The sequence below is a fragment of the Microcaecilia unicolor genome, chromosome 1, assembly GCF_901765095.1.
Source record: "Microcaecilia unicolor chromosome 1, aMicUni1.1, whole genome shotgun sequence".
In the NCBI taxonomy this organism is placed as follows: domain Eukaryota; kingdom Metazoa; phylum Chordata; class Amphibia; order Gymnophiona; family Siphonopidae; genus Microcaecilia; species Microcaecilia unicolor.
Genome location: NC_044031.1, coordinates 62,019,190 through 62,163,368, shown reverse-complemented (window position 1 = coordinate 62,163,368; position 144,179 = coordinate 62,019,190). Strand labels below are relative to the sequence as shown.

At 42.9% G+C, this 144,179-nt stretch overlaps 1 protein-coding gene across 1 annotated transcript; it reads left to right on the top strand.

Annotated features, from left to right (window-relative positions):
- Positions 1–31,816: 31,816 nt before the first annotated feature.
- GARS1 (glycyl-tRNA synthetase 1) lies at positions 31,817–119,453 on the top strand. Its single transcript, XM_030197864.1, has 17 exons — positions 31,817–32,096; positions 52,491–52,592; positions 59,531–59,633; positions 62,858–62,999; positions 72,538–72,626; positions 73,043–73,119; positions 80,733–80,878; positions 84,580–84,729; positions 86,165–86,327; positions 87,652–87,816; positions 88,234–88,341; positions 97,496–97,641; positions 99,394–99,479; positions 103,964–104,073; positions 107,223–107,316; positions 115,029–115,219; positions 119,290–119,453. The coding sequence occupies exons 1-17, from the start codon at positions 31,866–31,868 to the stop codon at positions 119,413–119,415; spliced, it is 2,229 nt and encodes a 742-aa protein (XP_030053724.1). The 5' UTR covers positions 31,817–31,865; the 3' UTR covers positions 119,416–119,453.
- Positions 119,454–144,179: the final 24,726 nt, after the last annotated feature.

Here is a 144,179-nt window from a genome sequence, read left to right as displayed (position 1 = left end):
ACTTCTGGAACATGGGAAACAGCAAACAGACAGTCCATCGTAGCCACCAGGTCTGACCACAGGTGGCGAGTTGAGTGACAGCATGAAACAGGGGCACAACCGTGACATCCAGGAACCCTGGGAGCCCCGCAGACTTGCCGGCTACACCCAAGAGGAGGAAGCGGACCCCCTTTACAACCTCTATCATATCTCCCCTCAGCCGTCTTTTCTCCAAGCTGAAGAGCCCTAGCCGCTTTAGCCTTTCCTCATATGAAAGTCATCCCATCCCCTCACCATTTTTGCTGTCCTTCTCTGTACCTTTTCTAATTCCACTATATCTTTCTTGAGATGTGGTGACCAGAATTGCATGCACACAGTATTTGAGGTGCGGTCACACCATGGAGCGATACAAAGGCATTATAACATCCTCATTTTTGTTTTTCATTCCTTTCCTAATAATACCTAATATTCTATTTGCTTTCTTAGCCGCCACTGCACACTAAGCAGAGGGTTTCAACATATCATCAATGATGACACCTAGATCCCTTTCCTGGTGGGTGACTCCTAATGTGGATCCTTGCGTAGCTATAGTTTGGGTTCCTCTTTACCACATGCATCACTTTGCACTTGCTCCCAGTCTCGTAAGGTCCTCTTGTAATTTTTCACAATCCTCTTGTAATATGTTGTAAGCAAATTTAATTACCTAACTAGTTAATCCCATCTCTAGATCATTTATAAATATGTTAAAACGCAGCAGTCCCAACACACCCCCCTACGGCACCCCAATATCTACCTTTCTCCATTGATAATACTGACCATTTAACCCTTCCGGTACCATGCTGGATTTCAAAGATAAATTACATATTACTAACATTTCTGCATGTTCATTTTTTACTTCTATCAGTACTCTGGGTTGAATACCATCCGGTTCAGACAATTTACTACTCTTCAATTTGCCAAACTGCGCAATTACATCTTCTAGGTTTACAGAGATATCTTTCTGTTTCTCTGACTCGTCAGTTTTGAATACCATTTCTGGCACCGGTATCTGTCCCAAATCTTCCTCGGTGAAGACAGAAGCAAATAATTCATTTAATCTCTCCAGTATGGCTTTGTCTTCCCTGAGTGACCCTTTTACCCTTCACTCATCTAGTGGCAACCAGTACTGAATGCAACACTCAAGGTGAGGTTACACTATGGAGCAATAAAGAGGATTTCTAATATTCTTGGTCTTATTTTGCATCCCTTTTACAATAATTACTTGCATCCTGTTTGCTTTTTTGACTGCCTCTATGCATTGGCCAGAAGATTTTAGAGTATTGTCTACAGTGACACCTAGATCTTTTTCTTGAATGCTGACTCCTAAGGTGAACCCTAGCATCAGATAATTAAAGATTCGGATTATTCTTCCCAATGTGCATCATTTTGTATTTGTCCACATTAAGAGGCTTATTTTCAAAGCACTTAGCCTCCCAAAGTTCCATAGAAACCTATGGAACTTAGCCTCCCAAAGTGCTTTGAAAATATGCCTCTAAATCTCATCTGCCATTTGGATGCCCAGTCTTACAGTTTCCTAAAGTCTTCCTGCAATTGTTCACGATCTGTATGTGTTTTGACAACTTTGAATAGTTTTGTGTAATCTACATATTTAATCACCTCATTCTTCGTTCCATTGTCCAGATCATTTATAGATATGTTAAATAGCATCGGTCCCAGTACAGATCCCTGTGGCACTCCACTATTCAGCCTTCTCCATTAAGAAAAATAGCCATTTAACCCTACCCTTTATTTCCTATCCAATAACTAATTCTTAATCCACAGAAGGACATTGTCTCCTATCCCATGACTTTTTAATTTTCTCAGGAGTCTCTCATGAGGAGCTTTGTCAAAAGCCTTCTGAAAATCTAGGTACACTATATCAACTGGCTCATCTTTATCCACATGTTTATTTATGCCTTCAAAGAAATGAAGCAAATTGGTGAGGCAAGATTTCTTTGGCTGGACCTATGCTGACTCTTTCCCATTAAACCATGTTTGTATACATTTTCCATAATTTTATTCTTTGTAATAGTTTCTACAATTTTCCCCGGGACTGAAGTCAAGCTTATCAGTCTGTAATTTTCCAGATCATCCCTATTTCCGGATCACGCCTGGAACCCTTTTTAAAAATCGGCATTACATTGGCCACCCTCCAGTCTTCAGGTACTATGGATGATTTTTATGACAGGTTACAGATCACTAAAAATAGATCAGTAATTTCATATTTAATTTCTTTCTGTACCCTGGGGTGTATGTCATCTGATCCAGGTGATTTATCACTCTTTAACCTGTCAGTTTGGCTCAATACATCTTCCAGGTTCACAAAGATTTCTTTCAGTTCCTCTTCATCGTAGTCTTGAAAACCATTTCTGGTAGATGTAGATTTCTTACATCTTCTTCCGTAAAGACCGAAGCAAAAAATTTATAGTCTCTTCACTATGGCCTCAAGGCTCCCCTCTGTCTCCTATCTTATTTAACATCCTACATCTATCAGCGGGTACAGTTTTGGATAGAATCAATGCAAAGTTTTTTTTATTTATGCAGATGACATCACTGTACTGCTCTCCCAGTAGCTGGAGACTGGACAACAACTATGAAAGAAATTCTAGACTGTGTAGAACTGATAAAAAGATTGGATTTCATCCCACTGACTCAAACTAAATCATGATAAGACCAAGTTCTCTTGGATAGGTTCTACTGAACATATCTTGTTGTGACAAAGTTTTACCCTTAGATCTGATAAGTTTACTTTTGGATCTTCATCAAGGATTTTGGGAGTGGAGATGGATAGTTAAGTCCCTGAAGCCCCAAGTAAAATCTTTGATGAAAAATTCCTTTTACATTCCAAAGAAACTTAGAGCTATTCATAAATATTTTGAATGAACTACATTTAGGGCTTCCTTTACTAAACCATGCTAGTGATTCCCAGCATGGCAAATGTGCCACAGCCCATTCAGTTTCAATGGACTGTATCACATTTACATAGTAATATAGTAGATGACGGCAGATAAAGACCTGTATGGTCCATCCAGTCTGCCCAACAATATAAACTCATTTACATGGTATGTGATGCTTTATATGTATACCAGAGTTTGATTTGTCCTTGCCTTTCTCAGGGCACAAACTGTAGAAGTCTACCCAGCACTGTTCTTGTACTAAGTTCTGGAGCTAACGTCGAAGCCCCTTAAAATTTACATTCCAGCCCATCCCTATCTATTCAGTCACAATCAGGGCATAGACCATAGAAGTCTGCCCAGGTCCTGTTTTGTTTCCCAATTACCGGCGTCGCCACCCAATCTCCACTAAGATTCCGTGGAACCATTCCTTCTAAACAGGATTCCTTTGTGTTTATCCCACGCATATTTGAATTCCATTACCGTTTTCATTTCCACCACCTCCCGCGGGAGGGCATTCCACATATCCACCACCCTCTCCGTGAAAAAATACTTCCTGACATTAGTCCTGAGTCTGTCCCCCTTCAACCTCAATTCATGTTCTCTAGTTCTACCATCTTCCCGTCTCTGAAAAAAGTTCATTTGCAGATTAATACCTTTCAAATATTTGAACATCTGTATCATGTCACCCCTGTTTCTCCTTTCCTCTAAGGTATACATGTTGAGGTCAGCAAGTCTCTCCTCGTACGGTTTGCAACGCAAATCTCATACCATTTTTGTAGCTTTTCTTTGCACCGCTTCTAGTCTTTTTATATCTTTAGCAAGAGATGGCTTCCAAAACTGAACACAATACTCCAACTTGCATTTGCCACATTTGCTAGAGTGGTTTAGTAAAAGAAGCCCTTAGACTTTTAGTCCAGACGCTAATTTTGTCTAGAATGGACCACTGTAATGTTATTTATGTAGGTTGTTCTAAAACTTTGATTAGACAACTACAGATTGTGTAAAATACAGCAGTCTGGAAAAGGCAACTTAACTGAACTGGCGTGTACTCGACAGTTAAGCTGCCTTTTCCAGTTTAATTCATATATAATACTGAAAGTTACTGCAAATTGCAAATTGTTTTAAATAAAAATTTTCAAGTATTAAAAATAGTAAAAAATGGACAATAGAAAAGGAGGTTTTTCTGACTAATGAGGAAATTGTTCAGTAATAATTCTAGTGTTAAAATTGAGGACGTGAAGTCTGATTTTCTGAAGTTTTTCCTCCCATTCATTAATTAATACTAAAAACATATTTGGAGACTTGGTATTAAGATTCTACATACAACACACAATTTTTGGATTAAGATATTCCATATATTCTGTCCATCTTACATTCTGGGCAGATAACAACAAACATATGAAATAGACTGATCACAACTCTTCCAAATAATATCAACAGAATCTGCTAACTGGGTATGCAGAATTATATGAGGTGGTGAAGGAGTTGTCTTATAAATCGAAAGTCTTCCTTACAACTTTCAGGCATCTAGACTGGGAATCCTTTGCCTCTTTCCATAGTGCTGCTAGACATATGCAGCACTGCAGAGACATAAGTACATAAATACATAACTATCACCATATACTGGGACAGACCAAAAGTCCATCAAGCCCAGCATCCTATTTTCAACAATGGCAAATCCAGGCCACAAGTACCTGGTGATCCCAAAAGAGTAAAGTAGATTTCATGCTAATTATCCCAAAAATCAAAATTGGATTTTCCCATCCACTTTAATAATGGTTTATGGACTTTTCTTTTAGGAACTTGTCAAAACCTTTTCTAAATCCTGCTATGTCAGCTACTTTAAAATATATATATTTATGAAAGTTCAAATAACATTAGAAGAGTAAATCTTAATAGGAGCAATAAGAGTGAATATAAATATCAAAAGAAATAAAAAATTGTCCTCAAAAGGAAAAAAAAAAGGAAAAATAAATGCAAATTCATCACACATCTGAAAGTCCACAAATTGATAGGGGGGAAGGGGGGGAGGAGCCTTTATATAAAGCCATAAGGTATAATTAACTGCTAACTGCTTTTACCATATTCTCTGGCAATGAATTTCTTCTTTGATTTGTTCTCAATGTATTACTTAGTACTTTTGGAAAGAGTTACCCCCCCCCCCCCCCCGTTTACTATGCCGTGCTAGCAGCTGCTGTGCGCTAATGCCAACATAGCCCATTCACTTTGAATAATCTGTGTCAGCATTGCCGTGCGGCTTAGTAAACAGGGGGGTAAATGAGCAATTCAAGTCTATTTTACTCTACCCATGATTTTATAGACCTAACTTCCAATTTAATTGAGACACATGAGCAAGACAAATCTATTACAAACTTTTATGTAAATATACAGTATATTTAATGTGTTTCAATCAATATCAGCAAGACTCAGGGGTCTGGGGTTTACGAGGAATCTCAGAGATGAAGTAGACAAAAGGGTCCTGTTGCTCTTAGGCCTTTTACATGAAAGGAATCAGATTTGTTCAGGAGGTGCAGGAAGGGTATGTATTGGAAATGAAAACGGTAACGGAATTCAAACATGCGTGGGATAAGCATAAAGGAATCCTGTGCAGAAGGAATGGATCCTCAGGAGCTTAGTCGAGATCGGGAGGCGGGGCTGGTGGTTGGGAGGCGGGGATAGTGCTGGGCAGACTTATATGGTCTGTGCCAGAGCTGGTGGTTGGGAGGCGGGGCTGGTGGTTGGGAGGCGGGGATAGTGCTGGGCAGACTTATACGGTCTGTGCCCTGAAGAGCACAGGTACAAATCAAAGTAGGGTATACACAAAAAGTAGCACATATGAGTTGTCTTGTTGGGCAGACTGGATGGACCGTGCAGGTCTTTTTCTGCCGTCATCTACTATGTTACAATGTTATGTATTGTGTTCACTGGAGCCCCATATAGATGGAAGCTGAAGGAAAGAAATTTCAACCCAGGAAGTCCCACTTCTTCAGGCAAGATGTGGATCTCCTTGCTTTCCTATTCCTGTTCCCACACCTGTTGGGAGTCCCAGCAGTCCTTCCTTTCTCCAATGCTTCAACGACAAGGTCTCATGGGAATGTGAGGTAGAGGGACCTCCATTTCTGGGAAAAAGTGGGGCTGAAACAAGTAAGAGCCACTTTGCCTCTTATCACAAGTAAGCTGTGTTCATGTTGGGCTGCTTTTACAAAGCTCAGCAAGTACTAGTGTGTTCTTACTGCAGCTTAAAAGGGTTTACCTCGGGATATGTTGAGGTGTATGTATGCATACAAACCACGCACTAACATTTTTTTTTTTTCATTTTTCTGGGGGAAGGCATGTCTGGGGGTAGAGAGTGGGCATTTCTGTGCTAACCGGTTTGCATCTAGATTGCCACACACTAACTGATTAGCATGGGATTAGCACATGAGCTGCTACCGCCTACAATACAGGTGGCAGTAAGGGCTCACACACCATTTTTTGGTAATGGCTTCATGTTAATGGCAACATTTGCACATGGCTGTTAATTCATAAAATGGAAAATCAGCCATTTTCCAGCTGAGGTACAAATGGTCTTAGCAAGTGGGAAAAACCTGCTTAAGGGCACGCTAAGGCCACTTTCTGTTACAACTTTGTAAAATGACCTCATAATATTATTGTACACAGAAAGGCAGTATATAAAAAATCTAATAATAATAATAATCATCATCATCTCAGTTTTGCCCACTTCTGCATATGTTCCTCTCTTTCATGTCACACACACCTACTAGTAGGAATAAATCAGCAATTTTGTCTCTTAAGACATTGCACTACCGTTCTAGCACACAACCAGTCACAGAGCCATACATTTGAAATGCAAAATTCTACTCTTCCTGTTCGGAATGAGTTAGTTTTTTTTTTCCTGGAGGTCCTTGGGGGGAGGGAGGGGGGCTGGAGAGTGAGATTAGGAGGCCTGCCCAGGGGAGGGGTTGACAGAGAAGCTGCAGAAATAATGTGAATCCTTGTAGAGAGCAGTGGCATAGCTTTGGGGGGGCCATGGGGGCCTGGGTCCCCCCAAATTGGCTCTGAGGCCCCCGGTTTAGCTGGCAGGGGTCCCCAACCCCAACTCCCACCAGCAGAAGTGTTTATCTGTCCCACACTGGTCTCGCATTTGCCTCCTCTCTCCTGTGTCTAGTCACGCTGTACATGCTCTTGTTTTAATGCTCGGTTTCATTAAAACAAGTGCACAGTGCACAGCGCGCTGAAAATAGGAGAGGAAGTAAGTGCGAGACTAGCGCAGCACAGATAAATGCTTCAGCTGGTGGGTTACCTTGCAGCGGTAGTGGCGGGGTCGGAAGCGGCGGGGGAGGAGGCTGCGGCTGGGGAGGCGGGCTAAAATGTGCCCCCACACTTTGGGCTCTGGTCCCCCCTCCCACTAAGGTCTGGCTATGCTCCTGGAGTGGAGGAGTGGCCTAGTGGTTAGGGTGGTGGACTTTGGTCCTGGGGAACTGAGGAACTGAGTTCGATTCTCACTTCAGGCACAGGCAGCTCCTTGTGACTCTGGGCAAGTCACTCAACCCTCCATTGCCCCATGTAAGCCGCATTGAGCCTGCCATGAGTGGGAAAGCGTGGGGTACAAAGATAAAAAACATAAAAATAAATAAATAAGTAGAGAGTGGCAGCAGGGGTTGAGTTTGGAAAATCATAAAAGAGTCTGGATTGAGGTACATGAGGTCTTTGGTTGCCTGTACCCCCGCCAGGACCCGATTATACCGATTTGGGCGCCTTTGCGAGATAGGCACCTGTCTCCCGATTTGGGTCGAAATCTGGGCACCCATCACTTTCGAAAATAAGGCTGATTATATTACAAATGCTCTTCTATTCCAAACTAAGAAAGCCAAGTAATATCCTTCGCTTTTTCTTACACCTTCTAAGTCTTGTCTTTAAAATTCTTTTGCCTTTTTTTTTTTAGCTTGGCATTTTCTTACTGTATTATCATAGCAAAGTTAATGCTTGAAACTGATAATGGTGAAGAGAATGCACTAGCCTAAGAAGCATAAAGACCCAAGCCCCAGTCCAATCAGTAACTGGAAATTATAGCCATTCATCATCTGGATGCAATAGCATGATAGGTTGGCAAAATCAACTCCTTCTACGTAGATTGTTAATGGAAGCTTCATTCTAATGAGCAAGAATGCATGCATTAAAGTTACAGTTGGGTAGACCTGCGGTTAGAAATATGAAATAAATATTGATTTTTTTAAAAATCCCAAGTAAAATACATCTTGGTTTGCCTCTCAAAATTCAAAACACACAACCACAAAAAAAGAGTTGCAGTGTACAGGAGTTTGTACATATATTAGGAGAAGATTGTAAACTGTTTTGACACCTTATTTATTAAGCAGTACATCAAATTAATAAATCAAATCCTGATAGTTCTATTTGCAGGTATCACGGAAAGCTTTATTATGGTGCTTCTTTATTTAAATTGTGTATAAATCTACCATGGAACATTCTTCTTGTGAAAAATTTTACAAGAAACTAAACTTTGTTTGTTTGTTTTTTTTTTTTTTTTACAAAAACATAATTACATCTCCCCTCCCTGAGATAAGCTTTGTGGAAAACTGCAGTCTTGGATGAATTCCTAAGTTCATGAATCCCAAATAAGCTCACCTGCCTCAGGGACATTGCATAGAATTTGCAAAGAGTACAGCCTGCAAAAAATAGCTCCTGTTAAAACACCAATGGGCCCTTTTATTAAGCTGCGCTAAAAGAGGCCATGCGCTCTGATTAGTGTGTGGGTTTCCCCGTGCGCTGAGGCCACTTTTAGCGTGGCTATAAAATGGCCACATTTCCATTTTTTCTATTAATGGCCTGGCGTTAATTTCCAAATTAGCACGTGGCCATTAGTGCGTGAGCCCTTACAGACACCTATTTAGTAGGCGGAAAGGGCTCATGTGCTAACCATGCGCTAACTGGTTGTTGTGCAGGGTAGTTGCACTAACCAATTAGCACTGGGAGCACCTATTCTCTGCCCCACAAACATGCCCCAGCACTAAAAAGTAGAAAGGAAGCATGTGCAGATGTCTGAACTACCACAGGGCACCTGAACATGCCTGGGGTAGTGATTTTGGTGCATGGGAAGCACTTGGTTGTGCTTACTGCTGCTTAGTAAAAGGACCCCCCCCCCCAAAAAAAAAAAAAAAGTGTGTGTATATATATATATATACACCTTCTCAGCTGTTCCTTAACTTCCTGCTGTCCCTCCTTGGCTTCCCCTGTTGTTTCCCCCCCGCCCCCACCACCACCCAGATGCGCCGCCTTCTCTGCTCTGCCCTTGCATTTGTTTGACGTTCATTCTTTATAAATTGTTAGCCACATAGAGCCTGCTATGTTGGGAATATGTGGGATATTAATGTTCTAAATAAATAAATACATATATATTTTTTATTGTTGTGTGTGTGTGTGTGCTAAGGCAATATTTTTGCCAAAGCACTATTTTACCTATGTGAAAAATAGCACATACCATCCTCATATGATTTTGCCCACATCTGCAGGTTAATGCATCAGAGAAGTAGTCCACCCAGCTACAGTGGGGGAAATAAGTATTTGATCCCTTGCTGATTTTGTAAGTTTGCCCACTGACAAAGACATGAGCAGCCCATAATTGAAGGGTAGGTTATTGGTAACAGTGAGAGATAGCACATCACAAATTAAATCCGGAAAATCACATTGTGGAAAGTATATGAATTTATTTGCATTCTGCAGAGGGAAATAAGTATTTGATCCCCCACCAACCAGTAAGAGATCTGGCCCCTACAGACCAGGTAGATGCTCCAAATCAACTCGTTACCTGCATGACAGACAGCTGTCGGCAATGGTCACCTCTATGAAAGACACCTGTCCACAGACTCAGTGAATCAGTCAGACTCTAACCTCTACAAAATGGCCAAGAGCAAGGAGCTGTCTAAGGATGTCAGGGACAAGATCATACACCTGCACAAGGCTGGAATGGGCTACAAAACCATCAGTAAGACGCTGGGCGAGAAGGAGACAACTGTTGGTGCCATAGTAAGAAAATGGGAAATGTACAGGTATTTTGTTTTCTTGTTTAGCAGTCTTTAATCCATCTGTCACTATAGCAGGTATTTCTCTCACCTTGGTTTCATTAGTTTGAGTCCTTGGTGTAGTCTTGGGTATGACACTGACCTTCCGACCTCATATTGCCAGGGTTATATGTAGCTGTTTCTTCAAGTTAAGAAAGCTTTATTCGATCTGTCACCTGTTTACCATTTGGAGCACCTCGAGTCCTCCTTCACTCCTTTGTACTCTCTGGCCTTGATTACTATAATGCATTACTACAGGGGCTTCAAAAGAAGGATAACCAGTGTCTGCAGTTGGTTCCGAATACTGCTATACATCTTCTTACTGGAGCAAAATGATTTGATCACATCACTCCTTTACTCTGTGATGACCACTGGTTGCCTGCCTTATTTCATATTTCTTATAAACTGCTTCTACTAGTTTATAAAATCTTTCACGCTGGTCAACCCCTCTATCTCTCACAATACCTGATAACATATTGCCCTTCCAGGGCACTTCATTCATCTCAGGAATTTTTGCTTCAGGTTCCATCCCTCTGCGCAGTTCACCTGCCATCTGTGCAGTCATGGATCTTTAACATAATGGATCCCCATCTTTGGCATGTTGCCCCTCTGACATTAGGCTAGAAGCTTTCCTATTTTTGTTTAAGCCTCATCTCAAGGCTTATTTGTTTGATCTGGGCCATGCTTCGCAGGCTGCTAGTTTGGCTGTTGTGTTGCCTCATAATGGTGCTCTGCATGTTGGATGTTCCTACACTTCTTTGTGTGTACCTCCTTTCCTGTCTCCATTGTAATTCCTTTCCTCCTATTGAATTATTTATTTAACTAGTAAAAAAGGCCCGTTTCTGACACAAATGAAACGGGCGCTAGCAAGGTTTTCCTCATTTAGCAGTTGCCTGTGAGGTGCGATGCCCCCCCTCCCGGCGCCATCCCACCCACGGCGAACCGTTCTGGGAGACTGGCTGACTTCAGTGACGTCAGTGTCCTCAGAACGTTGAGGTTGCTTTTTATTATAGTAGATGGTTAATGTAAACCGCTTTGACAGAAACTTCTCTTAAATGGTACATCAAGACTTATAATAAACTTGGAAACTTGGAAAATGTTATGGGTCTTAATGTTGAATTGGTTCCCTTCTCTTCACTGCCAGTATAGTAATGTGAGTAACATAGTAGATGACGGCAGATAACGACCTGTACGGTCCATCCAGTCTGCCCAACAAGATAAACTCATATGTGCTACTTTATATGTATACCTGACCTTGATTTATCCTTTTGGCGGTTTACACGGCTGAAGGCGTTCTACAAACGAGCTGTTCAAACAGCGGGTAATATAACCTGATTGCTTATTCCATATCTTTGTCAACTTATTATCTTGCTGACCTATAGGAGTCACTTGAACCCTGATGCAGGCGTTTGTACGCCGAAACACGGGCCGTGTCGGGTCTCCATTATAAATAAAGAACTACATTTTTCTCAATCCTGAAGGCCCAGTGTTTGCTTTGTTTGTTTGCTTGATTTATCCTTGCCATTTTCGGGGCATAGACCATAGAAGTTTGCCCAGTACTTGCCCTGCCTCCCAACCACTGGTTCTGCCACCCAATCTCTGCTAAGCTTCTGAGGATCCATTCCTTCTGAACATGATTCCTTTATGTTTATCCCACACATTTTTGAATTCCGTTTCTGTTTTCATCTCCACCACTTCCGCAAGGGGGGCATTCCAAGTATCCACCACTCTCTCTGTGAAAAAAATACTTTCTGACATTTTTCTTGAGTCTGCCCCCCTTCAACCTCTTTTCATGTCCTCTAGTTCTACCGCCTTCCCATCTCCAGAAAACATTTGTTTGCGGATTAATACCTTTCAAATATTTGAACGTCTGTATCATATCACCCCTGTTTCTCCTTTCCTCCAGGGTATACACGTTCAGGTCAGCAAGTCTCTCCTTATATGTCTTGTAACGCAAATCCCATACCATTTTTGTAGCTTTTCTGTGCACCGCCTCAATTCATTTTACATCCTTAGCAAGATACGGCCTCCAAAACTGAACACAATACTCCAATTGGGGTCTCACCAACAACTTGTACAGGGGCATCAACACCTCCTTTCTTCTGCTGGTCACACTTCTCTCTATACAGCCTAGCATCCTTCTGGCTATGGCCACCGCCTTGTCACACTGTTTCGTTGCCTTCAGATCCTGCCTGCCTAGACCCTCTTCCTGTGTTCAACCTTGTTCATGTGGATCTCCTTTTTTGTTTCCCTTCCATTTCCTGTTCTGAACTGAGTGCTTTCTTGAACCTGTCTGATTTATTGAACCTAAAGCCTCGTGTGCCTCTCCAGGACATTATCCTGTATCTTGCATTGTTACCTGTGCATAATGTAAGCAGGATCTAGTTATTTTTGCTGTGTGTTTACATGATTAAAGCCCTGTTAGGAGCCCTGTACTATCATTCCTGATCCTAGGTTTGCCACTGAAGGGATATGGAATCACCAAAGACCACCTATGCCCCTGACAAGCTGGTCCTGAAGTTCCCACTAGATATCCACAATAAATATAATGCATACTCATCGTGGATATTCTGAAAATCAAACTGGCTAGTAAAAGGACCCCCAAGTTAGCACACACATATCACCAAATTAACACAGAAAACATTAGTGTATCCTGAATTAATTTTTTTTTTTTTTGCTGCGCTAGGTGTACGTTAGCACTAACACAGCTTAGTAAAAGGGTCCCTTAAGTAGTAGCTTAAGAACCAGGGGAACCAGATTTGATTCCTACTGTAGCTCCTTGTGACTCTGGGCAAGTCATTTAAACCTCCGTTGCGCCAGGTACAAAATAAGTAACTGTATATAATATGTAAATCACTTTGATTGTAACCAAAGAAAAGGTAGTATATCAAATCCCATCCCCTTTCCCTTTCATTTATGCTTTTACTACAAAATATATTTCAAGTTAACAAAAGCTATATTATTTTTTAGTGTATTGCACGGATTATCATTATTACTTCTTACTTGTACTGTAAAGAACATGGAGTACTGTAGGCAGAATTCATTTGCTGCAGTCTACCTGCAACACACTTCTGTAAGGACAAGGAAACTTTTGAACAACCTCTGGCTGCTATGTGAGCATTTGAAAGTGGCTTGCTATTTCTTTCTGGCTACCCTATGGTATGTGATGTGGCTAAGAATAAAAATATTCAGCTTTTGAACGTTAGCCAAAAGCACTTCGCTGTTTTGGTGTGTGTGTGTGTGTGTGTGTGTATAGATAGATAAATGCATGTACATGGTAAGCAGTAAGAAATCTCAATACTAGAATCTTTAGTATTTTTAAAAATCTTTGTTAAAGAGTATGTAGGCAGGGAGACTGAAAGGAATGCATAATCTATTTCAGCTGCATGAGCAGTATTTGGCTTTGCAGTGCCTCTTTCTATGAGGCACCTTAGACTGAAATGTTTGGCACATGATGTGTGGAAAAGGAATGGAATGCTGGAATCCAAGGAGGCCCTGTTATGGGGTGATGAAGTAGGAGGGCTAGAACTGAAAAACTGCAGCAGGCATAAAGGAGAAAGGCTGCCATCGTGTGGCCAAATGCTGTACAAAGCATTTTCCATAAGACACCACATGAGAGAAAAACCTAAGTACATCAGGAGCCCTTATGGATCTTTTTACTAAACTGTAGTAAACACTAAAGTGTGTTTACTACAGTTAAAATGCCTTATCAGGGGGGTGTGCTCAGGCATCCGCAGTCATTTTGGCATCGACACATGCTTCCCACACACTAAAAATTAGATTTTATTTTTTAATGCTGGGGCAGGACGAAGAGTGTGTGTGTGTGCTCTGCGCTAATTGATTAGTGAATCTACATCACTGCGCGCTAACTGATTAGTGCATGGTTACTGCGTGAGCTCATACTTCTTACAAAATAGGTGGCGGTAGGGGATCATGCGGTAATGGCCATGCGCTAATGGGAAAATTAGCGCATGGCCATTAACAGAAAAATCAGCCATTTTACCTATGTGGAAAAATGGTCTTAGTGCACAGGAATGACCCATGTAAACACATGCCAAGGCCACATTTTACTGCAGTTTGGTAGAAGAGCCTCTTAGAATTAGAGAAGATAGCATAGTCCTCTGACCTTCCTCAAAAATGCACACCCATTTGACTTATTTTCTGAAATAAACAGTCTGATTTGACTTGGTTTATATTTGATTTTAATATTCTTGATTTATGTGACAATGCAGACTGAATTATTTTTCCAAAAACGTCTCTTTAGCTTACAACAGAAATTACTAATAGTGCACCATCCAAAAGAATTAGATTTCCTGCCCCAAAAAGTGAGACTGAAGGCCAAGGAGTGAAGTTATTCAGACTGTATGCCCTGTGTATAAATCCAGAAATATTTTAATGTCATGTGAAATGTTATTTCACAGTTAACCCCAGTTATGCATAAAATGGGACCTGTGCTAAAATAGCACCAGTTAGAGGTAAAATAACACGTCTTAACAGTAGCCCACGTTAATAACTTCCCACCTTAGCGTGAAGCAGGGGTGCAGCCAGCCCTCCGATTTTTTTGGGGGGGGGAAGGCAAGGCATTCCTTCCTTCCCCACCTCCACGCGCATTAAAAATACTTTTGCTGGCAGCAGCACTAGGAGGAAGGGAGGGAATCAGCCACTGAATTTCTTTGACTGGTAGGGCTCAGCATCCCTGCCTGCAATTTAATGGGATGCTGCAGGTTTGGAGAGGACCTGAGCCCAAAGTGGGAGGGCCCAGGACACCAAGCCCCCCCCCCCTCCCCTGGCTATGCCATGGGTGTGAAGAGTTTGCCTCTGCTAACCAGTGTTGTTATTGTGATGTCATAATGCCTCATTCCATCAATGCCTAAGAACCAATCTCATCAGTGATATCACAATGACTTGATTGTCCGATACTTGGCTCCTTTAATTATATACAGCAGTGATTTTGATTTGTAGATTAATCTATTTTTTCTTTTCCAAATATTTTATTAATTTCCAAGAATACAAATAACAGGAAAACAATGTGCTGTCCATGCTGATTAGGCTCTCGGAGCAATTGAGACTCCATTCCACATCAAAGGTGCTACACTGTGACAGTACCACCTACAATTTTTTGATCAGGATTAGCTGACCCCTGAGGCAGGCGCCAGTGCGCTGAAACACAGCCCATGTCGGGTCTATCCGTCAATTAATAAACAAGAGACTTTGATCATCCCAATCCTGAAGGCCCAGTGTTGCTTTTTTGTTTCTGTATTATTTTGTATGCTGTTTTACCCTCTCTTTTGTGTCTGTGTATACAGTGACAATTAACCAGGTAATGTCACTGAATACTGGTTCTGACTGGCCATTTAAAAAGTGGGCAGCTCAAGGGCGGCATTGGAGAAGAACCAGCAGTTATGTAGGTGCCATCAATATTCAGTGCGAACATCCATTATAGCGAGATGGAATTCCATCAGTTTAGAAATTCTAGATGAAATTGTGCCAATTAGACAAACGGTGAGAGTGAGTAGAAGATCCAATATTTGATTTGACAATGAATTATTACAAAATATATAAATATCAGCTGGTAACCCCAATAAACTTGTTGGAAAACTTGAAAGGATATGGAGAAAATATAAAACTGACTTAAATAGGTCCAACTGAATAGCAATCAATCAATCATAAGCAACTATTAAAAGATAAGAGAAGAGCTTATTATTCAAGAGAGATAAATTGGTAAAATCGGAACTGAGAAAATGATATCAGATAGTAAATCACCTTAAAGATAATTGAGTTATTACAGTCAGAAGACAGAAATATCTCTACAGTCAAAATGCTGGCTAAATATTTTAGGGAAAAAGTTAAGATTATTCATCAGAATTGATTAGTAATCAAAAATCTAACAATGGACCAAAAGAATAATAATACTGACTTGGACAATATCCCAGTTAATAGATTGTGGAATGAATTTAAACCTATTGAAATTATAGAACTTAAGGAGATTTTTAAGAAATACAATACATCGTTCTGCATATTGGACATCTTTCCACCCCTACCTTATGAAAGAGGCCCCTCCATTGTTTGTTTTTTCATATGTTAAGAGAGTGGTTGGATTCACAACTTACTTTGGGCATTTTTCCAGAGCACATAGGCAATATAATGCTGACATCGATCCTTAAAAACAGTAAAGCAGGACCAGATGTTACTAAGTATAGACCAGTGACTTCTATTCCCCTATTCACGAACATTATGGAGGATCTGGTGGTAAATCAATTAGACCATTACATAGAAACTTTTGATGTTTAAACTTTTCACACTTTTCTGTAAACAATACAGCACTGAAACTGTATTAGGTTCTTCACTAGCAGAAGGAAGATCACTGATTTGTAGAGGTCAGAAATCTACCTTAATGCAATTTGACTTACCAAGTTGACCTAGTGGATCACATGCTTCTTCTGTAAATTTAAAGTTAAATTGGCATAGATTGAAATGTTTTCAAATGGTTTAGAAGATTTCTCAATTGTAGATCTTATGAGGTAGAATTTCATGCATGTGGAAGCTCCAGTGTGGAGCGTGACAGGGATTGCCTCAATTGCCTAATGTTGTTTAATATTCTCATGAGATCTTTAGGCCAAGTACTCTGCCAGTCCAGCTATAAATTCTTTATCTATGCATATGATATTACAGTTTTTCTTCCTGTGCTGTCATTTGTAGCTCAGATGTCTCAGAAGGTAGCTGATGGTTTGAACCTTCTTAAGCAGTGGATTCAGGGCCATTACTTGAAATTAAATAAGGACAAAATGAAGTAGGAGGAGGAGTTAAGTTAGGGGCTTCTAGATGATTTTTTTTAATTTTTGTATTTTTAAGTCTATAGGTTTTTGGTCTGAATAAGTTTGGATGTTGTGAGGGCTCTTTCTAGGCTTTTTAAGTATTTTTTAAATATTTTAAATGTAATACAAGTAAGAACGAAAATGGCTTGGTTTTGGCTTTTAATCCTAGGTCTCTTGGCAGTCACTGGATCTAATGTAATTGAAACAGCGCTGGAATTAATTTGTATTCCAGTTCTGTCTGTAGGTCATCTACCTGGAGCTAGTAGGAGGACTGTGAGGCAGCCAAGATACTTAGTTGATTGCTCCATGGCAATGTGTCGATGTATAAATGTGATTTATGGCCAAGGGATGCGTTCAAGTAAAAAAACTGGTTAAACATAGAGAACGGGTTTTAAGACCAATTTCATTAAATAATCTAATTGCTGATCCCGAATCATCTAATATAATAAAACGCACCCTCAATGTTCTGAGGACAACGTTCTGAAGCCATCTGACGTCACTCCCAGGCTGAAGGGTTCGTGGATTCGTGGTGTGAAGCCTTCAAGCCAGCCAGCCGTTTCTGCCCCGCCCTCGCGTCAAACGTCATGACGTCGAGGGCGGAAAAAAAAACCAAACAAATCCGGCAGCGAAGCGTCAGGGAAGGAGGCGGCGCTCCCGACGTCTAGCCTTCCCTTCGCTGTGTTCCGCCTTCTTCTGACGTCAAGGATGATGTCAAAAGAAGGCGGAACACAGCGAAGGGAAAGCTAGACGTCGGGAGCACCGCCTCCTTCCCTGACGCTTCGCTGCCGGAACCGCCACGGAGGTAAATTTAAAAAGAAGAAAAAAAACAAAAAGGGATGCATGGATGCGACAGCATGGATGCGAAGGGGGGGTGGCATGGATGCGAAGGGGGGGGGGAGAAGAGGGCGGGCCAGGCTGGGACATGGGAGAGAGAGGAGCATGGATGCGAGGGGGGTCATGGAAGGGAGAGAGGGGACTTGCTGGAAAAGGATGAATGGAGGCGGCAGGGGACAGAGGAGCATGGATGGGCATGGATTGGGAGGGCAGGGCTCAGGGAGAGAGGGGAATTGCTGGAAAGGGATGAATGGAGGGGGCAGGAGACAGAGGAGCATGGATGGGCATGGATTGGGAGGGCAGGACTCAGGGAGAGAGGGGAATTGCTGGATAGGGATGAATAGAGGGGACAGATGGGCATGGATGGATATGGATTGCAGGGCAGGCCTCAGGGAGAGAGGGGAATTGCTGGATAGGGATGAATGGAGGGGCCAGGTGAGAGAGGAGCATGGATGGGCATGGATTGGAAGGGCAGGGCTCAGAGAGAGAGGGGAATTGCTGGATAGGGATGAATGGAGGGGACAGATGGGCATGGATGGATATGGATTGCAGGGCAGGCCTCAGGGAGAGAGGGGAATTGCTGGATAGGGATGAATGGAGGGGACAGGTGACAGAGGAGCATGGATGGGCATGGATTGGGAGGGCAGGGCTCAGGGAGAGAGGGGAATTGCTGGAAAAGGATGAATGGAGGGGGCAGGGGACAGATGGCCATGGATTGGGAGGGCAGGGCTCACACTCTCTCTCTCATATACAATGTCTTTCTGACTCTCACTCTCACACACTCTGTCTCACACTGTATCACATTCACTCTCTATGTGCCACACAGTCACTCACACACTCGCTTGGTCTCATACACTCACTCTCACAGAGAATCTGTGTCTCACACACACTCTCTCTCTCGCCCACACACACATACTCTCTCTCACACTGTGTCTCACATACACATTTGCACACACTCTCATTCTCATACACACACTCTCTCACAAACACACTCACACCCAGACTCACTCTCTCTCACACACTCACACTTTCACTCTGACTCACTCTCACATACACTCTCCCAAACATACACACTCCGAGGAAAACCTTGCTAGCGCCCGTTTCATTTGTGTCAGAAACGGGCCTTTTTTACAAGTAAGAATATAAGACCCTAAGAATAGACATACTAGGTCCATCTAACCCAGTATCCTGCTTCCAGTAGTGGCCAATCCAGGTCACAAGTACCTGGCAGAAACCACTCCATGCTACCAATCCCAGGGCAAGCAATGGTTTCCCCCATGTTTCTTTCAGGAACTTGTCCAAGCCTTTTTAAAATCCAGATACCCTAACCGCCGTTACCACATCCTTTGGCAACGAGTTCCAGAGCTTAACTGACTTTCCCGCTTTTAAGGAACAGCAGATAAGCTCTCATTCCTGTATATCGGGCTTGCACTTTGTCATTTATCTCAGAGTAAACAGGCAACTAAGGGGATAGTTAGCAAAGTAATCAGTATGGAGACAGTAATGTTTTCTTTACTTTGGCTAAGATTCACTTTGCTAATGGTTCATGTATTCTTTAAGCATAGTTAAAGTATGATTTCTACTGATCTAGATATGCTTCTTGCTGTATTGCAAACTTTCATTCTTGTATCAATAATTTTTTATTGTGATCTGTTCCTAATTGACACTTGAATTCAAGAACTTAATTTTCAGAGAGCAGTTTTTTTCTATATATACTACTACTACTACTTATCATTTCTAAAGTGCTACTAGATGTACATATAGCTTTAGGAGAAAGAGTTAGACATATCATAGACATTTTTCCCATAAGACCTCCATGGCTGTAGGGGGCAGTGTCAGTTTTTTTTTAGGTCACTTCTTGTTGCATGACTCGTAGCCAAGATTGTGACCAGCAATAGAAACAGGAAGTAACGTAGTATGTCCTATGGTGGCTGCCATCTTGGGAAAGGGGCATGGCTATAACCACTTCCTGCACTAAAAGGGGTGGGGTGAGGCTATGTAAATAAGGCAGTGCTAGGGGTGGGGTTATAGAAAAGGGATGGGGCTATGATGTCACATCCAGTGCCATCCAGTGTCATCATTAAAGAAGTGAGGCAAGGGTGGGGCTTAGACCGGAAGTTGGCAGGGCATAGGCATGTCATCGCTTCTGATTGGCTGTTGGGACCAGAAGTGCGCATGGCCACCTATCAAAAACATGCAAATTTGCTTTGATGAATGCTGGTGAAATATACTACTCACCAGGCTTCCCAAGGCAGATTACAACAGTTAAGATGAACCCATCAGGAAACAGGATATCCTCGCTGAAATTTGGTCATGTATTACTGTATTCTATAGAACAGTGTAGAAAATGAGCACAAAATACAGAGAGTTTACTACTGCTGTCTCTACCAGCTACAATAATTTTTATGCTGTTTTACTGATTTTCAATTTTATTTCATGATATATATGTACATATAGGAAGTTTTCAAATAAATAAGCCATCAAAAAAATCCACACCTAGGCAATCATAAGCATTTGCTATTCTCTTTATGTGGAAATATCTTTATTGTCATCAAAGCAAAAATAAAGACATATACACTGAAATCCACAATACAGCATTGCAAATAACAAAACAAGCTCTTGAGCACTGACAAAAACATTTTAAATATAACTCTACGGCTGAAGTAACAAGTGGCCTCGTATATGTCAATTTCATGAATCCACACTACTGCAGGCCCACTTTTTACCGTGGCTTAGTAAAAGGACCCCTTAACCCTCCATTGTCACAGGTACAAAAACTAAGGGCCCTGTTTGTCTCTAGCATTAGCGCACGCTAAAAATGCTAGCACAGCTCGCGGGGTACAAATGTAAATAAAATAAAAATAAACAGGGACCTTAGATTGTGAGTCCTCTAAGGACAGAAAGCATCTGCATATAATGTATACACTGCTAAAGAAATGATTAATGGCGAGGACTGGGTTGAGAACCCCAATATAGATGTGTGTGTATATAATTTAAAAAAAAAAGGAACAAAGCATAGTTTACCTTGTAAAGGTTATTTTGTTAGTGTCCTTGTTAATATTCTAAGAACAAAATCTCGATTAAATCTGATTGCACGACTAGCTTCCACACAGATGATGTGAAATTTTTTAAACAGTTGCATCTTGTAAGCAATTAAGATTAGGCTATTAAAATATATACGTACTGAAAACAACACGCTGTCCCATTTCTGTATCAGTTAGATTAGAGGAATAACTTGCTGCCTTGAGCAGTGGCCTAATTACAAGGGGTGCCAGGGTTCAAATCCCATTATTGCCCTTGGTAACTTTGGGCAAGTCATTTAACCCTTTATTGTCTCAGGTACAAAGTTAGATTGTAAGCCCTCTAGGGACAGGAAAACATTTGCTGTAACAGAATGAAACTTGCCTCGAGCTACTACAGTACACTTTTGATTATCAGACCTTCGGTAATCCAACCATCCGGCATATTCGACAGACCCTCTGGTGACATCATCAAATTTATTTCTATTAAAAATCTTTGTTTTAGAACAATTTTTGAAAATGGGAACTCTGTGTCTTTGTTTATATATTGTTTGAGGGGTTTATGCAGTGTTTTCCATTATCTGACTTTTCAGTTATCTGACAATGGGGTCAGTCCCGTTTAGGTTGGATAATTGAGAATATACTGTACTGAAAAAGCTATAAACAAAATTCCATTCTTTCTTTTATCTTCAATGATCTAAAAGTTATTCCATTGTATCCTGAGGCTATATTGAAGTACAGAAAAACAACTGTGTAGAGTGAGCCAGAGGGAAGGTGTTACATATTGGTTAGAGTAGTAAAATGTAATCAACAATTATAAAACAGTAGTCTTAGGATTATTTTTATTTATTTGTTATATTTGTATCCCACTTTTTCCCACTTATTAGTAGGCTCAAACTGGCTTACATAGTTCCGGAGAGGTGGTTACGGACTCCGGTGTGAACAAATACAGTATAGGGGTACTATTACAGTGACAAATACAGTAAAGAAGTATCGGTAAATAGGCTGGGGTGATACAGACAAAATGATAGGGTGTGATCATGCGTCGGGGTTGAAAACTGTCAGTATAACAAGTGAATTATTTTGTATTAGAGACCCTAACCTCTCTCCAATGTCCAGTACAAAGTGACTGTACTGGACTCTATCCACTATTCTAGCTCAGAGACTCTCAAGAGGGCCCATTCACTGTAATTGGCCACACTGTTTTAAATCAGAGACCCACCCAGCAGGTTTTGTCTGTCTTTGTCACACCATGGCGTTCATTTTTGAAGCGCATGGATGTCTCAAAAGGGAAATAATAAAATGTCCTTCTGTCAAAAGCATCCAAATCATGATTTTTGAAAAGGCAGAATTTGGATGTTTTCCACTGAGTTCATCCAAACAGCAAGGGGGCATGTTGGGGGATGTGTTTTGGGGAGGACTAGGGAAGGCCCAAAATTAGGACATCTTTCAGTGATAATGGAATGGGATAAAACAACCAAGTCTAAAAAGAAGTAGATATATATTTTTAATCTAGACCTGTTTCAATCACATCCAAGTTACAAAAAGATGCTCTGAATGACCAGCTAACCACTGGAGGGATTAAGGCTTGACCCACTCCTTAATCCCTTAGTGGATGCTGTCCTCTTCACTCCCCCCCCCCAGGTATTATAGACATACCCAACAAAGCAGCCTAGTGGTCAGTGCAGTGGACTATACACAAGGGGACCCGGGTCCAAATCCCACTCTCACTAGTTCTTTTTTGGAGGAAATTGTGAGCCCTCCAATTACCACAAAATATCTACCGTACCTACATATAGGAGACACTTGCAGACTTGAAAGCTATTGTAGTGGTGCTGTCTATTATTATTACAGCTATGAGCTTTGGTTCAAGGCCTGAGACTTTGGTTCAGGATCTAAAATGAGAAAAAACCTTACAGACCCATGATTTTAACCTGAACGTCAAGTGGGACTGCAGAACTTATGATCATGGAGCAGAAAGAGGAACGGGCTTAGGTGGAAAGACAGAGTAACCTCGTTTAGCAACATAGTGGTCACAGATGTTTTGGTGAAAAATAGAACAAGACAACTCCTCAGGAAGATGACTTAGTCTTCCAGTAAGAGCTTGTCTATTGTTAGCTTTTCCAGTGAATGCTAATCAACTCATTATCATGGCCATTCAGTGTTAACTATTACATTAGTATATATCCAATAAATGGGATTATTGGCAGAATGACCTATTATGTTAATGAGCGTATACATAGGTGCCCGGTATAAGAGGTTTGGAGAGGCTAAGCCTCCCCTGCTGTGTTCTGAGAGGTTTAAATTGTTGATTTACCTCCATCCTCACAGCAGGAGCTGCAGTGAAAGCCCTCTAGCCTTGTGTAACCAATTATAGAAATTGGTTTATGGTTTGTTTACCTTACTGCTGGGAGAGCAGGGGGGTGGGGGTTGGCTGGGTTGCCAGGGAGATATTTAATGAGGATGACTTCCTGACCTGCACTGAGAACAGATAGCAGCAGAATTGGACAACCAGACAACAAAGGTAGAAAAGATCATTTTATTTTCATTATAGTGTTTGGAATATGTCCACTTTGAGAATCAGGTGCTCAACATTAAAAGTTTATATTTATTTACTTATTTATGGCATTTTATCCCACATTAAACATGAATTAGGGTGTTTTGTGGCTCTACATGAGAATTGTGATGATATGATCCCTTGTTTCATATTGTTGACGGTCTGCATTTTCCGTATGGGTGGAATATTGGTGTATTAGGTTCTGCCCAGTGTAATATTTATGGTACAGTAAGGTTCTGAGTGTGTTTTTGTACAAAGTTGTGCATAGTGTTTTACAGTTGAGCGATTGTGCTTAGAATATGCTTTGAGCAACCACTTTATTCTTTGACATATGATACATATCTAATATCTAAATTTAATAAAAGGTATTAATTGTGACTTTTATTTTTATTTTTTTCTGTGTGTTATCAGACAATTATGGATTTAAGCTCCACCCCTGGCCCCACCCCTAACCCCGCCCCCTTTAGCCTCTCCAAACAGTTGGGCCACCGACCGCCTATGAGTGTGTATATATAAGTGATTCTAATTCCTATTTCTTTGGGGTGAGACAGCCACAGCTAGCACCTTTGTGCAAGCCGGGCTGCACTCCCATGAGAAACCAATCAATTGGCAAGTAATCCTATTGCTTTCTCATAAGAACCCTGGAGTCTTTTATATCTGTAAATTGGCTTTAGCTGGTAATTTAGGGTGAGGGCAAAGAAGACCCTAAAATAAGACATTAGAGACTCAGACCCAGAAAACACCTATGTGTAGCTATGGTACTGTATTCCCATAAGCAATTGATTGTACATATACTGAAGAATAATAAATAAAAGTATATATATTCTTTGGAGCCTTAGATCTAGAAGTAATTTTGTGTAGCAGTATTCTGTATTCCCAGTGAGATAGCACTGATCTGCTAATTGTGCAAATACTTGTAAGAAATAAGGTATCTAATAAAGAGCAAACTGCTGCAGCCTTGGGTGATTTACACACAAACGATCACATTTCTCATTCTAAATGTAGCCTTGGTTATTCCACCTATTAGGGGGTGGCTGGTCCATACACTTTAGTAAGGGATAAATAAACCTAAAATTCAGTGCACAGTTAGGAAATGAAGGGTTTTTTTTTTCTGTGCCTGGAGGGCTCACAAAGGAGTTAAGGCCAGATTTGTGTCTGGGTGCCATTTGTTAAAGTCCACTGCACTGACCCCAAAACAAACTATTTACTGTTGCATCCTTGATGGTAGCATTTTTATTTAATCTCATTTATAGAAACATACTTTGTGCAGCATACAGATGTACACAGAGGAACCGTCAGAACAGAATAACTTTTCATTGGTTAGCATAGTAATTACTTCTAAATTGTAATCAGTGTGTCATTTTGAGAGGCTGGTTATAGGGACACCCTAGCACGTGTTGTACTGGTGCTCTACAGGGATATCTGTGTGGCTATTTTGATACAAATGATGCCAGACACATAGGAGCCAACTTATCAAAATGATTGGGGGGTTCTAAACCCAATGGAAATCACCCCTCTCTAGACACAAAGGGTTTGCTCAGTATCAGGGGTGCTCAAGCACCCACAGAGCTGGCTCCTATGGCCAGACATTTTTGTGCCTGATTTTTTGACGTTTCAGTTTGGAAAATGGCTCCTCTTTTTTTTTTTTTTTTTTGCACAAAAGGCTCTTTTTAGATGCCTTCTATGCAAAAATGTCCATCTTTGATCCAAGTTATTTTTTTATGCAAGAAAACAAAGAAACATTATAAGATGTACAATCACTAAAGTATATGGGTGGATTGTGTCAATATATTTTATGCACGAGAGAGCACTGAATTAAAAAAAATTGTAAAGAATTGTTTAAAGAAAAATGGAAGTTTTTGGCCAATGATGGATCCTGTGAGCTGTGTGAAGAAGTATGTTATGTCTGTTAGTGTTAATAGCAAACACTTTTCTCAAAATATCACAGCCAACTGAGGTCTTTTTTTCCTCCATTCTTGATGCTCCTCCCGTATATTGTTTTCTGGAGAACAAATATTCTCCTTTATTTTTTCACTTCGTTTTGGTTTGGTATGTGTACATTGAACTGATCAATTTTCAGACTGGTTCTCTACTTTGTGTATTGTTTTTTGGACATTCAATTTAGGACCCATAAGGCGGTGTATAATAAGAGCTGTCTTTTTAGATGGTGCAATAGGCCTTTATATCATTTGGGATCAAATAATTGCAAAATCTAGCTAACCCCTTTCTATTTAATTACATACTTATTCTTTGAAAAGTAAAAGATCTGAAAGGCAAGCTCCATCTGCAGGTCCTTTGGTTGAGGAGAATTACAATATTTAGGGGTCCTTTTACTAATGCTAATAGATTTAGCATGTGCTAAATTCTGTGCAGCCCAATGTATACCTATGGACTGCATGGCAATTAACACACACTAAATCGTTAGCGTGTACTAAATCCGTTAATGCACCTTAGTAAATTAATATTCTCCCCAAAACAACTTCTTAGACATGATACGTTGCTATTTTCAAGAGGGGGGACATTTTACTAAGCAGCAGTAAAAAGTGGCCTTCAGTAGTTTGGACGCGTGAAATCAGCGTGTGCTGGGCCATTTTTTTTACCATGGTTGGGAAAAAGGGCTTTTTAAAAATGGGGACAGTAAATGGCCATGTGCGACAATTAAAAGTAGCATGCAGCTATTTACTGCCTGAGCCCTTACTGCCACCCATTGACCTAGCGGTAAAGGCTCACGCGCTACCTGTGCGGTAATTAGGCAGCACACACCAATATGGCTGCGCTGCTGACAACTGCTGGGAATGCCTCTCCTCCCACACAGTAAAAAACAGAAAAAACAGCACGTGCCAACTTCAAAACTACCGCAGGGTGCCCATTTACCCATGTGGTAGGGTCAATTTGGCGCCCGCTACTCATGCATTAGCTCTACCGCCGCTGCTTAGTAAAAGGGCTCCTTAATGAGCTGTTTTGCTAAGGGGAACTGTAGATTGGAATATGGAGTTGAAAGATAAACACCGGGTCAATATTTTGAAGAAGGCATGATCAAGTGGTTATACTAAAGGGCTGAGAACCAGGGTAACTGGACTTCAGTTCCACCTCCACCATTCACACTCTTTGAAATGTTGAGCAAGTCACGGTAGGGGTAATTATACAAGTTTTTTTTCGCATGTAAAGCAAGTTCTACACACAAAAACTGGCTCTTATAAAATTGTGCATAAAATCTGAGGGTAATTTTAAAACGGGCTGCTTAGTTTTACAGGGCAGGAAAGAAACTTTTGTTGGCTATATTACAAAGACACAGAAGGTGCTTACAGAAACATAGAAACGTGACGGCAGATAAAGGCCATATGAGTTTAAAAGGGGGTTAGACGGTTTCCTAAAGGACAAGTCCATAAACCACTACTAAATGGACTTGGGAAAAATCCACAATTCCAGGAATAACATGTATAGAATGTTTGTACGTTTGGGAAGCTTGCCAGGTGCCCTTGGCCTGGATTGGCCGCTGTCGTGGACAGGATGCTGGGCTCGATGGACCCTTGGTCTTTTCCCAGTGTGGCATTACTTATGTACTTATATGACCCATCCAGTCTGCCCATCCTCTGTAACCCCTAATTCTTCCTGTTCCTAAGCGATCCCACATGCTTATCCCATGCCTTTTTAAATTCTGGAACAGTCCTCGACTCCACCACCTCCACCGGGAGGCCATTCCACGCCTCCACCACCCTTTCTGTGAAATAATACTTCCTTAGATTACTCCTAAGCCTATTCCCTCTTAACTTTGTCCTATGCCCCCTCATTCCAGAGCTCTCCTTCATTTGAAAAAGGCTCTCTTCCTGTACATAAATGCCCTTGAGGTATTTAAACGTCTCTATCATGTCTCCTCTCTTCCAGCGTATACATGTTGAGGTTCATAAGCCTGTCCCTATAATTTTTGCGTTCAAGACCGCTTACTAATTTCGTAGCCGCCCTCTGGACCGACTCCATCCTGTTTATATCTTTCCGTAGGTGCGGTCTCCAGAACTGCACACAGTACTCCAAATGGGGCCTCATAAGTACATACATAAGTACATAAGTATTGCCATACTGGGAAAGACCAAAGGTCCATCGAGCCCAGCATCCTGTTTCCAACAGTGGACAATCCAGGTCACAAATACCCGGCAAGATCCCAAAAATGTACAAAACATTTTATACCGCTTATCCCAAAAATAGTGGATTTTCCCCAAGTTAATTTAATAACAGTCTATGGACTTTTCCTTTAGGAAGCCGTCCAAACCTTTTTAAAACTCCGCTAAGATAACCGCCTTTACCACATTCTCTGGCAACGAATTCCAGAGTTTAATTACACGTTGAGTGAAGAAACATTTTCTTCGATTCGTTTTAAATTTATTACATTGTAGCTTCATCGCATGCCCCCTAATCCTAGTATTTTTGGAAAGCGTGAACAGACGCTTCACATCTACCCGTTCAACTCCATTCATTATTTTATAGACCTCTATCATATCTCCCCTCAGCCGCCTTTTCTCCAAGCTGAAGAGCCCTAGCTGCTTTAGCCTTTCCTCATAGGGAAGTCGTCCCAGCCCCTTTATCATTTTCATCGCCCTTCTCTGCACCTTTTCTAATTCCACTATATCTTTTTTGAGATGCGGCGACCAAAATTGAACACAATATTCGAGATGCGGTCGCACCATGGAGCGATACAAAGGCATTATAACATCCTCGTTTTTGTTTTCCATTCCTTTCCTAATAATACCTAACATTCTATTTGCTTTCTTAGCCGCAGCAGCACACTGAGCAGAAGGTTTCAACGTATCATCAACGACGACACCTATATCCCTTTCTTGGTCCGTGACTCCTAACGTGGATCCTTGCATGTCGTAGCTATAATTCAGGTTCCTCTTTACCACATGCATCACTTTGCACTTGCTCACATTAAACGTCATCTGCCATTTAGATGCCCAGTCTCCCAGTCTCATAAAGTCCTCTTGTAATTTTTCACAATCCTCCCGCGATTTATCGACTTTGAATAACTTTGTGTCATCAGCAAATTTAATTACCTCACTAGTTACTCCCATCTCTAGGTCATTTATAAATATGTTAAAAAGCAGTGGTCTCAGCACAGAGCCCTGGGGAACCCCACTAACTACCCTTCTCCATTGAGAATACTGTCCATTTAACCCTACTCTCTGTTTTCTATCTTTTAACCAGTTTTTAATCCACAATAGAACACTACCTCCTATCCCATGACTCTCCAATTTCCTCTGGAGTCTTTCATGAGGTACTTTGTCAAACGCCTTCTGAAAATCCAGATACACAATATCAACCAGCTCTCCTTTATCCACATGTTTGTTCACCTCTTCAAAGAAATGTAGTAGATTGGTGAGGCAAGATTTCCCTTCACTAAATCCATGTTGACTTTGTCTCATTAATCCATACTTTTGAATATGCTCTGTAATTTTGTTCTTAATAATAGTCTCTACCATTTTGCCCCGCACCGACGTCAGACTCACCGCTCTCTTTGTTAGTGAGAAAACCCATTTTTGAAGAGAGGGTGGCAAGCTCGGTAATATCTTGCTGAAGCGTAACAGTCCCCATTGAACAAAGAAGGAAACGAATCAGAAGCGATTCAGGCGACTTCTACACATCTCCACTCAATAGCCCAATCACATCTCCCTTTTCTCCACATGTGACCAACACTTCACCTATGCAGTCTCGCAACACACATTCCCGTGTTACATCCCAACCATAACAGTCTGATACTTTTTTATAGCTTCTCTGGCAGAAGGACTCGAAGGAATACCGACATACCATCAACAACGAGCCAGAGGCAAATACCAACCACATTGCAAAGGACGAGGAAGAGGCAAGGGAATGCACAGATTCCCTCACTCACACAGCAGAGAATACCAACGGACAGACAGTTGGAGATAGATATACCTATTTTTAATTTGTCCAGTCATGTACTATCAGACACTGAATCTAGCGTGCTACAGAAAGGTCTTACCTTTGTTCCTACAACCAGATATAACACATTTCAAACTCGGGTTGATCTTTTTAAATTTAGTCGCAAATTACAGATCATTCAAGCTTTCTCCAATACTGCACCCATGACACATGTTTCTGTGGTCAAGAAACCCTCCACATGGATGCCTCCCGGACCACAAGATCATCTCATACATACATTCAAAACCTGTATAGAAAGTGATCTCAAACAACTGGAAGCACGGAAAAGACCACGTTTTTACAACTTATCAAAAATGGAAAGAAATGCAATACAGTCACTAGCTAAGAACCACGACATTGTTATAAAGCCAGCCGGTTAGGGTGGGGGCATTGTGATTATGAATAGGTCGAACTACATAGATGAAGTACTCAGACAACTTAATGGTGACCAATACTATGTGAAACTTACAGAAGTCCCAACTGCTATTCTCCAACAAGATATTACCGAGCTTGTAATCCTCTCTTCGAAAATGGGTTTTCTCACTAACAAAGAGAGCAATTTTCTTCAAGTCAAGAATCCGGTCACACCTACCATTTACATCCTACCGAAAACTCACAAATCCCTGACCAACCCACCCGGAAGACCCATTGTGTCAGCAAACGGATCCATCTTAGAACCCCTCTCGATTTTCACAGATTTCTTTCTCCCTCCAATAATCAAACATACTTCACACGATTCAGGTTTTACAACAATATCAAGGAGATTTCACTAACACGATTATGGTTACGTTGGACATAGACTCATTGTATACCAACATACCGCAACTGGAAGCTCTCAACATTATTGAACAGACATTATGTACTAGGACAACCTGTAAAAGGATTCCAAATCATCTCATTCTCACATGTGCTACGTTGACACTTACTAAGAACTACTTTAGCTTTCAAGACAATTTCTATCAACAAGTGAAAGGAACAGCTATGGGGGCAAGTATGCCCCCTGATCTAGCTAACCTATATGTGGCCAATTTTGAAAGAACATATCTAGAAGAACATCCTTTTAAGACAAACATTAAGCTATACAAGAGATACATTGATGATATTTTCATCTTGTGGCAAGGAGACATAGACACATTACATTCTGAGTATTCTTTTAATAAAACCATACTTTATACATTGGATGCCTTGGGTCTGCTTCTTGAAGAGCCTGGTTCTGTTCCCATGCTCAAACTAATGAGCATGCAAATTACTACTGTGTTAAAATCATTGCAGAAATCTGTAGATTAGCACCAAATGAGAACTTTCCTCATGTGAGATACTTTTTTTTGGTGCATGGCTGCAAGATGCATAATGATTACATTAACATGCATTTAAATGTATTTTAAAGCAGTCTGTGGCAATGGTTTCAGTGGGAATTAAAACCTGCGAAGGGGTCCTTTTACCAAGCTGCGGTAAAAGGCGCCCTACACTAGTGGCAGGGGCCATTTTTGCCACGCACTGCATGCAGTAAGATTGCTCTTACCATATGGCCATGTGAGGGGGAGCACTTACCGACACCTACTGAGGTGACGGTATGGACTCGCGCTAACCAGGTAGCGTGTGGCGCTGTCCAATTACCACCAGGTTAGCGCCGTGCTAAAAATTACAGCCCTATTTTCCCCAGCTCAGGAAATGGCACATGCTAGGGCTGGAAGTACCACTGCCAGCGATGTTGGGCCGGTGGTAGCTCCAGATTAGTGTGGTGTAAGCATGCGTTGGGCTTAACACCGCTTTGTAAAAGGCTCCCTAAAACAATCTGAGCATTCAACACACAATAACATGCACGCAAACCTGGTGTTAACTGCATGTTAACACTGGTGGTTGTTTGGGCATCGGCTCCATCTGTGGGGCCCTTTTCCAAAGTGGCTGTAAGCCCAACGCGGGTTTACTGCAAGCTAATCTGAAGCTATCACCAGCCCAACGTGGGTGCCGGCAGTAGTTCAAGCCCCAGTGCTTGCCATTTCCTGTGCTGGGGAAAATAGGGCTGTAATTTTTAGCGCAGCGCTAACCCGGTGGTGATCAGGCATCACCGCTTGCTACCCGGTTCCTGACACCTCAATGGGTGGGGGTAAGTGCTCCCCCTTGCACTGTCATGCAGTAAGGGCAATCTTACCGCATGACCATGGCTTTTTTCAGCCTTTTTTACCCACTGTGGTAAAAATGGCCCCTGCTGCTAGCACAAGGCCCAGGAAGACCCCTGTGAGCAGTTGTATAGAAGGAACAACAATAAAAATTGAAATTAAAATTATTTCTTTTGTATTACTGTTTGTGGGTGATTTGTTTTTCTAAGTGCATCATGTTTTCTTTCCGGCTCTCCTATCTCTTGCAACGTTTTCGTTCCATAGTCCCTATTCCGTTTTTCAATCTCCTTTCCAGCGATCAAAATAACAGCTCGCTGCCGTCTCTTCCTTCAGAAGAAGGAAGAAACTGGGCGACTACACCCCCGCCCCCCCCAGGTTCGAAGCCTCGCGCTTCGGATTCTCCCACGGTCTGCAACGCGCTTGCGCACGCGGAATCTGTATCTCCCAATATCAACAGACTTTCTCTGTCGCTTGCTTCTTGGTGTCGAAAGTACGGAAGTGAGCACTGGGCGTGTTTTTACGTTGCTGGGTGAGATTTCATCATGCTCTGTGCCCCCTCCTTTTTCCTGCTGCCTCTGCCCTCACCGGTCCATGCTGCTAGTGTTGCTGCGCCCGCTGCTGCCACTGGGTAAAGCGCTAGTGTCTCTGCCGGTCCCCAGGTCTCGCGCTGCCTCTTCTTGTTCGCCGACATTTAGGGGTCTCGCGCTTTCCGCTCGCAGCGCATATCCAGCGGCAGCAGCAGCCGGCGGCGCGAGACACGATATGGAGGACGGCCCCCTGGAAAAAGTGTTGGCTCCCCTCCGTCATGCCGTCAAGGAACAGGTAAAAAAAAAGCAAAAATTGCGCGGAGCCCTTTTCCGACCCTCGTTGGCTGGTGTAATAGGGGCGCGAGAGCAGGGACGTGGGAGGATACGACTGAGCTGCACGGGATGGGATAGTAACATAGTAGATGACGGCAGAAAAAGAGCTGCTCGGTCCATCCAGTCTGCCCAACAAGATAAACTCATATGTGCTACTTTTTGTGTATACCCTACTTTGATTTGTACCTGTCCTCATGGTTGAGGGTTCCGGTGACTTTGCTGCATTTTATGATAGCAGCGTTGGAAATCTGTGGACTGTTTTTGCAAAGCGGTTCAGAGTGTTTAAATCAAAGTTATTTGTATCGTTTTCGTCGAACAGAAGAGCTGGCTGTATGTGTTAAGTAAGAGTGATGGGCATAGGTAATGTGGAAGAGGTGATAAAGGCTTGGAGTCTTTCTTCAGCCTAGGGAGTTTTCCTGATTAACTCGGTGTGGAGGTTGCATCAGCTTTTTTTGCCATTTCGTATCTTGGTCTTGGTTTGTCATAGGTATCACTGATGCTTATTCAGCTACAATGTTTTTTAGGTGGTGCATAGGAGTGAGCTGTACAGTAATTATTAGGTGTTCATTATAGTAAGTACTGTGGAAACACCTTAGGTCCGTGTCAGTCGCTCTGTGTGTCATTTTTCAACTTATGCTTTAACTTTCCTGACCCCTGAAGCTCATATGTCGGTGACTTTAGAGTGAATAGGTTCACTGGTTAGAATGACAGTATTGTCAAATTTTATGCCTTGGGAAATTTTGTGTACTTCATGGAGTACATCTATCAAATTCCTTTTTCTTATAGCAGGTCCTTTTCTCGTACCAGGTCCAGGGGATCTCTGGTCTCACCCCCAGGCTCTCTAGTTGCTGATGCTGTGTTGGGCAAAATATTAGTGGGGCCATGGCCCACCTCATTCTGCTGCCTATGACTACATCCAGTGCAAAAGCTGGATGTAGTCCTAACTAAAAAGGATCTTTTACTAAGATGCGCTAGTGTTTTTAGCTGGCGCTAAAAGCTGAGATGCCCATAATGGGCATCTCAACGTTTAGTGCCAGCTGATTTTTAGTGTGAGCTAAAAATACTAGTGTACCTTAGTAAAAGACCCCTACGTGTTTTTTGTTTCGTTTACAGTTCTTGTTCTGGAGGATTTCTTTTTTTTTTTTTCCAATGGAGTCAGAAAGCCCTCCCCCTGCCACGTTAGCCTGGAATTGCAATAAAAAGCAATCTGAACATTTTATTACATAGGATTGAAAGGGTGAATTCCTTCCAAGTTTCTTCAGTGCTTCTTTTGAGTAAATAATCTATTTAAATTCATTTACCTAATACCCATTAGTATGTTATTTTACAGGATAGCTTCCGCTGCTTATTAATTTTTTTTTTACAAATCATATGGTACCTGTGAACTTAAGTTCTCACTATCTCTGTGTGGGTCATTGACAGTAGCTCGTTTGTTGAGCTTTATGTTACTTGTTACTGATAAAACATTGAGGGCCCTGTTTACTAAGCAGTGCTAAGGGTGCGTAAGCATTTTCAGCGCATGCTAATCATTAGCACGCGCTAAATGCTGTTGCCCATAGGAACACAGTAAACAGGGCCCTTAGTCAAGGATGTACTGTACCTCCAGATTTCCACTTTTGCATAATTTGAGTGAACTGTCTGTGTGCAGTGTGTGTTTGAAAGGTTCACAAGAAGGAACCAGAGAACCGTGGAAAAGAGTGGACTGGGGCATTGTGTTAGAAGTAGATGTTCACATGGGCAAGTATGTTCTGCACTGGAAGGGGAGGAGGAGAGACGTTTTCTTGAGTAACACTGTAGTATTGCTTTCTTGATTTTTCTGGATATCTGATCTCAGATTGAATGTTTTCTTCTTGAAATGCCCTCTCTGCGTTCATGGAAATTAAACAAACTGCTTCATGCTGGGAGTAATGTACAAGGGGGAGTATTCTCAGTGTTGTTCCAAGTACTTAAGTAAAAATAAAAAATAATTGTATATCTTAATAAGTAAAATTACAGTGAAGAACATGTTAAAAAAAACTTACTTGCAAAGTAAAACAAAAGCTATTGCCTAATATAATACTTTTTGAGTAAAAAGTAAAAGTACTGCAACTATAATAAATGTAACTATTAACGTTTTTATCCCAGCAACTTTATTGCCTTACAGTTCAATCTACTTTGCTTTTAGTAAAACTAAATTTTTGAAAATGACTGTTACTCATGCAAATGCGCTCGTGAGTAATTATTAAACCAGGACAGCTAAAAAGGTGTTCAACATCTGTACTAGCAGGAAATGGATTGTTCAGTCTGATAAAAAGTTCCTTCAGATTGGACCAGGTTGCATTATTACTGATGTCTTCTGACTGGGTCTGCAGGTTTTAATTGAGGGAGTCTTTGAAATACTTGACATCTGTTTAGCCAAGAATTGCTGTTGTCATTATCATCTGCATTAGAAGTAGTGCTATCTAATTCATCACTTGCGTCTTCACCTTCATCTTCGTTATCATCGTCATACTGTCCAGTTACAAAGAAGGCTTTCACAAAGTTGGAATCATTGTCTGTTGATGTTCTAATAATTTTTTATCTGATGGCAAACTCTGGGCCCTGTTTACTAAGACATGCTACAGGCATGCTAATGTTTTTAGCTCACGTTAACGCTAGAGACACCTGGATTCAAGATGGCTGCGCTGGTGCCAGATGCTTCTGAGGACTCTCTGAATTCTGTTTATGATGCTGAAGAGAAGGGGCCGCCCAGCCTCTGCAGCTCCTCCATGGCAGAATTCCTCTTTAACTCAACCCACTATACAGAGCTACATTCAGAGAGCCCAGATACTCACTACATCGGGAGGAAGCCTGCTTGTTCGTCTGGGGGTGAATGGAGACGTCTCGGCGATTTTAGGGCTGGAGTTTTCGCTCAGCCCCGATGGTAGAGCCCCTCCCTCGCAACCTTCTGGAACCAGTACTCCAACGCAGGAACCTCCTGTTTCGCTACCGAAAGGTGCAGACGGCAGGGGAAGGGAGGAACTAAGAACCGCGGAGGGAACAGGGCAAACATCTATTACCCTGCCGGAATGCGTGGAGATTCGTGAGGAAACATAGAAACAAACTTTTTTCTTCATCTGTTAGTACAGAGGTAAAAACTTCAAATTTTCCTGTATTAGAAAAACCCAGAGAAGTAATACTTGATACCCTTTGGACTTTGATTGTGGATTTGGGGAAATCCCTAAACCCACAAACAAAACAAATTACCCAAGATTTAGCTAGTCTAGATAAACGGACACAAGATACGGATACCAGGGTGGAGTCTTTAATGAACCAACATAAAGAAATGGAAAAAGAAATACATCAAGAGACAATGATAAAAGATTTAACAATACTTAGAAGGAGAACAGAATTTCTGGAAAATGTGACAAGGAATAATAATATTAGATTTTTGAATTTCCATAAACAATTTGGGACAATTTGGCTGAGAAAATAAAGGCTAAAGAGAATACCGGATGAAACTGAAAGAAGCCAAAGAGAGAGGTACGTCTGGCGAAGACGCAAGCGGAAGAACAAATGGCTAGAAATGTAAGAAGGGGAGACAAAAACTTCTTCAGGTATATTAGTGAAAGGAGAAAGACTAAAAACGGAATTGTGAGACTAAAAGATACAACAAAACGCTATGTAGAAAATGATGAAGAAAAAGCCAATTTGCTAAATAGATACTTTTGCTCTGTTTTCACAGAAGAAAATCCTGGAGAAGGACCGCTAGGGACTGGCAAAAGTACACCTGAGAATGGAGTGAATAGAGCACCGTTCACGGAAGAGAGTGTGTATCAACAACTTGGAAAGCTAAAGGTGGACAAAGCCATGGGACCGGACGGGATCCACCCCAGGATATTGAGGGAGCTCAGAGAGGTTCTGGCGGGTCCTCTTAAAGATTTGTTTAATAAATCCTTGGAGACGGGAGAGGTTCCGAGGGACTGGAGAATGGCGGAGGTGGTCCCTCTTCACAAAAGTGGTGATAGGGAAGAGGCTGGAAACTACAGGCCGGTAAGCCTCACTTCGGTTATTGGTAAAGTAATGGAAGCGATGCTGAAGGAAAGGATAGTGAATTTCCTGGAAGCAAATAAGTTGCAAGATCCGAGACAACATGGTTTCACCAAAGGGAAATCGTGCCAACCGAATCTCATTGAATTCTTTGACTGGGTGACGGGAGAATTAAATCAAGGACGTGCTATGGACGTAATCTATTTAGATTTCAGCAAAGCTTTCGACACGGTTCTCCACAGGAGGCTCTTGAATAAACTAGATGGGCTGAAGATAGGACCCGAAGTGGTGAACTGGATTAGGAACTGGTTGACGGGCAGACGCCAGAGGGTGGTAGTGAATGGAGTTTGCTCGGAGGAGGGAAAGGTGAGTAGTGGAGTGCCTCAGGGATCGGTGCTGGGGCCGATTCTGTTCAATATATTTGTGAGTGACATTGCCGAAGGGTTACGAGGTAAAGTTTGCCTTTTTGCGGATGACACCAAGATTTGCAACAGAGTGGACACCCCGGAGGGAGTGGAAAACATGAAAAAAGATCTGAAGAAGCTAGAAGAATGGTCTAACGTTTGGCAATTAAAATTCAATGCGAAGAAATGCAAAGTGATGCACTTAGGGAGTAGAAATCCAAGGGAGACGTATGTGTTAGGCGGGGAGAGTCTGATTGGCACGGACGGGGAGAGGGATCTTGGGGTGATTAGTATCCGAGGACCTGAAGGCGACGAAACAGTGTGACAAGGCGGTGGCCGTAGCTAGAAGATTGCTAGGCTGTATAGGGAGAGGTGTGACCAGCAGAAGAAGGGAGGTTTTAATGCCCCTGTATAAGACGTTGGTGAGGCCCCACCTGGAGTACTGTGTTCAGTTTTGGAGGCCGTACCTTGCGAAGGATGTCAAAAAAATGGAAGCGGTGCAAAGAAAAGCTACGAGGATGGTATGGGATTTGCGTTCCAAAATGTATGAAGAGAGACTTGCTGACCTGAACATGTATACCCTGGAGGAAAGGAGGAACAGGGGTGATATGATACAGACATTCAAATATTTGAAAGGTATTAATCCGCAAACGAATCTTTTCCGGAGATGGGAAGGCGGTAGAACGAGAGGACATGAAATGAGATTGAAGGGGGGCAGACTCAGGAAAGATGTCAGGAAGTATTTTTTCATGGAGAGGGTGGTGGATGCTTGGAATGCCCTCCCGCGGGAGGTGGTGGAGATGAAAACGGTAACGGAATTCAAACATGCGTGGGATGTGCATAAAGGAATCCTGTGCAGAAGGAATGGATCCTCAGAAGCTTAGCTACAATTGGGTGGCAGAGCAGGTGGGGGGAAGAGGGGTTGGTGGTGGTTGGGAGGCGAGGATAGGGGAGGGCAGACTTATACGGTCTGTGCCAGAGCCGGTGATGGAAGGCGGGACAGGTGGTTGGGAGGCAGGAAAAACTGCTGGGCAGACTTATACGGTTTATACCCTCAGAAAGACAGGTACAAATCAAGGTAAGGTATACACATGAGTTTATCTTGGGCAGACTGGATGGACCGTGCAGGTCTTTTTCTGCCGTCATCTACTATGTTACTATGACACTACCAAGAGAAATGCTACAAAAATATATTAAGGAGGTACTAGGAGTTACGGAGGAATTAATTCCCACATTTACACAAATATATTATTTACCTTCAAAAAACTCTGTATCCCAGAACAAACCAGATCTAGATGTCTCGATGATATTGGAAGCCCCAGATAGTGAATCAATAACGCCATCTACATTGATAGCCACGGTGGCTCTGTCACCAGACAAGAAATGACTAATGAAACTATTTTTTCAAAATAGAGAGAAGAGCTTTCTCGGACTTAAGGTTCGACTCTTTCCTGATGTTACAAAAGAAACATAAAAATTCCAACACCAGATACACTGCTAGTTTGCTAGATAATCTAATTACACCTATAGCAGAGATTTTTTTGCAAATGAGGGAAAAGTCTCAACTGCTACGGCTATTTTTACACATTAGTGTTCATTGTATAGCACGTAGTAAAAGTCATCACTGACTCAAAAACCCTCAATTATTTGTTTTTTTTCTTTTTTTGTTTCGATTTTTAATTACAATGTCCTTAATATTAGATCATGTGAGTGTCTTTTTAAGACTTTAAAAAAAACTGTTCAACATATCAAAAAAACATAGAACTTATTCACTTATCTTGCCAAATATTGCCAAATATTTTTTCTCAATGCTGTGCCAATTTCTTCTTGGTAATGCGCTAGATCCAATTTCCGCTAGGTAATGCACTGGTTCCTACGGTCCCGTTTCGAATATCTTCATCAGGGAACCTGCTCACCCCTAGAATGCAGCGCCGTGAACACTAGATCAAAGCAAGAAAAGTAAAAATAAATCTTGTAGTTACATACTTTATCACGTCTGACTACGATGATAGATACCATATGGAGCTCTCGTAAACTTATACATAATCGTCCCTCAAGAGTAAGTCATGTCACCTTGCCTTTATAATCAATGTGAATCTTCTGAAATAATTCTCGGCGTCCTAACCTGAACTTGATGAGGAATTAAAAGAACCTTTATCCAATCACAAACTAGTACGTCACTAACGTTGAGCGTAACTCAACTACCTCACTGATGACTCACGCTGACAGCTCAACTAGATCTTTTAAAGGGCAACACACTATTATGTTGAATAATAAATTTACGTTGAATAATAAATTTCTGTTGAATAATAAATTTATAGGAATGCTCCCCATTGTAAGGACGAATTCAAACCCAAAGGTTCCAAAGTTTTTAATCTGTGGATCCATCTTTGTTCTGCTTGTAATAACAGTTTACTACGATCTCCGCCCCTAATGTGTTCTTGCACATGATCTATCACTAAACATTGAAAATGCCCGAAACTGTGATTAAATTCTCTACAATGAGAGACTAACGGAGCCCCTAACTTCAAAGAGTTTATACAGGACTTATGTTTGCTCAATCTTTTTTTCAAACTCCTGTCAGTCTTACCGATATATAATTTCTCACACGGACATTTAAGAGAGTATATCACATGATCAGTCTTGCAAGTAGTAAAATGTCTCAATTTGTATATTTTATTATCCACTGGGTTGCGGAAACTGTCACCTTCAATCATTATGTCGCAAAACGAGCATGATCCACACTTTTTGTGGGTTCCATCCATAGCTTTCATTCTGGGAACAATGTCTGCTGGGCATAATAATTCCCTTAGATTACGTTTCCTCGAGAAAGCTATCTGTAACTCCGATTTATTGAACAATGGATCTTGTTGTACAATGTCCCAATTTCTTCGAATCAACTTAGCCACCTCTTCCCCACCCTTCTGATATTTTACCACAAACGTGTGCTTGCAGTTTCTATTTTCATTACCAGATTTAGCGTTGTTGGATAACAATAAAGATCTATTATTGTATTTTGCTCTGGTGAATGATCTCTTCAACACGTGCACCGGATAGCCTCTTTGATGCAAAGCATGGGCCAATCCTTTGGCCTGTTGTTTAAAGAGGCTGTCATCTGAACAAATTCTCCTGTACCTCAAGAACTGTGAAAAAGGTAGGCTGTCCTTCAATGATCTAGGGTGACAGCTGTTATACTGTAACATTGTATTTTTGTCAGTAGATTTTTTAAAAACAGTTGTTTGAAAAACTCGTTTTGCGACATAATGATTGAAGGTGACAGTTTCCGCAACCCAGTGGATAATAAAATATACAAATTGAGACATTTTACTACTTGCAAGACTGATCATGTGATATACTCTCTTAAATGTCCATGTGAGAAATTATATATCGGTAAGACTGACAGGAGTTTGAAAAAAAGATTGAGCGAACATAAGTCCTGTATAAACTCTTTGAAGTTAGGGGCTCCGTTAGTCTCTCATTGTAGAGAATTTAATCACAGTTTCGGGCATTTTCAATGTTTAGTGATAGATCATGTGCAAGAACACATTAGGGGCGGAGATCGTAGTAAACTGTTATTACAAGCAGAACAAAGATGGATCCACAGATTAAAAACTTTGGAACCTTTGGGTTTGAATTCGTCCTTACAATGGGGAGCATTCCTATAAATTTATTATTCAACAGAAATTTATTATTCAACGTAAATTTATTATTCAACATAATAGTGTGTTGCCCTTTAAAAGATCTAGTTGAGCTGTCAGCGTGAGTCATCAGTGAGGTAGTTGAGTTACGCTCAACGTTAGTGACGTACTAGTTTGTGATTGGATAAAGGTTCTTTTAATTCCTCATCAAGTTCAGGTGAGGACGCCGAGAATTATTTCAGAAGATTCACATTGATTATAAAGGCAAGGTGACATGACTTGCTCTTGAGGGACGATTATGTATAAGTTTACGAGAGCTCCATATGGTATCTATCATCGTAGTCAGACGTGATAAAGTATGTAACTACAAGATTTATTTTTACTTTTCTTGCTTTGATCTAGTGTTCACGGCGCTGCATTCTAGGGGTGAGCAGGTTCCCTGATGAAGATATTCGAAACGGGACCGTAGGAACCAGTGCATTACCTAGCGGAAATTGGATCTAGCGCATTACCAAGAAGAAATTGGCACAGCATTGAGAAAAAATATTTGGCAATATTTGGCAAGATAAGTGAATCAGTTCTATGTTTTTTTGATATGTTGAACAGTTTTTTTTAAAGTCTTAAAAAGACACTCACATGATCTAATATTAAGGACATTATAATTAAAAATCGAAACAAAAAAAGAAAAAAACAAATAATTGAGGGTTTTTGAGTCAGTGATGACTTTTTCTACGTGCTATACAATGAACACTAATGTGTAAAAATAGCCGTAGTAGTTGAGACTTTTCCCTCATTTGCAAAAAAATCTCTGCTATAGGTGTAATTACAAAAGAAACATAGAAATGCAGACAGATTTCTACTGATGAGACCAGGTGTACTCCAGCTGGGTGGAACTTTTTTTCTCAAATACCCCTGTAAATGTGTTATAAAATATCAGACAAATAAGTTTGTATTCTTTGAACCGTCACAATTATCCACCTTTTTGGCAGCTAAAGGGACTTTGGGGGGGTGTTGGAATATAGCTCTCATTGAAGTGATTGGGGTATTGTGTGAAGCACCGACACAGCTAAGTTTTCTTTTGTTAAATTTTCTTAATTATATCCATATCTGTAAGTCTTGAATCTCAAATATTGTGGACTTTAGCAAAACTGGCAGTAATGTTTCCTAGATTCTATTTTTTAAATGATATTGTGGATGGCAATGTTTAATTTTCTAACAAGTATTGTTTTGCTTGTTTTCATATTGTAAATCAATAAATATAAATTAAAAAAAAAAAACATGCTAGAGACACCTTTAGGAATATATGGGTGTCTCTAACAGTGTGTGCTAATTTTTAGTACGCACTAAAAACACTAGCGCACCTTAGTAAAGAGGGCCCTGTGTTTGAATATCTTCATGAAATAATGCAAGAATGTCAGATGTGTGGAAACCCTTCAGTCTTAAGGCCAGACAAGCAGACTTCCTCTCTAAAGACACTCTAATGGACAGTCACCCCAATGTAAAATTTTCCATGGGATGACCAGCAGTCCGTTGTTGGCATATGTCTTTCATCAAGAATTGCTAAAAGCTTCTGCTTCATCTCCACTTTAAATTAACCCAACTCATCGCTGGAGACCAGTAACCAGTTCAACAAACATGGGCAACTCCACTGTTCTCATAGGCTATATTCACTGAACTGCAAAATTTATGTTTACGTGACAAGATTTGCAATAGCAAAAGTCCTGTTCCCAGTTTTGCTTTTTTATTTGGTTTACTGTGGAATTGTTATTTACATCTTGCTTCCACTTTTACTCAGTTACATATCATGTTTGCAATTAAAAGTAAAAGTAATAAAAATTGGTGAAAGTAATAAATGTTATCCTGTACTTCTTTACAAGTAAAAGTAACTAGTTACATTTACTTAGTTACTATACCGCTCCTGCTATTCTACATTGGGCAAAAACACCATTGAAGTTGAAATTTAGTAGGGTTAACTAAGATAAAATGTAGCAATCTTAGTTAAGCCCCTCTCAGGATATAATTGCCAGGCTCTTGTGAACTGGATTTGCCACTGTTGGAAACAGGATATCGGGCTTGATGGACGTTTGGTGTGTCCCAACATAGGAGCCGACGCTGTGGGTGCTTCAGCACCCCCAATATTGAGGAAATGTGTTGTATATGTCCAGGGAAGGGTTATTTCCACTGGGCTTAGCACCCCCAATAATTTTGAAAAGTTGGCTGCTATGTGTCCCAGTATGGTGGTGTTTATGTTCTTAAAATTTCTATGCTGATGCTTTAAGAGTTTGCCAAATGTTTATGGGTCTGGGCAGTTCTAAAGATACAGATATACTCTGATAAGAAGTCCTTGTAGTTTAAAGGACCATTTAAAAAGTGGGGTATCTAGATGGACATTAAAAGGCGTGTTTTCAAAGCATTTAGACTTATTACATAGGGGCTCATTTTTGAAAGAGACAAACAACCTCGCCTATGGGAGACCTCTTGGCTACGGACAGTGAGATAAGTACTCTTTTTCAAAAGAAGCAACCTATACAAGCTTTTTCCTTTTTAGAAAAAACATCTGAGGTTACATTAGATTCTCGTTGGGCCTTGATTGCCAATCTTGGGAAGGTCTTATGTCCACAAATTCAACAATTGGAAAAACGGACTCAAACATTAACATATTACTTGATACAAGGTTACAAATGATGTTAAAAAATTAAGTGAAAAAATACAAATACAAGACCAGAAAGAGGAAAAAAATGCAAGAAACACAAGTTGTAATGATTAAAGATTTAATGAATATGCGTAGAAAAATTGAAGCCCTCGAGAATAACCAGAGAAGTAACAACTTACGTTTTATTAATTTCCCCAAAGTGAAGTCAATTTCACCAAAAGAAATGTTGAAAAGGTATATAAAGGAGATACTTTAGATTCCTGAAGAGCCAATACCTCCGTTTTCACAGATATATTATTTACTGTTAAATCGACAGGAGGCTAAGAGGTTATAGACTCTCCTCTAGATGTATCTGCAATTCTGGAATCTTCTGATTCAGAAATGGTTATTTCTTCTACTTTAATGGCGATGAGACTTTTCTTCAAAAATAGAAATAAGGAATTTGTTGGTTTAAAAATAAGACTCTTTCCAGATCTGACAAAAGAGAAGACGTCAATTTTTATTAAGTAGACCAGGAGTGTTGCAGATGGGAGCTACATTTTTTCTTCATTATCCATCCAAATGGATAGTTAGATTCCATTCAGCAAAATATGCTTTTTTTTTAAACCTATACAGCTCACTGAGTTTTTGGTGACCAAGAGAACTGAAGGAGGGAATTAAAAGCCTTAGAAATGTATAATCTCTTCTAACTACACAGGTTTATTTCTATTACATTTAGCTTATATCCCATTATGGATAATTACTTTATTATAACTCCATTTTTGTAATCTTGAATCAAACAGTGGACTCGAGTATGTTAATAGTAAGTTTAAGATCTTTAAGAATTATGCTTTTCTTTGTTACTCTTCTTTATAGAAGTAATATTCTATTTAACTACTTTTCTGTACAAGCGTTACTTGATATTTAAATTGAAATCAATAAATAAATAATTAAAAAAAAAGTGTCTCCTGTCTCAGCCAACTCACAGTAGCTGCAAAACAAAGTGGGCACACAAGTCACTGAACTGCAAAGCTTTCACGTGAGCTAATAAAACAAAATTCTTTTCCATGAAGTTTACTGTATACTTTACAGCAAGTTAAAGGACCATTTCTTGATTATTATTCTGTTTAGCACAGGCTTCTGATTGATTTACTCTTTTCCTCCTGTGACAAGTGTTTCAGCAAGGTTTGTTCTGCAATAAAGGGAATTCTCACGATTATTTCAAAACATAAGAAGGTTTATTTTATTTATTTATGTAGCACTACTTATAATCTGTCAGCTCCAGACTATCCAAGGTAGAGAACAATAAAATCACACTAACCTCACTGTTTTCTATTTACAGAGGCGGGTTTTGCGATCTCTTACCGATCATCGTATGGTACTGCTAGATCCGCGTTTGGCCCAGCTGGAGTGTACTCATCGTAGTGCCGTCATTTTTTTTGTAGCGCCCTCATTATGGAATGCCATTCCCCCTCATCCTCCATGCGTAGTGAACTCTCCCTAAAACGATTTAAAGCCCTGCTGAAAACTTGACTTTTTGAGGAAGCCTATGGTGGCTGCTCTGATTGAGCACTAGTTTTTCTGGCGTAGTCCTGCACCTGATATCTGAAGAAGCTATGGAATTGTTTGTCCTTAGTTTGATTTGTATGTCTTCTTTTTTCTATTTTTAAAAATATTTTTCTAGTATGTGTGTGTTCTTTTTAGACTGTGCACCGCTTTGTCCTACAAGTCAGATAAAGCGGTACAGAAAGTGTGGAATAAATAAATCATAACAAACAATGGTAAATAAAGGCCATCTGGGAAGGCATTTTGGATTTAGCTTATGCTTTTTTTCAGTAGTAGATTAGAGCAAGCTATCTTCAGGTACATACAGTGGGGGAAATAAGTATTTGATCCCTTGCTGATTTTGTAAGTTTGCCCACTGACAAAGACATGAGCAGCCCATAATTGAAGGGTAGGTTATTGGTAACAGTGAGAGATAGCACATCACAAATTAAATCCGGAAAATCACATTGTGGAAAGTATATGAATTTATTTGCATTCTGCAGAGGGAAATAAGTATTTAATCCCTCTGGCAAACAAGACCTAATACTTGGTGGCAAAACCCTTGTTGGCAAGCACAGCGGTCAGACGTCTTCTGTAGTTGATGATGAGGTTTGCACACATGTCAGGAGGAATTTTGGTCCACTCCTCTTTGCAGATTATCTCTAAATCATTAAGAGTTCTGGGCTGTCGCTTGGCAACTCGCAGCTTCAGCTCCCTCCATAAGTTTTCAATGGGATTAAGGTCTGGTGACTGGCTAGGCCACTCCATGACCCTAATGTGCTTCTTCCTGAGCCACTCCTTTGTTGCCTTGGCTGTATGTTTTGGGTCATTGTCGTGCTGGAAGACCCAGCCATGACCCATTTTTAAGGCCCTGGCGGAGGGAAGGAGGTTGTCACTCAGAATTGTACGGTACATGGCCCCATCCATTCTCCCATTGATGCGGTGAAGTAGTCCTGTGCCCTTAGCAGAGAAACACCCCCAAAACATAACATTTCCACCTCCATGCTTGACAGTGGGGACGGTGTTCTTTGGGTCATAGGCAGCATTTCTCTTCCTCCAAACACGGCGAGTTGAGTTCATGCCAAAGAGCTCAATTTTTGTCTCATCTGACCACAGCACCTTCTCCCAATCACTCTCGGCATCATCCAGGTGTTCACTGGCAAACTTCAGACGGGCCGTCACATGTGCCTTCCGGAGCAGGGGGACCTTGCGGGCACTGCAGGATTGCAATCCGTTATGTCGTAATGTGTTACCAATGGTTTTCGTGGTGACAGTGGTCCCAGCTGCCTTGAGATCATTGACAAGTTCCCCCCTTGTAGTTGTAGGCTGATTTCTAACCTTCCTCATGATCAAGGATACCCCACGAGGTGAGATTTTGCGTGGAGCCCCAGATCTTTGTCGATTGACAGTCATTTTGTACTTCTTCCATTTTCTTACTATGGCACCAACAGTTGTCTCCTTCTCGCCCAGCGTCTTACTGATGGTTTTGTAGCCCATTCCAGCCTTGTGCAGGTGTATGATCTTGTCCCTGACATCCTTAGACAGCTCCTTGCTCTTGGCCATTTTGTAGAGGTTAGAGTCTGACTGATTCACTGAGTCTGTGGACAGGTGTCTTTCATACAGGTGACCATTGCCGACAGCTGTCTGTCATGCAGGTAACGAGTTGATTTGGAGCATCTACCTGGTCTGTAGGGGCCAGATCTCTTACTGGTTGGTGGGGGATCAAATACTTATTTCCCTCTGCAGAATGCAAATAAATTCATATACTTTCCACAATGTGATTTTCCGGATTTAATTTGTGATGTGCTATCTCTCACTGTTACCAATAACCTACCCTTCAATTATGGGCTGCTCATGTCTTTGTCAGTGGGCAAACTTACAAAATCAGCAAGGGATCAAATACTTATTTCCCCCACTGTATACATATATGTATACACCTTAACGCAACTCCATTTGTAATTCTGTTACCCGGAAATGGCAACCGCCATGACGGCAAATGTAAGCCACATTGAGCCTGCAGGTTGGTGGGAAAATGTGGGATACAAATGCTACAAATAAATAAAAATTTTCCTGTCCCCGAATGGCTCACAGTCTGAGGGGTCGGTGCAGAAAGGCTTACGGTAGAGTCTTGTGCAGATTTCTGAGTTTGTGGCTTCCACCGCAGACATAATACCGTGCCACGCAGAAAGCCAAATATATACAGGTTTTATGCGCAGAAAACTTGCAGCTAATGGGGGAGGGGGAGAGTGTGCCAGTCACGTGCACGCACAAGTTTTGCAGTAAGCATGGCTTTCTTGCACGTATGCGAACAAAAGTTGAAAGTGCGAGCAGCAATATCGGTGTCTCTTTATTTTTTTTTTCTGCTTATAAATAGAAACATAGAAATATGATGGCAGATAAGGGCCAAATCGCCCATCCAGTCTGGCCATCCTCAGTAACTACTAACTCCTCCTTTTCCTAAGGGATCCCAAGTGCCTATCCCACTCTTTCTTAAATTATGACACAGTCCTCATCTCCACGACCTCCACCAGCACTCTTTCCTTGCAAAACTTTATGGACACTGTTTCTTCTTCTGCATTTCATACGACACTGAAATGCGCTTATTAGCATACATTTTAATAGTGCGCAGCCGTGTCTTTATGCACAGGTTAGCTCATGAGCTTAACCCTGATCTGCATTCAGTGCCCAATAATGCATGCATATACCCCATGGTAACTGCGACTGAGCTCACAGTAGCTTTCTGCATCGGTCCTTGAGTTTGTACCTTGAGGCATTGGAGGGTTAAGTGACTTGCCTAAAATCACAAAGAGCCGCAATGGCTTCCCTGGTTCTTGGTCCACTGCTCTAACCATTACGCTACTCCTGCTGCCCATCCAGTCTAACCAGTTGTCTTCCTCTCTTAATTTCTATCACTTTTTATAGATGACCATATACAGTCCTATAATTAAACAATATCAGGTCCCCACTTACATTGCTTTACTTAGCCTCGTAGCTGTGTCCCTAACTGCCTTTAAATCTTTCCCAGTTCTTTGCAGATTATACCATCCTTCTTGGCAGTGTAATGCAGTTGTACACTGCATGATGCTCATTGGTTGGTGTTCTCCCCTGTGGCCCTTTAAATGTTCCGTATGACAGAGCAAACACTGGATCTTCCTCTTTTGTTTTACCCCACACCTGTTCTTAGCACTGTGCTCTGTCTGAAGCATGTTTAAATTCTGTCATGATTTTGCTTATTATTCCAGCATTCTGCTGCCCTCTCGGTATTTTCTCATTTTCCCTTTGTATTCACCTGCAACTTGAAATCATGATGCCATGTCCTTGATTTTAGGAATTATGGGCAAAAACATTTATTCGGTCTCTCCATCCCATCTTTCCTATAGTACAGTGATTCACAAACCTGATCCTGCAGGCATCCGAGCCAGTCAGGTTTTCAGGATAGCTTCAATGAATATTCATGAGGTATTTGCATACACTGCCTCCATTGTATGAGAATCTCTGTCATGAATATTTATTGTGGATATCATGAAAACCTGACTGGTTGGGGTGCCTCCAGGACCAGGTTTGGGAACTACTGCTATAGTGAGTACTTTTTTGTGTGTGTTATGCCTTTCTTTGTAGGGTTTGTCTTGCAGATGCTATGTTCTTTAGCCAGCTTGAAATACTCAACAAAAGAAAAGTTAAACAGCCGGATATAGCAGAGCTTCAGGGGTAGGGCACTGGCCTGTTTATCCTGCTGCTCCCTGGGTCTATGAAACTGTACTAGGAACTTCAGGAGAAGACTAGCAAACTTCAGCTTTTTAACTTACCACCCCCCCCCCCCCCCCCCCCCCCCCCCCCCTCCTCACCCCAAGGATGTTCTCCCTTTGCTTCAGCAAAGGGAAATAGTTGTGCTATTACTGTTTGCTCTTTCCCTTCAGATTTCTTGTAGCTCCTTTTACACACCTGTTCTTCTGACTTGTATATGGTGGTCTTGCAGTACAGAAAATCAAAAAGTTACTAACCTCACATTACCTGATTTTATTTATTAGTATTTAACAAGTTCTTTTTTTTCTCTAAGTTTATGCATTTTATTATATGTAAACTGCTCAGATGTTCTTGATCGGTGATATATCAAATTTGCATAAATTGAAACTGAACTGAAATCTTTTTGAAGAAATCTACCCAAGGTAGTGTACAGCAAGTATAACCTGGAATCAGAGTAGGGGTAGGCCAATGAACTTTCAACAAAAGTATGTATAAAAAAGCTCTTTTGGGGGGGGAGTAGTGGTGCCGACACCAACAGGCACCATGGTAGACACCTGCCCACGTCATTGGGGGCTTTATGCTCCTTAAGGAGCCGGTGCCCCTGTGGCACATGGCCAAAGGGGCATGCTCTAGGAGGCACATGATTGCCTTGGAGCACCATTAAGGTGTGTTTTTATTTGTTTGGACTTGTTTTTTATGTTGCTCTGCCCATGTGGAAATGCAAAGCTGAAGTTTAGACTTCTACCCCGAATACTGTTGGACTCATGGACATCAGGAGTCGTGAAGCAGGTACTCTCCCCCTCTGGAGCCTCACTAAGATACCCAGATTGCACACCTCCTCTTCCACCATCTTCCTGTCCAGTAGGGGTATCCCAAGCCCTTCCTTGAGTTGAGGCTTTGTCAGTCTCCCCCACACAGAGGTTAGTTTTTTCTAAATTTCCTACTATTCAGTGGGAGGAATCAGGTCAAGTTTCTCAACCTAGTAAGGCCAAGCAGGAAATCACTTTAAGAGATTTGTGGGACTCTAATCAACGAGTGGATGGAATGCTGAAAGCAGTTGTTTCTCAAACCTTTTTGGAGGAAGCTGTTAAAAAAAATTGACTGTGGACTCCAATATGACAGTTTTGGATTGTAACGTTACAGCAGTTGAGTACAGGTTTCCTCTCTTTAGTCTTTTTCACCTTCCACTGTTAAAGATTCTTTGACTATTCATATGAAGTTGGAGGCAACAGAGAATATGAATAGAACTAGAAACCTGTGTTTTATTAATTTTCCATGTATATGCTTGCTATCTCCTGAGATTCTCCTTAGGAAGTATCTTAAAGAGATCTTGGGGTTAGAGGATGCTGATACTTTTCCAATATTGAATTGTTGTTATCTTTCAGGTAGAAAGAAGATTCGGGATGATCAGCAGAAAGTAGATCAGTTGGTCTCCTCTGTTGTGGATTCAACAGCTTTTGTGGAAGATAGGATATATTATTGACCACTTTGGCTTCTGATTTGGATAAAAACTTGATCCTGAAAAGATATTTTCAGAAAAAAAGATGTTCTTTATTGTGGTGCTAAAATGTCTATATTTCCGTATGTATCTAGAGCTACTCAGATCAGGCGCAGAAGGGCTTTTTTTAGCCTTGAAGTCCTGAGTTATAGCTTTGGGTTCTTCTTTTTCCCTTAAATTTCTGTGTAAATGTCTTCTTATTTTTCAAGGGAAAGAATTCGTATTTTTGGATTCATTGTAATTGGAGAAATTTCTTAAAGGACTTGAGAAATAGACTTTAGTTTTCGGGCAACTTAGAGTACTTATTGGAATAATAGGACCTAGTTTTAGAGCTAGATTTTTGTTTGTTTCCTATACAGTTTCATGGTTGAGTGGTAAAGTAAGTTACTTCTCTTGTTATGGGATTAAAACTGTGTTGTGACATTGTACTTTCAAAATGTAAAAAAAAAACACTTATTGACAAAGCACCAACAGTTTGAAAGGCCTGACATGGGCCATCTTTCAGTGGAGAGCCGCATGCTTCAGGGGTCACAAATACTCTGTCAAATGTAGTAGTGAGAGAGAGAAAGGACGTTATTGAACAGAGTCCAAGACCAGTGTTACCAATAAAGCACAACTGGAAGTGGAACATACTGCTAGTGTCAAGCATCGGGTAGCTACCTGATTCTCTACGCTAGCAGATTTGTCACTTCTAATACTACATTTGACAGCATCCTATTGTGCTTTATTGATAACACTGGACTTGGCTCTGTTCAGTGACGTCCTTTTTCTCTCTATATTATGTTTGACAGTATTTGTGACCTCCTGAAGCAGGCGGCTCTCTACTGAAACACGGTCCGTATTGGGTCTTTTTAACTGTTGGTTCATTGTCAATAAAAGAGCTTTTTTATATGTAACTTTGCTGGGAGTTCATTGGCCCACCCCTACTCTGGTTCCACATATATTTTATGTAGGGGTTTTTTCCTTCCTTTTTTGGCTGTAAAGCAAGTATAACCCAGACGTATGCGATGAAAGAATTACAATAGTAAAAATATTCAAATAGCAGTTCATGTTGTTGCATAGTATGCTACTTACAATGGCAGCAAGAATTGGTTGTGTGAATACATTGACAGGGAAAGCCAGATTACCTCAAATGACTTGTTTTTCTACTGGGTCCTTGTAAGCAGAGTTGGGTGCAGGAGGCGCAAACCTTAAACCAGTGCTTTTTCTCTCTCTCCTGGAGGCGTACCTAGCCAGTTGGGTTTTCAGGATCACTACAATGAATATGTATGAGATAGATCTGCATGTAGCCAAGATCCATTATATGAAAATGTATTTCATTACATACCATTGTGGTGATCGTGAAAACCTGACTTCCAAAGTGTGTTCCAAGAGAGGGTTTGAGAAGCCCTGCATTGCACTGAACTCCTGCTGCAGCTCTCATCCTGAGTCATGGCACCTGTTAGTGATAGTACTGTCCTTGGAGGGTCGCTATGCTGTGTCAGTAAAGTGCATTGGTAATTAATGAAAAGTGATGGAGAAATACATTTAGGGGCTCTTTTACAAAGGCATGCTGAAAAATGGCCTGCGGTAGTGTAGATGTGTGTTTTGGGCATGCGCAGAATCATTTTTGAGGTCGATTGTAAAAAAAATGTCTTTTTTAAAAAAAACATTTGTGCTGAAAATGGATGTGCGGCAAAATGAAAATTGCCGTGCGTCCATTTTAGGTCTGAGACCTTACCTTTGGCCATTCACCTAGCGGTAAAGTGTCACGCAGTAACAGGGTGGTAATGACCTACGTGTGTCAAATGCCACTTGGTGTGTGTCCAATACACGTGTCCAAATATAAAAATTATTTTTTGGACGCGTGTATTGGATGCATGACAAAAATGAAATTACTGCAAGAGCCGGGCGGTGATTCCATTTTGGCAAGCATTGGGCATTCGTAGATGCTTACGTGGCTTAGTAAAAGAGCCCTTAAGTGTTCTGTCCCTGTACTTTGGCGGTTCTCAAAGAAATGGGAAAGGGAGTAAGAGTATAAAATAAGAGTGCTATTTTATGTTTCAACAATTTTTTATTGATGATGTAACAAAAGAATCAGTCATCCTCTTCAATATACAAAACGACAAACTTTCAAACTTTGTAAATACAACCATCTGAGAGTATACAAGAGAATATTATACCATCAAATTTATATAATCAAGCATCCCTTCTCCCCTCCCAACCCCCTATCTGAGCCTTCCGACATACAGTCTGATTAAACAAGATTTTAAGATAATACTCTTACTGCATAACTTTTGTCCCATATAACTTTTCTTACATATCAAACTGCTTGTGCAATCATCCAAGGGACTCCGGGTGACCATTTTAAATACTACTTATCAATCATTGACCATTTTTTCATATACCTTCTTTCATCTTTCCCCTCCCTCCCTCCCCCCTTCCCCTATTCCATTTATGCATGAGGCAGCATCTCACATCATACACAAAATAAATAAATATTAAAAAAAAATAATAGGTGGGGGGGGGGGGGGAAGAGAACACAGAGAGGAGGGCCCCCCCTCAACCAGCACCTATACATGTATGTTATATATTCTGAATGCCTTTTTTTCTTACTGCCATGGAGCATCCCCATCCCGTCTCTCTGATCCTTACATGGAGTTTAAAAGCAGACTCCTAGCCCTGTGCATCCCACACTGCGTGGAACAACTTTAGTCGTTTGGACATGTGCTATTTTGCTATTTTTTCCAATGCCAGTTTCCCAGTTCTTGCTACACTTCTAAATGTTGGATGAGCCTTTGCTCTGTGAAACCTGAGGTGGTTTTCAGGTCCTGCTTGTTCTTGCAAACCTCTCTCTTCATGTAGAACAGGATTGGGCTGTCTCACACCCTGCCTATGTTCTCTCTAGGGGGACCTGGTGCGAAAGCTGAAAGATGAAAAAGCACCGCAGGTGGACGTGGATAAAGCAGTTGCAGAACTCAAGGCTCGGAAGAGGATCTTAGAAGCCAAGGTAAACCCGTTGATGCTAACGTGAAATAAGACGCTGTTATATGGTTTTGGAACTTTGCTTGAAATTGTACACCAGTGGAATTTATGCTGCTGTAACATGCTGTGTAAGTTCTGAGGGCTTCATCTTTTATAAAGGGAGATCTTTCTACCTTGGGCAGCACCTAAAGGACCACCTGCTTTTATTTTTCTCTTGGCTCCTCTGCTTTGTCTTCCAAACCGTGGTCATTTTGATTTACGTGGAGAAGCATTTTTGATATGATGTCTAAGTCTGATTTTGAACGTTTTGCACAAAACGTCCAAAATCCGTAGGAAAAAAGATCATTCTTGAAAAAGAAAAGGTTTATCTTTTTTTTTTTTTTTTAACTGTATCTTTTTTTTTAACATGGTTTTGTGCTTTGGACATTTTGTTTTTTGGTCCATTTTCGGGAAAGAAAAAAAGAAAGAAAGAATAAGTGCAAAACGTAGAGATTCTTGCCATTGGGGATGTTGGAGGAGGCAGCATTTTTAGTAGTCTGGTCCCCCCAGGCATCCCAGAAGAGCAATGGGGCGCCCTAGAGGGCTCTTCTGTGCACATCATAAAAATGCTCCAAGATACACACCTCACCTTTTGCTCCCTGATCTTGTCCCCTGAACTCTCCAAAACCCACAGTCCCCCACTGTACACCACTACAATAGCCCTTATGGTTGTAGGGGGCACCTATATGTGGGTACAGTAGGGTTTTGATGACTTTGGGAGTGGTCACAGTTTCCATCACAAGTGTGACAGATAGAGGAAGATGACCATTACACTACTCCAGGGACCTGCATGCTACTCTAATAGACCTGACTTTAACATATGAGACTGTCGTAGAGGCAGATAAGTCATGTTTTTATTCACATTTTGGGGGGTGGGAGGGGGTCAGTGTCATCTGGTCATTTAGGGCACCTTTTTGTGCCTTATTTGTTCTGAAAACAGGTGTAAAACAAAAGTCTTAGGTCTAGTCCTGGACGTTTTTGTTTTATTCCATTATGGCTGTAAAATGCACTAGTCCTGCCTTCAAAACACCACCGACACGCCCCCTTGTGATTTGGACACCCTGCAGACGAATTGCATAGATAAACATCTGCAAAATAGATTTTGAAAATACTGATTTGGATATTTTGAGAAGGAAAACATCCAAATGGTGCTTTATGACACTTTTTTGATTTTTTTTTTTCTTTCAAAAATGAGCCCTATAGTAATATAGTACATGACGGCAGATAACGACCTGTGCGGTCCATCCAGTGTGCTCAACAAGATAAACTCATAGCATAAGGTACGATATGATACTACATATGTATACTTGATCTTCCTTGCCGTTTTCAGGGCACAGACTGTAGAAGCCTGCCCGACACAGGCCTTGTTCTCCAACTTCTAAGTTGTCTTCGAAGTCCCTGTCCAGCCCTTTCAGGTGGAATTTATAGATGCTAATTTTATCCTGCGTGTAAAAGGCCTCTTATAAAATTATGCCATCTGTAAAAGCACGTGTTGTGATAAGATAGCGTGTACTTCTTTGTGACACCTAGGTGTGAGTGTGTTTTGGGCACAAAGTCTTGAAGTGTATGCATGGTTTATACCTACTTTCAGCTGCCTGCATTTACACTAGATATGATTTAGGCACCTGAGTGTCCTGGCTGGTGAGGTTTTTCCAGCCCTGGTTTGACTATATTGTTTGAAAGCACAGAAGAGCAATTGGTTTTGGGAAAAAGCTTACAAAGCTGATAGGAAGTGAATTCCTTTCTCAACAGGCAGCCATGGTCATCAATATGCAAGATTCCAGTGCTGCTGAATTATTTTATTTACCATATTTATATCCTGCTTACAGAAAACGTACATAATAAATTCAACGTAAAACATAAGACAGCACTGCCTAGGATTTTGAGGGAGAGTTCTAGTTTGTAGTGTGAACCGTTCACTACGAAGGAACTGCTTTGTTCTATGGTTGTGTTATAGCCTGTCAGTAGGAATTTTGTTTTATCACAGTGTATGGTTGTCAATGGAGCCATCGATAGTTGTTTTGCTCCAGTGGACTACATAGGCCGAGCAGGATCAGAAAGTTGCAGGGTCTGCTTGAAATACTCAGGAACCATCCCACTCAATGTTTAAAAAGAAGTGTCATCAATTTGTATTTACCCTGTACCATATTGGGAGCCAATGCAGTGTTTTCATCGAGCTGGTCACATATGGGCTCATTTTCGAAAGAGAACGACCAAATTTCAGGGAGGCGAATTGGAGGCGTAGTGAAGGCAGGACTTGGGCATGCCTAACACTAGGACGTCCTCGACCCCATAATCGAAAGAAACAAGGACGTCCCTGACGAACACTTGGACGACTTTATCTGGTCCTGTTTTTCTTACGACCAAGGCACAAAAAGGTGCCCAAAATGACCAGATGACCACCGGAGAGAATTGGGGATGACCTCCCCTTACTCCCCCAGTGGTCACTAACTGCCTCCCACCCTCAAAAAACATCTTTAAAAATATTGATTGCCAGCCTCAGATATCGTATTCGGCTCCATCACAGCAGTATGCAGATACTTGGAGCAGTTTTAGTGGGTGCAGTGCACTTCAGAGACAGGCGGACCCAGGCCCATCCCCCCCCCCCCCCCCCCCCCCGTGTTACATTTGTGGAGGGAACAGCGAGCCCTCCAAAACCCACCACAAACCCACTGTACCCACATCTAGGTGCCCCCCTTCACCCGTAAGGGCTATTGTAATGGTGTACAGTTGTGGGTAGTGGGTTTGGGGGCTCAGCACACAAGGTAAGGGAGCTATGTACCTGGGAGCAATTTATGAAGTCCACTGCAGTGTCCCCTAGGGTGCCCGGTTGGTGTCCTGGCATGTCAGGGGGACCAGTGCACTACAAATGCTGGCTCCTCCCACGACCAAATGGCTTGCATTTGGTCGTTTCTGAGATAGATGTCCTTGGGTTCCATTATCGCCGAAAATCAGAAACGACCAAGTCTAGGGACGACCAAATTTCAGGATTTATGCATCCCTGACCATATTATCGAAACGAAAGATGGACGTCCATCTTGTTTCGAAAATACGGGTTTCCCCGCCCCTGGATGGGGACGTTTTGCGAGGACGTCCAAATCGAAATGAGGACGTCCCTTTCGATTATGCCCCTCATAGTCTAAACCTGCCAGGCCCATAATTAATCTCTCACAGCAGCATGTTGTATCATCTCCAGAGCTTGAAAACAGGAAGAAGACAATCCCATATACAAACTTTTGCAATAATATAGTCTGGTCAAAACAAGACTTTGTACAACTAGGGGGGAGGGGTCATGTGTGGAATTGATAAAAACATCCCTGATCAACTCTAGCAGTTTGTGTATTAATGTTCAGCTGTGAGTCCAGTATCGCTCCCAAGCTGGTAACCCGATCCGTAATTACAGTAGTAACATCCCAAAACTTGAACTGCCCTTGCTATTCTGTCACTTCTCCCCCTGTTCTGCAACATCACTTCAGTCTTAGATAAATTCAAATGAAGATCACTTCATTCAACCAATAGTGAAGTATCAAGACAATGCAGCAATTTTTCACTACCAGCAACAAAGTCATCATCCACAGGAAGGAAAAATTGCACATCTGCATAAATTCTACATTCAGCATCTGGATCTCTCATTACAGTACAGAGTGGCTGTAGATACAAGTTAAATAACATTGCTGACAAGCCTGAGCCTTGAAACACCCCTGCACACATCCAAAAGCTTTCAGAAACAGTGCCAGCCCATTTTTTTTTATTCTTCAAAGAAGATACACATCAGTGCTTTCTTCTCGACCCCATATTCCAAAGACGCTGCAGTAGACCATCATGTTTAACAGTGTCAAACATGGTCAAAACATTAAGTGACACAAATCAAAGAGTCAAACCAATATTTCTTCAACTGCTGTATAAAGTCCACTAGAGAGTAATGCGACAAAGCTGCAGAACCTGACACGGATCCGTGTTTCGGCGCGAATGCATGCCTCGGGGTCACGGTATCGAACAAATGTAGTATTCAAATATGGTGTGCAGCAAGCATGGGTGGCATTTTTCGCCTGTAGCACTCCTGCCGGTATTTTCTCCGTGCTTGCTGCATACTTTGCTTGGATACTGCATTCATTTTTCAACAAAGGTTTAATAGTTGTAATCTTAAGCTGATCAGGGAATTATACGCTCAAACAACGATGCATTCACTACAGACAATAAAAAGGGAACAAATTATCTCCCATACTCCTGAACACTACAGTAGAACAACAATCATGTGAATGACCTTGTAAGCATTTAATACACTTGGAACAACAGAGAGTTCAGATCCTGTCACCACATCAAAGGTTTCCCAGGTCAACTAACGCAGCACTCGCCTATCGTACATTGTATCCCCCATTATCACAGGCAACTGGACAAAAACACTGTCTCCATTATTCTCTTGTCCTGTATTTGACATTTTTTGTGTATAAAGGAAAGACAGCACCTGTGCTGTGCCAGTGTGGTTTCAGATCTGTGGAACTAAGGGTGATCCATATTGGATCACCCTTCAGAAAATAAATACAATATTCAGTAGCATAACAATAATTGGGGAAACAGTATGGTTATAGAATAGCACTGCTTCAAGTGCCCAGTGCATTTTTATAGGATTGGGATTCCAGCAGCTGCAGCATTGAAACGATACATTGAAACACAGGGGTTAGGAAATTGTGCCTTTCAAATTGCATCTCATTTCTTCTTTCCTCTTCTAGTAAAAAAAAAAAAAAAAAATAGGCACAGAACCAATATGCATAAACCCCACACAGACAGATATGAAGGTGACATCCCCATTCTGACCGTTAAAAAGCTGGATGCAAGGAAGCTGGACATAGTTATAAAGAGGAAAATACCAGAGCAGCATTGATCATAAAGGTATCTGGCCCAAGTGATTAATCTGAATCGTGGGGAGAGGGGAAGATCCTCAAGTACCAAGAAATACAATCTGAGATCAAGAAAATGTGGCACAAAGATCAGAAATATTTCCTGTTATTTTGGGTGCTGCAGGCTTGATTAAAAGGACTTTTCAGACACACCTGGATAGGTTACCTATGCATGTTAACGAACTCCAAAAGGAATGTTTCTTTGATACGATGCAAGTATTGCAGTGAACATTAGCAGTAAATTTGAGAGAATGAGATCATATGCCACATACCCTGGCTTAGTTTATTACTGTCATGGCATACACAAACTAACCCATTTGGAGCATAGACACATACATACAGAGTTTTGAAATTATTTCATGAGATGTGTCCTGCATGCTTTCCTGAGCATTAAGAAGCAAGCCTCGCTTTGCTGCTACACCCCATGTCTCCTAGTGAATGAATCGTATAATTTTCCTAATGGTTGCTGTATACCTAGTGACTGAACCATGTAGTTTGCTTTTGATTGGAGGAGCATGGAGGCATCTGTTTCCTTGTTACAATGGCACTCTTTGGTTGAAACGTGTAATGCATCCTTTCGCTTCTCTTGACAATGACATCTAATGGTTAGATATATATTATCATACTTTGTTTAATTTTGTTATTTCCAAACCCATGAAACATTTGGGAGCAACTCTATTCAAACACAGAAACACATGCCACATAGATGAAGGTGCACATACACCCATGCAGAATGGTTGGAAAAAAATTCCATAATCCATGCTGTGCATGTTTTCCCTATTGTTACATCTCTTTGACGAGTGTTCATAATTAAGCCGTACCCTGAGGTGTCTAGTTGCACATCTGAACTAGTTTTGTCTCTTTTACTGAAAGTAGAACTAATAAACATTCTCATGATTATTGCAATGAAGTATATTGCTGGAGACACTGTGACAAGTATGCAGGAGCTGATCCTCTTAATATCCTAAGAATAATTGTGAGGAGTTGAACATAATTCTCGCCCTAATTGGCAGCCGGTCTAAATGAAAATAAGCAGATTTTCATCCCTGTTACAATTTTTGCAGCAGTTCTGAATAAGTTGTAATTGGGCCAGAGTCCCCTGTGGAGGACAGATACAAACACTTGCAGTAATCCAGATTGGTACATGAAGTTTGGGTGCTGCTGTTTGGTGCCTGCCATTTCAGCGCCACTGTTAGGGTGCTGGGGTTTTGGACATCTAAATGGTGGCATCCAAAAGTCCTCTACTTCCAGGTTCTTATCAGGGGCTACCTTTCCTAGATCAGAAGAGCCAAAGGTCTGGTACTTCCAACATACAGGAAGCTTCTGAGCGAAGCACTCGTGCAGGTTTATACCAATTCAAACAGTCAATCAAATAATGTGATGGCTCCTGATATAGACTCCAGTGGATTAATGTCAACCGTTTAAACTTAATTCTCTCTAGTACAGATGGCGGTAGTTAATCCAGGTTGGACCTTACATCCTCATTTTTGACAAGCAGAAAAAAGAAAGGGTCATGGATACAACCAGATCAGTTTGCATTTGTCATATGTTGGTACTTTCTTGACCCTAGCGGGCTCACAGTCTGTTTTGTACCTGGGGCAAAGGAGAGTTAAGTGTTTTGCCCAGGGTCACAAGGAACTGCAGTGAGAATTGAACCCAATTCCGTAGGTTCTCACTGTACTGCACCAAACATTAGGATTCTCCTGGCATCGCCATCCCTGTAATGCCTAAAACTCATGGAAAGTCTTATGAAGGCTTACATCCCTTGCTTCTAGATATTCAGTACTGGCTGGATAGAGTTGGATGGAGACACTGATCTGGTAAGTCCCAGTGAGTATTTGAATAGTTACCAAACACCTTTGTCTGAGTCACGTTACTCGCTGAATATTGCCCTCTGTGCTACCATTGCAGCAATAAAGTCAAATCCTGTGGTGATGTGGGATCCGTGAGACATACTGAGCTGTGGGTGATAGGCCAATGTTATTGATTAGTTTTTTTAATGTCACTTTCCCACTGTGTGATACAGGAGCTGGCCTTGCAGCCAAAAGATGACATCGTGGACCGAGCAAAAATGGAAGACACCTTGAAGAGGAGGTTTTTCTATGATCAGGCTTTTGCAATATATGGAGGTAAAGAGATAATTTTGCATTCTGTAAGTACAGAGCTGAGGAAGGCGTTTCTGACTAAAGTAGGTACAGGGCTAGCCCAAGGGTATATGACTCCCTAGGTGCCCCTGTGGGTTTCATTTTCACAAGAGAAAACTGTTCAAAAAGTGGCATAAATCTGCATTTGGACGTTTTTCTCGCAAAAACATCTAAATTGGTATTTTCAAAACCAATTTTTAGACTTGTTTCTATGAAGTCTGTCAGAAGTGCATTCAAATCAAAAGGGGGCGTGTTAAGTGTGGGATATGGGCGTTCCTAACACTTGGATGTTTTTCTGCTATAATAGAACAAAACAAAAACATCCAGGGCTATAAGTTTGACGTTTTGGTGTCGACCTGTTTTATTAACGAATAAGCCACAAAAACTGCCCTAAATGACCATATGACCACTGACCCCTCCCACCACCCCCAAAAATGTGGTTAAAAACATTACTTACCAGCCTCTATGCCAGCCTCAGATGCTATACTTTGGTCCATTTGAGCAGCATGCAGGTCCTTGGAGTAGTCTAGTGGTGGGTGCAGTTCACTGCAGACAAGTGGACCCAGGCCCACACCTCCACTACCTGTTACACTTGTGGTAAAAACTGTGAGCCCTCCAAAACTCACCGGAAACCCACTGTACCTACTGCCCCCTTCACCCATTAGAGCTATTATAGTGGATGGTGAATAAGAGCAAAAACACTATAATGCCTCTGTATTGCTCCATGGTGCGACCTCACCTTGAGTATTGCATTCCGTTCTGGTTGCCATATCTCAAAAAAAGATATAACGGAATTAGAAAAGGTTCAAAGAAGAGCAACCAAAATGATAACTGGGATGTAACTCCTCTTGTGTGAGGAAAGGCTAAAGAGGTTAGGACTTTTCAGCTTGGAAAAGAGACAGATCAGGTTAGATATGATTGAAGTCTACAAAATCCTGAATGGTGTAGAACGAATAGAAATAAATCCATTTTTTTTTTTTACTTGTTCCAAAAGTACAAAGACTAGGGGACACTCAAGGAAGTTATTTGGAAATACTTTTAAAACAAATAGGAGGAAATATTTTTTCACTCAACGAATTGGAGAAAATTTTTCTTCACTGAACATGTAATTAAACTCTGGAATTTGTTGCCAGAGAATGTGGTAAAGGTGGCTAGCTTAGCGGGGTTTTAAAAAAGTTTGGACGGCTTCCTAAAGAAAAAGTTCATAGACCATTTTTAAAATGACTTGAGGGAAAATCCACTGCTTATTTCTGGGATAAGCAGCATAAAATGTATTGAAGTTTTTTGGGATCTAGCCAGGTAATCTGTTTTCAACAGTGGCCAATCAAGGTTACAATTACCTGGCAAGATCCCAAAACAATAAAATGGATTTAATGCTGCTTATCCTAGAAATAAGCAGTGAATTTTCCCCAAGTCCATCTTAATAATGGAAATTATCCAAACCTTTTTAAAACCATTCTAAGCTAACTGCTTTTACCACATTCTCTAACAATTAATTCCAAAGTTTAATTACACATTGAGTGAAGAAATATTTTCTCTGATTTGTTTTAAATTTACTACGTTGTTTGCCCCCTAGTCCTAGTATTTCATTCCACTCCACTCATTATTTTATAGACCTCTATCATATCTCCCCTCAGCCATCTTTTCTCCAAGCTGAAGAGCCCTAGCCGCTTTAGCCTTTCCTCATAGGGAAGTCATCCTATCCCCTTTATCATTTTCAGTGTGTTTCTCTGTACCTTTTGTACTTCCTCTATATCTTTTTCGAGTTGCAGTAGCCAGAATTGCACACAGTATTCAAGGTGCGGTTGTACCATGGGGCGATACGAAGGCATTATAAATAGTGAAGTAATTAAATTTGCTGATGACACAAAGTTATTAAATCGCAAGAGGATTGTGAAAAATTGCAAGAGGACTTTACGAGACTGGGCATCCAAATACCGGTCCTCTGCCCCCAGGACTCGAAGTTGACGTTAGTGGGGGCAATGGACCAGCAGAACCAACGGCGCATGCCTGAAGGCTGCTGTGGCCTGTGTTTTTTTGTTTTTTTGTCGTGGCTGCTGCAGAGGGTTGCATGGAAAGAGGAGGGAGACGGGATGAAATGAAAGTTAAAGCCAACAAGTTACTTTTTTCTGTTTCCCCTTCAAAACAAAGCAAGCCAAACCTATGAGCTGCTGTATCCACGTTGTCATTCTTTAATCTAACTTATTTTTTCAAACATGCTGGCTTGTGCAGTATACAGATGTACATAAAGGAAGTCTAATAAGTGAATAATTTTTCATAGGTAGAGTAGTAATTTGTTAGAAATTGTAATCAGTGTGTCAGTTGGAGGTGCTGGTTATGGGGATTATGGGGACACCATAGGACTGTTATATTTGTGCAAAGATTTTATTTTTTTTCTCAAGGTAAATGGCCTCTAAAACAGACATCATGTTATGAGACTCAGGTGCTCAACATTCAGAGTTTCTATTTATTTACTTATATCATTTATATCCCACATTAAACATGAATTGGGTTGAAACCTGGGAACGTTTACAATGTCTTTTTTTTTTTTCATATGCAAAAGAAAAAGATGACATGAGGTAGAGTGGGTGGAGCCACCCCTTGGCAGCTGTGATACAGTTGGTATGTTCCTGTCCTTGGATGGCTCTCACTCTAAATTTGTATCCATTTCAATGGAGGATTAAATGACTTGACCCCATGATTGTAAGAAACATCAGTGAGATTTGACCTCTGGCTTTCTTGGTTCACGGCCTACTGCTCGAACCATTAAGCTACTCTTCCACTCTACATCAGGTTGGCAAAACTAATATTGATAAATTTCAAGAAAAAAATGAAAAGGCATGCGGAAGTGTTAATGAGGGTAGTCAACCTTTATACACAGAGAGCTGCACACAGAAAATTAACAATTGCACCAATTGGATGAATGAATGAATATGAATTATTACCAGAATGGTCTGTTACTGTATACTTCTGTATTTCTAAACAGTTGTTAACACTGACAGACAAGTCTAGTCCCGTAGTTGTATGCTTCAGTGGTTTCACTGACAACAAAGCTCCGGTTAATGACATTTGCGTGGGTCATTTTCTGTGTATACTTCCCATGGTCTCTTGGGCCATTTAAAATTCAATGGTGGGCACAAGTTGCCCACCCCGAAGTCCTTTTATACAATTTAATGGTAGAATAATTTTTTTGTTTGTTTCTTTTTCAGGTGTTAGCGGTCTGTATGACTTTGGGCCTGTGGGTTGTGCTCTGAAGAATAACATCATCCAGACTTGGAGGCAGCACTTCATCCAGGAGGAGCAGATTTTGGAGATAGATTGCACCATGCTTACTCCGGAACCTGTTCTGAAGTAACTGTCTTCCTGAAAATTTCTTCCCTCTGTTCATGCACAGTCCATTACAGGCAGCTGTGGAGGGAAAATCTTGAGTTATTTATCTGTAGTGGGAGTTCTCCGTGGACAGCAGGATAAGTCAGCCACAAGTAAGTGGCATCATCCAATGGCTCCCAGTGAATTGAAATTACTCTCCAAGAACTGAGAGAGATTTTTTTTAAGATCCCTTTGAACATGTTCAGTTAGCCTATGTATAGAAAGGGAGAGAGAGAGAGAATATCAAATTAAAATGATAATGAATTTAAAAATGTTTTTCTTGGTATTGGAGAGCAGGGAGATCCATCTGTCTGAAAGGGTGGAAAGAACAGACTGTGGTGTAGGAAGTGGGATTACTCAGGCTTGCCTAGCAGAGATACCTAGTGCACATGCTCAGAAGGAGTTTAAAAAAAAAAAAGAAAAGAAAAAAAAAACACTGTCAGCTGGAGAGCATTTCTGCCCAATGGGAGCCATCGGATGACCTTACCTGTATGTGACTAATGCATCCTGCTTGTTCTAGGAGAAAAGATTTTTACAGATTATTGATGCTACTTGACCAAACACAGCTAAGATTAACAGTACATATTTTGCAGTGCTGTGAATGTTCTACCACACAGATACACATCCATAGTGCTTAAGGGCTGCAGATAGGTGCAACTTGTATCCACAGTGAATGTCGGTTGTTATCTGCGTGCCTTTTATCTGAGCCAGTTTGCATAGCTTGGTTATCAAGAAAACTTGATTCTGGTATCTCTCATGCACCAGGGTTGGGCACTCATGCCATACCTGTCCTTGAGACTCTGCAGCCAAATGAGTTTTCATAGTTGATATGGTGCTTATTCATAGTTGATATCCTTAAAAACCCAGCTGACTTTAGGTCCTGATGATAGGTTTTGGAATCACTGATACAGTATCCTCCCAACTTGCCAAACATACTCATTTGATACAGGGCAGAGTAAAATAAAATTCAGTAAGAAATCATAAAATCTCATAACAAAACAGCTAATAAAGAATACCTCTACTTTACCCTTATGCTGCCGATGTGTGTATGTGCTCCCATTACTTAATACAGTAGGGTAAGGGTCAAATGTACTAAAGGGCTTCCCCTGTTTTGAGGGTCATTTTATAACTTACTACATATGTAAATAGTACATGTGTATGTTTTCCTGCATTTTTCAAAATGGAAAGCAAAAATTACCTCAGGACGTATGTGCTTACATTTACAACAAATCTTTTACCACATTCAAGTTTATTAGATTGCTGTATGTACATACACGTGAGTTTTCTCATTACCTCTTGCCTCGACTACAACCTGCTCCTCACTGGCCTCCCACTTTGCCATCTATCCCCCCTTCAGTCCGTTCAGAACTCTGCTGCACATCTTACCTTCCGCCTGGACCGATATACTCACATCTCCCCTCTCCTCAAATCACTTCACTGGCTTCTGATCAGGTACCGCATACAGTTCAAGCTTCTCCTAACCTACAAATGCACTCGATCTGCAGCCCCTCCCTACCTCTCTACCCTCATCTCCCCTTACGTTCCTACCCGTAACCTCCGCTCTCAAGGCAAATCCCTCCTTTCAGTACCCTTCTCCACCACCGCCAACTCCAGGCTCCGCCCTTTCTGCTTCGCCTCACCCCATGCTTGGAATAATCTCCCTGAGCCCATACGCCAGGCCCCTTCCCTGCCCATCTTCAAATCCCTGCTAAAAGCCCATCTCTTCAATGTCGCCTTCGGCACCTAACCACTATTCAAGAAATCCAGGCTACCCCAACTTGTCATTTCGTCCTTTAGATTGTAAGCTCCTTTGAGCAGGGACTGCCCCCCCCTTTTTTGTTAAATTGTTCAGTGCTGCGTAACCCTAGTAGCGTTAAAGAAATGTCAAGTAGTAGTAGTAGTAGTTTTCCAAAGTATGTGCATAAATCTGCACCTGTGAATTCTTCAGTTTGGGGTAACGTAGTAGATAGCAGCAGATAAAGACCAGTATGGTCCATCCAGTCTGCCCAACAAGATAAACTCATTACATATGGAATGAAGTGATACATCATATGTATACCTGATCTTGATTTATCCTTGCCTTATTTAGGGCTTAGACTTGTTTTAGGACAATGGCCTTGTTCTAAAATTTCTGAAGAAGTTGTCATAGCCCCTGAAAAACTCTACTTCAGCCAATCCAAGTCTATTCAGCCTCGATCAGGGCACAGAACGTAGAAGTCTGCCCAGCACTGGCTTTCCTACCTAATCTCCCTTAAGTTTCTTTGAATATGATCCTTCTAAACATGTGTTTGTCCCACACATTTTTGAATTCTGGTTTGTTTTCATCTTTACCACTTCCCGCGGCAGGGCATTCCAGGTATTTACCATTCTCTCAGTGAAAAGACACTTCCTGACATTATTCCTGAGTTGGCCCCCTTTCAACTTCAATTCGTGCCCTCTAGTTTTACCATCTTTCCCGCCTCTGGAAAAGGTTTACGGATATTTGAACATCTGTATCATATCACCGCTATATCTCCTTTCCTCCAGGGTATACCTGTTTAGGTCAGCAAGTCTCGCCATGTATGTCTTACTACGTAAACCCCATACCATTTTTGTCACTTTTTTTCTAAACTGCTTCAAGTTTTTTTTACATCCTTAGCAAGTTAAGGCCTCCAAAACTGAACACCATACTCCCAAGTGGGGCCTCAACAACAACTTGTACAGATGCATCAATACCTCTTTTCTTCTGCTGGTTATACCCCTCTCTATGGAGCCTAGCATCCTTCTGGCCGCAGCCACCGCCTTGTTGCACTGTTTTCGTCACCTTGAGATCTTCAGACACCATCACCCCACGATCCCTCTCCTTAGCTGAGTTTACCAATCTCTCCCCTCCTATCCGGTACCTTTCTTTTGTATTTTTGCACCCCAAGTGCATCACTCTGCACTTTGGCATTTAATTTTAACTGATAGAAAACTACAGAAACTAAACATATGAAAAATGAAATAATTTTTTTTATATATATATATATGCAGTGTATTAATAATTATATTGTGCTCAGTTTTTGGTGTATTACAATGACCCAAAGACTTAGGATATGTAAAACCACCTTCCTGACATCATCACACTCCCTGCCTCCAACCTAAACAAAGCAGTATCGTATTACTGTGAGTTTAAATATCAAAATAATAAAAAAGAAAAATCAAAACTACTTAGCTTCGGTGGGTTTCAGGAGGCAGAGTCACGCCACAATCTCAATCTTGCAGTCAAGTTCAAGAATAGAGTGGAGTCCCGGTCATTGCAATATAATTTCTGTAAAAATTGTGATGCATAATTGATATATCATCATTGCAGTCAGTCTCCAAAGTTCCCTTCGCCTAAAAACGGCGTCTTCAGGGGAACTATAAGTCCAGCAAGAACCAGGACGGAGCTCACTCCAACCCAGTCAGAAACCTGCAGCTTTATCCTCATCAAATAGCTATGCTCAGTATCTTTTAGTCTTGCAATTCCATTCCTATTTTTTCTCCTTTACCCAATATACCTAAAAAAGGTCTTGTCACCTCTCTTTACATCTTTAGCCATTTTTTCTTGCGCTTTCACTAGCCGTGTTTCACTCTTCGCGTTTCACTCTTCGCTTCTTTGAGCTCAATCTGGTAATTTTATTTATTTGCTGCATTTGTATCCCACATTTTCCCACCTATTTGCAGGCTCAATGTGGCTTACATTGTTCCGTCATGGTGAGCGCCATTCTGGAGTGAGAGATATAAGTGGTATTACATTAAAGATTATGATTGACATAGTAGATTAAACAGTCGAGTATAAAGAGTTCATATTCGGAATAAGAGATAAAGTGGTATTGCGTTAAAGTTCATTCGTGGTAGAGTAGGCTTTGGTAGTCGAGTATGGAGAGTTAGGTTTTATTCAGTTCAGGCTTGAGTTTCGTTGTCTGGTAATTAGGATGGATCGTTGCGGTATGCCTTGTTGAACAGGCAGGTCTTCAGTGATTTCCATGATCCTCTTGTTGCATTCTTCTGTATTTCTTGAACAAAGTCTCTTTTGCCCTTATTTTCTCGGCCACTCATTTGGAGAACCGTATAGGCTTCCTGTTTCTCTTGTTTTTGTTTACTTTCCTTGTGTAAAGATTGGTTGCCATTTTAATAGCAGTTGTCAACTTGGACCATTCAGTTCCTACCCCTGCCATCGGCTCTTATTCAAGTACCAAAATCAGTATGTTTGAAATCCAGTACGTTGAGTTTTGTGCGTCTGTACTCCGCTTTTGCTCTTACATCAAACTATATTGTATGATGATCCCTTAGGTGGGCGTCCACATGGACATTGAAAACACTTCCTCCATTTTTGAGCACTAGATCCAATGTCGACCCTTCCCTCTTGGGTTCCGTCACCAGTTTTCTGAGCAAGGCACTTTGACAGTAAAAGTTATGCACCTAGAGGCTGTACACACACACTGAGAGTGCAGTTTTGTTAGTGCCTTTTCCTTGCATAAATTACTGTTTTATGTTGCCCTCCCTGTGTCTGAGGAGAAATTGCTCTTGGCACTTAAAGTGAAACCTGATCATGAAGTAGCTGTGTTGTATTATGTTTATCATTCCTCCCTCAGCGGCATGATTCTGAGCTGGTAGTTGATAGAACTGTGTCCAAGCATTTCTTTGAAGAGAAGCGAAGGAAGAATGGTCTTCCTGGGTCAGGTCTTGTAAATCTGCTTCATTTTCCTGTCCAAGGGCTTGTGCTGGGCTCTTGATTTTGCCACTTCTTGGTTCCTAGCACTGTAAGTGAACAAGCTTGCTGTACCAGTGAGTCTCACACTGTAAACCTTACAGGAGAGGGCTGTTAGCAGCTGATAGATGAAAAAGCTGATTATTGGCACCATCTGTATGGACATGTGACTGCCTGGAAGGACTAGCAGCAAACAAAGCCTGTGGTGTGGAGCCTTGTGATCCTAGTGTTGAGTTTTGGCATCGCTTACTGCCTGTTTGCTAATATGAAACACCCATGGGCAATCTTAAAAGCTGTATGTTGCAAATAAGTTATGTGAGAACACCTACAGGAAGCTGACTGAAAAAGGCCAAAAGAGTGAACTATAAAGTTGAAAAAAGAGTACATTTTGGGACCCTTTTAATAAAGCTGAGCATGTACTAAATGCTACGAGTCCAGTTTTTTTTTTTTTTTTTTACCTATGGGCCATTTGATACTCGGTGCATGCTAATGTCCATTAGTGCATTCTGAGCTTTAGTAAATAAAAAAAGCCCCTTTGTTTTACTTAGCTGCCTTTCAATGAATGTTGTCAAAGTGGTTTAAATATATATTTATGCCAGTGGTCTCATAACTATTCCGTCTTATCCGTCAAGAGCAATTCAGATGCAGGATCTTTTACATTACCAGTCCTACATTATGGAAGAAGCTACCAGTGAGAATCAGAAATATCACCAACCTGAAAGAATTCAAAGGAGAACTTGAAACACTCCTGTTTTTACACGCCTAAAGCTGGGGAGAGTTGGAACATCTATCACCACATGTTCAATATATGATACACGGAACTGCATCTTGTTCCTCCACATCCCAGGGACTCCCCTACAATGACTAGACTTTGAACTATTTATACTATACTTTTCTTGTGTCGTACTATGAATGTTTCCACTGTAATCTGCTTAAAATGATGGATAATGCAGAATATAAGTGTAGGTAATAATAATAATAATATGCAATACAATCAATTTAAAATGATATGGTGACAATTCCTGCTAGCACGTCTTTTTCAGAACATCAGTACCGCTAAAAAATATCCACAACAATTTCAGTGAACAGTTAGAATAGACCTGCATAATGTCTGAGGATTTAAAAACGGCTCTTGCATAGCCATCAGTCGCATTGTTAATGAAAGTGAGTAAACTAAGAAACTGGATGCATTTAAAAATTTAATCGCTGCAGAACACAATCCTGAGGGGCATTTTCGAAAGAAACGTCTAAATCAGAATTTGGACGTTTTACAAAGACGTCCAAATTCCGAACCGAAAAGGTCATTTTTTAAAAAGATGGAAGTCTGTCTTTTGCGTTCGAAAATACTATGGTTGTCCTGTGATTTGGACGTCTTTGTTTTTCGGCCATTTAAAAAAAAAAAAAAAAACGTGCAAGTGTAAAACGTCCAAATTCAAGCCATTGGGACGTAGGAGGAGCCAGCAGTTTTAGTAGACTGGTCCCCCTGACATCTCAGGACAGCAATAAGGCATCCTAGGGGGCACTGCAGTGGACTTCATAAAATGGTCCCAGGTACACATCTGACCATTACTCCCTTACTTTCTCTGCTGAGCCCCCCAAAACCCACTATCCCCAACTGTACACCACTATCGTAGCCCTTACAGGTGAAGGGGGCATCTATATGTGGGTACAGTGGTTTTCTGGTGAGTTTTGGAGAGCTCGCAGTTTCCTCCACAATTGTAACAGGTAGGGAGCGGTAGGAGGCTGGGTCCACCTGTCTGCAGTGCACTGCATTGCACCCACTACTAGACTACTCCAGGGACCTGCATGCTATTCTGATGGACCTGAGTATAACATCTGAGAGTGGCACAGAGGCTGGCAAGCAATATTTTTCATCACATTTTTTGGGGGTGGGGGGGTTAGTGACCACTGAGGGAGTCAGGGGAGGTCATCCCCGATTCCCTCCAGTGGTCATTTGGGGCACCTTTTTGTGCCTTATTCGTAATAAAACAGGTCTATCTTAAAACATCGAAGTTTTAGTCCTGGACGTTTTTACTTTGTTCCATTATGATTGAAAGACGTCCAAGTCTGAGGAACGCCCCTGATACGCCCCCTTGAGTTTTCGACGTCCTTCTGACGGACTTCGGAGAAAGACGTCCAATGGGGTTTTGATTATACCGATTTGGACGTTTCTGTGAGATGGAAGTCCAAATGCTGACTTATGTCACTTTTTGGACGTCTATCTCTTTCAAAAATGAGTCTGATAGCATAGTTGGCTTTTAGGTAAAAAAATATAATTGCCAGCATCCACGTAGAAAGGTGACATAAGCATAACAGTGGCTGTAATAATTTGAGACTGCCTGGAAGAGCAGCAGAAAACCTGGAAGAGCACACTTGAAGCCCCCACAGTTCAAGTCACAAACAAGTACAGTGTCGTGTGAGTCTTCATACCTTTGTACAGTTTTCACATTCTGGTCTAAAAATGCACTTCAAAAAGCGTTAATGTAGGAGTTATCACATGAAAAAGCAAATAAGTAAGAAGGAATAGGAGAACTTGAAAGTCTTGATTTCCTTAAGTATTCACAACCTGTGACTCAACACATGGTGGAAGCCACTTCTGTAGCAGTAATGATGATGAGTCACTTAAAGGCTCATTTTCAAAGCACATAGACTTACAAAGTTCCATAGGTTTCTATGCAACTTTGTAAGTCTAAATGCTTTGAAAATGAGCACCTTAGTATAACAGTTTAACCTGTTTATATAGCAGATGGTGCATTTTTTGCCCTTCCGTCTTGGCAGAATGGCTGAAACTCAGATTGGCGGGGGATTATTTGTGGGTTGCAGTCTTCAAGTCTTGCCACAGATTCCCTGTTGGATTTAAGTTTGGACTTTGGGCCACTTGGACATTCAGCTTCATGCTGAGCCACTCCATTGTTTTTTTTTTTTTTGCTTTGTGTTGAAAAAGTGAACCTTCTTTCCCTGGTCCCTAGGTCTGCATCTGGAAAAGGTTTTCCTCTAGGATCTGAATACTTTGCACCATCCATCTTTCCTTCAGTCTTCACAAACTTCACTACTACTATTTATTTCTATAACGCTACTAGGCGTACCCAGCACTATACACTAAACACGTATGAGACAGTCACTGCTCAACACAGCTTACAGTCTATTTAAGACAGACAAACAGGACAAATAAGAGAATAGGGAATTACTTATTTGGGAGTGATTAAAACAGATACAGGTACTGAACAGGTGAATAAGGAGTTAGGAATTAAAAGGAGCCTCAAAAAAGGTTGATCTTTTAGCGTAGATTTGAATATGGCCAGAGTTGGAGTTTTGATTTACTGATTCAGGAAGTCTATTCCAGGTATATAGTCCCCTCAACATAATTCTGTCACCACCATGTTTTACTATAGGGATGGTGTTAGTGGGGTGATGTGTTATATTTTACACCAAAACAACTATGTGCAAAAAGCTCAAAATGTTACAATTCATATATGTCTAATTGAGAAAAAGATCTCAGTTGTTTATGCTTGGCTATAAAGACCTATACATTGATTTTTCTTTGATAGGATCAACATTTAATTTTGAGCTCTTTGTATATGGTGGTTTTGTTGTTTTGAAAAAAAAAAAAAAAACATTTTTGCATAGGGCACTTTCATGTGCTGTAGTTAACACTATATGTTTTGCCACACATATAGTTTAGCATGGAGATTAAAAAGATCCGTTTCTGTCTCATCAAACCACAAAACCTTTTCCCACATTCTTGCATGCAGTGTCTCCCAAGTGTGGTGTTTTTGGAAACACTGTGTGGCACATTGTGTAGCTTTTCTTCTTGAAATCATCTGATGCTAGCAATATTTGTGGAGCAATCTTGAAATTGTTGAACATTCAATATTTTCCCCATCCTCAAGTAGAGACCTCTCTTCATTCTTTTAAAATGATTTTAGGCCTCAAAGTGACTTTGCTCAACATTTTGTTTCTTTAATCCATGGCTACCGACTTTGCAAGAGCAACCTGATCAATATGTTTTGTAATGCCAAACCGTTTGCAGTTTTCATTGATAGACCTGACAGTACTATTCAACTATATTGAGATTGTATTATTACTCCCCCAAAGCTGTATCCTTGAATAATGTTATTCTAGAATTCTTTTTGAAGTTCCATGTTTAGCATGTATAGACCTTGGCTTCAAATTCTCTTAAACAGAAACAGCTTGATTCTTCATTCAGAAGTACTCAAATCAGCTTCACTATTGTGACTTGACACAAGTGGGCTTCATTTGACTTATGGGCCTTGCCAAGGCAGTGTTTGTAGATAAGGGCTAATTTTGGGTTTATTTTCTCAAAAGGTGTGAAGATTTAGCAACCAATACTTTTAGTTTCTCATTCTTAATTGCATTTTACATTTTTCTCTGTGGTTTTCATGTGGAAAGAGTAGTGTATTGTGTAGGTCAGTGAAACAAACTCTTTCTTTGATTCATTTTGAATTATGTATTTTAGACTGCAGAATGTGGAAAAAATATGCAAGGCTGTGAAGACTTCTACAAGGCATAATATATGGTTGATGCTTCTCTAGCACATATGATTTCAAAAGTTAGAGCAATGTAACATGTGCACTGTAACGCTGGACTTTACTAAGCCACTAGTGTGACTTTACTATGTGCTAGTGCTGACACAGCCCAGTCACTTTGAATGGGCTGTATCGCCAGTGCTGCGCAGAAACCACTAACGTGACTTAGTAAACATAAGATTGAGCTCTTGTATGACCCTAAAAATACCAAACTGTGTTTGAGTATAGCTGTTTTGTTTTTTTTATTTTTAATTGTCTTTAGGACATCGGGCCATGTTGATAAGTTTGCTGACTTCATGGTGAAAGATGTGAAAAATGGAGAGTACTTTCGAGCGGACCATCTCTTAAAGGGTAAAACCTTAAATTTTAAACATGAGTCTGCTGAAAAATTGTAACAGTAATGGAACTAAAAGCAGTTGCTTTATGAGTATATTGTAAAGCCTCTTTTCTCATTTTATTTATTTTTGATTTCCTTCCCTCTTTTCCCATTGCCTTGAGTATACCTCCAGAAAGTGGAAGAAGCCCATTTTTTTTTGAGATAATTGACTTGCACCCTGGCCTGTCAATAAATGAAATGGCCATGTGGTGCCTGTAGAGGTTTAGGGGTTCATAGCGTCATTGATGTAACTGTGCAGCAGTGTGACAACATCACCCTTTATGGCATTCCTAGAACCAAATCATTCTCTTCTGGGGTAGGTAGGTAGCATTGAAGCCTTACAGTGCTGTTGCTTCAGCATAAACTGACCTTGTGCCTTCAATCATTTCAGCACATTTGCAGAAGTTAATGTCAGACAAGAAGTGTCCAATAGAGAAGAAAACAGAAATGAAAAATGTCCTGACTCAGGTAAGCTGCTTTGATTGGGGAAAGGTGGGTGAGTGATGGAAAGAGTTACATGCTGGTGAACTAGTAAAGCTATGAGCTCTCGCTCGCATTTGGGGTTAGGTCAGTATTGTAGTACAGTCATACTGTGGGGTTTTAAGTATTTCAGTCACCCTGTACAAATTAACTTTTACAGCCCTGAGCTTCCTAAATGATACTATAGAACAGTGGTCTTTACTAATTTTTAAGTCGGGTACCACTTTTGATGCAAATGAGCTTAAGTGCCAGTTATCCACCCATGTGGGGCCACAGAACTGCTGACCAGTATGTTTCAGTGACATTCATCACCACTAGCCCACCTTCAAACTTAGGGTTATCCTCAATAAGGTGGACGTTTCCAAATGCATTCATCTATTGAGAAAATGCCTTATCCTTCAAGTATTTGGCTTTCCCCTCTTCTCTCCCCCCCCCCCCCCCCCCCCAGTTCACTCCCCCTTGGGTAGAGAGGCAGAGAATAAATCTTGTTGTCTCTGACTGTAGAAATATATAGACGCAAATTAAACTGAAACTCGAAGAAGCCTGACTCGTATAGTGCAGCACCCGAGAAACACATAGATTCATTTCCCCTTGTACTGTGCAAAATATAAAAGTAAAACTGACATATCCCAATCCCAGATCTCCTCTGCTGTATCTTAACCCTCTTTACTGGGTCTTCTGTCCATTTTCCATTTTTCTCTCTCCTTTTTTCATTTTCTCCCCTACATCCATATCTGTTACTATATTTTCCTTTAGGTTGCTTCCATTATTCTTCTTTATCAACTCAGATTTCACTCCATAATATTCAGCCCTCAATTTTCTTCACTGCATCTAGCATATCTTCTCTCTCACTCTGTCCTTATTTCCCGTCTTCTAGTTCCCTCTTCTCCTTGACCAGCATCTCCTACCCCTTTCCTCTTACACCCCTGGCACATGGTCCTGTAATGCCCCTCCGATCCACCCTACCAGCATTTTTTCCCAAACCCTCCCCCCTCTGGCTACGGCTGACATTTCATCACACTGGTGATAGTAGCACTAGTGCTGTAAGTGTGGGCCTTTTCAGCCTATATGGACTTCAAAGGGCTTGTCCCATCTGATGTGTCAATAAATCTGTGACCTACAGGGCCTTCGAGGTGTGAATGTGTTAAAAAGGCCCTGTGCTTATACTTTTTTCTTTCTTTCTTTTTTTTTTTTTAGTACTCTTTTGCGTTAGGGAGTGGGGGTGCAGCAACAGCAGAAAGAAGGAGGGAAGAAAAATGCTGGATAGGGGTCTTGATGAGGTTTTAGGGAATATGTTGCTGCTTGTACTTGATGCTTTTGGTGGCGGTCGGATTGAAGCAGATTACTAGGGTTGGGGGAAAAGGGCGGCAGGCTGGATTAAAAAACCACAGTAGACAAATGGCCCATGGGTTGTGCAATCATGAGGAACTGTTTTCTCTTTTCCATCTGATGGTTGATGGACATGACCCACAGGTTCTGAACTGACCTGTGGAACACTAAGGAATAGTTAATTTATCAGAAATCTTAATCCTGACTGAGCATCTCAGCTAACCAGACCTGTGTCAGGAGTTTGTCCCAGCTCTGAAGAGTATCCTATGGACAGACTTGCTGGTCTCCACACCACTGTCGCCCTTAGGTGTGTTATATAGATTCTTGTGAGCTTAACTTGAATGTGAGCAGCCCCCCCGAAAAAAAAAATTGTTTGATACCCCTGCTTTATAAACATTTTGGAAAAAGAATACTTGCTATTAGGGCCTCATTTTTATTATAATTTTGAATCGCAATTAAAGTTGGGCCATAGCCTACTGTTCATTGGGGGGGGGGGCATAGGAATGGACTGGAAGGATGCACATTTCCTATTCCTCCCTCCCCCCCCCCCCCCCCCCCCCCAATTAAATATCATACTTTTTCTGGTGGGGATGCAAAAGCCAGAAGAAGAAATCCACTGCCAAAGCGTCCCTTTCCTCCTTGCGCTGCCTCAGGAGCGAGGAAGTCAACGGGTGCCTCCAGCCGCCAATGCCAGCATTCCCCGAGCATGCTTAGTTCATGCATGAACTTAGCATGCTTGGGGATTGCAAGCATTGGTAGCTGTAGGCACCCCGCTAACTTCCTTGCTCCAGAAGCAGCAGTGCAAGGAGGAAGGGGATGACTCAGGCAGTGGATTTCTTCAGCTGGCAGGACTTCAGCTACCCCACCAGCTTTTGAACAGGTACTGTAGCTTTGGAGGGTCCTTCACTCATTCTCTCATGTTGTTTCTCCCCCCCCCCCCCCCCCCCCCCCCCCCCCCCGGTGCCTTCACCCATTCTCTCTCTCTGACCCCTTTGCCTTCACCCATACTCATTCTCATTCTCTCTCTCTGCCTGCCTTCACCCATTTTCTTACACCATTCATGCAATTTCTGTACGTAAAACAAGCTTTGCAAGCAGAATAGGGCTCTTATTAAATTGTGCAACTTCAGTATTTGTACACAAATATATGTGTTAACAAAATGACTTGTGAGCATTCCCAGAGACATAGTTTGGGGATACCTGGGGTAGAGCAGCTGGTGATTTCCAGAATATACACGTACAATAGAAAGTGTGTATAATATATGCACACACATTTACACATTTTGGAGCAAATATAAATTTGTACAAGAGAAAATTTTAACAGTTCTAGGGGTCATTGTAGGAATCTATTTTATGAAGTCACATAGCATTAATTTTACCTTTTATAGAATAGACCCCTTTTTGGACTTTTTAAACAGGCACCCTGTTATCAAATTAACCCCCTGATGGCCAGAAGCATGGGTGTTGTGCAGCTGCATGCATAATTTTGATGGCTTAGGATGTAGCAGTTGCCAGATAGCCTTTTTTCAGGTAATCATTGTTTACCTGGGTAAACAGCTTTTGAAAATTTGCCCCCTTAAGAGGGGAGGCCACTTGCTGCCAAAACCTGCAACAGATCTATGCAAAATTGACTTTGGTTTTCTATTGGTCAGGTTTTCCTTAGGTTTTAGCAGGATCTTAGGGTGAAAAAAAGGCCTGCTTTTCCCCCTTTGTTGCCTGGGTGTCTTGAGCCAGGCTGCTTTGAATTTGAAGCAAAGCAGTTCAAATTTGCCCTATTTTAACGTAGGATTGTGATTTTGTGTTATATTTGTGTGTTAACCATGCTGACTGTATGAAAGGCATTGGCAGCCCTGACCTAGGAAGATCTTTCCAGAGACACACCATCACTGCTCATCTCGAGCTCTAATCCCAGCCACTGTCAAAACTCTCTGTGCCACTCACAAGCATTTTCAAATGAGTGGGCCATACTTTCCTGACTCTGCTGATTGATGTGTGCGAGATCAGCAACGTCAGGCACTGCCGGCCTCATTACTGTGACTGAACTGAGGAGACAAGATGTGAACAAGGGGAGGAACAAGCATGACCAAATTTTCACATGACTCCTTGATTTTGTAATTTTAATATGTAATCTTTAAAGGAGCATAGTACAGAAAATTGTACACTGTGTACACAGTGAACATTGTATCCCCAAAGAGATTGCAGTCTGAGCAGGGATCAGTGGGAATGGCACAAGCAGATCTCCTGGTTTATAACTAGCTAGTTTGACCCTATGTCATCCCGAAGGGGCGGGGAAACCCCGTATTATCGAAACAAGATGGGCAACCATCTTTTGTTTCGATAATACGGTCAGGGATACCCAAATCTCAACATTTAGGTCGACCTTAGAGATGGTCGTCCCTAGAGGTGGGTTTTGGAGGGCTCACATTTACCACCACAAGTATAACAGGTAGGGGGGGATGGGCGTGGGTCTGCCTGCCTGAAGTGCACTGCAGTACCCACTAAAACTGCTCCAGGGACCTGCATACTGCTGTCATGGAGCTGGGTATGATATTTGAGGCTGGCATAGAGGCTGGAAAAAATATTAACAATTTTTTTTTTTAGGGTGGGAGGGGGTTAGTGACCACTGGGGGAATAAGGGGAGGTCATCCCCGATTCCCTCCGGTGGTCATCTGGTCATATAGGGCACTTTTTTGTGGCTTGGTCGTAAAAAAAAAAAAAAAAGGACCAAGTAAAGTCAGCCAAGTGTTCGTCAGGGACGTCCTTCTTTTTTCCATTATCGGCCGAGGACGCCCATGTATTAAGCACACCCCAGTCCCGCCTTTGCTATGCTTCCGACACACCTCCGTGAACTTTGGTCGTCCCCGCGACGGAAAGCAGTTGAGGACGCCCAAAATCGGCTTTTGGTTATGCCGATTTGGGCGACCCTGGGAGAAGGACACCCATCTCTCGATTTGTGTTGAAAGATGGGCGCCATTCTCTTTCAAAAATAAGCCTGATAACGTGCTTGATGTGTTTTTGCCTTATTTTGAAGGGAAGGATGCCCATCTTTCTACACAAATCGGAAGATGGGCGTCCTTCTCACAGGGTCGTCCAAATCGGTATAATCGAAAGCCGATTTTGGACATTCCCAACTGCTTTCCATTGCAGGGATGGCCAAAGTTCAAGGGGGTGTATCAGCAGCGTAGCGAAGGCGGGACTTGGGCGTGCCTAACACTGGGATGTCCTCGACCCATAATTGAAAGAAACAAGGACGTCCCTGACGAACACTTAGACGACTTTACCTGGTCATGTTTTTCTTAGGTCCAAGGCACAAAACGGTGCCCAAAATGACCAGTTGACCACCAGAGAGAATCTGGGATGACCTCCCCTTACTCCCCCAGTGGTCACTAACCCCCTCCCACCCTCAAAAAACATCTTTAAAAATATTGATTGCCAGTCTCTATGCCAGTCTCAGATGTCATACTCGGCTCCATCACAGCAGTATGCAGGTCCCTGGAGCAGTTTTAGTGGGTGCAGTGCACTTCAGGCAGGCGGACCCAGGCCCATTCCCCCCTACCTGTTACGTTTGTGGAGGAAACCGCGAGCCCTCCAAAACCCACCACAAAGCCACTGTACCCACATGTAGGTGCTCCTTCACCCATAAGGGCTATGATAGTGGTGTACAGTTATGGGTAGTGGGGTTTAGGGGAGGGGTTGGGGGCCCAGCACACAAGGTAAGGGAGCTATGTACCTGGGAGCAATTTATGAATTCCACTGTAGTGCTCCCTAGGGTGCCCGGTTGGTGTCCTGGCATGTCAGGGGAACCAGTGCACTACAAAAGCTGGCTCTTCCCTCGACCAAATGGCTTGCATTTGGTAGTTTCTGAGATGGACGTTCTTGGTTTCCATTATCACCGAAAATCAGAAACGACCAAGTCTAAGGACGACCAAATTTCAGGATTTGGTCAGCCCTAACTGTATTATTGAAACGAAAGATGGACATCCCATCTTGTTTTGAAAATACGGGTTTCCCCGCCCCTGGATGGGGACGTTTTGCGAGGACATCCTCATCAAAACTTGGAAGTCCCTTTCAATTATGCCCCTCATGGTCAACTACCTTTTGGTTTTTATGTTTCACCTATAGTTACACTTTCAAATATAACTGTTTAATTTGAGGGTAAATGTTAGGGAGATCAGATTGGTAGTGGGGAGAGTGCTGGAGGGTGAAGTTGCTATTTATTCCCAACTCAGGTGGGCATGGTATTAACAGAGGGACCTCACTATTTCTCACTCAGTCCTCCTAGTTTCCTTCTGTCTCCATTCCAGTCTGTCTTCCAGCATCTTTCCATCTCCTTCCTTCCTCCAGTTTTTTAGGTCTGTCTTTTTTTTTTTTTCTCCCTACCTTAAGGAAGGGCCTTCTGGTCCTGCCCCATACTTGATATCTGGGCCACCACTGCTTCTAGCATCTGCACCCACACTGCTGCTTCTGTTATCCCCTCTTGCCAAGGCACACACTAGTCAGTATAGCTACTAAGCAGCAGTGTGGCCTGTGAGATTCTGCCACCTTAAAGGCACAGGAGCTTGTGGGTTAATGGCTGTTGAGTCACCAGCCTGCAAGTGCCTGCTCTTTTAAGGGGGAGCATTTGGAAGGGCAGCATCAGTGTAGTGGCCAGTCTCTGACATTAGGGCTGCTTGGCTGAGAACAAGTGATGTGTGTTCCAGCTGTGCATGTGACCTGCCAAGTCTGTGCACAAATTTGCCATGATGGGCAGCTGAATGGCCTGCATAGAGAACTTGTAGTACATGGACAGTTAGAAGTGGGCTGATGATTCAAGAGACCAGGACAACATTCTGTGATGTTATTATTAAAGACTCAACACAGATCTGTGTTTTGGCCACAGGCCTGCCTCAGGAGTCTTATTAGCTTGGACAAATAAGTAATTCTTCAATGAAAGGGATTCCTTGAGCACTGTTGCTTGATCAGAGATTTAAAAAAAAAAAAAAAAATTCAGCATTTATACTGATACTCAACAAGGGCCTTTTTAAAGACCAACCCTTTTGCTCCAGTACTCAAGGAATACCTTTCATTGAAGAATTACTTATTTGTCCAAACTGAGGTAGACCTGTGGCCGAAACACAGATCTGTGTTGAGTCTTTAACAATAAAATTATTTAAGATCACAGACTGCTGGCCTGGTCTCTTGAGTCATCGGCTCACTTCCTGCTATCTCTCTACTTCTGTTCTCATAGTGGGATTTCGACTTTCTTCCGCCCCTGGTGAATTTTCGCTAGAGAGCAGGTAGTCCAGAATATGGCTGCTCGAACAGTAGTAGGTATGTCAGTTTTCCCTTGTAACACCTGCTCTTATTATTACACTGGCTTCCTGTTGTGCAAAGAATACAATTTAAGGTGCTGACAATCGGGCATTATTTGTTGCTGCTCCATTTTATTTAAAGCAAGCTTTGAACGTTAACCATCCAAGATGTGCACTGAGGTCGGAGACTGCTATGTGACTTTCTATCGATGTTTTGACGTGGTTGCACCATGCTGGGATCTCTTTATGGAATGAGCTATCTGGCCAGCATCATCATTGTTCCAATATTGCACAGTTCAGAAAACTTTTAAAATCACATTTGTTTGTGACTGTGTTTTTCTTTTTTTTTCTTTTTTTTACACCATATACTGGACTTGACCTTTTTATTGTTGTGTGATGTCATTATGTTTTTGACCTAGTTTGTAATATTTTATTATGAATGTTTCTATGGAAACCACCTAGGTATAGGTGGTATATATAATTTTAAAATAAATAAACAGGATATGATTTCAACACTTGTAGAGTGCCTGGCAGGCAAGAAATCTTGTAAAGTTCATTACATCTGCCCTTTGTCTTGGAACCAGGGTCTCGTCGAATTGTGGAGAGTGGGGAACTCTTTAAAGGGGCAGGATCATCCCACCCTCACTTTACAGGGTTTGTTTCCATGTTTCAGCCTCCACTAACATTTTGTGCTCTGATTTTGTGAGCAGGCCAGTATGGAAATTTTAAAATATGTACCCTTAATTATTTTTCTGAGGACTGCCTAAGTCTATTTGTTTTCTTTTAGAGATAGGAGTTGGGGGGGGGGGGGGGGGGTGATTTATGGTGGGAGACATGCTGTTCATTTTTCACCTTTTTCTAAAAAATCCATGGAGTATTCTTGTGATACATTATTCAAACGCAAAGTTGCAATAAAGTCTGAGAAAATCAAGGTTCTTATTTTCACATGTGCAGGCTGACAATCTTGTACTCTTGCTGTTAGATGGACAACTATGGTCAGCAAGAGCTTGCTGATTTATTCTTGAAATATGAAGTCAAGTCTCCCACCTCTGGAAATGACCTGTCCCCGCCCATGTCTTTCAACCTGATGTTCCAGACCTCCATTGGTCCTGGAGGGAACATGCCAGGGTAGGTAATAGATCTAAGGCAGTATGCTGCTGGAACCCCACTGTTTTTGCTGTATGATAACCGTTAAAATGAATGCATGCGTGGGATAAACATAAAGGAATCCTGTTCAGAAGGAATGGATCCTCAGGAGCTTAACCGAGATTGGATAGCAGAGCCGGTAGTGGGAGGCAGGGCTGGAGGTTGGGAGGCAGGGATAGTGCTAGGCAGACTTACACGGTCTGTGCCAGAGCCAGTGGTGGGAGGCAGGGATAGTGCTAGGCAGACTTATACGGTCCGTGCCAGAGCCGGTGGTTGGAGGCAGGACTGGAGGTTGGGAGGCAGGGATAGTGCTAGGCAGACTTACGTGGTCTGTGCCAGAGCCGGTGGTGGGAGGCGGGGCTGGTGGTTGGGAGGCAGGGATAGTGCTAGGCAGACTTATACGGTCTCTGCCAGAGCCGGTGGCGGGGTTGGTGGTTGGGAGGCGGGGATAGTGCTGGGCAGACTTATACGATCTGTGCCAGAGCCGGTGGTGGGAGGCAGGGATAGTGCTGGGCAGACTTATACGGTCTGTGCCAGAGCCGGTGGTGGGAGGCGGGGCTGGTGGTTGGGAGGCGGGGATAGTGCTGGGCAGACTTATACGGTCTGTGCCCTGAAGAGCACAGGTACAAATCAAAGTAGGGTATACACAAAAAGTAGCACACGAGTTTGTCTTGTTGGGCAGACTGGATGGACCGTGCAGGTCTTTTTTCTGCCGTCTTCTACTATGTTACTATGGTGGCTTGTGTTCTTGGGAAAGGAAATTAGAGCAGCTAAAGAGAAAACTGCAAGATGACCTTTTTAAATGTCTGTCTTGCCTTGTTAAGACTTACTTCTTTGTGCTCTTTTGGTTGGTAGCGTTTCAGGGGTTGCTTGTGGAGGATGAGAGGGATGCAGGGCCATGTGCAAATATTTATTGCAGGACTTCATTTACATAAGTCAGTGGGGGCTGAAAAGCCAGGCCATATAGTAACATAGTAAGTGACAGCAGATAAAGACCTGCATGGTCCATCCAGTCTGTCTAACAATCACATTCATTATCACATTGTCATTGAACCAACAATCCAATAACAGTATTACAACATTTTGGGGCCCTTTTCACTAAGCCGCTTAAGCGTCTGTGTGCGCCCAACAAGCACCAAAATGGAATTACCGCCCAACTGCAGCGTGGCTCTTGCGGTAATTTCATTTTTGGCGTGTGTCTGAAAGATATTTTTTATTTTTGGACGCGCGTAATGGACACGCGCCGGGCATTACGAGGACCTTACGAGACTGGGAGACTGGGCGGCTAAATGGCAGATGATGTTTAATGTGAGCAAGTGCAAGGTGATGCATGTGGGAAAAAAGAACCCGAATTATAGCTACGTCATGCAAGGTTCCACGTTAGGCGTTACGGACCAAGAAAGGGATCTGGGTGTCGTCGTCGATAACACACTGAAACCTTCTGCTCAGTGTGCTGCTGCGGCTAAGAAAGCGAATAGAATGTTGGGTATTATTAGGAAAGGTATGGAAAACAGGTGTGAGGATGTTATAATGCCGTTGTATCGCTCCATGGTGCGACCGCACCTTGAGTATTGTGTTCAATTCTGGTCGCCGCATCTCAAGAAAGATATAGTAGAATTGGAAAAGGTGCAGCGAAGGGCGACTAAAATGATAGCGGGGATGGGACGACTTCCCTATGAAGAAAGACTAAGGAGGCTAGGGCTATACAGCTTGGAGAAGAGACGGCTGAGGGGAGACATGATAGAGGTATATAAAATAATGAGTGGAGTGGAACAGGTGGATGTGAAGCGTCTGTTCACGCTTTCCAAAAATACTAGGACTAGGGGGCATGCGATGAAACTACAGTATAGTAAATTTAAAACAAATCTGAGAAAATTTTTCTTCACCCAACGTGTAATTAAACTCTGGAATTCGTTGCCGGAGAAAGTGGTGAAGGCGGTTAGCTTAGCAGAGTTTAAAAAGGGGTTGGACGGATTCCTAAAGGACAAGTCCATAAACCGCTACTAAACGGACTTGGAAAACTCCAAAATTCCAGGAATAACATGTATAGAATGTTTGTACGTTTGGGAAGCTTGCCAGGTGCCCTTGGCCTGGATTGGCCGCTGTCGTGGACAGGATGCTGGGCTCGATGGACCCTTGGTCTTTTCCCAGTATGGCATTACTTATGTACTTATTACCGCCCGGATTCTTTACCGCTAGGTCAGTGGGTGGCGGTAAGGTCTCAGACCCAAAATGGACGCGCGGCAATTTTGATTTTGACGCACGTCCATATTCGGGGGGGGGGGGGGGGAAAGGCCTTTATCCCAGGCGCGCTGAGAAATGGATTTGCGCACGCCCAAAACCCGCGCCTACACTACTGCAAGCCATTTTTCAGCACACCTTAGTAAAAGGACCCCTTTGCTTGTTAAGTTCCATTTTACTGTGTCTTCCCCTCCCCTTCTGAGATATACATCACCCGCGCTCATAGCATGTAATACAAATGTGGTATAAAATACACATACTTGCTCCTGATCTGTTCTTGCTATTTTCAGGGCTCATACAGTAAAAAAAAAAAAAAAAAATTCTGTCCTGCACTGGCCCTACTTCCCAACTATCGGATTTGTCATTGAAATCCACTCCATCTCATCTGGATCCATTTTGCCCTATATGGGACACAGACCGTAGAAGCCTATCCGGCATTGGTCTCGTTTTCCCACTTCTAGAGTTGCCATCAAAGCCCTCTCAAGCCCATATGTGGAAAAACAGTCTCTTGGTAATGCTGGCTCAGGCCCCATGCTAAGTAGGGAACAGGCAAGATAGCTCATACAAAACTGTGCAATGTAAATGAATGACTACAGATCCCTTTCTTGAGAGGTTTCTTTGTATGCTTTTCTGATTTAGGAAGTATTAGCAGGAAGAGGGAAGTAATAATAGAGACCTCACTTTGGAAATATGGTGTTCAGCTCTCCAAGGAGGGCCGTAGAAATGGTGGCTGGCCTGCATTCTGGGAACAATTTTCAAACTGCCCACTTGGCTGTGAAGTCCATGGGTACTTAAACTCCAGCTTTCATAGTGCGAATACATGTTTAATTTTACCTTGTTGTAATTTTAAGCAAATACATGCTTAAAATTACCACAAGTACAAAATATGCTTGGACATCTGCACCTGTTCTTTCTGTGGTCACTTTAAGGGAAAATTTAAAGCATGTAGGTTTTGAAAAAGCAGTCTTGTGTGCATTAGTTGCCTCCCCCAGGTTTGTCTTCTTTTGCAGCCAGAAGGGCGGACCCTGTGCTTACATTTAGTTGGATTAAGGGTGGGGAATTTTTACAGCCCTTTTTAACAAATGGATACTTACCTGGGTAAATGGCTTTTGAAAATTGTGCTTCCTATGAATGGTTCTCTCTCCTTCTAGCACATCCATGCAGGCCCTTCACCCCTACCTTTGACTACCTTGGAGTAGTGAAACGAAACCATGTTGATATAGTGCTTGTTCTGCTGCTGCTTTCAAATGTTTGATTAGATACTTTGAGGGGAAAAAGTTTGTCTTGTGCCACAATATATTTCTTGTATTAAATCTGAGCAATGCTTGAAAAAAGGGGGATGGAAGTGGGAATAGAACTCTGAACTCAATTCTGCACTAAAACAGAAGCTATGGCTCAGTCCTATTTTTTTTTTCTTTTTTCCCCCTCTGTTGAATTTTCAGTTACCTGAGACCAGAGACGGCACAGGGAATCTTCCTCAATTTCAAGCGCCTCTTGGAATTCAACCAAGAAAAACTACCATTTGCTGCTGCTCAGATTGGGAATTCTTTTAGGAATGAGATCTCTCCTCGCTCAGGGCTTATCCGGGTCAGGTATATCAAGCTTTTTTTCTCTTTTCTTTAGAAGCAGGCCCTACAATGCCCTCCCCCCCCCCCCCCCCCCCCCCCCCCCCCCCCCTTTGCTTTCCTTTCTAAACCTTACATAGATCAATTTCCTTCTGAAATTGTGGATTTCAGCCTTGCTATTAGTGACGGACAATGCTCAGGCCACTGTGTGGTGTAGTTGTCTTGGAGTAGAAATAGAGTACATCCAGCTATCTCGGTATCTACATTCTTGGTATGTACTTTTGCTTATAAAGGGGAACGCATGAAGGGAGTGTATCTCACACTTACCGATTTAAAAGTTTTTTAACTTATTAAAGCTAGTCAAGAAAAGAATTAAATTTATTTGAGCTTTTTACCTCATGAATAGGTAGGAACATGTAAGTTTCTTATCCATGCATTCTCATTGCATTATTTTACATTAACCGTGAATGGGCATTGATCAGTGAAATTGTTTAATTTATTTGAATCACCAGTGAGCTCTCTTAATCTCAGTAGTTGCTTATCAGATTCAAAGCCATCACTGCCAGAGAGACTGTCAGGATTCAAGGGATTTTGCAGTTACTAGTAATTAAAAGGAGCCTTTTCGTAAGGTGCACTAGTGTTTTTAGCTCACGCTATAAGCTAAGATGCCCATAGAAATATAATGGGCATCTCAACATTTAGCACCAGCTGATTTTTAGCGCAAGCTAAAAAAATGTTAGTACAGCTTATTGAAAGACCCTCAAAATGTTCTAAAAAAATATGGACAATGATATCTTTTTGTTAAGCTGATGAATGTTTAAGATGCTATCTTAACAGATTCCAACTTTTTAAGTGTATAGACTTGCTGGTGTGAGGGTTTATATGCTTCTAGACATGTGAGATATTTTTAAACAGGCACTGTTTACTTTTGAGGTGCTAGGTTTGTAATTTATAATTTGGCATAGCTAACATTTGCATCTGCTTCCAGGCATTTTGTGTGTGTGTGTTAGAGAGCTGCATGGGAATGGGGATTGCAGGAATCCCACAGTACCCACGGGGATGAAAGAGGTTGCCGTGGGATTCCCACGGGAGTGTAATCAAAATCTCCAGTGACTCCAATATGAGGCTTGGAATGCCCAGAGTGGCAGCTGGAACACCAGACTGAGGCTTGGAAAACTCATTGGTTGAATAGTGAATACCATCAAAAAATATCACAGGAAACTGTTGGGGTTGGAAGGAAACAGAGGGCTGTGAGCAAGTAAATAGCATTGACTCGTGCAGGTGGGAATAGAGGAGATTAATTGTGGGGATGAAATGGATCTTAGTGGGTACGGTTGGGTACGGGTTAGATTCCACTGAGCATGGGCGGGGATGGGTGAAATTTCTGTCCCCGTGCAGCTCTCTGTTGTGTTTTGGACAAGTTATACATCTAATTCCTAATGGAATTGCTCCGGTTCTTTAGGGAATTTACCATGGCAGAGATTGAACACTTTGTGGACCCCAATGACAAGCATCACCCCAAATTCGAGAATGTGGCAGACCTGACCATCCTCCTTTATTCTTCTAAAGCCCAGGTCAGCGGAGAGTCTGCACACAGAATGAGACTCGGAGATGCTGTCCAGCAGGTAAGGGCATGCCAAATGAAGTTTTTCATTACGTAGCTTCCCACTATTCCAGAACCTGTGGGATAGTTGTGTCCATCAACCAGCAGGTGGGGATAGAGAACTGAAAACTGAGCCGAGACATCTCTCTCGGCATCCAGTCTAACTCCTTAGTATTTTCTATCTCCAGCAGGTTGATGGGCACACTTTTCAGCCTCTGGTTCTGAGTGATTTGCTACTTGTCCAGTTGGTCCCCAGTTAAGCTTTGCGGGTGGCTTGAGTCTGCAGAGTCATATTTGGAGGTCTTTAGATCCCCTATCTCTGGTGCCCTGCAAATTTACTATTTCTCTCCACCTTTCCCTTTTTTCCTGTGGAGCTCTCCTTTTCCAGCACAACCTTTAAAAAAAGAGTGTGGAATAGAGTATCAGTCCTGAGCCTTTCTCATCTGTGGTAAGACTTGTTAGTTGGGGGGTGGGGGAGGGTATAAGCAGCTGGTTCTGAGTCAAACTAAAGTTTGACTCAACCGCTTGGAGGGATCCCAAGATTGTGTCCTAGTGTTTTTTTACCATCAGATCCTCTTCTCTGTTGCTGGCGGTGTACTCCAAATTCTCAGTGATGGAGAAGAGGAAAGGTGCACCCTAGATGGCTCCCAATAAGTCCTGGCTGTAAAATCCTTGTGATATCCTCAGTGGGACTGGAGCGTTAAATTGCCTTGGCCGTCCAACTGGCAAGAGTCAGTGATGCGAGTACTGCAAAGGGTCACCTACTCTTGCTGGTTGGATGGCCACTGCAATTTAGCGCTCCAGTCTCATTGAAGATATCACAAGGATTTTACAGCCAGGACTTTGACAATACTCTTGTTAAGCATTTCTGCCATAACATCAGAGATCCATCAGACCCCTGAGGCAGGCCTTCGGGCTGAAACATGGCCATGTTGGGTCGTCTTTTAGCTGTTCCAATAAAGACTACTTGATATCCTTCTCGTACCCACCTCACTGTTTTGTTTGTCGCTCACAGTCACGTGAGGTTTGCTTCTCCTTTTTCGCTTTTCTTGACCAATTGGGTAAACCTTGGACTGGCTTGTCCTAGACCCCAGAAACTGAGCTGTATGGTCACTCTGTTTATAAAGTCAAATAGCTGTTTGGACATTATGAACTTTTTTTAAAATAAGTAACGGAGAGGGTGTGTAGTGTTCTACAATAGGTCTGTTTTAGTGTACTTACAGCAGACACAGATGCACTATTGACAGCTGATGTGAAAGTGTAATATGAGGTTTTTGGTTGAGCAACTGACTGATGGAATCTGTGCATTGGATGCTAGTAATAAGTCTTGTCTTTTTTATTTCCAGGGTGTGATTAACAATACTGTGTTAGGGTATTTTATTGGCAGAATCTACCTCTACTTGGTAAAGGTGGGCATCTCTCCTGATAAGCTGCGTTTCCGGCAGCACATGGAGAACGAAATGGCTCACTACGCCTGTGACTGCTGGGACGCAGAGGCTAAAACTTCCTATGTGAGTGATACACCATAAGATATGGCTCTATAGGTGGGGGGAGAAGGAGGGGAGAATTTCCCACTTCCTCAAATAGTGAGGTCACTGTAGTTTCATACACTTGTACGTGTTTCTTGAGAATGGAATTCTTATGTTTGACATTCATGCTTGCCACTTTAAGCATAGCTGTTTTTTGTTTTAGTTGTCGGAGCAAGGATCATCGTTTCATTCTCTTTTATTCTTAGTTATATTCCTTGCCTGAGACAGTATTAATGGTAAATTCCTTAACTACTGACATTACAAATCTAAGAGGGTAATTTTCTAACGAGACACATAGCTTTTCCATGTCTTCAGAATGTTAACAGATTTGTGACATGTATAACATCGGAACAGTTGGAAACTAATGTGAGCAAATCTTTTATTTTGTCTTTCCTCTAGGGCTGGATTGAAATAGTGGGCTGTGCAGATCGCTCCTGCTATGACCTGTCTTGTCACGCCAGAGCTACCAAAGTTCCCCTTGTTGCTGAGAAGCCCCTGAAGGAGCCAATATCTTTTTCTGAATAATCTTTCACCTCAAAGTAGCACAGGGGGCTCCTGATATGGTTCAGCGTCCTCCCTAGTGTGACTATGCCTACTTTTCCCAAAAGTGCTTGAGCAGGATTCATATCTGTCTTTGTACCTTAAGAGTTGTAAAAGTGATCCAGTTTCTGGAGGAAGATCCTCAGCATTTTAAACTTAGCATCTTAAATGCATCGTGTTTTTTCATTCCACCAGACCAGTCCAGAACATATGAGTTATGTCCGTCAACCACCATGTGAAGACTGTGACTTAAGAGCTGTGAGTTCTGTACTATAAAAAGTTCCCACCAGTGTTTTCTCTCCCCTGCAGATAGTGATGGTCAGCCCTTGCATGTCTGGGCTGGTAAGATAGCTCTTGGGCCTGGTTGGAGAGCCGGTCACCAGTGTTGAACAGAACTGCCAGGACAGGAACTCATAGAACATCAGGCTGTAGTTCCTCGGGAAGGAAACGTGAAGGAGTCCAGGTCCCTCCCCTGTTCTTATTACCTTTTATGGCTGTGGCTAACGGTGACTATGGAGTGTGCTTTTTTTTGTTTGTTTGTTTTTGGAAGGCCCCTATGTTATGGAATCAACTCCATATAGATTTAAGGACAGAGGCCTGACCCTCGCCTAAACTATTTAGAGTGGGATTGAAAACTTTTTTAAAATAGCTTTTAGGCAAAGCTGAGGGAATTGGAAGATCTGCAGATGTAGAAATTAGCACTTTATCTTATGTATGTGTGGAGGGTGATTGGCCTAGGATGAGTATGTCTTTCCTATTATTGATGGCGTTCTTTTCCATATGTACAGTGGGGGAAATAAGTATTTGATCCCTTGCTGATTTTGTAAGTTTGCCCACTGACAAAGACATGAGCAGCCCATAATTGAAGGGTAGGTTATTGGTAACAGTGAGAGATAGCACATCACAAATTAAATCCGGAAAATCACATTGTGGAAAGTATATGAATTTATTTGCATTCTGCAGAGGGAAATAAGTATTTGATCCCTCTGGCAAACAAGACCTAATACTTGGTGGCAAAACCCTTGTTGGCAAGCACAGCGGTCAGACGTCTTCTGTAGTTGATGATGAGGTTTGCACACATGTCAGGAGGAATTTTGGTCCACTCCTCTTTGCAGATCATCTCTAAATCATTAAGAGTTCTGGGCTGTCGCTTGGCAACTCGCAGCTTCAGCTCCCTCCATAAGTTTTCAATGGGATTAAGGTCTGGTGACTGGCTAGGCCACTCCATGACCCTAATGTGCTTCTTCCTGAGCCACTCCTTTGTTGCCTTGGCTGTATGTTTTGGGTCATTGTCGTGCTGGAAGACCCAGCCACGACCCATTTTTAAGGCCCTGGCGGAGGGAAGGAGGTTGTCACTCAGAATTGTACGGTACATGGCCCCATCCATTCTCCCATTGATGCGGTGAAGTAGTCCTGTGCCCTTAGCAGAGAAACACCCCCAAAACATAACATTTCCACCTCCATGCTTGACAGTGGGGACGGTGTTCTTTGGGTCATAGGCAGCATTTCTCTTCCTCCAAACACGGCGAGTTGAGTTCATGCCAAAGAGCTCAATTTTTGTCTCATCTGACCACAGCACCTTCTCCCAATCACTCTCGGCATCATCCAGGTGTTCACTGGCAAACTTCAGACGGGCCGTCACATGTGCCTTCCGGAGCAGGGGGACCTTGCGGGCACTGCAGGATTGCAATCCGTTATGTCGTAATGTGTTACCAATGGTTTTCGTGGTGACAGTGGTCCCAGCTGCCTTGAGATCATTGACAAGTTCCCCCCTTGTAGTTGTAGGCTGATTTCTAACCTTCCTCATGATCAAGGATACCCCACGAGGTGAGATTTTGCGTGGAGCCCCAGATCTTTGTCGATTGACAGTCATTTTGTACTTCTTCCATTTTCTTACTATGGCACCAACAGTTGTCTCCTTCTCGCCCAGCGTCTTACTGATGGTTTTGTAGCCCATTCCAGCCTTGTGCAGGTGTATGATCTTGTCCCTGACATCCTTAGACAGCTCCTTGCTCTTGGCCATTTTGTAGAGGTTAGAGTCTGACTGATTCACTGAGTCTGTGGACAGGTGTCTTTCATACAGGTGACCATTGCCGACAGCTGTCTGTCATGCAGGTAACGAGTTGATTTGGAGCATCTACCTGGTCTGTAGGGGCCAGATCTCTTACTGGTTGGTGGGGGATCAAATACTTATTTCCCTCTGCAGAATGCAAATAAATTCATATACTTTCCACAATGTGATTTTCCGGATTTAATTTGTGATGTGCTATCTCTCACTGTTACCAATAACCTACCCTTCAATTATGGGCTGCTCATGTCTTTGTCAGTGGGCAAACTTACAAAATCAGCAAGGGATCAAATACTTATTTCCCCCACTGTATATTTATTTTTTATTGTAAACCTCTTTGTGTAAGAATCATGGTATTTCAAGTATTTTAAATTATTAAATTGCAGTGGTAGTTTATTGATTTTTTTTCTGTCATTTAGTTCCTTTGACAGAATAGCAATTAAAAGAATCGGTGTCTTTGAACTAAACTCTTGGTCACAGAGATAAGCGGTAACAGGATGGAGCTCCTGACTTTACTGCTTCCCACCCCTATGTTGGTAGAGGCCCTTGTATTTTGAGGGTGAGTACTTCCTTTCAATGGGGACAGGGTTAAGGGAGTGCTCTGGTTGTCAAATTTACCTCAAGACAGGTTGTGACTATATTTTCTGTCAGTGCTGTTCAGACCTTGTTTATTTTGTTCCGCAGTGCGGCTTTAAAGCCGCAAAGTTTCTGCCATCGGCTGCCTTCCCTCTGTAGTGGCATTAGCATTTGCCAATCAGGAGATGTTGGTGGAGATCCTAACCAGGTGCACAGGCCTTGGAAGCATTAAGTATTGCAGAACTGGTACTCCAGGAGTTGGGATCTTCTGGAAACCTTATTCTGGAGCAGAGGTTCTCAACCCAGTCCTCGGGATACACCAAGCCAGTCATGTTTTCAAGATATCCACAATGAGTATGCATGTAGGCAAATCTAAGTTATCTCATGCATATTCATTATGGATATCTTGACAACCAGATTGGCTTGGTGCGTCTCGTGGACTGGGTGAGAACCCCTGTTCTAGAGGGTATAACATATAGTAACATAGTAAATGACAGCAGATAAGGAACCTAAGGCTCCTGTTTCATCAAACTATCCAAGCTCTCAGCAGAGTGGAATACTTTGGAATTAGGGCTAAGGGTGGGAAGAGCTACGAGTAAGCTCTACCCTTGCTTCCTAAACAGAAAAGTGTTCAAATGTCCCAAAGTAGACGCTGGTGACAGCAGTTTACTAAGAAGACAACCATTCCAGTTGATGGTAGAATGTCATTTAAGGAATTGCAAGATCAGAAGCTGGTGTCCTTATTTAAGTGAGCTTTTGAATTTGCATCTTTAGATCTTCAAGCTACAGTATGTGGTGCCTGTATGTCTAGAGCTTGCTTGTGCTGGCTTCAGCAATCGGAACAATCAAAGCATGAAGACACTGTGAAATTGGTTGGCAGATAATGCATCAAGGCTGCAGAGGCTTCTGGAAGACCAGGTCCAAAGTTCTTGTCAAGGGGCACCACACTGATCCATATTCCGAGAGTCAGAGATACAGTCCTGCCAGGAGAAGGTTATTTACAGTATTCCTTTTTTTCGGAGTAGTTTGACTTCCTTTTATTTTGACCGCAAGGACTCCCAAAGACCGAAACCACTTAGTATCTCTAGAGGTTCACAATGATGTCTTGAAGATTCACTCCTCAACAGAGTGAATAGGGATCAGTTGTCGGCATTTTTTGAGGAGTAGACCCAGATTACAACCAACCAGTGGGTCCTGGATGTGGTCAAAAGAGATTACAAGGTGGAGTTTTTCCACCATCTCTCAAATGCTTATTTAATCTCTCATTGTCTCACTCCACCAAAAGGGAAGCTGTCAAATCCACCTTGGAGAGATTACTGTCCTTGGGAGCAGCTGTTCCTGTATGTGAACATGAGCAAGGAATGGGAAGGTACTCCCATTTGTTTCATAGTGACAAAGAAGGAAGACTGCTTTTGGCCAATTCTTGATTTTTGAGATCAGTTAGTCATTCTGTCCAAGTTTTGTTTACACTTCCACATGGAAACTATAATCGCTCATTGCTGCGGTAAGTGTGGGGAGTACCTAACAACTGTGGATCTCAAGGAGGCATATTTGCACATCCCCATATGGAGCCCTCATCAAAGGTTTCTAAGATTTGCTATTCTTGAAAAGCACTACCAACCTTAGGCAATAAACTTGGGGTCTAGGGGCAGCGCTTCAGACGTTCTCCAAAGTCATGATAGTAATGGCACAATGGATTTGTGCAGATGGTGGATTTTGGTTAATCCCAATTTAGGAGACTGCTTTTGGGGCAGCGGTGCTTTTGGCCAGAGCAAAGATAGAACAGAGTCAACAAGCTAGGGCCCAACTGCTCCAGTTGTTGCAGTCTCTGGGTTGGGTAGTCAGTTTTGACAAGAGCAAACTGGAACCAGCACGATGTAAAAAGTGAATCTAGGGGCCTCTTTCAATATAAGTCTGGGCAAAGTATAGTTGCCAACTCAAAGAATTTTGAAGCTACAATAGTTCTTACGAGACAGAGAGTCCCTTGAATATGAATTATATGGAAATGCTGGGGTCTATGGTAGCAGCTCTAGCCCTGGTTCTGTGGACCCAAGCACACATGTATCCCCTTCAATTATGTCTTCTCTCGTGCTGGTTGCTTGAGCATCAGTTATATGACACCCGACTACCTTGGATGAATGAAGCAAAATCCAGTATTTGCTGGTGGTTTACTTCTCAGAATCTTTCAAATGGAGCTTCCTTGGAATCTCCCAATTGGATAGTCCTAACTGGATGTAGATCTCGTCTGATTGGGGGTTCACTGTTTCTATCAGGTGGCCCATGGATGCTGGTCAATGATCAAAGCGTTGTGGTTGATCAATTGCTTAGAGACTCAAGCTATTCAAAGAGCCTTGGTAGCTTTCCAATATCTTTCACAACGCAAGGTAGCCAGGGTCTTTTTGGACAATGGTATAGCAGTGGCTTATGTCTATCATCAAGGGGGAACAAAGAGTTAAGCAGTAGCAAAGGACTGCTCAATTAAGTGAAAATGCATGTTTAGGCATTGTCAGCCTCATGTATAGCAGGGACCGAGAATGCTCAGGCAGACTTCCTCTGCAGACATGTTGGACCTGGAAGAATGTGAGTTAGAAATATGACAGCAGATATGACCCATCCAGTCTGCCCATCTTCTGTAACCCCTAATTCTTCCTGTTCCTAAGCGATCCCACAATCTTATCCCATCCGTTTTAAAATTCTGGAACAGTCCTCGACTCCACCACCTCCACCGGGAGGCCATTCCACGCCTCCACCACCCTTTCTGTGAAATAATACTTCCTTAGGTTACTCCTAAGCCTCTTAACTTTGTCATATGCCCCCTCATTCCAGAGCTCTCCTTCATTTGAAAAAGGCTCTCTTCCTGTACATAAATGCCCTTGAGATATTTAAACGTTTCTATCATGTCTCCTCTCTCCCTCCTCTCTTCCAGTGTATACATGTTGAGGAAAGCCTTTGCCATGATCATGCAGTGCTGGGGAAGACCAGCAAAGGGCTCAGTGGCGTTCTACCACAATGCCAAAGTACCATGTTACTTCGATTGGTGGAGAAATCAAGAAGCATGTCCTTTTCCAAACCTGGCCTTCAGTAGAGATATTGTACATTTTTCCCCCTTGGCCCCTTGTGAACCAAGTGTTAAAGGTAGCATCTCATTTAGTAGCACCAAACTGGCCAAGATGCCCTTAGTACACAGACTTGGTCTGTTTACAGATGGAGGAAGCTCTAAAGTTACCACAAGAGAAGGACCTCCTCTGTGAAGAGCCAACTATCATGGAGGATAGAAACATGACGGCAGATAAAGGCCATATGACCCATCCAGTCTGCCCATCCTTTCTAACCCTTAATTCTTCCTGTTCCTTGTTCCTAAGCGATCCCACATGCTTATCCCATGCCTTTTTAAATTCTGGAACAGTCCTCGACTCCACCACCTCCACCAGGAGGCCATTCCACGCCTCCACCACCCTTTCTGTGAAATAATACTTCCTTAGGTTACTCCTAAGCCTATTTCCTCTTAACTTTGTCCTATGCCCCCTCATTCCAGAGCTCTCCATTTGAAAAAGGCTCTCTTCCTGTACATAAATGCCCTTGAGATATTTAAACGTCTCTTATCATGTCTCCTTTCTCCCTCCTCTCTTCCAGCGTATACATGTTGAGGTTCATAAGCCTGTCCTTATAATTTTTGTATTCAAGACCGCTTACTAATTTCGTAGCCGCCCTCTGGACCGACTCCATCCTGTTTATATCTTTCCGTAGGTGCGGTCTCCAGAACTGCACGCAGTACTCCAAATGAGGCCTCTCCCTTTTGTCTTACAGCCTGGCCCTTGAGAGGTTGTATCTCAGGTGAAAGGGTTATGTAGAGTTAGTGATTACCATACTTTTACAAGCCAGGAAATGTTTGACTTTAGCATCTTACGCTAGAGTCTGGAGAGAGTTTCAGGCTTGGTGTCATAAGACAATTTCTCCATTTTGAGCAACAGTGTCCTAATATTTGTCTTTCATGCAAGATAGATTCTGGAAGAGGTTAGCCTTAGCTTCCCTAAAGGTTCAAGTAGTGGCATTGGTGTGTGGGTTTTTTTTTATTTTTTATTTTGGTCCCGCCAGGAGGGCATTTCCCTCGGCTCTCATCCAGATGTGGTGTGGTTTCTTAAGGGGGGCTGTGCATTTACATCCTCCATTGTATCTAGTAGTTCCACTGTGGAATCTCAATCTACTGCTTTGGGACTTAATTTAACATTTGAATCTCTAAATAGGGCTTCTTTATAGGATCTTACCTTGAAGATGATTTTCCTTGTAGCTAGTTCTGCTAGGAGGATTTCTAAGCTGCAGGCCTTTTCTTGTTGGGATCCTTTTTTTCTGTTTTACAAAAGCAATCATTTTAATTAGGACAGTTCCCTCCTTTCTGCTGAAAGTGGCTTCTGCCTTTCATGTAGAGGAGTGGCCTAGTGGTTAGGGTGGTGGACTTTGGTCCTGGGGAACTGAGGAACTGAGTTCGATTCCCACTTCAGGCACAGGCAGCTCCTTGTGACTCTGGGCAAGTCACTTAACCCTCCATTGCCCCATGTAAGCCTGCCATGAGTGGGAAAGCGCGGGGTACAAATGTAACAAAAATTAAAAAAAAATGTGAACCAGGGATTAGAACTTCCAACATCCCACCGAGAAAATTGGGGAGATGAGTTTATAATATTCGTTTTTTGATGTTTGGAGAGTTTTACTCCAGTACATAGAAGTTACAAATGAATATCAAATCAGACTCTTTTTGATTTTGGTGGACAAAAAAGGGTGAAGCTGCTACAAAAGCAACAATTGTAAGGTGGTTGAGATGCAGGTAGTTTGGTTGATTTTAATAAAAGGTTGAGACCCTCCTCTCAGTCTTAAAGCTCATTCATCCAGGGGCTTGGTGGCTTCATGGGCAACTTCTTAGGAATCTTGAGACATTTCCTCCGTGGGAATTTGTAAAGTTGCCACTCAATCTTCTTTACGTTTATTTACAAGGTTTTACAGATTGGATGTTCAGGCCAGAGAGTACTGTTTTTGGGACAGCAGTGCTTTTAGCCAGGGTGTCTTCATCATGCCCAAAGTGAATATTGCTTTTCAGCATCCCATGCATTCTGAACTGGTCTGGTGGGATGATCAGGAAGGAAAATCTTTTGGTCTTAACTGCTAATTGTCCTTCCTTTAGTCTAGTGTTTCCCAAGTCAGTCCTGCACTTACCCCTTTGCCTGTCAGGTGTTTAGAATATCCACAATGAATACATTGGAGGCAGTCTATACAAATCAATTTCATGCATATTCATTGTGGATATCTTGAAAACCTCACTGGCAAGGGGTTATTCCAGGACTGATTTCGGGAAATGCTGCTTTAGTCCAATGAGACCAGTCCAGAGACCCACCCTGAGACCTGAGCTGGTTCTTGTTTTCATTTTTGATTTGGTTTCAACTTCTGTGTTGAGAAATGCTTCAGAAGTTCTTGTCCCTCCTCAAGTAGGAGTGTGTTTGACCAGAAGTTTGAACATGAGCACCATTGCTTGATATTACAAAATACTGATCATTCTGAGGTTGCACTGTGCCCTTAAGGCAGTGGTTCCCAAACATTTTCGGTTTGCGTCACCCCCCCCCCCCCCCCCCCAGCCACACAGGTCCCCGCCACCACAGCCACACAGGTCTCCGCCCCCACCACCACCACACAGGTGTCCCAATAACCAGCCTCTCCAAATGACACACTGATTACGATTTATAACAAAGCTACTACTCTATGAAATGTTATTCCGTTGTTATACTTCCTCTGTGTACATCTGTACTCTGCACAAGCCAGCATGTTTGAAAATATAAGTGAGGTTAAATAAAACAATGCTACCAACAATAAAGATTGACAACGTGGATGCAGCGTCTTATAGGTTTGTTTGTTTGTTTGTTTGTTTGCTTTGTTTGCTTTGTTTTGAATGGGAAAGGGAAACAGAGACTGACCTATTGGCTTCAACTTTTTGACTTCATCCCGTCTCTTGTTTTCATCTAACCTCCTTGGCAGCATTTGCTCTGTTTCTCCAGTGGCCGAGACAAAAACGAGCGTGGAGCCGCAGCAGCCTTCAAGCATGCGCTGTTGGCTCTGCTGGTCCTCTGTCCCTGCTTACGTCAACTTCCAGTTCTGGGGACAGAGGACCAGCAGAACTGACAGCACATGCTTGAAGGCTTCTGCAGCCCTGCGCTTGCTTTTTTGTTGTTGTTTTGCTGCTGCGGTTCGGGTGGTGGCGGGAGGGAGGTCAGGATTTGCCGGAGCACCCCAGATAGTTCGAACTGCTGCCTTAAGGTGTGAATCTCACAGAGCTGCTTTGTTTCTGTGTCTCCACGCTCTGGCTGATAGACACAACCCCAGGTTCTGAACTGGTCTGGTAGGACTAAAGGAAAGAAAATTGTGAGGTAAGACATAATTTCTTTTTGCACAGCAGGAGCTAGGCGGCTTACTGTGGTTTCCTTAACTTCTCTGCACAAAACAGTTAACATTGTTCAGTTTGATGCAAGCAAGGGAGCTGTGGGTAAGGCATATAAGAAAGACGCTAAGCTGGTCATGGAATATCTTGCCAACTGCGACGAATGCTATATCACTGAAATGGAGAAGCTGCTTAATGAGGAAGGGTAAGAGGCATTTCCTGCAACCCCCCCCCCCCCCCCCCCCCCAAGTTCAAGATAACCTACTGTAGTGTATGGCAGAGCAGAGAAGAAAATTATACAAGACCTCAGATGTCACAGTTTTGTCAGGTAACAATTTTTCAGTGCATATCACAAGGCACTGACTAATGGCAGGACTGTTTTATGACATCACAATGTGCTTTTGGCTACCCTGAAATCGCCACTGAGCTGGAAGTCTGTTTGCATATGTTTCTGGTTCTGTCAAATGACTGGCAAATTGCAAACACTGGTGAGCATTTACTAGTGTACTTAAGATGACTATAGATTGGCAGCAGTGATAAAAGTGCTGCCACAAACTACCTTTCTATGAAAACACATTGGAACTACATAAGAACAGTGCCTTTGAAAGGGAGTCTTTGAAAAAAGGACTTTGGTTGCACTGTTTGCTAGAGTCCAGCCATTTTTGTTTTATTCAGTCTTGGCCTTTTCCTCTCCCCAGACTGGGTATACTCATCAAGGTTTCCTGCATCATTCAAGCCATCTGCTGGTGGAGGAAGTAGAGCAAAATGGAGCTGTTGGTATTTGGTTAGCATCCAGTAGACCAAATACCAAATCCACCATCATGAATGTTTTTGAAGTTCTGTCTGTGATCAAAGCAATAAAAGATATTAATATCTTTGGTAAGATTAACTATAATGTTCTGTGGGGCGTAGCCAGACCTCGCCGGGGTGGGGGGGGGCACCGTTTAGCCCGCCACCACCGCCACATTGGACCCCCTGCCGGCCTACCGACAATCCCCTTGAACCCCCCCTCCCGCCACCAACCCTCCCCCGCTGCCCACCCCGCTGCATCAGATACCTTGTTTGCTGGCGGGGGTCCCCGAACCCCGCCAGCCGAAGAGAGTCTTCAGCGCCGGAGTAGCGCCTTCGTTCAACAAAGTTCCTGGTGCGATCAGCTGTTTCTGACGCCTTATGTCCTGCACCGTGCATTTAGCCCCGTGCAGGACATAAGGCGTCAGAAACAGCTGATCGCACCAGGAACTTTGTTGAACGAAGGCGCTACTCCAGCACTGAAGAAGACTCTCTTCGGCTGGCGGGGTTCGGGGACCCCTGCCAGCAAACAAGGTATCTAATGCGGAGACGGGGCGGGCGGCAACGGCGGAGGAAGGTTGGTGGTGGGAGGGGGGGGTTCAAGGGGATCGTCGGTATGGGGGCCAGGGCCACATCTACGGGGGCCCAGGCCCCCTCAGGCCCTACGAAGCTACACCACTGGTTCTGTATTTGAAAATTTTCATCTGATGGCCTTGGAGCTGCTTTAGCCCCAGAGTTTATTTCATTGTTTTCTACTTTCACCATTTATGATGGCTGTGCTTATGGTTTTCAGAGTTTTTCATTCTTTAAGGCTGCCCTTCAAATGTTCATGTCACATTATTGCTTTGGGCATGCCAGAGAATCATGACTTGAGGAGGGTGTTTTGTTTTTTTACCCATTTTTTTAAAACTAGGTTCTTTTCTCCTTTTTATTCCGAGTAGTTATGGAGAGAAAAATAACAAACTAAATTTCTTTGAACAGTGAATAAGACTATCAGAGAGGGAGAGAGGACATTTGCAGGAATGTGATGTTGATATTGGTGCATCTGACAAATAATTTAGGTCACAAGTTTCACAGGGAGTGAGCAGAGAAGATGCAGCAGGGATTTATTTTTTTAATGTTTTCCACTGGGCATTAGGTCCTCATCCAGTGTTCTTCTTTTTTATAGGGAATTCAGTATTGAAACTGAAGGGAAAACATTTAAACTGACAAAGGACATGGTCAGTGTGAAACGGTTCCAGAAGGTTCTGCATGGTAAGGTGGTTGTGGTCAGTATTACTGGATGTTTGGGTGGGAAAGGCAGGGATCAAACCTTTTAAAGTGGATTATAAACAATTCCAATTTATATAGGTTCTATGGTGTATTAAAGGGTAAAACGCTATACAAATGCTAATAATAATAATAAAGGATCATGGAGTTGATGTACAGTTTTTCTGTGGTACAACCAAAGGGTTTGTATATTATATACAGATATTTTTCTGTCCCTAGTGGGCTCACAATCTAAGGGTTTTTTTGTACTTGGGTCAATGAAGGATTAAGTGATTTGCAGCTGGAATTGAACTCTGATCCCCAGGTTCTCAGCTCGCTGCACTAACCATTACACTGCTCTTCCACTCAATGGAAATGATGTATAATGCAGTTAGGTGAGTTTTGTTTGATGTGTCAGAGCCAGACCCAGCAACACGTTGGGAGAAAAAAACACTGCCCCCCCCCCCCCCCCCCCCCCCGCCCCGATGACCCAGTTGGCAGTACCGTGTGCATTTGTATGCAGGTAAACTCTGGTTCAATTCTGGACCTGCCTAGACTAGCTAGGGTAGGGCATGCTTCACAAGCCCTCAAGAGGTAGGGTAAATTCTGGCTTTGACACTTCATTTTCGCATATCAGCTGACCACAGAGTACATTTGTTAGTATCAAGAGGTAAGGTGTTAAGGTGTGGTATCTTTCACAACTTAGGACCATCACTGCCTAAGTCCATGCTAGGGAAATGGAAATAAAAAGGGGAGAAAATATTTAGAAGCTGAATGATGACTTGCCTAGTCCCAAGCCCTGGGCATATGGGTGTTTTTAGTTCAAATCTATCAATCACTTCCGTAGAATCCACTCAGATGTGTGAATGAAACACATCTCAAAATAAACACAGCCTAAAACTGTGGCCTAGTGGTTAGGGTGGTGGACTTTGGGCCTGGGGAACTGAGGAACTGAGTTCGATTCCCACTTCAGGCACAGGCAGCTCCTTGTGACTCTGGGCAAGTCACTTAACCCTCCATTGCCCCAGGTACAAATAAGTACCTGTATACAATATGTAAGCCGCATTGAGCCTGCCATGAGTGGGAAAGCGTGGGGTACAAATGTAATAAAAATAAAATATCCCTTTTCTACTCCCAAGTGATCATTAAAATAATATGCTGGGGACGGCAGCCTGAGTGGAAAGCTCCAGTGAAACAAATTTCAGAATCAAGACCATCCTGCTATAACTAACCATAAAGTGACTTTCTGCTCATTTCTGTTTACCTGCAATGTCCTCAGGTAAAAGTAGTAAACAACCAAAAACTGATCCGGCGTCTCCGTTGAAACAAGCTTTGGTGAAAAACAATGAGAGTACTACCTTGACTATACTAGAAGATTTGAGGACCCTTAAAGATCTTCTTACTGACATAAAAGAATATATTGATGAGAATAAAGAGGATTCCATAGCGTCCCACAGATCAATCCAGAAGACAAGTGGGTTATTTCCCTCTGGCAGCAGGTGGAGATAGAACCTTAGAGAGGTTTAGTATATGTGGACCTGTGCATCCACTTTAACCTCGGTATTCTCTCTATCTCAGCAGGTGGATGGACATGTTCTGTGCAGCTCTCTGGATGATCTTTGCTCTTAACCTGTTCCCTCAGGTTTAGTTGAGCTGGGGGTCTTGGCTGGACTCGGCCACTTTGGGGTATACCTTGTGGTGCCAGGTCTCTTCCCTGCCTGTTTTTCCTGACAGCATACTCTGCTAAATAGCTCTCCTGCCTCTAGTAAAAAAAAAAAAAATGGAGCCTGCAACTGTCTAGAGAGCAGAAAGTTCCTTTTCTCCAATTCTGTCGGTGAGGAAACAAGACTATAAGTATTTACCTTTCTTTGTCAGCGCTGGATCTGGATCGGTCCGGGAAGCTTTGCTCTGCCGGTTGGTGTGGAGGTTTTGGCAGGCTCTGCAGCGATTTGTTTGCCACCAGCCGCCATTTTGTTTATATGTGTCGGCAGTGAAATAAGGCTTTGGACATTCTTTAATTGGGCATGCGTACTTTTGTGCTCCCTGCCCTATGATCTGGGCTGCCCGTCACTCCCCTCCGGCTTGTAGGCGTGCAGTCAGAGGCGCTTCTGGCATCCTTTGGCTTGCTGCATGTTGTTGGCTCCACAGGGACAGAGACCTTGTTTGTTTAAAAACAAAACACATAGTCCTGTAATCCTTCTGGTGCTGCTATCCGGTTGGCATGGGCTATGCAACTGGTTCGATGCTTCTCTGGGCCCTCATCTCAGTGTCAGCCTGGGTCCCTGGCTTTCCCCATAAATGCTTCAGGACGAGGTTGGGCCTCCGGTCGACCATTGTCAATGGCTTGTTCTTTCAGTGCCTCTTGGGGGCACTGGCTGAGCTGTTGTCTTCTGCATTTGGCTACCGGTGGACGCATAGCTGCCTCGGCTCAGGCTTGTGAGGTTAAAGCTCCTGGCTTGGGGTGCCCAGCTTCCCTGGTACCCTAGACCAGAGGGTGGCAGCTTTTTTGGAGGCCTTCCTTTGATAGGGCATGACTTCTCCCTGAAGTCTGGCCGTTTGAGGTCTCCCTTTGGGGGACATTCATCTGTAGTCTGGTGCAGTCCTGAAGGCTTTGGTTCCCTGTCGGCGTACGTGGTCTGTTGACTGGCCCTTATTGATCTTCCTTTGGATGCTTTGTCATTTTCAGTTACTATTCGGGGTCCTTTCCACGCTCTTTTGCCTTGGGAATTTTGCTGTCCTGCATGCGAGGGCGTCCACTATATGTTCTATGGTCTCTCACCTTGGCAGGGTTTCTTTGGCCTTCAAGGTCAGGTCACCTGGTTCTCTCCAGGGTTTGCAGCCCTGGTCCTAGGGCTTGAGTTTGGCAGGGCATAGATGCTGTCTTTCAGTTCCCTTCCGGGTTCCCATACTGTCTCGTGGATCCCTTCCGGGTTCCCATACTGTCTCGTGGAGTACCAACTGTGTCTATTTTCGATGGTGCACTCGGTCTGTCTTGCCAGATCTGCCAACCCAGATTTAGACTAGTGACGCTGGCATTCATTTCTTCTGGGTCGGTCACTCCTTCCTCTCGGTTTCTCTTAGAGTCGGCGGCGCTACCTTCTTAGAGGTTTGCCGTTACCGTGTCCAGATTCGGGGTAGCTTGGACAGTGCAGGCCTCTGGTTTCTGTTCTAGGATTTTTTCCCTCTGTCTAGATTTTTTTTTCTTCTCTGACTTTACTGGGTCCCGTCTTCAAGTTACAGGTCCTAAAGACTGTCTAGAGCTGTGGGGGGACCTCTTGTTGGTCATGGGTACAGGTCCCATAGCCATGGAAGGCCGTGTCTGGCAGAGTAACATGACGTGACCTCCATGAGTCTTAACAGCCTGTTCCTGCTGCCCCAAGCCCTGACTTTAGTAAGTTCTTGGGGACTGATACTACTGGTGTTCTGACTTTGGTTCTCCTCCAGCCTAGTGGCTTCTGACTCTTCCTTCCCATATCTGTTTGGCCATCCCACACATGCACAGTGTATTCATATAGAAGGACAAGAAGAATGGACTCTTGATAACAGGTGCTATTGCCACTTCAAAACATGCATAAAAAGAGGCCTTTCGAGTCTGCAGGGACCATTTCACTATTGTTCTTTAACAGGAGATACAGAATGCGTATGTTAACAGGAGCAAAGTTACATAAAGCTGGAATAAAAATTTCCTGTTTGTCCGGTTATGTCCCCCAACCAACACTTGGAGGTAGAGAGAGTCATTTTCCAGTGGCCTCATGAATATAAGAGTAGGTGCAGTCTGGAGCTAGTCAGTCAGTATTTCTGTACCTCTAGTAGATGGTGCAGGTTGGAATGGTGCATCTGACAAGTCAGGACCTGTGTGCTTGTGGTTAAGCTCACAGGCCAGTGCTTCTCCTACGGGTAGGTCCCCAGACCCCTTCCCTGGTTGAGTCACAGGTGTATGCTGTGGCTAACCCTCTGTCACTCAGAGCCCACACCTGTGGGCTTGCGCTCCGGTGAGCAGGCTGGCACAAGCCCTACGGGACTCCTGCTAGTGGGATGTCAAGCCTTTGCCGCCCCCCCCCCCCCCCCAACACAAAAAAGAGGGCTGTAGCTGAAACATTTGTGCTCATTGTCCCTAATCTGGGCAAGTAGAATCTGCACCACAACCGAAGCCACACCTGCTTACAGATATATGCTACACCTGCATATATCTGTATGTAGGTGTAGCTGAAACTAGCACTGTGTGCTTCAAAACAGGAAATAACCGTTTTAGCTCTCATTAATGAAACTAATATTAATCTCTTTTGATGGATAACTGTTACTCAGTAGCAAGAGTTGTTGCTTGAATAAGAAAATGGTGAACTTGTAGTCATTTTAATTTTGCATTATGAGGTTTTGTTTTATACTTTGTTGTATAGTTTGTGTTTTATGAGTACATAAACAAGTCAGGTTTAGCTTGGTACTTTAGTTTTGTTTTATAGTTTGTTTTTTGTTTTTTTTCTGTATTGTAGTGGAGGAGATTGTCCCTAATGTGATCGAGCCCTCATTTGGTCTGGGCAGAATCATGTACACTGTTTTGGAACACACATTCCATGTGCGAGAAGGTGATGAGCAGAGGACGGTAAGCATAATTCCCTCACTTCTCTGGTTCTCAGCAGTATAGTCAGGCAGACCCAGGAATTTCTTTTATCAGTGTGGAAGTGTATTTATTGTTTTGTATCTTTTAAACACGGTGAAAGAAAATGGTTCAAGGGGAGCACAAAACAGAAAGCAAAACATTGAAGTGAAAACATGTAAAATAAAAATAAGAGTGATGGGAATTTTAGTTTTGTAAAAAAAAAAAATAATAAAACAGAATGAAAGAATTCCAACTCATGGGTAACTTATTAGTTTGAATGTAAAAAACAAATGTACAATAAAACTAAAATGGTCCTTCTTATTGACAATCAACTTGTTAAGATGCCTGCCTCAGGAGTCATAGTAATTCAGTTTAATTGATGTAAGGACATCTACTATAATAAAACTCACCCTCAACGTTCGGAAGACAACGTTCTGAAGTCACTCAGTCACTCCCTGAAGGGTTCATGGATTCATGGTGGTGAAGCCACAACACTGACCATGTCTTTCTGCCCCGCCCTCGCATGACGGACCAATCAGAAAAAACACCCTCAACATTCTGAAACACAAAGGACCATCACAACACCGTTCCCAGGCAACACTAGGCAACGTAAGACGGACCAATCAAAGGAAACTACGTGACAATAAGGGAGGAGCATTCCCCAGCAGAATGGCTCATTATCTGTGCAGCACGGAGAGCACAGAACCACCGCTGGAACGAGAGAAGAATATTCCTGCTGTGGGTATGTGCAAAAATAGACCGGGGGGGAGGGGGAGAAATTTTTAAATGCCTAATGCCAGTACTGAAGAGTGCCAGAGGGCCTATAGCACAGACTATATTTGGGATCACTTGACATGGAGTCAGAGGAGCCGGAAAACAACGTGCCCGTCACCATCTGGGACGTGGGCGAACAGGACAAGCTGCGGCCCAGCTGGAAGGATTACCCGCGACCCAGCCAGCAGCAAACAGCGACCAAGGACAGCACAGCATATCCCCCAACCCCCAAGCAAAAAACAAAACAAAAAAAAAACACATCAACAACCTGCACACACACCGCACCCTCACACACACACAAAATAACTCTGTGACACATACACACACACAAAAAAAGCCACATGCTAGCGCCCGTTTCATTGGTTTCGGAAACGGGCCTTTTTTACTAGTCAGTCAATAAGTCCAAAACAAAAGGTAAGCACCATCAGGGCACAGAAAAAATATGTGAACCAGCAATATAGAGAGACATCTGTCTTCAAAATGATCTATGCAGGAAAATCACGGTAAGACTCACTGCACAAAACTGAGCTGTAGAAAAGGCATGATCAGCAGTGCCCTCATTAGCGAGGCTATTCGGAATGTTGGGTTTCAGGGCTCTTGTTGATCTTGTGGATTCATTATGAATATCTTTGATTTGCAGCCAGTCTATGAATTTTTGTGCTTCCCCCATTTTATGACGTACTTTTAGCATTTGCAAATGATTGCCAGAAGTTTCACGCATGAGGCAGTCCAAAGATGTCAAAATGCAAATAGTTGACCTGTTCACTGACGAGGATAAATTATAATAATAATAACGCTTATAACCCGCTCAGGCCTTGCAGTTCAGAGCTGCTCACATTACAAGGCTGGTCAACTCCAGGAGTTGCACAGATACATGACAACCAATATACTAGCAATCAGAAAGTAGTTCAAAATAATCATACATCTTGGATAGAGATGGGCAACGACTAAAAAGTTTAATCGTGCAATTAATCGCGATTTGTCACAGCATGCATTTTGGGCATTTCACCTTTTCCTACTAGCTCCTATTGAGCACAAACATCTCTCTCTCTATCTATCTCTCTCACCCTCTGTTTCTTCCTCTCATGTCCTCCTCCCCAGTCTTCACCCAGTTTCCCTCATGCCCCCTTCACCCAGATTCTCTTATGTCCCCCTCTCCTCACGTTTACCTCATCAGCAGGGCTTGAGCTCCACATTTTCTCTTCTTCCTCGTTGGCTCAAAATCCATTTTCTTTCCCTACATGGCGATGGCGATCAGGCTCTTCAAATAGCTAGAGTCATGCTGTGCAGGAAGTTGGGAAAGTCACAGTTTCAAGTCCAATGACTCTCGCCGGATTTGAAACCTTGACAATTCCTCAACTTCCTGCATAGCGTGGCTCAAGTATCTGCAGAGCCTTATCGCCATGCAGGGAAGGAAAATGGACTTTGAAGCTGCGAGGAAGAAGAGAAAATGTGGAACCTGAGCTGTTGAGGTAATCACAGGAGAAGGGGGCAGGTCTGTGTTAAAAAAAAATTCAGCTGGTGTTAAAATGCTATTAACGTGTTAATCATATTGTTAATGCGTTAATTGCCCACCCCTGTTCTTGGACCTTCAAACAGAATTACACAGAATTTAAGACAAATATTTTTAAAAGCGGTTTTAAAATTTTGTCAAAATCCTACACAAGAGTTCAAAGTCCTAATCATGGATGAGATCTCCTTACCAAATTTCGCAGCCTGAAAGGCTAAATGGGATTCAAATATTTTTTTACCCTTTTTATATCTTTCACTGATGGAAAGGGAAAAAAATGAATGTTCCCTTTTCTGCAATTTTTAGTAACGTTAGCTGTCTTAAAATGATCATAAAAATACAATGGTACTAACCCATATAAAACTAAGCGTGACATCTTAAATTTAATTCTCACATTTTCCATAGGCATAATGGGGAAAAATTCTTTTAATGCATCTAATTCTTAGTCACTATTCCCCCGATAGTCAAAGACATTTAACTGGCCAGGATCGGCACCTGGCTGATTAAATGCCACATAGCCAGCTATCTGCCAATATTCAGCGGGACATGGCCACCCATGTCCCGTTGAATATTGCCACTTAGTGGATAGCTGGTTATAACCGGCTATCCGCTGATTTTCGGCGCATTGCTGCTTCACTTTAGTAGCCATATTTGGCCATATGCAAAGTAGTCCTGTCTTTGGCCGATTTGACTTTGACAAATCAGCGCTGAATATTGTCTTGGCCAGTCAAACTGGCCAAAAGCGAAACTGCCCGACATTGAATATCTGTTCTTAGCACCAACTGCGGGAGTTAGCCCAGCTAACTCCAGTGGTCTGAATATTGACCTCTGTGTGATTTAACTACATTTGCTTTATTTTCTTTTGCAGTATTTCAGGTTCCCAGCCATTGTAGCTCCATATAAATGCTCTGTGCTGCCTCTGAGCCAGAATCAAGAATTCATGCCTTTTGTAAGAGATCTCTGTAAGTAAACACTGTCCAACAAATGACTGTGATACCTGTTCTTCCTGATAGATTGGTAGGAGAACAGGTAGACATGTAGCAAATCATCCTTAGACTAGCACGTGTTCTGCAGTTTGCCATTTTCCAATATGCAAAAGAGGCCAAAAGCTGAGTTGGACTAAGGATTCAGTCTGATTAAAGTATCCTATACAGATCAAAAGGACTGCTAACTAGTAATGAAAACTCAAAAATTAAACTAGCAATGTCACAATGTCTATATTGAAAAAAGGGGGGATCGATCCCGTTAAACAATAGTAGAGCTGGCGCTAGGAGAGGCTATAGGGGAACGTCCTTGATACAGCTCTTGGCTGAGCGAAACATGCATGTCGGGCAGTTGAACCCCTTGGTCTGATATTAAAAACAGAAAAGATAAGTAAAATTAATAGACAAGAGAGATAATAAAATCTTATTAATCAGGTGTACCGATGAAGAAGTGGGTGCTAGTTACGTTGCCATATTTACATCTTTGGCAATGAGCACCGCTGAGGTCACCTTAGTTGGGCAACCCTGAAAATACTAACTGCTGGTTTGAAATGTGAATGTTTTCAATGCAAAATAATTAGAAAACCTAAAAAAAAGTTTCTTATATAAACCTGCCTAATCCCATTGAGTCAAATTGCTTGTTATAATTTGGGACTGGTGTTTATATTCTGAAAATTAGCCATTGCTTGGTCATTATTCTGTAAGGGATGGCACAAATACCTTAACCTGTAACTGCAAGGGGAGCATACACATGGGTGGAGCATGGGAGGGTCATAGGGATGTGTTCAGCGTGTGCACGTAACTTATATTCTCCGAGGACAAGCAGGCTGCTTGTTCTCACTGATGGGTTGACGTCCTCGGCAGCCCCCTCCATCGGAAAGTTTACTAGCAAAGGCCTTTGCTAGTCCTCGCGCGCCCATGCGCACCGCGCATGCGCGGCCGTCTTCCCGCCCGAAACCGGCTCGAGCCGGCCAGTCTTCTTTCGTCCGCGCTCGGTACGGTCGTGTTACGCCGTTCGTGCCCCAGAGAGTCGACCTCGCGCATCCTTTTCGACGTGTTTTCTCCTTCTTTTTCTTCAAAAAGTTCGGGAAGCGCTCCGGAAGTGTTCCGGAAGACCCTTTCGGGTTTTTCTGCCCTTCCCGTATTTTTCTCAGCTTTTGCCCCGTAAGTTTTCTTTCGTTGTCGGGGTAGGCCTAGTTTGGCCTCGGTCGAGATTTTTCTCCCTCTAAATTTTGGTGCTTCAATTTTCGCCATTTCGGCTTTTGATTTCGCCGGCGTGATTTTTCCGCCCATGACATCGAAGCCTTCCAGCGGCTTCAAGAAGTGCACCCAGTGCGCCCGGGTAATCTCGCTCACTGATAGGCACTCTGCGTGTCTTCAGTGTCTAGGGGCCCAGCACCGCCCTCAGAACTGCAGTCTGTGTTCCCTGTTACAAAGGCGGACTCAGGTAGCGAGATTAGCCCAGTGGAACGTTTTGTTCTCGGGCTCTTCGTCGACATCGGCACCGGAGGCATCGAGTGCATCGACGTCGTCAGCGTCCGGACCATCTTCCTTGGCTGCCGCTCCATCGACTGCATCGAGGCATCGGACCTCTGCATCGGCGCCGAGGCATCGGGCGACTGCATCGACGTCGGTGGTACCGAGACTTCGTCTGCTGATGTCGTCGGACGGAGGTGCATCGTCAGGAGTGCAGGTGAGGGCTGTCCATTCCCCTGCTGGTGGCGGTGAGCCTTCGGGTGGGTCTCCTCCTACCCTGAGGGCTCCTGCGGTACAGCCCCCCCGGGATCGACCCTCTTCGGTCTCGGCCCCGAGGAAGCGACGGATGGATTCTACGTCCTCCTCGTCGGTGCCGGGGAGCTCCGGTGACATGCTTCGGAAGAAGTCGAAGAAGCATCGACACCGGTCTCCTCCCCGTGTCGGCACCGAGAGCTCTGGGTCGCCGAGGGATTCGGCACCCAGCAGGCATCGGCACCGAGAGGACCGCTCACCCTCTGTTCAGGAGGTGTCGATGCGCTCCACTCTGGACAGCCCGGAACAGCCTCCTCGCCCGGAACAGGTTCTGACGTCGACGCCTGCATCGACCTCTCAGCCTTTTTCTGCAGCCACTCTAAACGAGAGCCTCCGGGCCGTTCTCCCAGAGATTCTGGGAGAGCTGTTGCGCCCCTACCCCTCCGGTACCGGCGGTGCTTGCGCCTCCGGTACCGTCGAGCGTGGCGCCGGCTGGCCCATCGCCCAGGTTGAGGTCCCCGACGTCGGTACCGCGTGCGGTACCGACCGCGGCCACCTCCCAGGAAGGCTCCCCGACTACGTCGGCGGAGGGAGCTTCGCCGATGCGGGCGAGGGAGTCTACCTCTCGACGCCCCCACCGTGGACGGGGTTCCACCGAGTCGAGCAGGGCGAGGTTGCAGACACAGGTTCGTGAACTTGTCTGACACCGAGGGTGAGGCCTCGTGGGAGGAAGAGGAAGATCCCAGATATTTCTCTGACGAGGAGTCTGAGGGTCTTCCTTCTGATCCCACTCCCTCTCCTGAGAGACAGCTTTCTCCTCCCGAGAGTCTGTCTTTTGCTTCCTTTGTCCGGGAGATGTCTACGGCCATCCCCTTCCCGGTGGTTGTGGAGGACGAGCCCAGGGCTGAAATGTTTGAGCTCCTGGACTATCCTTCTCCACCTAAGGAAGCGTCCACTGTTCCCTTGCACCATGTCCTAAAAAAGACATTGCTTGCGAACTGGACAAAACCTTTAACTAATCCCCACATCCCCAAGAAGATCGAGTCCCAGTACCGGATCCATGGGGACCCAGAGCTGATGCGCACTCAGTTGCCTCATGACTCTGGAGTTGTGGATTTGGCCCTAAAGAAGGCTAAGAGTTCTAGGGAACATGCTTCGGCGCCCCCGGGCAAGGACGCTAGAACCTTAGACTCCTTTGGGAGGAAGGCCTACCATTCCTCTATGCTCGTGTCCAAGATCCAGTCTTACCAGCTCTACACGAGCATACACATGCGGAACAATGTGCGGCAGTTGGCGGGCTTGGTTGATGCTCTTCCCCCTGAGCAAGCCAAGCCTTTTCAGGAGGTGGTCAGGCAGCTGAAGGCGTGCAGAAAATTCCTGGCCAGAGGAGTTTATGACACTTTTGATGTTGCGTCCAGGGCCGCTGCTCAAGGTGTGGTGATGCGCAGGCTCTCATGGCTGCGTGCCGCCGACCTGGAGAATAGACTCCAGCAGCGGATTGCGGACTCGCCTTGCCGTGCGGACAACATTTTTGGTGAAAAAGTCGAACAGGTGGTAGAGTCTCTCCACCAGCGGGACACCGCATTCGACAAATTCGCCCGCCGGCAGCCTTCAGCCTCTACCTCTACAGGTAGAAGATTTTTCGGGGGAAGGAAGACTGCTCCCTATGCTTCTGGTAAGCGTAGGTACAATCCTCCTTCCCGACAGCCTGCGGCCCAGGCTAAGCCCCAGCGCGCTCGCTCTCGTCAGCAGCGCGCGCCTCAGCAAGGCCCGCGGCTCCCCAGCAAAAGCAAGGGGCGAGCTTTTGACTGGCTCCAGCAGAGCATAGCCGACATCCAAGTGTCAGTGCCGGGCGACCTGCCGGTCGGGGGGAGGTTGAAAGCTTTTCACCAAAGGTGGCCTCTCATAACCTCCGATCAGTGGGTTCTGCAAATAGTCCGGCAAGGATACACCCTCAATTTGGCCTCAAAACCTCCAAATTGTCCACCGGGAGCTCAGTCTTACAGCTTCCAGCACAAGCAGGTACTTGCAGAGGAACTCTCCGCCCTTCTCAGCGCCAATGCGGTCGAGCCCGTGCCATCCGGGCAAGAAGGGCTGGGATTCTATTCCAGGTACTTCCTTGTGGAAAAGAAAACAGGGGGGATGCGTCCCATCCTAGACCTAAGGGCCCTGAACAAATATCTCGTAAAAGAAAAGTTCAGGATGCTTTCCCTGGGCACCCTTCTCCCCATGATTCAGCAAAACGATTGGCTATGCTCTCTGGACTTGAAGGATGCCTACACTCACATCCCGATACTGCCAGCTCACAGACAGTATCTGCGATTTCAGTTGGGCACACGCCACTTCCAGTACTGTGTGCTACCCTTTGGGCTCGCCTCTGCGCCCAGGGTGTTCACAAAGTGCCTAGCTGTGGTAGCAGCGGCACTTCGCAGGCTGGGGGTGCACGTGTTCCCATACCTCGACGACTGGCTGGTGAAGAACACATCCGAGGCAGGAGCCCTGCAGTCCATGCAGATGACTATTCGCCTACTGGAGCTACTGGGGTTTGTGATAAATTATCCAAAGTCCCATCTTCTTCCAATGCAGAGACTCGAATTCATAGGAGCTCTGCTGGATTCTCGGACGGCTCGCGCCTATCTCCCAGAGACGAGGGCCAACAACTTGTTGTCCCTCGTCTCGCGGGTGCGAGCGTCCCAGCAGATCACAGCTCGGCAGATGTTGAGATTGCTGGGCCACATGGCCTCCACAGTCCATGTGACTCCCATGGCCCGCCTTCACATGAGATCTGCTCAATGGACCCTAGCCTCCCAGTGGTATCAGGCCGCTGGGGGTCTAGAGGACGTGATCCACCTGTCCACGAGTTTTCTCAAATCCCTGTATTGGTGGACGATTTGCTCCAGTTTGACTCTGGGACGTCCCTTCCAAATTCCTCAGCCACAAAAAGTGCTGACCACGGATGCGTCCCTCCTGGGATGGGGAGCTCATGTCGATGGGCTTCACACCCAAGGAAGCTGGTCCCTCCAGGAACGCGATCTGCAGATCAATCTTCTGGAGTTACGAGCGATCTGGAACGCTCTGAAGGCTTTCAGAGATCGGCTGTCCCACCAAATTATCCAAATTCAGACAGACAACCAGGTTGCCATGTACTATGTCAACAAGCAGGGGGGCACCGGATCTCGCCCCCTGTGTCAGGAAGCCGTCAGCATGTGGCTCTGGGCTCGCCGGCAGGGCATGGTGCTCCAAGCCACATATCTGGCAGGCGTAAACAACAGTCTGGCCGACAGGTTGAGCAGGATTATGCAACCTCACGAGTGGTCGCTCAATTCCCGTGTGGTACGACAGATCTTCCAGGTGTGTTGCACCCCCTTGGTAGATCTCTTCGCATCTCGAGTGAACCACAAAGTCCCTCAGTTCTGTTCCAGGCTTCAGGCCCACGGCAGACTGGCATCGGATGCCTTCCTCCTGGATTGGGGGGAAGGCCTGCTGTATGCTTATCCTCCCATACCTCTGGTGGGGAAGACTTTGTTGAAACTCAAGCAAGACCGAGGCACCATGATTCTGATTGCTCCTTTTTGGCCGCGTCAGATCTGGTTCCCTCTTCTTCTGGAGTTATCCTCCGAAGAACCGTGGAGATTGGAGTGTTTTCCGACCCTCATCACGCAGGACGAAGGGGCTCTTCTGCATCCCAACCTCCAGTCTCTGGCTCTCACGGCCTGGATGTTGAGGGCGTAGACTTTGCCTCTTTGGGTCTGCCAGAGGGTGTCTCCCGCATCTTGCTTGCTTCCAGGAAAGACTCCACTAAGAGAAGTTACTTCTTTCATTGGAGGAGGTTTGCCGTCTGGTGTGACAGCAAGGCCCTAGATCCTCGCTCTTGTCCTACACAGACCCTGCTTGAATACCTTCTGCACTTGTCTGAGTCTGGTCTTAAGACCAACTCCGTAAGGGTTCACCTTAGTGCAATCAGTGCATACCATTACCAAGTGGAAGGTAAGCCGATCTCAGGACAGCCTTTAGTTGTTCGCTTCATGAGAGGTTTGCTTTTGTCAAAGCCCCCTGTCAAGCCTCCTACAGTGTCATGGGATCTCAATGTCGTTCTCACCCAGCTGATGAAACCTCCTTTTGAGCCACTGAATTCCTGCCATCCGAAGTACTTGACCTGGAAGGTCATTTTCTTGGTGGCAGTTACTTCGGCTCGTAGAGTCAGTGAGCTTCAGGCCCTGGTAGCCCAGGCCCCTTACACCAAATTTCATCACAACAGAGTAGTCCTCCGCACTCACCCTAAGTTTCTGCCAAAGGTCGTGTCGGAGTTCCATCTGAACCAGTCAATTGTCTTGCCAACATTCTTTCCCCGTCCTCATTCCTGCCCTGCTGAACGTCAGCTGCACACATTGGACTGCAAGAGAGCATTGGCCTTCTACCTGGAGCGGACACAGCCCCACAGACAGTCCGCCCAATTGTTTGTTTCTTTTGATCCCAATAGGAGGGGAGTGGCTGTAGGGAAACGCACCATATCCAATTGGCTAGCAGATTGCATTTCCTTCACTTACGCCCAGGCGGGGCTGGCTCTTGAGGGTCATGTCACGGCTCATAATGTTAGAGCCATGGCTGCGTCGGTAGCCCACTTGAAGTCAGCCTCCATTGAAGAAATTTGCAAAGCTGCGACGTGGTCATCTGTCCACACATTCACATCTCATTACTGCCTGCAGCAGGATACCCGACGCGACAGTCGGTTCGGGCAGTCAGTTCTTCAGAACCTGTTTGGGCTTTAGGATCCAACTCCACCCCCCGAGGGCCCTGTTTGTTCTGTTCCAGGCTACACTCTCAGTTAGTTGGTAAATTTTTTAGGTCAATCTCTTTAATGTCCTCGCCGTTGCGAGGCCCAATTGACCATGGTTGTTGTTTTGAGTGAGCCTGGGGGCTAGGGATACCCCATCAGTGAGAACAAGCAGCCTGCTTGTCCTCGGAGAAAGCGAATGCTACATACCTGTAGAAGGTATTCTCCGAGGACAGCAGGCTGATTGTTCTCACAAACCCGCCCGCCTCCCCTTTGGAGTTGTGTCTTCCCTTGAAGTGTATTGTCTTGCTACATACTGGACTGGCCGGCTCGAGCCGGTTTCGGGCGGGAAGATGGCCGCGCATGCGCGGTGCGCATGGGCGCGCGAGGACTAGCAAAGGCCTTTGCTAGTAAACTTTCCGATGGAGGGGGCTGCCGAGGACGTCAACCCATCAGTGAGAACAATCAGCCTGCTGTCCTCGGAGAATACCTTCTACAGGTATGTAGCATTCGCTCTATAGGTTACGCACTCATTTGAGCCTGCCATTGACTTGGCATAAATGGTTATGTCTAAAGGAGTGGAGGAGTGGCCTAGTGGTTAGAGCACCGGTCTTGTAATCCAGAGGTGGCCGGTTCAAATCCCACTGCTGCTCCTTGTGATCTAGGGCAAGTCACTTAACCCTCCATTGCCTCAGGTACAAACTTAGATTGTGAGCCCTCCTGGGACAGAGAAATATCCAGAGTACCTGAATGTAACTCACCTTGAGCTACTACTGAAAAAGGTGTGAGCAAAATGGAAATAAAAAATAATAATTTAGGCGTACTAATTCAGGATTATGCTAGTATTCTGTAATGGTATCTTAGTGTAAAGATGCTATTTATAGAATTAGCCTTCAGTATGTGACATCACCAACTTGAGGCCCTAAATTATAGTATCATCCCTTTGTCTCTCATTGCCTCACGTTGTAAGTTCTTATGGGAAGGGAGAATTCTAAGCCAGCTTGGCCATCATTTAGACAGACAGGCTAAAAATGCAAAATATATTTCTGTTCTAGTAAAATATTGTTGCCCAAGGAATTGATGCTGCACTGTATTCAGAAATCCTGTTTTTTCCCCAAATGAAACTGACTCTTTTTCTAAATTCTTTTTCAACGGTAGCTGCTAACCTTTGAATTGTTGGTTTCCACAGCTGAAGCTTTAACAAAGAATGGAATCTCTCACAAAGTGGATGATTCTTCTGGGTCCATTGGTCGACGTTATGCTAGAACTGATGAGATTGGTGTAGCCTTCGGGATCACAATTGACTTTGATACAGTTAACAAGACACCTCACACTGCTACACTAAGAGAACGTGATTCCATGCGGCAAATACGAGCTGAGGTAAATTGGCTTTTTGAGTTTTTAAAAAACATTTTCTGCAGTCTTACAGAGCAGTTTTCAAAGCTGTTTGCCTGGGTAAATACCAGTTTGCATAGGAAAAATGTCTAGTCTGAAAACTACTAAACATACACATGGGCATCCATGGGAGGTGTCAGATCAGGAGATGAAAGTAACATGCATATTTGGGACTTAAAAGTGCAGATTTCAGTGTGTGAGCTGTAATTTTCAAAGTGAAACTATCTTGATAGAGATTTGCAAAGCGCCCCCCCCCCCCACACACACACACACACACACAAAAAAAATCAGATTATTCTCTAATATTTCAGGGGTTTGTTCATGTTTTTCCACACATTTATTTTAATTGTGCATATTATCCATATTCTAAAATTTTAAACTCACAAGCAACATTTAGGTGCCCAGACAAACCAAGTGCACATTAACAAATGCACACTCCTTATCTCAATATCTTCTGTTTTGGATATTACCCACGAGCACGAGTAGTAGCTGTGCAGCTACACGGCTGTCTGAAAATTGCACCTCTCCTTCCTCAGTGTGCTGTTTAGGGGAATTAAAGTTCACATTCTGTGGCAGAGAGAAGGTTTGGTCTAGTGGTGAGGACAGTGAGCTGTTAACGGATTGTGAGATCGCTTTTTTTTTTTTTTTTTTTACCTAATTATAACTGTAATAGCAACATAGTTCCTTCTGCTCTCTTGTTTTGAATTTTGTGGTATTTTGCGGTGGGTTATTTTCTGTTTGTGATTGACTAGATCAGGGGTGTCCTCGCCAGGTTGGGTTTTTAGATTTTCTACAATGATTATTTGAGGATATTTACATACAATGGAGGCAGCGCATGCAGATAGGTCTCATGCATATTCGAGGAAATCCTGAAAACCTGACTGGACTGCAGCTGACCCTCGGACTGAGATTGGACACCCCTTCTCTAGATTGTCAGGTCCATTTAGGAACAACACTCTCTTGAAGTCTGTAGAATTTTTTTGTTTGTGAGTTGTGTAAAATTGATACTTAGTAAGTTATAGTGCTCTGTTTAGAATACATACTGGATTTATGTCATGGTATGTTGTTCTGATCAAAAACCAGCTCTGCTGCACTAGATAACATATAAATACAGAGTTTAATTGCACGTTAAGCGAAGAAATATTTTCTCCAATTCATTTTAAATGTATTACTTTGTAGCTTCATTGCGTGCCCCCTAGTCCTAGCATTTTTTGAAAGAGTAAACAAGCGATTCACGTGTACCATTCCATTCCACTCATTATTTTATAGACCTGTAGCATATCTCTCAGCCATTTTTCTCCATGCTGAAGAACCCTAGCCGCTGCCTTTCCTCATAGGGAAGTCATTCCATCCCCTTTATTATTTTCGTCGCCCTTCTCTGTACCTTTTCTAATCCCACTATATCTTTTTTGAGATGCGGTGACCAGAATTGCACACAGTATTTGAGGTGCAGTCACACCATGGAGCGATAGAAAGGCATTATAACATCCTCATATTTGTTTCCCATTCCTTCCCTAATAATACCTAGCATTCTATTTGCTTGGGAGAGGGGAACGGGCTGTGACCCTGGTATATTTGTGCTAGAAAACATGTATAGAATACATTTTTAAATATTCCCATGTTTTCTAAGCCCTTCCTTTAGGGCTTAGTTTCTAGGGGAAGAGCCTGGAACACAGATCTGTTATCTCTTTTCAAACTTCAGAGCAGCAAAGATGTTCTGTTCCATCCTCTCCCTTTCAGTCATCCTGTAGGAAAGAGGAGGAAGGTGAGCCCGAGCAATCAGTATTCGTCTAATCAAGCCCTTCCTCCTTTGGTTACTTCCTCCCCCAGTCCCACTTTTTTCTTTTTCTTTTGTTTGCCTACAAATTATGCTCTGACTCCCTAAATACATACCCTTCAATACCACTGAAAGTATCTGTAGCAGGGAACACTATCCAGCTTATAATAGAGAAAAATGCCTATATTTCGACTCAAATCGGGAGATGGGCATTTTTCTCGCAAAGGCGCCCAAATCGGTATAATTGAAAGACGATTTTGAGCGTTTCCAACTGCACTCCGTCACGGAAACGAATAGAGTTGACGGGGGCGGGACTAGGGCGTGGTTATCAGCCGAGGAGAGATGGGCGTCTGTAGCTGATAATCGGGGGGGGAAAAAAAGGCGTTTTTACCGCGATTTTGGGTCACTTTTTTTGGACCCTTTTTTTTCACGAACAAGTCCCAAAAAAGTACCCCAACTGCCCAGATGACCACTGGAGAGAATCGGGGATGACGTCCCCGGACTCCCACAGTGGTCACTAACCCCCTCCCACCAAAAAAAAACCCACTTTAAAAACTTTTTTCCCAGCCTGTATGCCAGCCTCAAATGCCATACCCACCTCCATGACAGCAGAATGTGTTCGATCCTCTCACAGCCTTTCCCTGGGTCAGATGTGGCTCTCGGGTGCAGTACAGGGTCACATCAGCATTGCATTGTGGTGGGTGTAGGGTATTGGGCTCCGTGATTTCATTAGCTTGTGTTACAGTCTCACGATGTTGGTAGTTGGTAGGCTCTTCTCCCATGGTGCTTTTCCCCCTGCCTACTGGGTCAGAGTGTGCCCTGTTGTGTTTCCTGTTGTAGTCCATGCGGTAGTGGCCATTTTTGTAAGCCAGTTTTAGTTCCCTTTCCTGTGTTAGCCATGTTAGAGAACTTAGTTCTTACCTTGAATGTGGCTGAAAGAGGGCATTGTACAGCATTCTGCCAGCTCTGACCTACTGCTAATCTCAGTACCAGGGAGACTCGTTGCCAGTGGGGCACAACCTCTGCAGTTAACTGTGAGTAAACGTGCTTATTCCAATAAAGGACATTTTCGGAGAGATTAGTCTTCAGGTGTCAACTGGTGTGCCAATGTTATACAGCAGCAACAAGTCCTAGAGGCCTGCATGTATGCAGGTCCCTGGAGCACTTTTAGTGGGTACCGCAGTGCACTTCAGCCAGGTGGCCCCAGGCCTATCCCCCCCCCCCCCCACCTGTAACACTTGTGCTGGTAAATGGGAGGCCTCCAAAACCCACTGTACCCACATGTAGGTGCCCCCTTCACCCCTAAGAGCTATGGTAGTGTTGTACATTTGTGGGTAGTGGGTTTTGGGGGAGGGGGGTTGGGAGCTCAGCACCCGTGGTAAGGGAGCTTTGTATGTGGGAGCTTTTTCTGAAGTCCACCGCACTGACCTAGGGTGCCCAGTTGGTGTCCTGGCATATCAGGGGGGCCAGTGTACTACGAATCGTGGCCCCTCCCATGACGAAATGGCTCGAATTAGGACGTTTTTGAGCTGGGCGTTTTTAGTTTCCATTATCGCTAAAAAAACAAACAAACGCCCAGCTCAAAAACGTCCATTTTTTTCGAAAATACGGTTCGGTCTGCCCCTTCACGGATCCGTTCTCGGAGATAAACGCCCATGGAGATAGGCGTTCGCGTTCGATTATGCCCCTCTATGTGTTTTTGGGTTTTATATTTTTCTTGTTTTGTTTAGCTGGTTTGAGGACGGTTTGCAGACAGGCAGTTTACCTTGGTAAATGGCTTTGAAAATGGTTCTCACTTCTGTTTTGTTTTTCCCTTTTGTTTTTCCCTTTTTTATTTCTCCCTGATGTTTTTGCTCTGCCCAAATTGTGGACTTTGCTCTAAATTTAAAGTTAAAAAAAATTTCTTATAATTGACAGTTGTAATTTTCTTTTATATTTTGCTCTTTATTTCCTTACAAATTGTATACTGGGTGTAATTATTTTGAATATCGTATCAGTAAAAATTAAAAAAAAAGAAAATTGTCCTCACAAAGGCCTTTACTTTGGGTCTCCATGTAGGATAGACCTCTGACACAATAAAATAAGCAGAGGTGAGCTCATACCAGCCTTTTGCATCCATCAGGTTCATAGTCTCTACTTTCAGTTGTACTTCATTTTTCAAGCCTATAAAATTTGAACTTATTTCACTTTGGCTAAGATTTAATGCAGTCACGAAATGATAAGCTTATCTTAAATATATATATCTATGTTTTATTTACTGTCAATCGTCACTTTTTAGATCTCTGAACTTCCTGCCATTATCCAAGAGCTGGTGAATGGCTGCATAATGTGGGCAGACATGGAGAGGCGGTATCCAGTTTTTGAAGGACAGGAGACTGGCAAAAAGGACACAGTAGAGGAATGAAGACCTCGCCTCCCCCCCCCCCCCCCCCCCCCCCCAAAGGATTTAAATCGAAATTGTCTGTTAATATAAAATAATCCTTCATCAAGGCTGCCATTCAACACTGCATTTGGGACATTTTTTTCCTCCTTAATTGCAATCCAAATTAAAATTTTAAAGCTAAATAATTACAAATAAAATGAGCAGAGCTCTGAATAAATACATTTTTAAAATGCTATTGCGCAGCCTGTTTATTTTATCCATGTAACCTTTTTTATTTTTTTAGACAAATGCTGACTTCTGTTGCACATGATAACTAACAGCGGTTGAACCAAGTCTGTTGATATATTTCACCTAAGGTTTTAATTGTGATGCATATGGACTCATGACAGGACATGGACAGCAGAGTCATTTTATTTGCTGCATGTATTTAATTTTATAATGAAGGTAAATAATGTAGAAAACTCCTACCTTCATTTCCAGCAACATCATCTTTAACTTGGTTTGCACTTTTTTGTGTGGGGATTGGGGGAGGGGGGTCAAGTGGAAGTGCTCAGCAGTTCCTAATGAGACTGTTCCCTTTTTCTTACTCCCAAAAGAAATAGAAGACTGTTTACAAGTTTACCTGGCTAATAATTCCTAGGGGCCTATTTGTGTGCTAAGTAGTAATCTCCAGATTTTGTTTATAGTGTTGAGCATTAAGTGCCAAATTTTAAGCATGGATCCTAGATCTGCATGCAAATTAATGAGGTAATAGGCACCTGCTGACCACTTAATTGGTGCTAATTTGTGCCTAATTGAAGTTGCACACAGATCTCCCCTGTGCACTATTCCTGACTTTTGTCACACAATCCAAAGGGGGTGTGGCCAGCAGAGTAGTATGGGCAGGTCACATGGGAATTCTTTTTAATCAGTCTGGTGACACCCAATACAGTTGGCAATTTCTATATCTTTTTGCCACATTTTCTTGGTCTCTGATTGTATTTTTTTTGCTACTTGAGGATCTTCTTTCTCACTTCATTGTACGGAATCTTAACTGAAAGCTAATATTCCTATCAGTAGTTTTGTTGTACTTTGCCACAGTATCTGGTTTTCTTGCATCAAGCTTTTTTTTACCTGTGAAAATAGGAATGTCTACACTCTAGGAATTAGTGCCAAAAAAAAACAACAAAGAAGAATTTATGCACAGACAATTGCTATAATATTTTATACTATATATTAAATTATATTTCAACATTGCTAGAAACGTGTACAGATATTTTGAGTTTGTACCAGTGTAATGAGGCTTATGTTATTCCAAATTACTTCTGGGAGCAAATGCCTTGGGCTCCTTGTACCACATTTTTATCTCTCTCAATCTACATATAAACGCACACGTGTACTTACACATGTACGTGGGCTTTCCGTGAAAATTGTACCCATTATGGTACCTCTACACTATCACTGCAGCACAGGAATAAAATTGTTCATTGCAGTGAGAGCAAATTTTCTAAAAGAAAAAAAAAAAAACCAAAACTTTTTAAGTTGCATGGAATAAACATTTTTTTTATATAAGCTTTGTGTTTTGGGGTTTTTATTTCTCTGCAGCCACCCCTCTGTCCTTTGCCCTCATCTTGCTGCCTCTTTCCCCTGTTATGCCTCCTCTTCCTCCTCCTCTCACAGGTCATCTCCCATTTATCCCTTGTTATCCCCCCCTTTAAACCCTCTCAGCTCATCCCTCTACATTTATCCCTTTAACGCCTGTTTTGCCCAGTTTGCCTCTCTCCCCACAAACTTCTGCAGGCTCTCTCCTCAATCCTAATTTTTTCCGCTCACCTCTTGGGGCTACTAGCACCCCTCCTTCCAGCACAGTTTTATCCTGCACTGTATGGCTCTGAGTGTAAAAAATCTGCATGGTAAACATTTCCACCTAAGCATATTCTATAAGTGGCACCTAGATTTAGGTGTGGTGTATATAGAATACACTTAGTTGATAGCCCAGTGCCTAAATCTACGCGCCTCCATTTACACCAACAAAAACGTGGCATAAATCCTTGTGTGTAGATTTACGTGCACTGGGCCATATAACAATGCACGTAAATTTGGGAGCGCCCATGGAATGCCTATTTCCCTGCCCATAACCATGCCCCTTTTTTGAACTGCGCAGTTCATTACAAAATACGCTTAGTGAGTTGTGTGTGTAAATTCTAATTATTGCCAATTAGTTCTCATTGTTTAGTGCTGTATCACTGCTGATTAGCTTGTTAAGCCAATTAAGTTACACAAGTTGTTATAGAATACGCCTGGATTTCTGCGCAGGTCTGTAGGCACGCTATATAGAATCTGGCATATGGTGTCTGAAATCCAGCACAGTTCTCAGTCTTGTGAGATGCGTGTTCTCCTTGCGTCCATGGACTGCTACCCTAGCATCACCACCTCTATTTTGCTAGCAGGTAAATTCTCAGGCCCTTTTATTTAGGCTCTGATTGTTGTCACAATTATCCACATGCTCATTGATTATGCACAAAATTTTACAAGCACATAATTGTGTAATTCCTACAGGAGGGGGTGGGTGGGTCTGTTGCTGCTATTGAGTATAAAGACCTATAAGGGTGGTGGTTGTTAATTCAATTTCTTATATGCAACCTGCAGGCCTGAAAGCTATTGAAGTGGTGTCCATTCAGGTTCAGTAGGTATTTTTCTGTCCCTAGAGGGCTCACAAACGTGAGGTCCCTGTTTACTAAGCTATGCTATGCGGTAGCATTTTTAGTATGTGCGCTGTGTAGATGCCTATGAGCGTCTACGCGGTTAGCACACATTAATTTTTAGCACACACTAAAAACGCTAGCACATCTTAGTAAACAGGGCCCTGAGTTTGTATCTGAAGCCATGGATAATTAAGTGACTTGCCCAATTTCATAATGAGCTACAGTGGGATTTGAACCAGGCTCTACGGTTGTCAGCCCATTGCTGTAACCATTAAGGGTACTCCTTTATATAATTAGATGTGTACTTTCTGTAAGGCCTAGTCTTCCTTCAGTTCTTGAGATGTACAGTCATGGCACATACTGGTTTTTATAGGCTGTATGGTGTTCATGGGCAATTTTTTTTTCTTCAATTTTTCAAGATCTTTATGAGGCCAGTCCAGAGTTCCAAAGCTGAATGAGAGCACAGAGAGTGTAAATGTATACCTTGCATCTTATTCTGTACTATTAAATCACTTCAATATCAGGTTCAGACTCCTGTAACATCCCTTGCTGGATTTTTCTCTCAGCAATTTGTGCTGAATTTTTGCACCACCTTTTACTCCTAAATATATATACCTGCCTGCTCAAGCATTCTCATACTTCAGTCTTCTCTGATATGTTTTCAGTTTTCCATTGAAGTTTCTTAGTACATTTATCCAGAGCAAAAGTCACTCTGTTATCTGAGAAACTTCACCACTCGAGTTGTTTCACAGAGTGATACCCACAACTTCACATTATCCACAACTGGGTGTGATATGAAGGTCGTCAGTGCCGTTAGGGTTCATTCTAAATCCATAGCCCAGTGACAATAGGAATGCTCAGTTGATTTAATACCAGACAAAACGAGTAGTAATGGAATTTCCCTAAAATATTTCTCACTGGATCTTAATGTTAAGTATGACAAGCTGTCACTCATAATTCAAATTGTGTGTAACCACATTTTCATGGCAAATTTTGCATACTCAATCTGGGCTTCATTCTGCGTTTCAATGAAATTTATTATCCAGGGCTTCACTCTGTTTCCAAGTGTATGGGATTGCTATTGAAAGTTTTATAGTCAACCCATGCTATCCTGAAGTTTCTGTTTTTCTTACAGCTAGCTATAATAGACAACTTGTACGTTGTAGATAAGCAAGTCATGGGAAGGTAGGTTTTGGAGATGTTCGGTCTCTCTTTGAAAGGAGGTGTATTCTTCCCGTTTCTGGTGTCAGATATAAGAAAATATTGGAAAATTCAATTTGTTATCAAGTAGTTCAATTCTGCTATGCAAATCTCTCTACTGAATATTTATTGTGGGTATCCTGAAAACCTGACTGGCTGGGTTGCCTCCAGGACCAGGTTTGGGAACCACTGCATTACCTGAATACCCTCTTAATGCTATGCATTATGTAAGTGAGAGGTGCTCAGTGAATACAACTTTACTTGGGAATTAAATTACGGCTTTTATTTACCTCCAATTAATAGGTACACATATTAATTAACAATTTTCAGTAAGATTTTATGTTTACTGTTTCCAAACAGAGTCAATACCACATATTTACTCTAGCTTACCCCCTCTTTGCTTGAATGGACATGGACTGTGCTTTCTGCTGTCAGACTAGTACTGTTCCAAAAACAGCCTGGTTTAAAAACAGAATTTCACTGTAGCATCTTTTATGATGTAAGTTCCAATTTGAATAGAATTTCTCACCTGTTTCCAGGGAGCGATCCATGCTCCCCCCCCACCCCCACCCCATCCCATCCGATGAGACATCTTTCCAGTTCCTCTGCGGGGCTAGAATTCATGTCCCCCCCCCCCCCCCCCCCCATATACATCTAATTCATCAGTCTCCCATTCTTACTCTCACACTCCCCTTTTCTCTCTCACTCAGACAATGTTATATAGGATTTGTATCCATAGCCATTAATGGTATGTCCTATCATTGGCTGTTGACAGGCTAAAATGGATGTAATGGAGCTTGTCAATTTATGATTGATCCAGCTTAATGAGGATTATGTCATAGAAGTTGGTTCTTTGATACATACACAACCCATCCTCTGATAGGCCCATCAAAGGGTAGTCTCTGCAGACCTACCCTCTGGCCACTTTCATGGGTGGGCATAATTGAGCTTGGGTTGTCATGTCCTTGGCTGTACTCAGGTCACTTAGTTCATCACAATTCTGTCCCATGATCTCACCTAGCGTAAGCAGTCCAGCTCCATTTTGCAATTGCTCTTTGGTACACCCAGCCTGGATCAATAATGCGGACAGCTTAATTCTCCTAAAATACAGTTCATGCCTGGTCTGAACAGATAGGAAGCAAAGCCTTACTTCCCTACAGCCTACAGGCCCAAAGTCACCCCAAAACCAACCATAACAGTGGAAGCAGCACAGTGTACTGTTTCCTTCATCTGCTGGTGTTGAGGCCAAGAAGGCACCAGGAGTAGCATACTGGAAGAGGTGAGTTGTGCAGGAGGCTGGCTAGTTCTATATTCCTTGCCACTACAGCTCCCCCTTATGCTCTAGGAACAGAGTGGAGGGAGGGGGTAGATCACCTAAGTACATAAGTAATGCCACACTGGGAAAAGACCAAGGGTCCATCGAGCCCAGCATCCTGTCCATGACAGCGGCCAAGCCAGGCCAAGGCCACCTGGCAAGCTTCCCAAACGTACAAACATTCTATACATGTTATTCCTGGAATTGTGGATTTTTCCCAAGTCCAATTAATAGCAGTTTATGGACTTGTCCTTTAGGAAACCGTCTAACCCCTTTTTAAAAGTCTGCCAAGCTAACCGCCTTCACCATGTTCTCCGGCAATGAATTCCAGAGTTTAATTACGTGTTGGGTGAAGAAAAATTTTCTCCAATTTGTTTTAAATTTACTACACTGTAGTTTCATCACATACACCCTAGTCCTAGTATTTTTGGAAAGCGTGAACAGACGCTTCACATCCACCCGTTCCAATCCACTCATTATTTTATATACCTCTATCATGTCTCCCCTCAGTCGTCTCTTCTCCAAGCTGAAAAGCCCTAGCCTCCTTAGTCTTTCTTCATAGGGAAGTCGTCCCATCCCCGCTATCATTTTAGTCGCCCTTCGCTGCACCTTTTCCAAGTCCACTATATCTTTCTTGAGATGCAGCGACCAGAATTGAACACAATACTCAAGGTGTGGTTGCACCATGGAGCGATATAACGGCATTATAACATCCTCACACCTGTTTTCCATACCTTTCCTAATAATACCCAACATTCTATTTGCTTTCCGAGCCGCAGCAGCACACTGAGCAGAAGGTTTCAGCGTATTATCGACGACGACACCCAGATCCCTTTCTTGGTCCGTAACTCCTAACGTGGAACCTTGCATGACGTAGCTATAATTCGGGTTCTTTTTTCCCCACATGCATCACCTTGCTCTTGCTCACATTAAACGTCATCTGCCATCTAGCCACCCAGTCTCCCAGTCTTGTAAGGTCCTTCTGTAATTTTTCGCAATCCTGTCGCGAGTTAACAACTTTGAATGACTTTGTGTCATCAGCAAATTTAATTACCTCGCTAGTTACTCCCATCTCTATATTATTTATAAATATATTAAAAAGCAGCGGTCCTAGCACAGACCCCTGAGGAACCCCACTAACTACCCTTCTCCATTGTGAATACTGCCCATTTAACCCCACCTGGTGTAGCAATATTTTTTTTGCGAGGAGGTCTTTATAGTGGTGAATAAGTGGTCTGTGCACTAGAGAGCTTCTGGGCGCTTAGCTTAAGCTATCTAGGTGTTGGGAACAGGACTTGATTCTCCAATTAGATATATGATAATGATGAAGTGGCAAGTATTTAATGCTGGTGATCTTTTATGGCTCCAGCCTGATGGTATGTGGATTTAATCCAGTTGCAGATGAGGGGGAGGGCGTAAAGCTGCTACAAAAGGACCCACTCAGATAGGAGCCAGTTCCCATGTCTCACTGACCCTTGAGCAGGCATATTTGAAGCATTAAGGGTTATGCAGATAGTGTTAACATAACTCTTAAACAGGCAAGAAAAAGGTCAATGTTAGCCTATTCTAAAGTCTAGAGCATGTTTGAAGTGTGTGTGGTGTGCAGAGAGATGTGTCCATCTGTTTCAAATATCTATTGTCCAAATGTGGTTTTTGGCAGGATGGCCTGAAAATGGCTCAGCCATGGCTTCTTTAAAGATTCAAGTGGCAGTGTTGGCTAGTTACTGAAGTGGTTTGGAAGAGATTTCATTAGAATCCTCCTGGATGTAGTTTGCTCCCTGAAAGGAGTTATGGTTATATGCCTACCAGTATGGCTGTTGGTTCCAGCATGAAATCTCAGTTTGGTTCTGCTCCTTTTGAGCCTCTAAATAAGAAATCTTTAAAAGATGTCAGGCTAAAGGTGATATTTTTAGTGGTATAATCTGTTAAGATAGGCAAATTTCAGAGCTTCAAGCCTTATAATACTATTTTGCACTAATTATTATTACATTTTCTCTGTTTTAAGTTACATTATCATACATTAATACTTTTTGAATTATTTGTTAAAATATGAAAGTATTATTTACAGTTCATTTTAATATTAAGTTAAAATCTTATGCAATAGTAATAACACCATGTATAATTGATAATTCTTTTTTATTTGTACCCCGCGCTTTCTCACTCATGGCAGGCTCAATGCGGCTTAGGTACTTATTTGTACCTGGGGCAATGGAGGGTTAAGTGACTTGCCCTAATTCAGATTGTAATCTTATATTTTTATGTCATTCTTTTTTTCATAAATTTTTCTCCTTTGAAGTCTGTTATTAAATTATTTTTATGCTAGTTCTGTGCACTCGGTTTAGTTCCCTTTTTTCACGTCAAGATTAGATTGCTTTTAATAAAGAGGAGATCTCTCTATATCTGTAAGCATACACAAATCAATGAATAAGTCATTCAGGAGGTCTTCTACTAAAATGCCTTAGGTTTAGGCTTAATGCGCTATACCATGGGATTTTAATGCATGGTAAGCCCAATACTAATGCTGTAGAAAGAAGGAAGGTTCCTACTAATTTTTATTGCAGGTTGTGCATTAATGTCCCCATGAGTACGTAGTACCTGCAGGAAGTTAACATTGGAGCACTTGACTGCGTCCTATTTAGCAGGTGGTAAGTGTTTCTACGTTAACTGCATTAGCCAGTTAGGGCACAGTAAGTGCAACGTGCTAGGTGGCTAACACTTCCACACCCACTCTCTGCCCGTGCCATGCCTCCTCAGAAAAAAATTCCTGCAAAGCAATAAAATGGTTTGACATGCAGTAATGGGCAAAGTACTGCATCACCTTTTATTGCATTTGTGTTTTAGCCTGTTACTGTTCATTAATCCCCTGATTCTGGAAGAATCACCAAAACATTGCATGTAGAAATTTAGGCACGTTCCTGACTGGTGTGCGCAATTTAATTGAATAACAAGCCAATTAGTTCCAAAGCAGTTCTAGGCTCTAATTAGATTTAATACAAATCATATATAGTACTCACACCTTATACACTTTAGCATGACAGTAAATGATAAACGTCAATTCAGAAAAAAGTGAAAGGAGGGAAGAAGTCTCAACAAACCGCAGAACCGCTACTGCTTAAGTGGCCAAAACATGGCTACAGTATTATCACAGGCATTATGTTCTTTAGTTTTGTTGTGTTGCAGAGATCAGGCATTTATGTTGGGTTGGTAGGGTATGCCTTTTTAAACAGGTTAGTTTTTAGTGTTTTCCGGAAGTTTAGGTGGTCGTTCATAGTTTTCAAGGCTTTTGGAAATGCGTTACACAGTTGTGTGCTTATGTAGGAAAAACTGGACGCGTAAGTTGTTTTGTATTTGAGTCCTTTGCAGCTTGGGTAGTGCAGATTTAGGTACATTTGTGTTGATTTGAATATGTTTCTAGTTGGTAGGTCGATCAAGTCTGTCATGTATCCTGGAGCTTCACCGTAGATAATTTGGTGAACCATAGTGCAGATTTTGAAAGCAATGTGTTCTTTGATTGGGAGCCAGTGTAGTTTTTCGCGCAGGGGTTTTGCACTTTCAAATCGTGTTTTTCCGAATATAAGCCTAGCTGCCGTGTTTTGAACGGTCTGGAGTTTCTTTAAGGTTTGTTCTTTGCATCCCGCATAAATTCCATTGCAGTAGTCTACATGGCTTAGTATCATTGATTGTATCAGGTTGCGAAATGTTCCCCTTGGGAAGAATTGTTTCACGTGTTAGAGTTTCCACATTGAGTGGAACATTTTCTTTGTTGTGGATGTCACTTGGCTCTCTAGTGTTACGTTGTGGTCCATTGTAATGGCAAAGATTTTCAGGCTGTCTGAGATAGGGAGGGTGTAATCTTGGGTGTTGTTAATAGTGGGGTTATCTGCGCTGTGTGGGGATGAGATTGTGTGATTTTTCTTTGTTTAGTTTTAGTTGAAATGCATTTGCCCAAGAGTCCATGATGATCAAGCTGATCTTGATTTCGTTGGTGATTTCTGTCAGTTTAGATTTGTAAGGAATGAAAATTTTGACATTGTCTGCATAGATGAAAGGGTTAAGGCCTTGGCTGGATAAGAACTTGGCTAGCGGGGTCATCATTAGGTTGAAGAGGATCGGTGATAGCGGTGATCCTTATGGTACTCCGCAGTCTGCTTTCCACGGTGATGATATGTTTCAGATTGATTTTACTTGATATGTTCTTGTGGTTAGGAAACCCTTGATCCAGCTAAGTATGTTTCCACCAATCCCGAACATATCTAGTAATCTTATTAATATATTATGGTTTACCATGTTGAATGCACTAGATATGTCGAATTGGAGGAGGAGGATGTTTTTGCCTATTGCTATTTCCTGCTTGAATTTGGCTAGAAGAGTGAGTAGTACTGTTTCTATGCTGTGGAGGGGGCAAAAACCTGACTGTGATTCGTGTAATATTGAGAATTTGTTTATATAATCTGTAAGTTGTTTGGCTACCATACTTTCCATTAATTTGACTGGCAACGGAATGGATGCTACTGGACGATAGTTAGTGATTTCATTTGTTTTTTTCTTGGTATGCTTTGGTATCGGAGTGAGTAGGACATTGCCGTTTTCCTTAGGGAAAAGACCTTGCTGAAGCATATAGTTTAGGTGGGATGTGAGGTCTGCTATGAAGCGGTCAGGGGCGGATTTCATTAGGTAGTTGGGACAGGTATCTAGTTTACAGTGAGTGTTGCAAAATATCAAAATTGACTCGACACGGCAGCTGTGTTTTGGCGCCTAAGCGCCTGCCTCAGGAGTCCTATGATGTATGGCTGGTTGTGGAAAAAGATATTGTCATCAATATGTAACAAATGTTCCACGTGTTACTTTGGAAAATGGCTCTTTTTTTAAAATAGATGTCTTCTGTGCAAATACTTCCATCTTAGAGCTGTTTTTGAAAGGGAAACCCAGATGTTTTTCCTGTTCAAAAATGGCTGTAAGATGGACGTGTTTTTTGAATGTAATGAGTTAAGCATCCCAATTCTGACTTAAATGCTTTTTTGAAAATGCTTGTCCGTGTGTACAGTTGGGCACCTTATTATATAGAATTAGAGGGGTAACTGCAAAACCTTACTGCATTTAGTAAAAGGGACCCTATTGTCTTATGTGTTGGGGCAAACCATTAAACTTCAAGTAAAAACAAGTATACTGCTGAACAGATGTGAGTTAAATCTCAATAAATAAATAAATAAATATAGAAAGATAGATGCTGTAATATATTTCTTTCTGTCTAGAATCCCTATTATTCTTCCCTGTTGATGCTCATGTACAGTGCTTTCCATATTCTTTCTGTGAGCTTCCTGCAGGTAGCATTGTGTTCCAATCAAATATTTATTAAGAGATTTTCACTTGAGATATGTATCTGTTTTGGAAGATGAAAGCAATCATTTTGGAATACATTTTTCACTGAAACTGTTTATTTATTTGTTGGTCTAGAGGTAAATGTTATGGAAATGAATTACAATTTCCTGCTTATTTTAGTAGCCAAATTGGCCCTGTGACTCATAATAGCTGATTGGAAGAAAGTCATGAAGGAAACCTGTCCTTGTTGATAAGCATTATGCAATCATGAATATGGAGATATTAAAGTGGCAGCTCAGACTAGGGTAATTGGCTAAAAGTAGTATCCTGTCAAATACTGGAACTGAAGACATTTATTCTTTGAAGCTTATTTAAAATAAAAACATTTTTCTAGGACAGTTTCATGAAAACATGAAATGCGACAGAATTTAAAGACTACAACAAAAACTTGGTGGAAAAGAACCAAGTCCAAGAGATCAGTCCAAACACCAGGCTAAGATGCTCCAAACACAACTTTATTTGGACCCTACACTGTCCGTGTTTCGGCTACAAAAGCCTTCCTCAGGGGTCCAGTGAGGTCAGAATCTGATAATTCTCCTTCATCACCTCCCTGTAGCGCTCCTTCTGCTTTTCATCTAAATATTCCCACTCCTCCTGGGAGAAAGAGACAGCAATGTCCTCAAATTTCACCTACATCTGCTGAGCAGAAAGCCCTGCAGTCATTCTCCTGCCCTCTTCCAGATCGACGGCTCTGGCCCTGGCAGCTTTGGGCTTTGCTGGGTCTCTGCCTTGTTGCTTTGTAGCTTTTACTATATGAGACGTGGGGTAAGGAATAATATATTGTAGAGGAATATATTTGAGTTATTCCCCAAGTTTTCCACGTCATCACTGTGACCCCTGACGCAGATGCTAGTCACCGAAACACAGACCGTGTCGGGTCTTTTTGTCAAGGCTCATTCATTAAAGAACTGTGTTCCATTTTTAAATACCCGTGGTGCTGTTTTTTTGTTTGGACTTTAGTTTGTACTTCGTTCCCTCTCTTTTGTTATATATTTAATTTTTAATCATATATATATATATTTTAATTTGGTGTCCTGACTAAAACCAAGGCACTTATGCTTACAGTGATGGTAGGGTAGGCATGGAAAACACTATTTAGGTTTACAGAAGTCTTCACAGCGTCAATGCATTTAAGTGTAGGAGCTCTTGATTCCTCCTCGTCCAGTTTCCAACTACTGGGTCATACCTCTTCTGTTTTCTTCTTCTCTCCCTCTGTCAGGTTTTCTGTCTACAGGACTTAGGGAAACTACATTCTTTTCCTTGATAATGGTGATAAGATGCTGAGATTCAGAACATTATATGGCATTAATAATGCAAAATAATGCTCCTGGTGGCAGTAGAATGTGGATTTGATGTTCATTAATCTACATTAAATCTAGATGTAGTTTTTATATTCATCCACTGGGATTCTGATTCTGCTGTAATGCTGTAGTCTCTATGGGAATTCTAAACAATTGTTCTGTAGCTCTTCAGGAGCCAAGGCTAGAAGATAAGACTCCAGAGGTTTTGTTTTGTTTCCAAACCAAGTAAATGATCAAAAACAATGCTTTTATGCAACACTAGAGGGAGCTCCTGCACTTTAATCAAGCCAGTTCGAAATTCATTCATTTCAGGTGGATGAGGCACCAAAAGAAGAATACAGTGGATTTCCCTAGACATTTAAAAAGTTTGCAGAGGTGAACAGAAGAGCTACAGGTATAACCAGGATTGTCAAATCATGAAAATTTGTGCATGGAGTGGAGGAGTGGCCCAGTGGTGGACTGTGGTTCTGGGGTACTGAGTTCGATTCCCACTTCAGGCACCGGCAGCTCTTTGTGACTCTGGGCAAGTCACCTAACCCTCCATTGCCCCAGGTACAAATAAGTACCTGTATATGTAAGCCACATTGAGCCTGCCATGAGTGGGAAAGCACAGGGTACAAATGTAACAAAAAAAACCACATTTTTTTATGACAGTCTTCCAAATGTTTACTGACATTTGTTTAATATATATGATTCTCATATTTTTCAGATGAGTATGGTCTCTTGACTGATAATTATCTAAAATCTAACTTATGCTTAAGTAAGCAGTTGAGGATATACAAAATGTTAAGGAACAAGTAAGAAAATAAAATATATATAAAAATATATAAAAAGTTTATATGTACTGATCGATGAGGAAGTGGGTGTTGTAAATCTTGCAGTGAAAAAATTTCTATCACCAGCGAGTGGCACTGCTGAGATCGGCAGATTTATTATTGAATGAATGCTGTGGAAGGTATTCTTTACTGGTTTCTAATCATTCCATAGTAAAAAAAAAAAACTTGTCATTACTAGTGAATAGTTTAATATAAGCATATCATTTACCTTTACTATTTCCTCCCAGATTCTGGATAGGTCGCTCAAATTTGGGCAAGGATCCCAGAACCATGTGTAAACTAATTAGTCAATTAAGTGCTAACAAGCAATTATTGGAGTTAACAAGCACTTAATTGGTAATAATTAGGAGTTGCGCACGAACCTACCCTACCCTCTATTTTATAACATGTGCACCTAAATATCATAGTGCATAACTCCAAAGGGGGTGTGGCTATGGGAGGGGTATGGGGGGTTGGGGCATTCCCAGAAATTAGACACAATATTATAGAATACCTTCATTTGCGTGTCTGCAGTGGCGTACCAAGGGGGGGCGGTGGGGGCTGTCTGCCCTGGGTGCACGCCGCTGGGGGGGGGGGGTGCCACGCGCCTGTTGGCCGAGTCCGCTCATTCCCTCCCTGCTGCTCCCTCTGTGCGGAACAGGTTACTTCCTGTTCCAGGGCAGAGGGAGCAGCAGGGAACGAGCGGACTCGGAGCCAACAGGTGAAAGGCACCCCCCCAGCAGGTAAAAATGCACCCAGGGAGGGGTCACGCTGCACCTGGGGGGGGGGGCGCATCGGCGATCCACCCCGGGTGTCAGCCAGCCTAGGAACGCCACTGCGTGTCTGTCATTAGATGGGCATAAACATTTACACCAGCTTTGGGAAGATGTAGGTGCTCGTGCCCAAAGTCAGACATGAGAAACGCACCGAGCTACTATTCTATAAATTATGTTCTGCGCAGAGCACCCTGTACAGAATAGTAGCTTGGTATAGTTCTCGTGCCTAGCTTCGGGTGCCTTTTATTGAGTCTGGCCCTTTGTGCACAGCTGGACTTGCTTGCTGAGCAGTGGCGTACCTAGTTTGGTTGCCACCCAGGTCAGATCATCACTGCGCTCCCCCCCCCCCCAAGGCGCATTACACCCCCTCCCCCAAAGCACTTCACCCCCACATTGGAGGAAAAACGGCGAGGACAGATATGATAGAGGTCTGTAAAATAATGAGTGGTGTGGAATGGGTAGATTCGATTGTTTACTTTTTTCAAAAATATTAGGACTAGGGGGCATGCAAGAAGCTACAAAGTAGTAAATTTAAAACAAATCAGAGAAATTATTTCTTCACTCAACATGTAATTAAACTCTGGAATTCATTGCCAGAGAATGTGGTAAAAGCAATTAGCTTAGCGGGATTTTAAAAAGGTTTGAATAGCTTCCTAAATCTATGACTTTTCTAAATCTAAGATGGACTTTTGGAAAATCCACTGCTTATTTCTAGGATAAGCAGCATAAAATGTATTATACTGTTCTGGGATCTTACCAAGCACGTGTAAGCTCGATTGGCCACTGTTGGAAACAGGATGATGGGCTTGATTGGCCTTCGATCTGTCCCAGTATGGCAACACTTATGTACCACTCGTCCTCCTAGCAAAGGGGTGCATGGAGCAGTTGCTTGGCTGTTGGCTCTGCCGGCCTCCTGCCCTGGAACAGGAAGTCACGTCAGAGGGGCAGGGGAATGGCAGAGCCGACAGCCATGCAACAGCTCTATGCACCCCCTTACTGCCTGCACCCAGGGCGGAGCGTCCCAACTGCCCCACCCTTATTATGATGCTGTTGCTGAGATTCACTCCTTTAGGCACTGAGGCATAGCCCCCACATCCTGAGCAGCAGATTGTAGCAGAGCCTGAGCCCATAATACTAGATACAGAGAAGCTCTGGCATTCATGTCATATTTACTACCATGAAATTATTTTTATAGATGTATCATTATTTGCTACTTTTTTGTAAAGTTACTGATGGTAACCTTGGCTGCAGCAGCAGGGTCATTCTTTGGTCCAGGCAGAATACAAACAGACAATTTATGCTGGGAAGTTCATAATTTAATGTGCTGGAAAATGTTTTAGAGGTTGTCTCCCTGGTAAACCAAAGGAAAACAAAGGACGAGCCTGCTCATGATATTTATTTTCAGCACTTGATCTACCGCAAGTGATCCCTGAGGTGACTGTGTGGTTTACAAATTCTATTACACGTACTTTGCACTCTCCCTAATGGTCTCACAGTCTAAGTTATATAATGTACCTGGGACATTTTATGAAACACATTCCTAGCAAAAGAATGCACTGTGTTCCAACCAATATACCCCTTGTTTACAAAGCCGCACTAGCGGCTGCCAGTGTGGTAATGCCAACACAGCCTATTCACTTTGAATGGGCTGTGTTGGCATTGTCACATGGCAGCCCCCCCCCCCCCCCACACACACACACATATACATAGAAGCTGGAAAACTCACTGTTATCCAGGTTTCTGTGTTGGAGGCTCCATTCAAGATCTACATGGATCCTGTGATAGGAGAGGAGAGGCAGAAGGGATCCTCCAAGCCCCAAAGATTCTAACAACGTTAAAGAAGACATTCCACTCGAGTACCAGTGTCACAAATTAAAATCTTTCACTGCATAAATTCCCAGTGGCGTACCAAGGGGCGGGGTGCGGTGGGGGCGGTCCGCCCCGGGTGCACGCCGCTGGGGGGTTCCGCGCGCCTGTTGGCTGAGTCTGCTCATTCCCTCCCTGCTGCTCCCTCTGCGCGGAACAGGTTACTTCCTATTCAGGGGCAGAGGGAGCAGCAGAGACAGGAATAAGTGGACTCAACCCCCCCCCCCCCCCCCGCAGGTAAAAATGCACCCGGGGAGGGGGAGGGTGTAATTTCACCGGTGGGGGGGCTGCACTGCACCTGGGGGGGGGGGCGCATCGGGGATCCGCCCCGGGTGTCAGGCAGCCTAGGAACGCCACTGTAAATTCCTCTTCGATAGAAGCATACAAATGACAGTAGTTCAGTACAAAGGTACAGACTTTTTCACAAACTGGACTTCAATCCTTTCTTCCATATACCTCTGTGACATCCTTCTTCCCTCTCTTTGGGCTCTGGCCTCTATGACTATCAAAGACACCTTTTGGTACCTGATACTCTGAAGATTGAAGTAGTGCTATAGCCAGATGGCCGAGTTAGGGTGGTCCTGAAAGTAAACTGGGTTGTCCCAAAATTTCTTCACTGCCACCTCCTCCCTGGTGCCTATCCATCTCAAAGAGATACCTGAGCTGGCAGGGATCCTGCTGGTTGAAGACCTCATTCCTCCTTGTCACTGTACAAATTTTTTAAAGTTGGGCTGCTGGCAGTAGTGTCCCTGCATCTGCCGCTGCCACCATTGGCCTCCGCACATGCTCGGGTGGAGGGGGAGCAGCAGCACAAGGACACTACTGCCAGCAAACCAAGTTTTAAGAGCTCATTCAGGCCCAGATACACTAAACCTAATGAGCCAGCAACGTGGTTTTTAAACTAGTTCTAGCCGGTTTAGCAAGCAAGTAGTAAAACGAGACATGCACAAAGGGGTTCTCGGAGCCATTTTCCTGTCATGGTAGTAGATAACGAAAACAGAATGCAAAACTATTATAATGACCTAATTACTATTATAATGTGCATGCAAGGTGATGCACAGCCATTTTCCAAACTCATGCACAAAATCAGTCCCTACCTTTACCGTGGAAAATCTAACGGGAGGTCTTCAGCTCTCGTTAATCCCCGGCTGGGCTGCTGGTGAAAGGAAGCTGATCTTCAGGAGCTGCTCAGTGCCCACTGGAAATCTCCCTTGTGCCCTCTTGTTCTCATCTGGAAGTTATCTCTTCCAGAAGCACTTGAAGAGGAGGGGATAGGGGAAAATACAAGCCCGTCTCTTCGAGAAAGTGATTTCTCATTTTTTTAAACGTCCTGCTTGAAATAGAATTGAACTCCGACAGAAAACATTTTTTTTCATTTCCTGACCCATTTGCACAGTCCTGGTCTGTCTCACCAATCACAGAGCATTTAGCTGGCACAAATGTCAGCTAAACGCGCTGTGATTGGTGGGCAGGCAGGCAAGTGCTGTAGATGGCTATTATACACGCAGTTTGTCTGCATGTATGAAGCTGTCTGTGACATGCGCAGAGCAGCCATTCTTAACCCGTGGCTGGTCTGCACATGCTCAGCTGACCGACTGGCTGGACGTAGATCGTATGCAAATGTGCTAACAGCGAGCAGCTCATTTGTATGCAATATCCTTCATGCATGCCCGTGGATCGTTAAGGGAAAGGCTTTTAGTGTGGACTTAGTGCATCTGGGTCTCAGCGAGAAGGAGGTCTTCAGCCAGCAGGGCTTGCGGATCCTTGCCAGCCACAGTAAAGAAGCACAAATTTTGGCTGGGCATGTGCCCAGGCCCACCTGCAGGTGATTGAGAGAATATTGTACTAAGAGTTTCTGTACAGTTCTGTTCTTGCAGCTTTTAAGTTAAAACATTTTATTTGTCCCTTTTCCCCCTTTGTGCAACACTTCCACTCAGACAATAATAGTATATAACATAAGGAAAATACAGGGAAATTTGGGGGGCTGGGGACAGTTAGAGTTTGAGAGATCAAGTTAGTACACTTTTAAGGCTCTCTCTCATTTATTTATTTTTACTTTTTACATTTAGTTCACACATTTTTTCATAGTGTCTTGCCTCACTGTCATATGAGTAGATGATGGATGGTGCATTGGCTTAGAAGTCTGATAATGGTACAAACTACTCTATTATTGTCCCTTGTCTTCTGCTGTTGCATACAGAAACACAAAGCACCTCCCACTATGATAGGAAAAGAAGCTTGTGTTGGTCACAGAGAGTTAAGCAGCTGGTGGAAGGGAGATGAAGAAGCACACCATCCAGCCTCCTGTTTTGCCAGACTGAAAACTCAACTAGAGAGGAAGGAAGCAAGCCTGCTATCTCTCAATGCTTGCAGTAGGTGGAAAGGACCACCCAGTAAAGGCCCTGCGGAGCTGACATTTCACTCTAAATAGCTATTCCTGTAGGATCCAGCAGAGCATCAGCTGAGAGAGAAAACCTCTTACATTGGGTCTGTTTTTCATGGGAAGACAAAAAACCCTGGCCTGAGATTTAGCAGTGAATCAGCTTTCTCTTGGTTCCTTTGTCTTGGAGTCTGGCGCACACAGTTTCTCTGTGGAGGTTTCATCCAAAAGCATCAGTTAGGCACTATCCCCCAATATTCAAAGCTACTTTACCAGCCAGAAATGGCCGCTGACCGGTTAAATAGTGTTTCAGCGCCTAACCAAAAATATCCAGCAGAAGATAACTGGTTATCTTCGCTGAATATTTGAAGTCAGCGCCGAAACGTTAACTGGTTATATTGCATGATAACATGATAACATGCAATATTCAGCACTAACCAGCTAAGTTTAGCAGGCAAATTGGACTGCACAAATAGCAGTCCTAGCTTTGCCCAATATTAACTTAACTGGTTAGCGACGAATAGTCTTTGAGCCAGTGGCGTTCCTAACCTATTTTCCACCTGGGGTGGGACACCACTGCACCCCCCCCAGTGCATCACCCCCCCCCCCCTGAAGTGCATCACAGACACCCCTGAAGCTCATTATCAGACCTTTCCTCCCAGCAAGAGGATGTGCAGAGCAGGAGCATAGTTGTCGACTCTGCCAGTCCCCTGCCCTGGAATAGGAAGTAACTAATGTTAGAGGGGGCATGGGACCAGCAGAGCTGACAGCCATGTGCCTGCTCCTTGCACCCCTTGCAACCTGTGCCCATGGCGGACTGCCCCCACTGCCCTGGCCTTGGTACGCTACTGCGTTTAGACAGTTAAGTTAGCACCAACCAACCCCCCCCCCCCCCGGATATTCAATACAGGTCACTGGAAACAGGCTGGCATTGAATATCCAGGGTCAGTGCTGACCACAGCACTTATGCGGGCTGCCTCCTGCTGGCTAAATATTGGCCCCTATAGCTTTTAGATTATCAGGGGCATAATCAAAAGAGAAGGGCGCCCATCTTTCGACACAAATCGGGAGATCGGTGTCCTTCTCTCAGGGTCGTCCAAATCGGCATAATCGAAAGCCGATTTTGGGCGTCCTCAACTGCTTTCCCTTACGGGTACAACCAAAGTTCACGAGGCGTGTCGGCAGTGTACCGAAGGAGGGACAGGGGCGTACTTAAGAGATGGGCGTCCTCGGCCGATAATGGAAAAAAGAAGGGCGTCCCTGATGAGCATTTGGCTGACTTTACTTGGTCCCTTTTTTTCACAACCAAGCCCTGAAAAGGTGCCCAAACTGATCAGATGACCACCGGAGGGAATCGGGGATGACTTCACCTTACTCCCCCAGTGGTCACCAACCCCCTCCCACCCCCCACCCCCCCAAAAAAAAAATTAAAATTTTTTTTTCCAGCCTCAATGCCAGCTTCAAATGTCATACCCAGCTCCATCACAGGTCCATGGAGCAGTTTTTAGTGGGTGCAGTGCACTTCAGGCAGGCAGATCCAGGCCCATCCCCCCCTACCTGATACACTTGTGTTGGTAAATATGAGCCCTCCAAAACTCACCAAAAACCCACTGTACCCACATGTAGGTGCCCCCCTTCACCCATAAGGGCTTCACCCATAAGGGTAGTGTTGTACAGTTGTGGGGAGTGGGTTTTGGGGGGCTCAGCACCCAAGGTAAGGGAGCTATGCACCTGGGAGCAATTTCTTAAGTCCACTGCAGTGCCCCCTAGGGTGCCCGGTTGGTGTCCTGGCATGTCAGGGGGACCAGTGCACTACGAATGCTGGCTCCTCCCATGACCAAATGGCTTGGATTTGGTCATTTTTGAGATGGGCGTCCTCGGTTTCCATTATCGGCGAAAACCGAGGTTTCTCATCTCTAAGGTCGACCATCTCAATATTTAGGTCGACCTAAATGTTGAGATTTGGGCATCCCTGACCATATTATTGAAATGAAAGGTGGACGCCCATCTTGTTTCAATAATACGGGATGCCCCGCCCCTTCACGGCGACATCCTCAGAGATGGGCGCCCTTAGAGATGGTCGTCCCCGTTTGATTATGCCCCTCCACGTGACTCTTGTGGTGGGCGGTGTATACTGAAACACAGTTACTGTGTTGAGTCCATTGTGTGTTGATAGTGCTGTTCTATAAACTTCCTGGTTTCAAACTGATGATGTTTTTATGGTCTTTGCGCCTTATATTGATGACTTTTTAAATAAATTATTCCAGATGACCAGCAGTCATAGAAAGGTGAAAGGAAGGAAGGCAAGAGCTGTCCAACTGCTGCCTTGTTTGAGCAGTACAAAACAGTTCAAAAGAAGAAAGAAGGAAAAAAGGGTAAAGTGCATCACATGGGGAGAAAGAAATCCCTTTGAAAGGCTAAGGGCCTCTTTTGTCAAGCTGTACTAGCGGTTCCCAAACGATAATGCTGACAGAGTCCATTCAAAGTGAATGGGCTTTGTTGGCATTACTGTACCAGGAGCTGCTAGCGTGGCTTGATAAAAGAGGCCCTAAAGGAGGTGCAGCATAACATGGCCTAACATGTTCTTGACTCCTAAAAAGGGAATAAAATGGGGCTGCATGTCAGCTAGTTCTTAGATGGATGCTTTGAGGAAATGGTTCCATGAAGATGCTATACATTACCAAATTTTTGCCACCCAAATAAGCTACTTTTGTATACTTCTATATCTTTTAAAGATAGCAAGATGTCTTCAGGTAACTTTCCAAACTGGACTTTACTACTATGAGAGCAGAAGAAGTTAAATGTTCCAAACAGGAGTTATCATCTTCCCACAGAATGGCACCAGCAAAGGAGACAGAATTATCTTTGCAATGTGTTATACATGAACTGTTTCAAGTGAAGGATATTTTAAAGAAAAATGATGCATAAGCAAAGTGAAGATAGCAATCAGAGAACTTAAAGAAGAATTACTTACAGCCCTGTAATGTACAGATGAACTGGAGAAGATGGTCAATGCCCACATGGAACAGATTCATACCTTAAAAGTTCAGATCAGATTGATCCCCGTGCTTTAAAGAAACCTGGAGGACTTAAATAATCACAGTAGAAGAAACGACGTATGAGTTCTTGAAATACAAGAAAGAGTAGAGAGACTACATTTATAGAGCAATTCCTGTCAAAATCACTTGATTTTCACTTTGTGCATACTTTCAAAATTGAATGGGCTGATCCAAGATGGCATCTGCATGCTAGAGAGCAGCAGTGCATCTCATCTCATACTTGAACGTTCCTCAATATAGTGACGCGCAAAGGTAAGCAGTTGGGTAAAACTGTTCAACACTCTGCTACCACTGTGACTGGGATGATTGAATCCTTTGGCCCTTGCACTGGAGGGCAGAGAACTGGTTTGTCACTAGAGCCACTGAGGGCCGTTGCCAAAGGAGAAGGCACAGACTGGACTCTTGGCCCAGAAATCACTCAGCCTGGATTTCCACTTCCCGCTGTTACAGCCTCATGCAAGTAGCACCCCTGCTCAATGTGCAGTGCTAGTATCTCTACACACAGGAGCCGACTCTGTGGGTGCTTGAGCACCCCCAATATTAAGAAAATTCCTTGTATGTATCCAGGGAGGGGTTATTTCAACTGGGCTTAGCACCCCCAATAATTTTGAAAAGTTGGCTCCTATGTCTCTACATGGAGTACATGGCACCGAAGAGCAGGGTGGAGGAGGGATGCAAAGCCAAAATGTTTCTGAAGAGCACTGCAGGAAAATCACTTGAGCCAGTGGCATTCTCTCTCCCCTGAACAGAGGAGCCGAAGATGGGAAAGCTCCCTGGAGCTGAAGGAATGACTTTGGTGGAAATAAATGCTTCAGAAGAGATAGGATTGAATTTGCCTTCTACACTACTAAACCTTTGGAGATGACTTTGGAATCTATTTGGCTATATATATATATATATATATATATATATATATATATATAAAATTTGGCAAAGACTTTGTTACCTGTGTGTCAGCATGACATGGTGATGTTCAGCGCCTAACCTGAAAGTTACCCTAACGGAGATATTACAAGTCTGATCCTTGGTAATGTCAGTGTAGGTAGACTAGATGTCTCCTACCTTTTGGGCTTAGTTTGTGTGTTTTAGGACCAATGCTCAAGAGCAATAAAAGAGACCAGACAGCTTGTCTCCAAGAATTGGGCCTTCAAAAGAATTCAAATCTCCTAGGTAATCAGGAGACATCAGATCAAACCAAATTATGACACAGGAAGGTGCTGGAAAAGAGAATTCAGATATAATAACACACACAGAGGACATACACAAACATTCAGACACAAGATATACACACTCACATTCATACCTATAGACAATCATGCTCGGATAACCATTCTACACCCCCACTCCTCCTCAGGCACCAACAGAAGGACAGACACATATTCACACACACACACAAGCAGCTCTTTAACAACTTTCTGTTCTAAGTACTGTACATTGGTAATATGCCTACTTCTCTATAAAATATCCTTTTCCAAGCCACACCCATTTGTTGTCTTATTGTGCTACCCCACTGCCTCTGAGAAGTGGAACTGGGACCACAAGAACAGGATGAAACAAAAAAGTGAGATGAATCCAGAGAGGATATCAAGGAGTCTTTATTATAAATCAAGCTGAAAAATGACCCAACTCGGCTGTGTTTCAGCACAAAGGCCTGCTTCAGGGGTCTGGTAAATCTATATAAAACATGGACAAAGAATAAAGGTCAAAAAGAATATAAAAATTGCAATAAGTGTATAATTGAATAGATAAACAAATGATTATTTAAATAAATCAAATAAATGATTATCTCATCTACTAAAATAAGCTTAAATGACACTTGTGATATAATAACACACACTAAAATAAGTAAATATTAAAAAATATTACATATAAAGTGATACATTAAAAAAGTTACATTAGACATATATTGGTACGCATACTAGTGTATGGATGAAAAATAAATAAATAAAAAATGTACCTCTAGTGTTGTGGCTAAACTTCTAACAAAAGAGAAATGTAAATATTCAGTCCGTTGAATCTAGATAAAAGTATAAAAATGTAATGACAATACAGACAAAACCTATTAATTATACACAGAATGACAATAAACATAAACAAAACGAATCACATTTTGGAGTGGTGTGAATGACATAATGATGCACATTCCTTACTGTAAGGTTATATTTGGAACAAAACTGACCCCCCTCCCCATACAGTTCATGTTTCCATTTACACACTGTCCAAGCCAAGAATTTAAATAGGTGAGATAGATATCACCATGTTTTTTGCAGATACAACTTTTTAGATATATTTTTCAAAAGAACATCATTTCATTTACAGAGTTTCACATAGATGTTCTAATTTTATTTATTGTTCATTATTTATTTTTTACTTTTCATCTTTTTCTTATTCACCAGATAAGTTCAGCATCATATGGTGTTACAGATAGCACGTCAACCTTTTATTATTCATGGATTTTATGTCACAGCCACATCGGCTATACTATTTAACCGATGTGACTCAACAACTCACTCTTTGCACCTTTTGCATGAACATTGCCGGTCAGACCGTTCTTGTAGTTTGGCTTTTTCACATCATTAAGGATGAGTACTCTTTCGGCCTTATTTTCAAAAGTGATGGGCACCCATATTTCGACTCAAATCGGGAGATGGGCGCCCATCTCGCAAAGGCACCCAAATTGGTATAATCGAAAGCCAATTTTGGGTGTCTTCAACTGCAATCTGTCGCGGAAACGGGCAAAGTTGACGGGGGCGTATCTGAGGCGTGGTGAAGGCGGGACTGGGGCGTGTTTATTGGCCGAGGAGAGATGGGCGACCTCGGCCAATAATTGAAAAAAGAAAGGCGTTTTTAGCACAAATTTAGGTCACTTTTTTGGAGCCTTTTTTTTCACGAACAAGTCCCCAAAAAGTGCCCTAAATGACCAGATGACCACCGGAGGGAATTGGGGATGACTACCCCTGACTCCCCCAGTGGTCACTAACCCCCTCCCACAAAAAAAAAAACTTTAACAACTTTAACAACTTTTTTTTCCAGCCTATATGCCAGCCTCAAATGCCATACCCAGCTCTATCACAGCAGTATGCAGGTCCCTGGAGCAGTTGTTAGTGGGTGCAGCGGACATCAGCCAGGTGGACCCAGGCCCACCCCCCCCCACCTCTTACACTTGTGGTGGTAAATGGAAGCCCTCCAAACCGCCCCCAAAACCCACTGTACCCACATCTAGGTGCCCCCCTTCAGCCATAAGGGCTATGGTAATGGTGTAGAGTTGTGGGCAGTGAGTTTTGGGGGGGATTTGAGGGGCTCAGCACCCAAAGGAAGGGCGCTATGGACTTGGGAGGTATTTAACTTTTTTTTTTTAATTGTTACAAGTGCCCCCTAGGGTGCCCAGTTGGTGTCCCGGCATGTGAGGGGGACCAGTGCACCACAAATCCTGGCCCCTCCCACGATCAAATGCCTTGGATTTGTTCGTTTTTGAGTGGGCACCTTTGGTTTCCATTATTGCTGAAAAACGAAACCGGCCGGCTCAAATCCGCACAAATCCGATGCATTTGCCCGGCACAAACCGTATTATCGAAAAAAAAAGATGGGCGCCCATTTTTTTTCGAAAATACGGTCTGTCCCGCCCCTTCACGTACCTGTTCTCAGACATAGACGCCCATGGAGATGGGCGTTCGCGTTCGATTATGCCCCTCCACGTATTCTTACCATTACTTTTTTGAGGTTCAATTCAACCATCAACGTCTAGTCTCCCCTGCGTTGTTTCACACAGCGCTAACATGCACGTCTCTCAGACCCTTCAGTTATTTTCCCGCCGTTATTTGTTCCCAACACTGCAACCCAAGCTTGTTTGTTATTATCTTCACCTTTCATTGCACGCCATCCTCTAATATTACGCTTCTTAGTTCATTCACTCATTCCTCACAGTTTGTCTAAGTTCTTTACTTAGACGTTTCACATTTAAGAAGGACTCACTTTCATGTACACACTGTTGACCATAAATTGTATCGTGC

Bases quoted from the DNA above. Each gene is read 5' to 3' on its own strand.
- GARS1 (XM_030197864.1), top strand. From the start codon at position 31,866: ATGCTGCTAGTGTTGCTGCGCCCGCTGCTGCCACTGGGTAAAGCGCTA. The intron at 52,593-59,530 runs GTAAACCCGTTG...TGTGTGATACAG, and splicing joins AGAGGATCTTAGAAGCCAAG to GAGCTGGCCTTGCAGCCAAA. The intron at 97,642-99,393 runs GTAAGAGGCATT...TCTTTTTTATAG, and splicing joins AAGCTGCTTAATGAGGAAGG to GGAATTCAGTATTGAAACTG.